The following is a 144,179-nucleotide window of genomic DNA, read 5'->3' as shown; positions in this document are numbered from 1 at the left end:
CAGGGATTTCAGCACAGGACTATTTTTTTCATGAGGGTGACCACATTTTTTTTTTTTTTGCGGGCCTGATTTCCCTAGGTAATAAAAATTATGCGCTCTATTGACTTAAGGTTGGTAATAGTGTTATGCCAATAATAGATACCAAGTTGAGTACCTAGATCTGTCTAAATGATAGACCATGATGAGGATGGTGGGGTTTTAGAATATATAAATATTCCCTAAGTGGAAGTTGTGGTGGGGTGCAATTAACTAGGTCTTGTTATACGCTGTAGGGACTGTAATTACACTGTTTTCAAATACATATACTTTAATATAGAGTTGGTCCCCCATTTGCAGCAATAACAGCTTCTACTCTTCTTGGAAGGTTTTCCACAAGATGTTGGAGTGTTTCTGTGGGAATTTGTGCTCATTCATTCTGTAGAGCATTTATGAGGTCAGACACTGATGTTGGACGAGAAGGGCTGGATCACAATCTCCGTTCCAGTTCATCCCAAAGGTGTTCAATGGGGTTGAGGTCAAGGCTCAGTGTGAGTCAGTCAAGTTGCCATGGAGCCTGAGTTTGGAATAGACCTCGAAGCCTCTAGATAGACTTACCCCCAGAGAGGTGCAGAGTCTAACGGTAGAGAGGTATTCACCAGGGATTCCCGCAAGGGAATATCTACTTAGCTGCTCTCTAGCTGCAGGTCGCAGTCCTCTTAAGGGGTATTAGAGCAGGGTGAGATGGAACCATAGAGTGGAGCAGGCCTGCTGGAAGATAAATGCAGAGGTTCAGGTGAGCAGCAGTGAACAGAAGCGTTGAGGTCTTTAGAAAGCGACTAGCTGAGAACAGGACTGATTGTGAGGCACAAGGTTCCTGCAACAATACCGCATGTCTTGATCGTGGAACAGGTATCACAGGATACCAACTGAGAGGTGGTGAACTGCAGAGAACTGATACACTGAGATCCCTGGAAAGCGAATAGCTTGAGGACGGGACCGATGATGAGGCACGAGGTTCTTGCAATAATACCACAGGTGTTGATTGTGAAACGGGTAACACAGGATATCGATGTGCAGACAGGAGCCAGAGAGAACAGGGAAGGGGACCTGAATATCTGGCAACTATTTAGAGAAGCAGGTGCTTTAAATAGACAAAGCTGACAGGCAATTAGCCAATAAAGAGAGTGCAGTAAGTTTTGAAAAGATCAGGTGTGCGGATGCTCAGTTCAGACCAGCAAGTGAATGAAGGGAGTGAGAACCAAGGGAAACAGGTAAGAACAGTGACCAAAATACAGGTTAGCTGGTGCAATCTGTGGCACAAGTTGTTCCACACTGAACTCCTCAAACCATGTCTATGTAGTCCTTGCTTTGTGCACTGGGGCACAGTCATGTTGAAATAGAAAAGGGCCTTTCCCAAACTGCTGCCACAAAGTTGGAAGCATAGCATTGTCCAAAATCACTTGGGATGCTGAAGCATTAAGATTGCCCTACACTGGCGATAAGGGGCCTAGTCCAAACCCTCAAAACAGCTCCATACCATTATCCCTCCTCCACCTAACTTCACAGTTGGCATAATGCAGTCAAGCAGATAACCTTCTCCCAGCATTCGCCAAACCCAGACTCGCCCATCTGACAGCCAGAGAAGCGTGATTCGTCACTCCACAGAACACTTTTTCAGTGCTCCCCAGTCTAGTCGGTGTGCTTTACATCACTCCATCCGACGCTTGGCTTGGTGATGTGAGGCTGCATGCAGCTGCTCAGCCATGAAAACCCATTCCATTAAGCTCCGGCCGCACAGTTTTTGTGCTTACATTATTGCCAGCGGAAGTTTGGAAGTCTTTAGATTTGGAATCTGTAGAGCGTTGGCGACTTTTACACACCATGCACCTTAGCAGTTGTTGACCCCGCTCTGTGATTTTCGTGGTCTTACACTTTGTGGCCGAGTTGCTGTTGTTCCTTAACGCTTCCACTTTATAATAACATCACTTACAGTTGACCGTGGAATATCCAACAGGGATGACATTTCACAAACCGTCTTATGGCAAAGGTGGCATCTATCACAGTACTATGCTTGAAGTCACCGAGCTCTTCAGAACGACCCATTTTGTATCACAAATGTTTACAAATGGAGACTGCATGGCTGGGTGCTGGATTTTATACACCTCTGGCAACGGGTCTGATTGAAACACCTCAATTCAATAATTAACAGGTGTGGCCAAATACTTTTGTCCGTATAGTGTATGTTAATGCAAACTTGTAATGGCACCTCAAGTTAAGCTCAATTTATTTGTTGAAAATAACATACTTGCACCACTAAATAACATCAGACAAAGTGCAGGACCAGATACCACCACAAATACCATTATTCAAATCCGTCCCCAGCAGTAACGCTTGTCCTTCTCCCATTCCCCAACACTGGGGACTGCAAAAACGCATTTACACTACAAAAGTAATTTTGGGATTCAAAGAACTCTCCTGCCATCACCAGTGTTATGCAAGCCTGTGTCACTCTACATGCAGGAGCCCACATGTCCAGGGCTCGGGCCCTTGATGATGATTGTCACATCTTTGAAACTCAAAATACAGATGTGGAAACACAAGATTGCAGACACATCTTTGCTCATCCAAAAATTAGCATCTTTATATTCAACTCTATATAAAGCCCATAATTATGTAATGACACACACACATTTCCTTTTCTGTGTTTAGATATTTACACAATGCTTGCACCCCTTTGTTTGCATGTATGCTTTGCATTCACTTATTTACTTTTACTCTTATCTGAATAATTTCCCTTCAAACTAGCTCAATAGTTTATTTTGTTAGCGTTAACAGAATGAGTATTGTGTAAGATATAAGTAGGTGAAATATATGCACTTCATTAGAATTGTGTTCTGGAGGATTGCTATTGTCTTAATGGAGAGTTGCATTCGTTTTTTTCTTCACTAACCAGTTTCTGTGTTTTAAACTGACAATAGTAGAAACCTAGATGAAATGCATAATAGAGGAGCCCTCTAAGTTAATATAATTTGTTTCACACTCATGAAAACAAGACAAAGGGTGTGAACATAGCTTCAGATTCACCTGTGATGGACAGAGAGCAAACAGAACTTCAAAAGGGATCATCCCATGGAGTGTAAGCTTTCGAGCAGGGCCTTCTTACCTCTCTGTCTTTACTACCCAGTATTGTTCTGTTGTAAGGCGCTACAGAATTTGCTGGCGCTATATAAATAAATGATGAAGATGATCGCTTCATATGCTAGGAAGAGAATATGTATGTACATTTATCACACATAGGGCATGGTGAAAAATAATGCAGTATGAACTATTAGGGACACTTGAAAACTGGTAACAAGGAAAACATGCTGTAACCCACATAAACCAGTCAATTGCTTTTGTGTTTTTAACTGCGCAATTAAAAGAAGTACAATCTGATTGGCTGCTATGGGCAACAATAACCTCTTTCTGTTTACCATTGTTCACGTGTGTGTTGTCTAACATCCAGAATAGAGATCCACTGAGCCACAATCAACAAGTTCTGAGGTTACTAGGGGCCAGTGGCGGATCCAGGAGGGGGGACGGGGACAGCTTGCTACTGATGGCTGCACTCTATGTGCAGGTCCGCTCGGCAGTGGCAGTGTGCTGCCCGGCTGCTCTGATTGTGTTTAAAACACAATCAGAACAGGCAGGCAGCACATTGTTACTGCCGAGCGGACCTGCACATAGAGTGCAGCCGCCGACAGCCTCAGAAGTCAGAAAGGGGGCAGGGCCTAAACCCCCCCCCCTTTCCCCTAAATCGCCCGGGGTACAACCATTTTCTAGATCCGCCCCTGCTGGCGGCTATATGCAAGATGAAAATGTCCCACCCCATATCCCAAATAAAGTCCCCCAGTAAATGCATTTAGCTACAGCTCAATCAGCCCACTCTGGTATATAGCGTTATAATGAAAACATTTATTATAACTGTATACTATACAGTTAGGCTACACTCAATAGCCTGCACTAAGATAGATAACATGTTTATATACAGTTCAATGTCAAATACCTTAACTCCTGTCAGGGAATGTAAGTTATACACATATAATTGTGAATATTATAATACGCCTCTTTATACGAAATCAACTTGTATTTTAAGTTTGGTCGTCATTTAACATCAAGCTACTAATGGGCTTCCATTTAGTAATGCCTTTATGGTGTGTAATTATGTCAGAAAAATTTTTTGGGGACTGAAAACTTCTTAGACTCTTCACAAAGACAGGTACTACCTTCTTCAGCATATACAGTGGCTATAAAACACCAATACCTTTGGTATTTTTGACATTTTTGTAAAATCAAAATAAATGTATTTTCAAATTCTTACGACTGATCAACAGAAAGTACTTTATAGTGTTATTTTGTTGTTTGACATTGCAAACTTTTTTCTTAATTACAAATTAAAAACCAGACAATAATTGATTACACAAACATTCATCCCTTTGTTTTAATATTTGTAAAAGCAACTTCAATTGCAATTACAGCTGTGCGTACACAATTATTATTATTATTATCGTTTATTTGTAAGGCGCCACAAGGTTTACGCAGCGCCGTACATGGTACGAACAGACTATACAGGGTGTCCTCCAGGTATCTCTCTGCACTGTGCAGAGGAGGTCACGCAACACAGAAGTCAGCTGTCTCCATTCTGCCTTATTCGGATCGAGCGCAACCGACTAAGGAGGGGTCAACAGGTGAACAGGGCCCCCTGTTGTCCACCACTGATCTCCCAGCTTTGCACATCTTGACACTGCTATATTCGCCCATTCTTCTTCAGATCCGTCCATTGGTAAACAGGATTTGTCAAATTTATTCTACAGATTCTCAGGGGCGGGCTGGACCGGGGGGGAGCGGTCCCCTGGGCCGCTCTGTCTAACGGCTGTTCGTGCCGGCTGCCCCCCCCCCCCCGTAGATGCAATACTGTCCGAATACTACCTTCGGTCGCATCACTTGTCACGAGATGCGGCTGCGTTAGGGTATAGGCGGCCGCATTACATCACATGCGATGCGGCCGCGTCATAATGAAGGGGCCGCATCGCGTGTCATGTGATGCGACCGCCTTTGTGCCCCCCCGGGCTGCAACCTGCCAGTCCGCGCCTGTTCTCAGTTGTACTAAGGTCTGGGCTTTGACAGAGCCAATGCAGGACAATGTTTTTCACTCAAATGGGGCATTTACTCTGCGCTTTGTGTCATTGTGTGGCTGCAAGTTAAATATTCCCCCAAATACTAGGTCTCTTGCAGAATGCATCAGGTTTTCATGTGTGTTTACAATGGTTTTCTTTTTGCCACCCTCACAGAAAGTGCAGACTTGTGAAATGCCCAGGCTTTTGTTGTTCCATGGACAGTTTCTCCCCTAGTTGCCTAGGAAGACTATAACTCTATTAATGTTGCCAAGATGAGACCCTGACCTCCTAAACTTTTATTACCTTCTTCCCTTCACCACTTTGTCTGCAGTGGAAGAGTACAGTAAGACATAAGTCTATACACCACCGCTTATGTTCTATGTGGCCACTTGCACCAGAAGTAGAGGACGTAATGGGGATGAGGAAAACATATGCATTCATAAATGAAGATAACAAAGTCCGTACTAAATTACGGAGAAATAACCAGTGCAGTCACTATGTAAAATTTATTATGGACTTTGTGACTGTTTACTGTAGTTTACTGACAGTGCAGTGACACAGATTTCCCGCAAGGTGAAATAAATACAGAGCTTGCTAAGAACACCAAAAAAAACTAAAAATGTAAGAAAAAGTTAATATATAAAACAAAAGCATACTTACTGTGAAAGCCCCATTCAATAGGTCCTCTGTTCTCATGTCGCACTCTTCTTCTGCCGTACTGATTAGTTTGTTTGAAGCAAGCAGAGCCATTGTTGATGCCCCTTCCCTGTGGACTTTCCATTGATGTGAATGGGAAATTCACAGGTGACGGGTATCAATTCCTGTTAGCATGTTTGAAACAGGAATTCTAAGAGGAGAGGTGAGTGTAGTATAGAACCATTAGAACCATCTGTTCAATGCACAGTGCATCCATGCATCATTTTCTATGTTGCAGCCTTCAAATCCACTCAAAATTTAATTTTTAGTTTTGCTTATTGCAGTGACAGAAAATCGAATTTCACCCTGATTGATCATTAAAATGTCACAGAGACAGCTTGCCAGGCCGGTCTGAGGTCAACCTTGGGCTTCCAGTTCCAGATTCAAATTATATATACATAAAGCATTTTTTTCGCTGTCGCGATCCTGAGATGGTGATAGGAGGACAGTGACGGCACTTGTACCACCGCTGTCTATGTTACATAGGCTACCCCATGATTTGCTTAGGGGAGCGACACTGGACAGACTTGGCGACAGCGAGGGTTTATTAAACAGGGAGAAGCTCTAAAGGCATCGGGAAAAAAAACACCTTTTTTCACCAGATTTATGGCTTTTCCCTACTTGATAAATAGACCTCATATTTTATGCAGAAAACATTTTTAACAGACCTTTGACCCACTGACCCTCATCTCAGCTCAATGATTATTGCACAGGAGAACAAGGCGGCAGCTATATATGTGGGGTGCTGAGGTTGTTCTCTCTGTACCCACGTCTGTCATGTGAAATAAACAAGATGGTAAGAGCCCTTCGAAAACAGGCTGTCTGAAGGTGTGTTGCCTAATTTGGAATTGTATTTGTACCATGAAGCACCTACTTGTGCAAACCTCCGGGCTAAAATTTGCAAGGCATTCCCAGGAGTAATTTTGTAATCAAGCCATGCCTACATTTAAATTGATTCTACACTTAAATTTCTGTATGATTTAATATTTAAAGTCTTTTATTGGGAATTAAAAAAAACATAAAGCTAGCAATTGAAAGACTCCTCCTCTGCATGCGTCCTTCCAACTATTTCAGTTTTCTATAACTATCGTAAAAGGTGATGTTCAAGGAAACGTAAGGCAGACTCTTTTTTTCGTTTGTTTGAAATGGCTGATAAAGAACTATAACGAACACTCACATGCAGAAATGTAAATACAGTGTCAATATTTTTTTAGAATTATACAAGCAGGGTTGCCCGGGTCCGATTTGTAATGTGTAACACTTTTATATATTAGCAAATTATTTGGTAAATAGAGCAAAAATGAATGATTTAAGAAAAGTTGTGTTTTAGGGCTAATGCTACTTTTCCACAGACAATACAAGGAAACCAGGAAGAGAACTAGGAGATATCCCCCATCATATATAAATTCTATGTACATTTACAATTCCCTTAGTTAGGTGTGACATTTCATTGCCTCTAGTTAGGTGTCAGCCCTGCACGTCTGTACTGTCACACGTCTATGAGGGAGCTGAGGTCAGTTCTACAGCTGGGTGTGAGATGGGGCAACTCAGGCATTTCGAAAATAAGTAGAAATAGGGTGAGGCAGTCAGATGTAACTGGTTTCAGCTGCTTGCTACTTATAAAGAGAGGCCGATAGGGATGGATAGAGAGCTAAAGGGAGACTGAAGGCCACACACAGTGACAATGTTGTCTTTGGGACACAGCACAAGTTTGGAAATAAATCCAACATCCTTCAAGCAAAGAAAACGACTAGGTAAGGGAATGGCTAACTACCAGGGGACGTGACGTACTACAGTTATACTCTGCCATTGTTTAATAATAACCTAATTATGTGTTTACCTTGTAACATGTGCTTTTTTGCACAGTAAATATGACATTTAGTTGTGCTTTATGCATAAATGTTGCAGTGCTGTCAAAAAGCATTTTATTACACTGACACTTATGCATTAAGCAAATGGATACAATTTATCTAGTTTAAGCAGTTACGCAATTTTTTTTTTTTTTTTTTTATAAAATATGTCCATGCAATGTTTAGAATCTTTAGAATGCCAGCATAAAGCACGGGCAGAAATTGTTATAGCAAGGGTGGCATTATAAAAAGTGGGTGACCTATTAAATTAGTAGATTTTATTACACTTTTGTACACCAAATATATTTGGTGTTAAGCAAGGTTGGTGTTATAAAGGCATGGTATAAATGTGGACACTGTATAACTAACAATATATAATTGCTGTAACAGTGGGGTGTGCTTAGTTTATGTGTACTACCAACTGAGTTACCATGACAGTATGTCAGTAAACTATGTGGTTCATTAGTACTTGAGCAGAACTCTATGTTGACTATAAAAAAAAAAAAACTATGGGTATCATTGATAATAAAGACAGCTGAAAGATGCATACACATGCAGGTTCATTAGATACCAGAAGCAGGCACATGACATGGAAAAATATAATTATTAAAAAAATAAAATAAAAAAAAAAAGTTAATGCAACGGTATGCTTGTTCAACTCCGTTTTTAAAGTTGTGTTATGTTTGCTGCTCAACTAGTAATTTCCTTAACAAAGAAGACAGAGTTCACCGTATATAGATTTGCACGACACAGACAATTTTTTATGTTTGTGAATTATCTTTTGGCTATGTCCAAACCAACGTTTTACTTTGGGTGCGCAGTGACCATCGTCGCATGAAAAATGCTGAAAACATAATTTTGCCGCTGCGCACCTAAAATCAGTGTGAACGCAGCCTTGGGGGATGTAATCTGTATTAACCCATATCAACCACTCAGACATTTGCTTTCGTTAGCCTAACTTGCAGTAGACCAATCAAACTGAATTGTTGATTGATTGCTATCACTTAAAGTAAATTTACCATTTTGCATTCTTCTTGGTAAAATGCTCCTATAGCGTAGGCATATATCCACTTGTGTATGTGAAAAAGATAGATACAAGGAAGATAGTACACAGAGGTTGCCTTTAGAATCCTAAATGCAATAAGCCTTGGTAAGGAAACATCTGTAGAAATATCAGCCAGATCTGCTCTAAACATCTTGGCAGGAGAAAAGGGAAGCACAGAAGCCATTAAAAAACAATTGAGTCATTCCAGGAGTGACTGATGGTATTTACCTATGTGAGCATTATTGGGATAATTAATAGAGTAATAAATGGAGAATTTGCCTATGTCATCTATGGGAAATATCTAAACCACATGGGGGTACTGCAGAAGGCAGGAGGTCTTCTCTAGAGACAGATAGAGGTATGTTGAATGGCACAGGGGCAGTGTGGCAGATGTGTTTTACAATGAGTGTTTACATAAAGTAAAATAAGGCTTGTTTAAGAGACCTCTATATTTCTTGTAGACAGCCGGATAAATGAGGTAACCAGAGTGAAGAGCAAGTTTCCCAGCAAGATACCCGTAAGAAATTGTGTTTGTTTATTGAACATAATGGGGGGGGATTCAATTAGCCGCGATGTTCTCGGGAACATTTTGTTACTAAGGTAAAAATATATGCTCAGTTTTCCTCGCACCTCTGGGGTTTGAGGAAAAATTAGTGGATATTTCAGTAAAAATACATGTACGAAGTGTCTTCGGAATGTCCACAAGATACTTTGTGCTGAACTGAATTCCCCCAATGAGCAGGGGAAAAAATGTTATGAACAATAAAATGTTTAATTTTTTTAATTTTATACCATTCAAAAGTAGTAAAATTATCTTCATATTTGTGGTAACAAATCTGCCATGTAAACCCAGAAACACATCTATGATTTATACGCTATGCATGCCAGCACTGTAATTATTTCACACACATACTGCAGGTACATAGCATGTATGGGAAGTAACTGTAATGAAGCAAGCACAGACATTCCACTACAAGAGGATCATGTTGCCAGGCACTGGCCTACAGAGTGGTTTGCTAAACATGTCTCTCTTTGTTTTCAGGTTATAGTAGAGAGAAGTAGGAGTGAAAAGCTCCTGCCTCAACTTCAGAAAATTAAATTCCTAGTGCCCCCAGAAACTACTATGGGACAAATTGTGAATATGATCAGGTGAGAAGGTACTATGGGGAATTAGTAAACAGAGGAAAGATGGAGAGTAAATGGATTGAGGAGAATTAAATCTGATTTGTTTCGTATCGAATTTAAAAAAATTGTCAAGTTTGTGAATGGTTATAGTCAATAAAATTAAATGCAGGTTGTAATTGATCAATAATCCTACTGCATTGTGTGAAACTTAAATCCAGAAATGTCTGCACTGAAGTGGTAATGTGTGTGAAGCAATAACTTTAATTGTTTTTACTAACCAAAAAGAAAAAAGCATCTGATCGTAACATGTGTGCTTAAATAGTGTATGGATGCTGCACATGGATCTATCTTCACGTTGGCTGTATGGAACAACCAAGCACAGGCAAAAAAAACACACAACCCCCTTTAAAAACAAAAAGCAATTAAGCATTCTCATAATTCTTAATGCAGTTTCTAGAAACAAGCCCCTAAGTCAATCAGTCATGAGTAGCAATAGTTGTATGAACAAGCTTACAAATTAACATATTGATAGGCATAATATGGTTGAACTTCTACATGGGCATGGTTTGAGAGCAAAGTTCTTTTTCTAAATCTATGTATGGGGCCTACAGTGAATGGTGCCCCCCACAGGCCTCCACCAAGACTTCTGCTTATCATTTGCACATCACATATGCAGAGTAAGTTTTCTTTGCATAATAACAACTAAGGCTGAAGAGTTGTGTCTGGGGAAGGTTACTCCTAGTAGTACCACATACGATGAAAGAAATAAGCAGCGTGTTTGTGCTAATGGATCTTTTTTTCTGATCAGGTGCAGACTCTCCTTGTCTCCATCTCGCTCTCTCTCGGTCCTGGTCAGTGGGCGGCAATTGACAAGTTTATCAATGACAATACAGGAAGTGTACACTGCACACCGGCACCAAGATGGCTTTCTGTATGTGACTTACATGTCTCATGAAGTGTTCGGCTGAGCCGCTGTTTCTGCACTGAATGGAGTGGACACTGTAAAGTGAAGCTTTACCAGTTGTTCTGCCTACTCAAATATAGAAATTTGGGGCCAAATAGAGAATCTGTCTGAGCAGAGCTACGTGATTTTCGGAGGCGATCTCACACCCTCTGCAGATATAGTAACAAGAAGCAGAGGCATTTAGAAGAGAAGATTTAAAATTCACACAGTGGTGTTAAATCAGGTGCTGTATACATATAATGTTAAAATATCTGTGTGTTTCACTAATAACTACAATCAATAGTATATATAAATATTTCTATCAACTTATTCATTTGCTGCAAACATACCTGGATATAGGATGGGGACATGTCTGTAAAAGGAGATCTTTAGATGTGCTGTAAGACGGAGTAACCAGACGTCCGACCCAACTGTTTGCCATTCTGGAGAGTGGTGAACAAGCAGTTTGCTTCAATTTCATTTATGGTCAACACAATTAAGACAACAAATTGGTAAACTTGCCCTAGTTTGAAAGTGATGCTTTATGTTTGTTTCTAAAATGTTCAATAAAACATAATGACATAACCTGATGCATTTATGATAATTGTTTCACCAGTAATTGGAATAAAAGGTGCTGTAATCTATAGCAACATATAAAAAGTAGTTTATACAAATACACTATAGTAAACATATCTGACAAGCTGGAAGGAGCTCTGGTCCACATTTGAAGGCTCGGAGGGCCGGCTGTTGCCAATCACCGATCGAGTACATTCTAGAAACTGATGGACTAGATTCTGACTAGTTGCTATGGGCAACACCTCCACTTTTCCTTTTTAAAAGGTATGGCAAATCTACCCCTTAGACCACTATATATTGTGGCCTAACGTGGAAGCAGAAGTATTAATAGTATAAAAGCGCACATACTTGCTGCCATTGGACTGTGTATGAGTAAACGTGTTGTGATACATATGTACTGCTGTATGAAGGGATTTGCACAGATCATACTTTCAGCAGATTATACAAAATTACAGAGAAGTACATTACTAGGAAATTGTTTGGGGGACACCTTAAATGTAAGGCATCTTTTTAATGTGCTAATATTATTGTGCAATAATTCAGTATTTTGCTTTTAGAGCTAATGGTGGATTTTTGATTGGGGCAGCACAGTGGCTCAGTGGTTAGCACTTCTGCCTCACAGCACTGGGGTCATGAGTTCAATTCCCGACCATGGCCTTATCTGTGTGGAGTTTGTATGTTCTCCCCGTGTTTGCGTGGGTTTCCTCCGGGTGCTCCGGTTTCCTCCCACACTCCAAAACATACTAGTAGGTTAATTGGCTACTATCAAAATTGACCCTAGTCTCTCTCTGTGTGTGAGTGTGTGTCTATATTAAGGAATTTAGACTGTGAACTCCAGTGGGGCAGGGACAGATGTGAGTGAGTTCTCTGTACAGCGCTGCGGAATCAGTGGCGCTATATAAATAAATGATGATGATGATGATGATGTATGTTCACTAGTGGAAGCTTTAGTAGTACAGTGATTATATTGGTAAGAAACATAAGCAGTAGTGCAGGAGGTCTAATTTTTAATTATTTGTAGTTACACTTAGATGGATGGAAAAATAAAAAAAATCACTGAACAGCAGCAATGATTTACTTTTTCCTTTTCTGCATGGGTCTCTAGATAAGATCCCATACCTGTAGATGTTCTGTAATTCCCATCACTTCAGTCCAGCTCAAATAAATGCATTTGAATGTGATTATGCAACATCAGTAGTTAGCTGCTGGCTTTGTCCTTACCCACTCTAGTTAATGTGCTTACAAGCACCAAACAGTGCCTTGACTTTTAATATCTTCCATACAAAAGGTCAGGGGCAGGTAAGTTGTGGCCTTCACTGCAGTAGCTGAATATGCAAAGAGCTCTATTAAATAAGAAAAGCTGCTCGACAACGCCCTAGATTTAGAATGATTCACAACAAACTGCTGATCCAAGAAACAAAAGAAAACAAAATAATGTCATCGCTATACTATGACTTCAAATGTTACAAACATGGCCTGAACATACAAAAACTTCTATGTTTTACTTTGTTAAATACATACTATTTACCAAGAAGAATAAAAGCACATAGTACCTGATTTATTAAGGAAAGTAAGCCAAAAAAAGGAGTACATTTTCTCCTGTACAAACCATGTTACACCAAGGGGTGCATATTAGTTTATTATTTTGCACATAAGTTAGATACTCTGTTTTTTCATGTAGCACAAAAATACTTGATAGCTTTATTTTTACACTGAAATTTAAAGTTGATTTAGGTAGGACATGCCCTACCCCAACTATAAACCTGTCCCCATATTTGAAATTGAGCTCCCACTCCAATGCAACATGGTTTTGCCAAGGTGCAAAGTTACTTATATCTTTTTGCTTTACTTTCCTTAATGAGTCAGGCCCAATGTGTTTATATTGAATTATACTAACTAGACCGGTGTCCACCTAAATAAATTATGCCACCACAACCTTCGTGTCAATACATAATATCATAAGGATACATTTTAAGCAAATTATTCCATGCAATATTGAAATACTGCATTCTTATAAACGGGTTGTAGTCTTACGTCTACATAGACAAAATAGCTATTTTTTTTTATCTGACAGGACAATGCATTCATAGAATGCAACATGCAGGTATATTATATCCAGTACCAGCATCTCACATTACCTAGGTTTTCTAGTGTGCCGGCCACCACAGTTTACCTCTTATGTGTTCCTGGGCTGGGTTTGAATTCTTCACTGTAATTAGAGCACCTGAAGCTCCAGACCTCACTGTTTCAAGATGCATATATCAAGTCCCATCCAGCTAGTTGTCAGTAACAATCTCAGGCTGGATGAAGAAGTCCCCAATGCAGAATGAATAGTATTGGTAAGCAGGATAATCACAGGAGACAAGTAAGGCTCTCCATAAAAAGCTTCTACTCCCAATGGCGGTTAACTTACAGTATCGGCAAGGCGTATCAAAATTTATTTGGATGGACAATGGTGTATTTAATATATCTCAAAATAAAGAATATAGTCTTTGTGCACAGCAGATACTATTTACAAAGGTATAATGCTATAAGCAACGATATCAAAATTGTATCACAGATTCAGGTTTATCAGGCCATTACTCATGTCCTAGGACTTTAATATTGAATTCTTTATTGCTTATTGGTAAATATGTGTATTTAACATTAAAACATAATATAGTGTATTAATTTAATATATTAAAACATACTGAGACATTCATTTGTGTTTTCAGATCACTTGTTTTGCAATGTTTGATCTCAGACCGTTTGAGTTTGAAAAGCATTGCTGGTTGTGAGGCTGGGACAACATTTCATTTTATTTTGGGTCCCGGATGAATATAAAAACTGGACAATAAATGGTAGAAATGTTAGGCAAGTTATAGGGCATGTCATGGTTATCTAATAGTTACACTAGATCAGGCTTTAGTGACCTGTGACTTTCCACATGATGTAAATCTAGTCACAGCAATGCCTTTACACATTGTGACTACTTGTGACAGTCTAGATGGGCCAAGTATTTATTTTCTTTTGTTATATCTATTTCATTTCACTGCGAGCTAACCAAACCTCAAAGTATCCAGCCACCCAAGACATGTAATTACTTCTGAAATATTTCACTCATACACAGACTTGCTCATAAGAGACACTTTTTAATGATACGTGGTTAGGGTACCCCATAAAGACTTCACTGATCCAATGATATCGGAGCAGAGATGCGTCATCCCCTTTGCATACTGTAAATTTTTTAAAAAGTTGTTAAATTGACTAGTTATAGCAGTAGGGTTTTTTAACACTCCTGTTATCATAGCAAGAGTTGGAGACTCTGAGCAATTGTTCAATTACAAAAAAATAAAACAAAAACAGTATTGTTGAATAAATTAAAACATTTGAAAAGAAATCCATGGGATAAAAGTACGAAGATAAAATCGGTCAGGTCCACCCACACAGAAAACGGCTCTTCTGGGACTTTTCATCTCCCAAAGTACATCACTGAAAGGTCAATTATCCTTATGTTGTCTAAGACATAAAAACTCCCACCAGAATTTTAAGGCAAGTTTGGGGGTGTGGGCTCCATGTCCACCTTCGATTTCTTGGCACCCGGCTCCTGTTGACTGTGTGCCTTGCGAATGTGCCTGTATAAGTCTCCACTTTGTGTGTAGCTGCGCAAGCAGTAGCGACATTCATAGGGACGTTCTCGTGTGTGCACTGTAGCATGCCGACGAAGGGTATAGGAGCAAGAGAATGTTTTTCCACATGTCTTACATGTGGGCACATCTTCAGGGAAAAGAGGAAAACCATGGTGTCCTTCAAAATCCTGTAAATACATGGCCTCTGGGTGCATGGAAGGAGGCAATAAGCCTCCATAGCTTGGGTGGTGCCCACCTGGCACAGCAATCATATGGTAAGGCAAATACCCAGATTCTTCCTCTCCTTCCTCCTCCTCCTCTTCATAGCCGTGCCTTTTAAAAGCCCCAACTGCCCTCTCACATTCCTCATCAGATATTACAATGGCTTCTATCTTTACTGCTACACCTGGGGCTGGCTGGCCCTCACTGACAGTGGAGCTACATGGACTAGGGGCAGCTGTTGACTCCATGCCTGGCTGAGTAGTGGTGGTGACTGTTAACTCTGATTTGGTACATTCCCTTTCTTCCCTCTTGGCAGCAGGGGATTCGGGGCTATGCATAGGGTACCTTGATGTACCTGGCAGTGCCAGTGCATTACTAGCAGACTCTGAACTCTGCAGAAAGTATCTAGATGGGCCAGGTGGTGCCGCCATGCTACCTGTTGGCTCCTGCATTTGCAAACTGTATCTAGAGCGTGCCTGCACTATTTGAATGCTGCCTGTAGGTTCTTGTAGGGAGTATCTGGAAGTGCCTGGCTGTGCTAGAGTGTTGCCTGCCAATTCTGGACTCTGTATAGAGTATCGTTGAGTGCCTTGCAAAATGCTGCCAGTGGGCTCCTGAGTTTGCAGAGAGAATCTGGAGTTTCCTGTCGCTGCCACTGTGGTACCAGCTTCATCTTGCGGTTGCAAAGAGTACCTAGAGGGAGGTAATGATTGACTACTGATGCCTGTGATGTCTTGAGCCTGATGGGAAAACCTGGAACCTCCATGAGTACCCTGTGTGCTACCTGCTGGTTCCTGTCTCTTTGGGGAGTTTCTGGAAAGTCCTGTTTGCACAACCGGACCAGTGTCTTGACTCTGTGAGGAGAATCTCTGAGCAGCTGGTGTGAGTGTACTTTCTACCGCTTCCTGTATGGGACATCTTACAGCCTCTGCAATCTGTTCAGTCCCCACCATCTCCTGTACCTCAAACATAGAGCTTCCTGCAACTTCCTGGCTACTCACTGCTATTTGTTGCCCTTGACACTTCACACTCCCTGTGACTGCTTCGCTACTGCTGGACCCTTCTTGTAATTCAAACCGGGAACTGCCTGCTAGACTCTGCCCACTCTCTGCCATGCTCTGCATCTGAAACCTAGATCCTCCCACTACTCTCTGCACACTCCCTGATGCTTCAGGTACCTGATACTTTATATTTCCTGGTAATTTCTGCCCCCTGCCTGCTCTATCCTGCCTCTGATACCTACTGCTCCCTGCGGTTTCTTGCAAATGGTACATGGCACTCCCAACTGCTCTCTGACCATTCCCTGCTGTTTCTTGCCCTTCATAATGAATACTTTTTGCAGTAGAATGTCCTCCCTCTAAACCCTCATGCTCCCGCTTTCCACCATCATTTTCTGTCCCTAAGCAGACAGTTACACCTTCTTCTTCTCGGCGAGTGCTGTCTGCCTCGGCGGGTGCTCGCCCTTGCAGCCTTTTTTTGCATACCCTCACGACTTCGTCCATGTGCAGGTAGCTGGCTGCTGCCAATACATCCTCAGTCGGTGCCTCCTGAAAACTGAGCCGACCACAGTACATAAAGCTGAGGAGTAAAGAGAAGGCTGGAGCTGTGACAATTTGGTTGTTTAGTGTGAGCTCTCGAGTATCCGGCCGCTCCCTGCACGACATGTGGAAAAAGGGGCTGCATGAGGCCAGGATGGAGCGGTGAGCCAGGAATCTGGCAGTGCCCACAGACACTTGGCAATCACAAAGGAAACCCTGGGACTGTTGGTCTCTAAGGCTGTGCAGTATACGGCGACTGTGGTCCGGGAAATCCATGACTACAAGAAAGAAGACACATGGAAACAATAAACACTATTGAACCATCCAGATTGGCAAATAGAAAAAAAACAAGTTAGAAAAGAAAGTTACAGAAACAATTATTAGGTTGGACATTTAAACTTTATTTCATATGAAGTTTGGTTTGATCCCACAATATTCTTACACCAGGACCCTCGCATTGCTGCTCTGTGCTGTTGGAGCACCATACACCTTAGCTCATTATGTGGCTTCCTGCTTGTCTTAAACCCCAAAAAAATCATGACATTGCCCTTGTCATATGCACCCCGTCCTTATTTGCAAAGACTCATCTGATTTTCTGCAAGTTGTTTATCCTTATTCACTTCAAAACACAGCGATAAGGAGATGAAATAAGATAATAAAATAGTACATACTACAGAATTTTCCAAACTCTTTTACTAACAACTGAAAAAACAAAACAAACCCTATGGAGATCCTGACTTTGAGTGAATATACACTGCAGGATTGAAAGGATGTCGTTCAATAGCTGAACAAGAATTATAGTTCTGCTGACCAATCAAAACAAACGACGATCGGTACTTTGGAATAACTGTCCTTCATTGTGTAAGTATACACACTAATACGATATCGGACTAAACAGTCGTTTATCGGGTTATTGGCCCGATCATTAGCTGAAAACACTAGTGTGTACCCAGCCTTAGTCAAAAGTACCTAAAAAACAGGCAGAGATATAGATTGCTATTAAGACACATCAATCGGACAATAAGTAATAAAATAAAACATATAAAGAAAAAAAGGGAAAAAAATAGAGACATAAATAATATATTGAGAAGCAGAACAGGTAAACCAAAAGTAAAAATATTCATCTGCTGTTAAGACACTCTGAAGACCAACCTCCATGTAAAGTGATGGGTGCAACAAGTCATGATAATTATCACCCTAACGCAGAAAGAGGCGCCTTCGAATACACCATGCTGGGGCTACAATCTCTAGCAATATGTTCAGTTATATTAATATTCCTGGTTTTGAGACACTAACGTTGTTTACTAAAAGTATCACTACTTTGAAAGTTTTAATTTTTGTTTTATCAAGATTTTTAAAAACAAAAGTCACAAAACAAAATTAACTTATAACATAATTTAGAATCAAAATGACATAACGGTATAGAAGGAAAACAGTTCCAGTAATAGAAAACGTTTCCAGCATCATATATGCCTTTGAAATGTACCCTTCCTCCACAGTGGCAGCCAATTTGTGGGCTTAATGACTCACTGACTCTTAGTGACTGGACAGGCTGCATTCTGCAATATTGGTTCAGTGCACAAACGGCTGTGTATTTAGGCAAAAATTAAAGTTAAGACAGGAAATTTATAAAATGTGCCTTAAAGGAAAGTTGGTAAACAGTTCAACACTCCTCTAAATTATAATATATATATATATAGTGATCACTTGCTCCTATTTTCTAAACCACTGATAGGAATATGTACAACCATTTAAGTTACTTTTTCTTCTTATCTTTTAGTCAACTATATAAAGTTTGAGGGAGTTTTCTCCATTCTAAGCCTCGCTTCAAATCTTCAAATGCAAACAACATTTCCGACAGGCTATGATTTAATTGGCGGAATGGGGTAGGGAAAGAGCATATGCATGTAGTCAATGCACAGTAAAGACGTGCCAAGGTAGAGTAACCACACATTCATCCAATTCAAGCTCTGTACTTGTCTAAGGTACGTAATTTTCAGTTGTATCACTTGCACCTACAGGACAGGTGTAAGTGCAAAGTGATAGTGATGACCATCAAGTATGCATGCTAGAACATTCGGTTCCTCCCACACTCCAAAAACATATTGGTATGTTAATTGGTTGCTATCAAATTGACGTGTGTATGTTAGGGAATTTAGACTGTAAGCTTCAATAGGGCAGGGACTGATGCGAGTGAGTTCTCTGTACAGCGCTGCGGAATCAGTTGCGCTATATAAATAAATGGTGGTGATGATGGCTGTAATAAAGCGCAACTATAAAAATGCATTTTATGTATGGTAAACTTTAATGACATTCTGATAAATGTATTTCATGTAAAAAAAAAAAAAGAGGTAAAGTTGAATTTATACCTATACCCTATGCCTGTCTCTAGGGGCTTTGAAAGCACAGTAGAAAAGCTGTATTATGAAATAAAGACGCCAACAACCTGTTAAGGGACATGAGGACTTGTGTAGCCAATGCCATGTCCCATACAGACACACAAGGCCTGATCCATTAAGGGAAGTAAAGCAAAAAAATTATTAACTTTGAACCTTGGCAAAACCATGTTACAATGCAAGGGGTGCAAATGAGCTTATTATTTTGCACATAAGGAAAATACTGGCTCTTTTTTCATGTAGGCCGCAAATACTTGATAGCTTTATTTTAACAGTGATATTAAAAGTTGATCTAGGACATGCTCTACCCCAATTATAAATCTATCCTCACATTTTAAATTTACCCCCCCCCCACCCCTTTCAAAGCCCCTAGAGACAGTTTAGCATATTCGGATTCTGCAGTTTGATGGATGAAGATGCCATTGTGTTAGCTGGTAAATCCGAGCAGTATGGATATATTCCAGCAGACATAGTACTGATAAGCGGCCGTTCAATCTCTTCCTTATCACAACTTACCTAGTGACCAGGTCTGGTATTCCTGCCCATATACTTTTAAAGCTTTATTTTTGGAGTTAGCAATATCTGAAGGTCTAATGGGGATGAGTAGTGATCTGAAGGGAGGTAGAATATTTATTTTAATAGTATTAATTATACCCAACCAAGGGTATTCCATAGTTGAATTGATGTGTTGCAAAAAGTGTGATGCAATTGGCATGAGACTGATGTAATATAAACCCCTAGGTACTGTATGGAATATTAATTTTAAGTTGATTTCAAGTAATATGGTAATGAGGTTTGGAATGTATATATTGAGTCTCCCTAGTATACTGAAGTTTATTTTTAAACCCGAGATTTCTGAGTATTTGGTAATGACTTAAATAGGTTGTAGGAGTAGAATATAGGTCTGACAATTAAGATCAGTGTGTCATCTGTGAATACAGATGCTATGTAACCGTGATCTTCAACTCAGTGGCTGCTACTGCTTTTGTAACAGTTCCGATAAAATAATTTATCTTCCTTCTGGGTGTTTGCTTATTTTCTTCATCTAGAAGTGTGTAGATTTGTGGATTAGAATAGCTACCACCTTGCTTTCTGTGTTGTTAGACGCTTGAAATTTTTGTGGGTAATAGCAGTGGCAGATCTTGAGTTGATGGCTTTTCACAAGATATGTCTCTTGAAGGAAGACAATAAGAGCATGAAGCTGGTGGCAGTCAGAGCAGGCCGTCTGTCTTTTGTGAGCTATTAAGGCATTTGATCTTGTGAGAGATTATGAAGTTCTTATTTTGCGTTCTCTCAAGTTGTTGTCTTTTCCAATTTGAACTTGAACCTGCCATTGGAAGTTGTGAGAGAGAGAAATGCAATGGATCTGTAGTGATGTGGAGAGAAGCAATGAAGGAGAACCTCTCCCAGGATGGAGAACCGTGTGGACTCAAGTGCTCACCAAGAAGAAAAGATGAGAAGAGTATCCCAGTGGGAGGAAATGAGAAGATAAAAAAAAAAGACAAAAGATATAGAAGAAAGTAAGACTAATCCATAAGACTCTTAGGGCTAGATTTACTAAGCTGTGGGTTTGAAAAAGTGGGGATGTTGCCTATAGCAACCAATCAGATTTTAGCTGTCATTTTGTAGAAAGCACTAAATTAATGAAAGCTAGAATCTGATTGGTTGCTATAGGCAACATCCCCACTTTTTCAAACCCGCAGCCTAGTAAATCTAGCCCTTAGAGAGACACCCCTATTGAAGAGAGAAAATATTAAAAGGGGTGTTCATTCAGACAAGTAAATTGTGCCTGCGGGCATCAATATTAAGGGAACTGTTACCCAAGCAAGAATAACCAAGCAGGCTCAACCCAAATAATTAACTTGTAACCGTTCTATAAAAACACAACTATATTGTATACTATTTTTGTCAACTTATTTTTCTGTATTCCCTCTTTCCAAAAAAAGTGACCTTCACTTTTTAGAATTGAATTCGTTATAAGCTTATAAGACAGTTATAAGTTATTGGTTATAAGACAGTGTTACATAGAGCTGGTCACCTACTGAAAGGTAAACAAATATTGGAGAGCTAGAGAAGAGTGAAGGTTGGAAGGTGAAATGAAGAAGTATTACGAGAAAGGTAAGTAGAGGAACAGGGGGCAGGAAGAAGGGAAGCGAAGCAACAGAGGAGCAAGAAAAAGGAACTGGGAAATGAGGATAGGGAGGGAGGTGAATAGATGGTGAGCGAAAGATGTGAAGAGAGAGAAGGGGGGGGGGGGGGAATGGAAAATGAAAGGAAAAACAAGGGAGAAACTCCTGGAAAGAGGTATAAGGGGATTTAGGGTAAGATTGGGTTTGTTAAATTGCAAGGACGGACACATGTATTATTATAAATCTTTAATTTCAACAATACAGATTCTAATATTTTTTTTGTCTTGAAAAGGGCGAGACATGACCATTGATCTTGTAGTGTCAAGATCTTTTTAGAATTATGAAAAGCTTGTAAAATATTAGGGATAAAGTCCCTGCTACATTAAATGTCTTTTGTGCTATATTGAGCATTAAATTGTTATGTGCATTCCACCTGTAATAGAGGGTCTGCATGAGATGCGGGGGAAATCCAATATAACTTGTCTGCTAAGAGTGTATTGATCAATAAATATCTTGTGTGGGCTATTTATCTCCATAGAATCCAGATGTTGAAGTGCTGACATTTTACTGGAGTCTGCATATGCCAACACTTTTATCCTTCCACCCCTTCCTGAATTACAGCATCTCTAGTGACTGGAGGAGGGCCTATAGCTCTGACAAACTCCTTCTGCACTTTGATATCCTTAATGGAGAGAATTCAGTCATTATGTTCTACATAGAGTCTGCAAGGGAACTCTGCATCAGTATCTCACGAGATGTGACCTCAGAATTTCAGTCACAGTTCTCAAAGCCCATCTCCTCAATTTAGTGGAGGTGCCAAATCTGGGTAAAAGTAAATCTTCGTCTCATTGAAGAGCGAAAAACGTTTATCTTACTGATCATATATTTGGCAGCTCCCCTGATACCATGGGGCACCATAGTTCCAAGTGAGCATGGTATAGCTACCAGTAGTCTAAAGAGAGATTGGGTAAAATGGTGCTAAATAAATCTGTTACATAAGTGTTTAGGTCCACTAATTCCTCTGGGACCCTCTTCAGCATTGCATTATTTCTTCAGTATTTGCTTTCTTATCTTCCTGGTGATCTCTCAAACTTTCTAATTGAGGCTTTGCTACTTTTGTCTAATCTGTTCCCAAGCCTGGTTGCAAAATGTGACATTTAGATCTTGCTCCCAAAAGGCTCCATGTGACTGACACAGGTGACTGAAGTTCATGGCTCAGTAGCGTATTGTAGAGTATGAACATTGTAACTTTAATGTGTCTCTACATGCTCCGCAAGTTGTAAACGGAATTCACTTTCATCTGTGTTTGGATAAAGTATTTCATCTGTAAACCAATAAGAAAAGGTAGGTGGAGCAATCTTACCTAGAATGTGGAGGGGTTTGAAACCTACTTTGAGTCAAGGGAGAGAGAAACTAGCCAAGTTCCCAGTAGGGAACATCGAGTGTCACCAGAGTGTTGATGTGTATATAGTTAATTTAAAATGCACATTGGTTTTGTCCCAGATTGAAAGTGTTCGTTTGTCAGAATTTGATAGGCCGAGGCAAGGGAAGAGCTCCTCTCCCAGGAGAGCCACTTTTTCAACCCTGGTCTTGAGCGTCAAGAGGTTAAGTAGCTTAGCTGAGCAGCCCGACAGAATTTCCCCAGTTGTTGAAGATTTTATAAGGATCACCCTATGGATTCTAGGCCTTTTATAAATTTGCTACAATGTGTTTAGAGATTGGAAAACTTGCTTGGAGATAAATATGGTACGGGTTTGGAGTAGGTAGAGCAATATGTGCATTATACTCATTTAGATTGCATGTATTCTACCCATACATGAGATGCACAAGGAGTTCTAAGCTGTTAAATCTTGATATAGGATTTAAATCAGTGGGGAAAACTTGGATTAAAATAGCTGGCTAATCTTTGGTGAAGAAACTGCCTATGGATTTGGGTTGCTTTAGATCTCCAGAGAAAAACAAAACTAACTTCTAATAGTTTTCTGTGCATGGTATGGTGGTGGTTGTGGTGGGGGACTTATTTGAAGATGTATATTTTGTACGATAATAGGGTGCCATAGGTATTAAGTTAATGAACAAATGTGGGAGGGAGATTTGTGGATTGGTTTAGTTAAAGTACATCATCCCCAAACAGTGACATATTATATTGGTGTGGGTCTAATTGGACACCTCTAATGATTGGAATGGATATTATCCTGGTTGTCAAGGTTCAATGCATTAGGCATAAATTATAAGTGAAAGCAGGTAAGCCTTGCCTCTTGCAATTTCCCAGCTTGTATCTCACTAAACTAAACAGTTTTTGTGACCGAGGAGGAAGGGTTGAAATATAATGTCTCTAATGTTTTAAAAATATTTCCCCATTTAGATCAAAGGGTTTTAAGTGCCTGCAACATGAAAGACCAGGATAATCTGTTTATCTCTGCATCTAACGAGAGGATGACCAAAGGAAATTTACGATTATTAATGTAGTTTATAAGATTGATTGTTCTGCACTTGTTGTTGCTGCATGTCTGTTTAGTTGGTATGAAGCCAATTGGGTCAGGATCAATCACGTTTGGCAGGAGAGGGTTCGTTCGGTTTGCAAGATTTTTAGTAGTTCTCATATCGTTAAAGATCGGTAAACAAGAGGGAAATTGGCCTGTAATCAACAAAGTTCAAGTTGATTTAGGAAGTACAATAATCTTATAATATTTCATTTTGGGTGCAAATGTGCTCCTTGCATCATTTTGTTAAAAAGCAGTTATTAAGTGAACTAGGAAGATTACTAGAGGTCAAAATAGGTTATGGGTCACTACTTCCTCATGGTTTGCTGTTATATAGGAACCTGTACAGTTCTATAAAGGTTTTGCCAATGGCATCAATATCATAGATCACAATTTTCCCTTTCTTCTCTTTTAAGGCCGGGATTGTTTGTGAGACTCTATGCGCTCTCAGTTCACTTGCCAATAGGGTGTGTTACTATTCCCATACAATTTCCGATTGAGCCACAGTAGCTTTTTTTTTTTTCCCCATAATTTGGATTAAGTATTTAATTTACCTCTGATTATGTACGTATATGGGCCGATTTCTGAAATGTGTATTTCAGCTGACAATGAGGCCATTGTCATTTGCTTTTTACATTGAGCTGTCAAGTTTATAATTGTTTCTCTAATGATGGCCTTATGTCCCCATCTTCCCCCAGATCATGAGTAATTGGGGATATTCTGGAAGGTTATCCTTAAAATATTCTTGTATTTTTTTATTGGAAGCTAGGTAATATTAAAAGTGTCTCATTTAACCTCCAGAAGGGGACACCCCCATGATATTGAGTGAGGTGGTGATTATTGAATGGTTTGACCACCTATTGGGGTAAATGTCTACCTAGGCTAGGGTATGTACTATTTGGATGGATCACAACACATCAGTCAGTTACACACACATTGCCGTCTTTCTTCTCTCCCCCTGATCCCCTTCAAAGTATCCCAGTACCCTTCCCCCACTCATTTGCTAGTCCTTCCATCCTTCCTCTTCCTACTCCCTTAGTTTTTCATGATGTCTCCCATCCAATACCCATCCTCACCCCCTGCCCTCATCTCCCAGATTCAACCCACCCCAGCAACCCCACCAATGTCATCCATATCTCCCCACTTCCCTCTATCCGATGCTCTCTGTAATTCCAGATCCATCCGTAACAAACTGCCTTCTATCCATGACCTCTCTATCTCCAACTCTCTTAACCTTCTTGCCATCACAGAAACTTGGCTTTCTTCCACGAATACTGCTTTCCCCATTGTTCTCTATTACGGGGTCCTCTATTTCACCTACTGCATCAGACCTGATGATCAACTAGGCAGTTGGGAGGGCATCCTCCTGTTCCCCAATTGTACCTTTCGTGTCATCTAATCTGAGCCCTCCCATTCTCCTCCTTTGGTCCCACTTGCCATTTTCTTGATAATTTTGCTGCCTGGCTTTCCCACAATCTCTCCTTAGACCTACCATCCATCATCCTAGATGACTTCAACATTCCCATCGACAACCCCACAGTCCAAACTTCTTGACCTTTCTTTCTCCTTTGGCCTCTTATGATGGACCTCTTTTCCCACCCACTGCCTTGATCACTCGCTTGACCTTGTCTTCTCCCATCAATGTGCTCCGACTTCTCCAACACTCCCCCTTCCCACTCTCTGACTGCCATCTCCTCTCCTTCACTTTCTTTATCTTCTCCACCCCTCCCCATGGCCAAATTTACCCTTTCTAGACACAACCTTGATGTTCTTGATCCTGCTACTGTCGCCTCTTCACTTGAAGCTCTTCTCTACCCTCTATCCACCATGGCCTGCCTCAAACAGGCGGCCTCACTCAACAACCACAGTCTCCTTACCACTCTTGACTCTGCTGCCCCTGTCTGTCTTGTCCACTTTCACTGCTCTAAACACCAACCAAGGCATTTGAAATTTACCTGGTTCCTTCAAAAATTGCACACGTACCGCTGGACCCCACTGGAGGAAAATCGCATTCCTTGGAAGACCCCCTTAATTTTGAGTTCATTCTCTCAGGGTTCTGTCCTTGTAATTCTGCTTTTCTTTCTCTATATACTCCCTCCCTGGCTAAACTAATCAGTTCCTTCGGCCTCCAGTATCACCTCTATGCCGTGAACACTCAGCTCTGTCTCTCATCTACTGATCTCTCCCCTTTGCACCTCTCTCATGTGTCCAGTTGTCTCTCCGCCATCCCCCCTGAATGTCTTTAGGACAAGATCCTCTTGCAACCTTCTCCTTACTGGCCAACCCTGCTCCTATCTTGCTTCTCTTTGATCTATACTTAATGCTGCAGCTAGACCTATCTTTCTCTCTCGCCGCTTCACATATGCCTAACCTGTCTGCCAAACCTGACACTGGCTCCCTTTATTTCCACAATATCCTCTTTAAACTCCTCACCATCACATACAAGGCCCTCTCCAACCTCACTGCTCCCTACATTTCCATACATACTCCCTCCCACCCTCTCCGGCCGGCCAATGACCGTCTCCTTTCCTCCATTCTGGTAAACATGTCACTTCTGACGATCCTTGAAAACCCACCTGCTTATAGAAGCCTACTAATCCTTCACTTAACCTTTTCACCATGTAGTATACCTCACTCTCCGTCTCTCCCACTCTTGCTTCTTGCCCTCAGATCCCCTTTCATTGGCTCACCCTCATGTGTTTGGCTTCCCCTTTCCCTTCAGATTGTAAGCTCTAGTGAACAGGGCTCTCTCTTCCCTCTTGTTCTCATTACCTATAACCTTTGCTTACCAGCTACACTGTGCACCTTCTCCCTGGGCTTTCTGCCCTTTCTAACTCCACTCCTCCATTGTCTTTGCACGTCTTTCAGTGGCTCTAAACCTGGTAGTTGCTCCCACACTAATTGGCATAGTTTTCAGCCTGCATTGAATATATCACTTGCACCCCTGTAGCTATGTTGAGAGTTGTTTGTTCATGGTATTACACTGTTATACTATGTACCGTCTTGTTGTTTGCCATTTGTATGGCGCTGCGGACCTCATGTGGCGCCCTATAAAAAAAGGTTAATAATAATCCCATTATCTCAGGAATCTTTGAATAGGATTGATGCGGGTGAAAAAAGCATATGCAATGTCTGTATGTCAGGTGTTTACATCTCCACTTGTCAAATATACAGGACTCAGCCTTATGTTTATTAAGTGCTTGTGTGACCTCTCTAAATGTTGTGGTATAAAAGTCATTAAAGTCACTTTCCAGTAAAATCAAGCCTTTATGCAGTGTATGCAAGTCTGCTAAGAAGTGAAAAAGCTTTTCTTTGGCTTGTGTTTGCTACATATATCTCAGCTATGAATACATCCTGATGTCCTACTTTACCAGTCAGGACAATGTATTTACTTCCCGTTCATATTTTTGATGATTTATTTTTACTTTGTATTTACATAATTTCGGAAACAATTGTACACGGACAGCATATAAAAGCAGCAAAGGTCACACCTGATTATTATCTTAAACTTATCACAAACTCTACATAAAATGTGTTATACAGAATACATGGTAATACAGAAATATTCTTTTTTTCACAGTTTTGAACTCAAGGCGCAGGTCAGAGGTAAGAGGGCGAGAGAGAATTTAGATTATGAGACTTGATATGTAGGAAGGGTAGTGTTGTTTTGGGCTTTGTAGTTAAGGGTGAGTAATTTGAACTGGATTCTGGGGGACACAGGGAGCCAGTGTAGGGATTTCCAAAGTGGTGCAGCAGATGTGGAGCTGTGAGAGAGGAAGTGGAGTCTTGCAGCAGCATTAAGGATGGATTGAAGTGTGGATATATGGGTGTCGGGAATGCCTGATAGCAGGAGGTTGAAGTACTCAAAACGGGAGATGATGAGAGAATGGGTAAGAGTTTTGGTAGAATGTCGAGTAAGGAAAGGGCGCATTCTGGCAATGTTTTTAAGGTGGAATAGGCAGGACTGGGAGATAGTCTGGGTGTGAGGAATAAAGCAGAGGGCAGAGTCAAGTGTGACACCAAGGTAGCGGGCTTGGGAGACTAAGGAAATTATTGTGGTGTTATTGACAGTGGGGGAATTTGAGGGGAGGTGGTGAATGAGCGAATTAGTGCTCCAAGAGAAGAAGTATACAATGAAAAAAGTAAAAGGGCCAAGAACAAAACCTCGTGGAAACCCAACAGATAGTGGGAGTGGAGGAGACGATGTGCCAGAGATAAACACTAAAGGAGCGGTTTGATAGGTAGGAAGTGAACCAGGAAACAACTGTGTCATGAAGGTCAATGGAGTGAAAGGTGTGTAGGAGAAGAGGGTGATCAACAGTGGCAAAAGCAGCAGAGTGGTTACGGAGAATGAGTATGAAGAAATGACCCTTGGGGCTAGATTTACTAAACTGTGGGTTTGAAAGAGTGGAGATGTTGTCTATAGCAACCAATCAGATTCTTGCTGTCATTTTGAAGAATGTACTAAATGATAACTAGAATCTGATTGGTTGCTATAGACAACATCTCCACTCTTTCAAACCCACAGTTTAGTAACTATACCCCTTAGACTTTCTAAGTAGATCACGGATCACTCTTGTGAAAGCAGTTTCAGTGGAATGTTGGGGATGGAAGCCTGATTACTAATTAGAAACTGCTTCCTGTGATTGTTTGTTTACAATGCCTTAAAATGCAGCATTTAAGTGCTATCTATGCACATATTTTTACAAAGTTTGGCTGATCTGTATACACATTCACTTCAAATAGGTGTGCTACATTACTGCTGTATGTTAAGAGCTTGTGTACAGTAGTGTAGACTTTCTTTAATACCATACAGCACTTCTAGTGGCTACTGCCCATGAAACTCTCTACAATTACTTCTAAAGGATGTACCTCTTTGCAAAGTCATATTTATAACCAAGAAAGTTCTAAATTTACAGTAACGCAATACAGGGGCTGCTTAATTAGCGCTTACCTGCAGGGTATGTTGTATATATGGATGCCAAGTATGAAATTGGCAAATGTGGTCACTTTATATTTGAAACACTCCACTTGTTCCTTGTGTAAAACATGCCATTGTGATTGGCTGAGGCTTGGGGACCAGCAGCATCTTCCTGGAGCCCAATAAACCACTCAGATCCTGCAAATAAACATGATGCCCATTACTAAAATCAATAAACAAAAGATACAATTATATTTGGTATGTATATAACTGTTATTTTACCTTTCTGAATCACAGGATTAGCATTATGACTGGGCCAGATAGTTACATGGGTAATTATTAGTGGAGCTAATATTTATGTAGAATACAGAGCACTGACCTTACAATCATCCAATTATATTGCCAGTTCTAGTTTCCTCATTTATATTAAACACATATATCAAGTACATTATATCAGTATGAGAGATACTCTCTATCTCTCAGCTCAATAGACTGTTAATTATTACTAATAATACAGTATTTAATTGTGGGTCACGTGATCTGTCCTCTCCCTCACCTGCACAAAGCGAGCCCTGTTGAGCCCGCCTCTTCTGCACGCTGATTGGTGAGAGAAATGACCTGTCTACCCTACGCTGTATGGTCTTTGGGGCACGTGACGGGCAACGACCTCAGCCAATCAGGAATGTCCACCTTAATATCGTTTCTGCAGACCGTCTTCGTTCTTTCCAGTCTTTCGATATCTTCCACTCCTACGTTTATACCTCCAGACAAGGCCTAGATTCCTCGAAACACAACAGCCGAACTGGCGCTGCCACACACCGCCGCCGCTACGTCACTTCCCCCATGGTGTGACGTCTGAGGCGTAGGCACCTCCCTTGACCATTTGATCAAGCTTTATTGTTCACATATAGTGGACATAAAGGCATTTCCTGTTTATTGCACTATAAGGAAAGAAGCGTTTTGCACGATGTTCTACCACGTAAGTATGAAGCCATGTGTGTCGGGATATAGTTTACCATGCACAGCCTGGGACAGGGTGTAGATATACTAGTGTACATCCGGGTATATTGTTGTGCAGTGAGGACTGCCTGTAAGCATTTTTGGTTGTTTATATTGACTTATTGAGTACAGAGGAAGTGACTGTGTCTAAAGTTTATTCCTGTATTTATGCTTTTATATTGTGTTGGGTAAAGTAAAAGGCTGCCTTGGAGTGATCAGGTTATATTGTCTATATACACGTAGTTATAATCCAGGGGAGCTATTTATCCTGCGTTGTGTAATGTTACCTGTGTTGTCTTATAGATCTCTCTGGAACATGAGATTCTTTTGCATCCCAGATATTTTGGTCCAAATCTCCTCAACACGGTCAAGCAGAAGCTGTTCACAGAGGTGGAGGGGACATGCACTGGCAAGTAAGTGTAACAAATAATCTAGTATATGACTAGGTTTCACCTTACATTTGGTTGTTGCACTCAAATAGAAATCTTCACATATGCAGTATACATGTAAATTTCAATTAGTGCAGACCTTCTACTGCACCTTTTAATAAACAGTAAAGCATTATTTCCACAGATCTCAAACAACTACCTTAAAGTTTACAAAGTGTGTCTGAGGTGAGGCAAAAAGTTGTGACATCACTGACAATGGTCCTGTGAATGAATCTACTCATTCATAGATTGTAATCTTGCAGACAGGGCCATCTTACATCTCTGTTTGTATTACCCAGTATTGTTTTATTACTGGGTTTGTTCCCAATTATAAAGTGCTACTGAATTTGCTGGTGCTATATAACTAAAGATGATAATCAGCTCACTTACTGAGGAAACTGGGAAATCTGTGGGCCAAGCTCAGGTTTCTGAACTGAAACAAAAAGGATAGGGCAGGAAATACGTTTTGCTCACAACATCCCTTGTGAGCAGTGGGCTTGCTGCTTGCGGCTGCACACTATGTGCAGGTCCGTTCAGCAGAGACAGGCAGGGAGAGTGTGCTGCCCGACTGCTCTGATAATAAGAGCAGCCGGGCAGCACACTCTCCCTGCCTGTCTGTCGAACGGACCTGCACATAGTGTGCAACTGCAGGCAGCCTGAACGGTCAAAAGGGGACGGGGACTAAATTGCCCCCCCCCCCCCTGTAAAATAAAATTCTAGATCCGCCCCCCGCTTGTGAGACATGTGAAATGTATGTGTAGACACATGGTCTTGTTTTTCCTCTTTCTCCCAGGTATGGTTTTGTGATTGCAGTCACCACAATTGATAACATTGGTGCAGGTGTGATCCAGCCTGGCAGAGGCTTCGTCTTATATCCTGTCAAATATAAGGCAATTGTCTTCCGACCTTTCAAAGGAGAAGTTGTGGATGCTGTTGTTACCCAAGTCAATAAGGTGAGGATGTTATGACTATAATATAGCTTTTATTTTAAATGGAAAAAAAAATATCTTTTTGGTGGTATCCTTCCTGCTAAGGGGGCTTGGGTTTTCTGTTGTGTGAACTTGTGATTTCTAGGAAGGCACAATGACATCTGGGGGAGTTGTCTAATAATAAGATTTGTTCCACAGTCTTTCTATACGAGTCAATGTGCCTTTCTGGGATTATTTTGAGTTATTAATAACCGGTTACACATTGTTGGGTACTAGTCCATTAAAAGACAATTTGCCATACCATTTTAGCCATGAGATATCTGCTTTATTCTCACTATAAACAGGGCCTGGCAATACTCACTTAGAATAGCCTGACATTTGCTGCCTCCTTTTAATGTTCTGGACTCTTTCTCTGTGGTTTTTGGCAAATGCACTGATATCAGTAGCTGGCTACAGTGAAGTTGAGTGTGCTTGTATTCAATGCACCTGGTCTATACATAAGTTTTGTAGATGGGTAACACTGTTGTGTAAATATGTACTACTGGACACTGAACAGGTTTATAAGCCCTTTAAATTATCTTCTTTCTTTTTTTTTTTTTTTTTTTTTTTTTTTGAAAGCATGGTTTTATTCAACCTAATTTGTAGCTGGGATCCTTACTCATATGTAAATGTGCTGTATTTATGTTTATGGTAGCTCCAGTGGTGCATGCAGCTTGTCATTGATTTCAGTATCAGTAGAAGCTTAGAAAAGCAGAGTTGTTGAGCAGCTTCCAGTATAATGCATATTAGAGTGGAATTTGAGTTGCTATGTAGAAAGGGGGGAGGGGGAGTTCTATTTTTGTGTTAATTGATAAATCTTTTTACACATGATAGCTATGTTAGGAACATCGTTCTTATTTGTAGGAAGTAAATTCAGGAAATCTTAGTGTTTTACCATTGTTTTTTGACCCCTCCAGGTTGGATTATTCACAGAAATTGGACCTATGTCGTGCTTTATTTCCAGACACGTGAGTTTTGCTAGTTTAGTCACTAATCAATCACTATATTTTTGCTATATGTGGAATATAAAGTGTTAGGTGTAAATAGTTTGATGAATGCAAAAGAGAAGCTCAGAGTGACTTACTTTTCACATCCTTCTGGTGCTCCATACTATTGTTACCTATTCCTTTCTGCCCCTGGATCCTCTTTGCGTTATAACACTGCTTACCTCTGGTCCAGTTGATTATCCTCAGTCCTGGATCTCTCCATCCTGGCTACAGGTGATTAGAACTTTGTGCAACTTGGGGTTGGGTGGCGGGAAACTTGCCGATTCATAATACAACAAGTCTAGTACCCTACTTGAAGACCACTTTGGTATTCTAGACACTGCATAAATGTACAATATATCACAAACTTAAAATATATCGCACTACAGAAAATAACTCCATGTTGCCAATACAAATTCCACTTGAGTCTTTCTACATGAGATTCAGTATTATCAACTGACTTAATTTCAACTTTTCCATGTAAGTGCATATATGTATATTTAAAATTCTTCTTTTGCTGATATACTGTATATGCAATATTTTATAAATAGACATCCGCTCCTAAAATAAAGCAATAGTTAGAGCTGAATGGTGTTCCTTTATGGTGGCACAGTGGTTCGCATTGTTGCCTCGCATCACTTGGGTAATGGGTCTGACCAGGGCCCTATCTGTATGGAGTTTGTAGGTTTTCACAGTGTTTGTATGAGTTTTTTTTCTAAATCTATATTTCCCCATCCCTCCAAGTCCTGTATGATGGTCTATCCTAATACAATTTTTATTTATTTCAGTCAATACCATCTGAAATGGAGTTTGATCCAAATTCTAACCCACCGTGTTATAAAACTGTAGATGAGGTAAGAAATGTGTCTATCTAGTATTGAATAAAGTTTACACATCTTTTATAAATTTACAATCTATTTATGTATATTGCACCATAGTAGGAATGGAACATTGATAATGTGACAATTAATTCAGAAACTTGTATAGAGGTGTATTTTGACACCACAATATTCCCACATCAATATAATAGGAGCCTTATTTCACAACTATCACATATAACTCTCAGGGGCATATTCAGTTGTTGGCGTTACTGCCTAAAGTAATGCGGCGCGTGCACTATTACCATCATTACGGTAATAGTGCGTGTAAATACCGTTATTACTGTGCTTTTATCGCTGGATTTCAGCTCAGAGAGCTGCGAGCTGAAATCCGGCTTAGTATTACCGTAATAATGGTAAAACTTTTTCCGCGGCGGAAACCGCCAACAATTGAGTATTCCCCTCTGTGTCTTTGTGCTCACCTCCTTTCTCCACCTCATATCATCAATCCGTCACATGCAGCCCTGTCTTCACAAACATAATTGCACGAGTGACCCGGCCACTATCGCTATCGGTGCTTTTGTCACCTTAAATACCATGTGTGGCTGTGGGCATTCTGATCTTATTGGCTAGCTTGTTCTATCCCCATTGATTACACACACAAAAGGAGGAAATGAAGGTTAATAGCAAAAATGTGCACTGATCTAGTAAAACATACCTTAAAAACAATAGGATGTTTCCTGTACGTTTATGTAATAAACAAATTATTAATGTCTGTTTGCTAGGATGTGGTTATTCAGCAGGACGACGAAATTCGCCTCAAAATTGTGGGGACCAGAGTGGATAAGAATGACATAGTAAGTGTGACCTGGTTTTCTTGTCCAACTTTAAAGATAACATTAACAAAAGTATCAAGTGTGTCAGTTGGCTGTTTATCAGAGCGGACACATCTGTGTTCAGTAGTCTTGTTGAGTTGGAAAGCTAGATCATCGCCACAGCAGAAGTGTACAATCTTCCTGTCCAGATACAATAAAATAGCAGCTATAGTGGCTGCATGTATTTCCATACATTGAAGTAACTTAAGGAGATGTGTTAATCCACTTCTATTTTTCATTTTGGTGGAATCTTAGTGGTGACTAGAGAGCCACACAGCCAGTATTTGCCTCACATTAAATATTTGTGTATGTGTGTGTGTATAGAGATAGATATATACACACACATACACAGGGTGCTGCCACTGAACCATTGTTGTAGATGCAGCAATATACAAACAAAAAGAGAAGGGCGTTTTAATTAAATTGTGGTGTATTTGGACCAGTACCAGTAATGGTAATGATGATTAAAATAGATAAACATTGTTACTGTTATTTAAAAACAAAACAAGAAAACATTTTGCTACTCAACTTGGTGTTAGACCATTTTTTAAAAAAGCTAAACACTTTATTTAAAAGTATAGAAAGTGTATAGTAATTAAAATGAATTTGATGGGTGTCACTTCATTATTTTTATGCACTCTGAAAATAATGTTTCTGTATTTGTTTTGGGGTTTTCCTTTTTATAGAGGTCTTGATCCTTTATGCATCCATTTTTCTTTTCAGTAATTTGTACACCAATTTCTCTGATAGCGTAACCGCACCAGACTGGTGGTTTTTGTTGTGGGCCACTTCAAATTATAGAAAATACTTAATGAAATTTATGAATGAATAGGACCAGATACATCCAAGAATAATACAGTTCTAGGAGAGAATCGGCTGTATATCAAACTCACTGGCTGACTGGTGCGCATACTATAATCACCCAATCAGAGGAAATAAGAGGGGAGTGAGCCAAGGGGAAATATGAAGGGCTTGAGAGGATGATGAAATAAATATTTGTTAAACATACAGCACATTACAAGCCACATACTAGTATAAAAGGCCAATTGAAAATGGACAGGTCGGAATCAATAGTAAGTAATGGAGAGGATGTACAGCAGTCAATTTGTATCTCTTAAAAGTGTCAGAGCTTAATATAATAAAAAGTACATACAATAGTGTGAGGGTAATCCAATCAACCTTAATTTATATTCCCTTCTATTTTGGGGTTGAAGTTAACAACATATAAGCTGTAATCAATAAGGAAACTGTTTCATGATATTTGAGAAAGCAAAACTTTACCTCTTAAGAGAACACTACTGTACTAGGTAATGTTGTTGCCTACAAAAGAGCTGTATGAGCTATCGAGAGCTCTCCAGATAAATGTAACAATTTTGTATCTGTTGTAATTGTACTAAAAAGCCAGAAAGAAAGTGACATTTTATGAAACTATTACGAGCTGGTGATTTTACTCTATATGAGAAATTGATATACAAATTACTGGAAAGAAAGCTGCATAACAAGTCAAGGGGTCACTATAAAAGGAAAACCCCCAAATATAACAAATATAAACAATATTTCTAGATATAATGAAGCAACACACATATCTAATTTTAATGCCTATCTGTATTGCTATATACTTTTCTATATTTTTAAATATAACTTAACTTTTTAAGAAATGGTCTAAAACAAAGTTGTGAATATATTGATGTTTTACAGAAACCATAAAGTTTAATTATATTAATAATGATAGTATTGTTCAAAGTACACCACAATTTCATTAGAATTTTTCTCCTAACTGCACCAAGCAAGTAACACAGTTAGCCCAAATGTTTCACCCTGTATCACCAGTTAAATATTCATAAGTCCTCTTGTGTAGAGAAAGTAGAGGGAAAGTAATGCATTTGAGCATGGGTAAACCCAAAGTTGTCTTTATTTAGTTGGTGCATTCCCACATACTGTATATGTCCCTATATTAATTCAACGACTCTTAATGGTATTGTGTACTTTATTACAGAATAAATATTTTATTTATAGGGTTGTATAGACACTCAGAGCAGGGTACTGTTCAGATTTAAATAATGAAGTGAGTGCATGCAGTGTTGTCCTAAGGCGCAGTGTTGTCCTAAGGCGCAGTGGTGCAGGTTGTGCATTTCACCCTTGTGTACAAAGGGGTTGACACGCTGAGCATTTGAAATGTAGGCACTTCAGCTACGATGTGGTAAGTGTTAACGGTCTGCACTGCTGCTGGGTTCCCAGAGATTTGACTTGTCCAGGATGGAGGACTAAAGATTATCTTGCTCTTTCTGGAGCAGAAATATGGTGCCAGTCGCATGCACTCATATGTAGTAGTGGTGTGTGTACACTAACTTACAGTATGGGAGGAAGAGGTCAAACAATGGCGCTTCCATTGCTGAAGAATTAAAATGAAAATGGGGAAATTTGAAGATATTCATGCATGCTGCCATTGCTTTGTTATATCTTCCCTATTTGTATATTTAGGGTTATAGTTCCAAAAGTTTGCAGTAATACATTCATTTACATAATTTCAATTTGGATTCTTACAATTTTTCTCTTCTACAGTTTGCAATCGGCTCTCTGATGGATGATTACCTGGGTGAGTGACTTAACTCATGACTTCTGATTGTGACAGTTGTATAATTGTATTCCAATCGTGTTACAGAATACAATACTTCAAGTATGAAAGTCAGTCAAGACATGTACTGTGTACTTGCCAACGTTACTCTTACTTAAATGCCACCTGCAAACCATATAAGCAGCTGTTTTGTGGGTTCAGTCAATACTCATGAGAATGCAACCTATCAATAACAACCATTGTCATCACTAAGGCATTATATATAGGCAGTGGGGGTACATTAAGCACTGAAAAAAATCAAACTAATTTTAGATGAATTGTAAAAAAAAAAAGAACTCCATATTGTTTGGCATTAAATTGGGTGGAAGGTTTTACATTAGGACTGCAAAGTAAGTATTTTGAGCCATCCTCATTCACTAAAACACAATACTGTTATCCTCCATTTTTGATGTTCCCTCCTACAACTTGCTCACATGTAGCAGATGAGCACACGGTGTTGGTGCTGTAGAAATGAGTGTTTGGTTGTAGGTGAATTGAGATATTCTGGAATCGGGATGAATAATCCCTAGGCCTGTTGTGCATTCGATCACAGCCAAACCCCCTTCCAACACGCTCCTGTATATAAACTGGCTCTGAAATGTTTACAAGTAAATTTTTAAGTGTAAAAGATATAAATTGTACTGCCTGTTGTAAAATATAAGGGTATTTGAAGCCACAAGGTGTATATATTGCATATATTCATGTAAGGATGGAGAGAAACTTGTTTCCATACTTTAGCAGTCATTAAACATCTTTGTTGCATTTGGTGTAACAAGAAAGTAAGATCAAATAGCATACAAGTATCCATGGCAGCTTTTCATGTGCATCAAAAACCTCTAACCCTGTTTCTTTTTTCTCCTACAGGTCTAGTCAGCTGATGTGGTTACAACGTCAAATCTTGCCTATTTTTTTATGTTCTGTATGTTGTTTAGTAAAGTATGTATTTAGTCTGCTTTCCACATGTTTAGTGGAAACTCAGCAGGGGGTGTGAATACTGTATCATTTATATGTTTGAAATTGTGAGTACTGCTCTTGCCAGAATCTTATTTTATTAAAGAAATTGGTAGAAAACAAATAACATCAAGGCATGTGTTAATTTTAAGGATCTCCTTCCCTGACTCTTTTTGGGTTTTTTTATCAATCAGTGAGCACATTTCACTGTGTGTGTAATGCGAGATCGATAGATATGAGAGTATTATTTCTGTGTGTCATTCAGATCTTTACATTGCCATTGATGGCTCTGCACAGCTATTAAGTCCTAGCTGTAGGTAGTTATACTTGTAGTAGTATTTAACAGAATTCCTTGTTTCTTTCCCCTTCTCTCCTACCACCTCCACCTGATTATGATGTATTATGCTATGATAGACCATTATAATATCCTGTATTAGAATGTTCTATCATTGTAGAGCACATTAAAATTAATAAATCTGGCAAGACCTTCCAGGGACTTCATTTAAATCTAAGTATTACATTATGCAGCCTGCATCCATCAGTTGTGCAGAGGATTTAAAAAGTATGTGTGTATATAAGGAGTACATGGAGGAGGAACAAAGTTACTCAGGCGGGATAGTACAATTGAATAAAAAAGAAAGAAAAGCAGTACTACTTCCAATGAAGGCACACTAAAGACGCAAATATTTAGCCCAATACTGGGAAATTATTCCATATCATTGAGGGGATTGTTGAAGATGGATAATACATAAACATAACTCATAAAACCAAAATTTTTTATTGAAAAGAAGTGCAAAAGAGAGACATCCAGTATAACATGTAACTGTATAACAATCTAACAAAAACGGCATGGGAGTATGCAGTCGCAGGAGGTACAAGGCTTTTCCACTGCCCTCTATCAGCCATCATGTCAGTGTTTTCTAAGATATCAGAGGGGGTCTGTGTATCAACATCTTGCTAGGTCCCAGAAGCAGGGAAGCCACCCCGCAGGTGTCCAAGGCATGTCGGCGTACGTCCGAATAGACCCTTGAGCGGATTCCCTTCTGCAGTAATTCCCATGTCATTCCCTTCAGGAATGACAGCTCCTAGAGATAGTCCCAGTGTAGTGTGGTGTATCAAATCGCAAACTGTAGGATATACTTATCTAGTCAGAAATATGACCAAAAGAAAGACCCTGACGAGGACATGAGAACTCAGTCTGTATAAACACTTGTCCATTCCGTGGATGGTGGAGACCTACGGGCAGTGGGAGCAGGATATGGGCAACTGCCATTCCACTAAGAGCTTAGAACTGGCCTTGAGGGACGAGTAATAGGTAAAGTCCTCATAGCGCACTAGCAACTTGACTGAAAAGCCCAACTAGTAGGAAATGTTATTTGCTCGTAGGGCTGTCATCAATTGTAGGGCCTGTGTTTTGTTGATACTGGCAAGGGAGAGGCCTTGGAAAAGTTGAAGGTCTCCAAGAACAGCTTCCATATACTGGTCCCGTGTCACTTGGAGGATAGCCTCCTTAAGATGGAAGAAGTGGACCCGAAGAAGTCTCCCTCAGGTTGTTGCCCGACATGGAGCATGGTCGTGGCAGACGATGCATACGGTCAATAAGGAGGTTCTTGTCATCAATGGAGGGTAACGGTTTCCAGAACAGAGACATGGCATAGTCCTGCAGATCAGTGTTCGTCACCTATTCCAGTATACCTCGGATTTTAATATTGTTCTGGCGGGAACGGTCTTCCAGGTCCACCAACTTATCTTACAGGAAGGGGACTTCACTCTGGAGGAGGCTATGGTAAGATAGAAGGTCCTTATAAGAGGCAATCAATTCCTCCATCTTAGTCTCCAAGTGGTCTGTACGATTTCTTGGCTCAGCAATATCTGTTTTCAAGTAGCCAATTGTCGCCTTCAGTTAGTTAGATATGTCGGTCCACAGGGCAGTTAACATCATTTTTTTTTATTTTATTTTTTCTGTACAAACAATTTTTATTGCAAAAGTGGTACAGCTTTAACAAGTAACAGAATGACCAAGGTACAGCAAGAGCATGAGATTTATGGGTAGTTAACATCTGATGTAAAGTATGAGCTGTCAATGAAGCGAACAATTCAGATCCGAGGTTAGGAAGTGGAGCGACTGGTGTGGTAACAGGACCCGCACCAATTGGAGGGCGGTCTTTCGCGGGCAGGGGGCCGTCCTTAGACTTGGTCATCAGCTGGAATCAGATTGGGCCAACCAGATTAATGGGCTTTTGATTTTTGGGGGCATGGTAGCCCATAGGAAGGGCTTTCATATGGTAATGGGCCTGGCAACTTAAGCAATAGAGAAAATCCATCTTGCAAGAAATTACTGGATGTGCAGCATGGTCGGGGGACCCAATGTGTTATCTCATAAGGCTCCCATGAGAGTGCAGGTGATAGTTGTTGCTATGTTCTGCTTAGTCCTTTGTTTGTGTCAGCGTTTGCGCTCTTTTTGTTTTGTGTCCCTTGTTTTATTTTATTGATGTATTTGTTTATTTTCTGTGATTTGTTTTGTGGGGCGTAGTACTTTGTCCCTGTTTTTTTCCATTTTTTTTGTTTTTATTGTGTGTTTGGGATTTCATAGTTTGGGACACTAGGCCAGGGATGAACAATGGACAACAAATAGAGGTTTAAAGAGGTGAATTGTAGTGCCAGTAAACAGCTACTAGATGACAGCAGAGCTGGTGGTACTAGATGTATGCGGCAATCTGCTTGGCACAACTGGATTGTGCAGTCTGGCTGACAGTTGCAGTAGTTTACAGGCCGGTGATCACCGTTACACAGCAGCCTCACTGGGAAGCCAGTGTAGGGATCTCGATGTCGGGCAGCAGGAAACAAGGATGGGAACCTGCTGGAGGAAGTATGAGTCTGTCCACGGGTGCGGTTAGTGCAGTGTGTCTGATGGGCAAGATGTCCATTTCACAAAGGGTGGGTAGAAAGGAGCGGGTCACTGATCGGGTCCTGGATATGCAGGGAGGGTGGAACCATGGGATACCGATCCTGGCAGCTCAACATCCAGTTGGCTGACTGTTTTGATGGCCAATGCAGGGGTGTGCGGATCTTTGGTGAGAGCACCTCAGTAGTAACCAGCGCCCCAGGTAGGGGCGACGCTGGTCGCCCCTCCCTGGCGCTATTTTAGAAACTGCACTATTTTAGCAGCTATACAGACCCCAGTGTCCAGTAATGGCATGAAATACAGGGGAGTGTCCAGCACAAAACAATGAAAAAACGTGTACACAAACGAAGAAAACAAGGTGCATCTGTGCTTGCCGGCGTCCTCCTCGTTTTTCCACCTCTTCAATGGGCAGCTTCATCAGAGGTGAGGTCTCATTAGTCCAGACGTCTCTTATAAATCCTGCGACAGAGAGACTGCAGCATGGCCTGGCAATGCTATTGGGGAAATGTCAAAATGAATAAGTTTGTGTGGTAAGTCGGTCAATGAGGATAAGGTCAATACGAGTGTGTAAGTTGTGGGGGGCTGAAACGAGTGTATTGTCTACCTGTAGTGTGGGAGAGTCACCATGAATCTCATGAAGTCCATGAGATTTAAGAAGTAAAGCTAGATGCCTGGATTCTCTGTGTGAGGAGGATGGGGAGGAAGACATGAAGGAGCGATCCACAGTAGGGTCCAGTGTGGTATTAAAGTCGCCTCTGACGATAACGTGGCCCTGGGTGCGAGAAGCTAATTGGTCAAAGAAAGCAGTGAGAAAGACCCTGTCCCACGTTAGGGGCATAAAGAGACGCTAAAGTGAATTTAGTGATTACTGTAAGAATGAGGTATCTCCCTAGTGGGTCAGCAAATAGAGTCGAGAGAAAGAAAGGTTGCGGTGAATAAGGATGGCAGTATTTCTTTGTTTGCTATCTGTGAAAGCAAAGTAAGTGTTTGGATACGTCTAACAGGTCAACTGCGGGTGGGGAATCTTAAAGTGAGTTTCTTGTATGAAGACTAGGTTTTCACAATGGCGTTTGAAATGTTGGAGGGCCATAGTGTATTTGTTGAGGGAGTTCAAGCCATTGACGTTCAAAGAGAGGATTCTAAGAGTCATGGGGGGTCCAAACAAAGAGAATGTGGGGGGAGAACAGTGACTTCACAGTGGCCAGGGAGAGGGAGTAAAAAGGGGGAGACCAGAGGGGAAACGAGTCCAAGCTCGAAATGAAAGATACAACATGGATACCAGAAATGAGGGGAAAAGGTTTGGACAGCCAATAGGAAATGAGGACAGGTCAAGAGACCAGGGGCGAACCGTGGGAGCGGGACAGCAGGATAGAAACAATAGATTTGAAGGTACTTGAGAAAGGATATCCGTAAGGGATATGAGTGAAAAGGCAAGGGAGGCATATGAGAATATAGAGGTCAAAAGCAATATGGTAATCAAACATTCAATCAGCAGTAAATTAGTGAATTTCACCAGTAGCTAACCCAATATCGGGGAAAGGAGGTCCCTGCAAGCATAGACACAGGGAAGGAAGCGGAAACAGAGATCCACAGGGGTGATAATCACACTAAGCGCAAATCCCAAGTGTCTTGCGTCGCAGGGAGACCCTAAAAGACATGCATGCTATAATATCTTGTGAAAAAAACAATGTAGAGTATAACATATATAAAACATGTGGAATGAGAAAAAAAATAAAATAGCCCCAAGCAACACTCTGGAGACAGTGAGCAATAAAGGCATCTAGGTAGTAACACTAACATTATATCCTATAGGTAGAATTATCTTTTAGAGGGTTTTGCTAAACACCGCCGTGACAGTGGTCAGAAAACAAGATGCTTCAAAGGGGTCCTAGCAAGCACATTTATGAGGAGGTCCGTTCTGCTGCAGAGAATGCTTCCTAGCAGTAGAGTGTGATGAAGGGTTCACAAAGAATCTGTTCGTTTCAGCGAATGCAAAAGTTCCTGAATGATTTGAGTGTTTAATTTGGAATATCGTGAGAGAAGGAAAGCTGAAATAGAAAAACCCAGCGATACCAGCAGATCGTAGGCACTGGGTGATTTCACTGAGATCACGTTTCTTCAGTGTAATAGATGAAAGGTCCTGAAATAAAAGTGGAGTAGTCCCGGAGTAGGATACAGTTTGTAGATCACGGGCTGCGTTCAGAATCTTTTCCTTCACTGAATAATAGTGTAGATGTACTAAAATGTTTTGTGGAGGAACTGATGGCTGGCGCGTGGGCAGGAGAGTCTGGTGTGCATGAGCCAATCGAAGATCAGAAGCTGGCAAATCGGACACCAAGGTTGTGACAAGACCTTGTAGGTAAAAGGGAATATCGTCTGGCGTGAGGGATTCTGGGATGTTTTTGAGTCTGATATTATTACAGCGGGAGAAATTATCTTGATCCTCAAATTGTTCCTTGAGAAGATCCAGTTCACTGCAAAGAGCTGTTATATCTTGGTCAGTTTGAGTTTGGAATGCGCAAAGTTCATCAGATGTACGTTCAAGGGAGTCCATGCATGATCCTAACGAAGCTATTTCTGAGCGCAATTCTGATACCATGACTCGGAGTTTGGTTTGAATCGTGGCCTTTACTTGTTTCATGAGTTCAGCCATAGTTGGTTTGGAGAATCAGGATCAAAGTCACGAGCTGGGAACTCCGGGGCCGAAGTAGGATGGGGACCCGCCTTGCTTCTTCAAGAAAAAAAGCTTGGTGTCCGTATGTGGGTGTTACCTACAGGATTGAGGATAATTGAGTAACCCGCTCCCGCGAGTCAGTGATTGTATAATATATGAATAGTATCAAATAGTAAGGTAAACTAAAATAGAATATGAGTAACAATGGAGGTGATTCTAGAACAGACCGGTGGTAGTCATTAGATCAATGGTGAAAACTCCGACATCGCTATCCCCGACATGATGAGGCCGAACATGTAATTCCCGACACATCTGTAATACTGACAGCTTGAAAAATTACTTCGATTGTTTGAAGTCTTTTTTTCAATGTGTTACTATTTAAGGCATCAGCCACATGAGGCTGAATAATAAATGAACTGCCCCCTTATAGGTTAATGACTGATTAACCTAATCATAATCTTGTGCATGCGACTGGCTGCCCCTGATGCCAGGACGCGGTGCTTCTACTTAGAGCGTCCCCGCCATTGCCTAGGAGGCGGCTGGGACGTGGAGGAAGTGTCGTCCCAGTCGCCATAGCGACGGCCAGGATATGTCGCAGGAGGATATAACGAGCTGCTGCAGCTTGGGGAACCACCGCGGCTCGTAACACAAACATGAGAAATGGAAAAAAAACAGTACAGCGCTGAGAGCTGCCTAAACTACTAATAATGGAACGCATATGTTTTTTCACCATCATCCTTCTGGGGACAAAACAAAATGTTATGCCCTACAGGAAGCCATTCAGTCCTTGATCTCTGTAGTCATTCCAGTCCTGGAAGACCAGAAGGGGGTTGGGTTTCTACTGAGTTCAGACTTTTAGGGGCGTATTCAATTGTCAGCGTTAACGCTGCAAAACAAGCGCTCGAAAAATATTACCGTTTATACGGTAATTACTCTGAACTACAGCAATACCACCAGCACAATCCTTACTAACCCTGAACTACAGCAATACCACCAGCACCACCCTCACTAACCCTGCACTACAGCAATACCACCAGCACAACCCTCACTAATCGCAATTCGCTGTGTTATTGTGGCCAGTGAATTGCGGGATGCGGGAGACTTGCCAGCTCTCCCGGGAGTCTGGGAGACCGACCCGGATTTCGGGAGTCTCACAGACATTCCTGGAGAGTTGGCAAGTATGTAAATAAGTGCTGCAAGTTTGATTAGTTTGAAGTTAATCAAAGTCACTTAGGCCTGGTACTCACTAGTGTTAATTACATGTGTTTCACTACCGTTTGTAATACTAGCATATAAATGTGTATGACACTAGCCCATGGTTCTAGCATCACCAAAACCACTACTGCTGCTATCAGGGTTTCTGTTCCAATTCCAAGTTACGCTCCAGAACAGACTTCCCCTGTGCATCACCTTTCACAATGTCAAGAACATCTCAAGTCTTTTAACAACTCAGTTCAAACCAAAATGCTGGTCCTAGAGGTCCAGACAAGATAACTATCTCTGGAAACAAGTGTAAATTGGTTCCTAGAGAATGATATTTTTAGCTGTAGCGAAGAATAGTTGTATTTCTGGTCTATAACCACAAAGCGGCAGTGTTATATTATTTATGATCAATGGTAACAAAATTATATATTTCAATGAGGCTAATCTAAAAAAATCTATTTACTTCTGAAATACAATGGTAGCTATTATAAATCCCTCAACTGCTACAGATATATAAAGTATTTAGACAAAGAATTAAATGGTATAATGAGTGAGGGCTGGATTTACTGTAGGTTGTGGAGGGTCTATTTATGACCCATCGCATATTGCTCATGTTATCATTTCTTATCACATCGATAAGTAATTCATTAATGTGGCAATTTATTAAAATCGGGAGAATGGCTCTGATAGAAGCCTGTCCTGGCAAATAATTTCTTATGGCCTTACACAATTTGTGATGGAGAGGGGCATGAAGCCCACCAGGGAGGGATGCAAAGATCACTCTCCTACAAGCTGATCCCATTAGGCTAGAACGGCGGCATTAAATAGGACATTTTCGCAGTACCCAAAGACACCTATGGGTACTGAATTTGCAATCGAAAAGGGTGGGACTGTATAAGACATCAGAGATGTCCTCTAATAATAAATACACTCTTTATTTTATAATGCAGCTTTCGGGGGATTTAAACCTCTTCGGAGGTTCATAATTAGGGTAGCTGGTGTGCCCTGCCATGGTTGTTGGAAAAGGCAGACCCACGGTGAAAGTTATGGAAGTGCCTCAGTACTCCAACACCCAGGATCCACAGATATAACTCTAGCTTATTTTAGAATTGCATGTCATATTCTTACGTTACAGCAGTTATATTTCACATCAAATTTTAGCAATTATCTCCCGCGCTGCAGCCCTTCACTGGAACGACCTCCCTCGCTCCATCCGTCTCTCACTCAATCTGTGCTCCTTCAAGCGGGCACTTAAAACTCACCTGTTCCTTAAAGCCTACCAACCATCCACTTAACCCCTCATCTCTTCTGTTTCTCCCCTGGCCCCTTTTTTCTCTCCCCTTTGCTTCACTGGCTCCCTTCTGTGCCTGATTTGTTTACCCTCCCTTAGGATGTAAGCTCGTATGAGCAGGGCCCCCTCTTCCCTCCTGTCTCCATACCTGCTCTTCCGCTCCGTCTCTACTGTATCTGCCTGCCCGGAGTTTCTGAAGTACTGGTACTTTGTGTTTATTGCTCTGTACTGTTTTACCCTGTATAGTCTACTGTTTGTACCATGTACGGCGCTGCGGATACCTTGTGGCGCCTTACAAATAAACGATAATAATAATAATAATAATAATTATGATTTGGCTGATGTAACCCATTTAAATGGACAATAAGACACATGCAGCTTTTTTTTTTTTTTTTCTTACTAATGAATTACTCTCCACAGCCCATACTTCTTCATCATACTCTATTTGTAATAATGCTTTTAATGCTAGTGAAACTAAAACCAAACAAACTGAATGTATATATGTTGGCCGTCACAATCTTTTTGAATGAGAAGAACCTCACATCACTACTCTGTGCTGTTTGGAGAGCCTACTTATCTCTAAATCTGTGGTTTACTGCTTTCTTCAATACCCAACACAGTGACTCTGTCACATGTTACTAGGAGCTGGCTGGCATCTGCCCCCATGATCAGTCCCAGAGTGGGCTACCTTGGGCTCTGTCACTGGCCTACCTGCATTTTTTTTCCTTTAAAATGATCCTAAAAGGCTGGTGAGCAAATTCTCACCACCCAGGCTAAAATCTGCTAGCCTGCCCCTGCATCCTGTCCTCACACAAGTCCATACCTGCCAACTTATGGCAAGTATGATCCGGGAGTCTGCGGGTGAAGGTGGGCGTGCAGGGGGCGGGGCTCTGAAAAGCGTGTCATTTTGGCCCCGCCCCTGATGTAATGACGCAAAACGCGTTATTTTACAGCAGGGGCCAATCCGGGAGATTGCCAACTCTCGCGGGAGTCCGTGAAACTCACATGAAATGTGGGAGTCTCATGTCCGGGAGAGTTAGCAAGTATGTACAAGTCTCTCTCAGGATCTCCCACAATTAATGAGCAATGGATGGCGTGCACCCTTCTGGACCTGATATCCCTCCCTTCACCTGCTCTCCACCTCTCATTTCCCTCTTTTATTTTCCCCCTGGACTTTCTTTATGAGAATCGGTCCTACTGTCTCTCACCCCACCCCCTCTGGACTGTACGCTGTCTACTATCCGACTACCTCCTACGTCCTGTTATGTCTTTTGCTGCACTTTGTATGAGTCCCCCATAGTATTACTCACACTCATGTTTGTTACTTGCGCCTGTATCCGGCCCTACGGAATCTGTGGTGCCATATAAATAATAATCAGAATACAGCTCTCTAATTTTTCAATAGAGTGTTATGCCCTCTGTTCTTTATTACTTTTGCTTGTATTTCTATGGCATACTTGCCAACATTTTTTTTTCTTTTTCCGGGAGATGCCGGCTGGGACGTGGGCGTGCAGGGGGCGGGACTGCAAAAATCGCGTCATTTTGGCCCCGCCCCCGTGACGGAATGACGCAAATCACGTCATTTTACAGTGGGGGCGGGGCTAAACGCCGCGATTCCGGGTGAATCGCGGCGTTTAAACTAAATTTTTCCCCCTTCCTATCAGAGAGATTGCCACACTCGTCCGGGAGACTCTCGCAAAATGCGGGAGTCTCCCGGACAATCCGGGAGAGTTGGCAAGTATGTCCTATGGACTTGTCTGCCTATTTAAAAATAAAAAAAATATCTACCCCTTTAAATAGCACTTTACACCAGAGCTACACAAGGTCTGATGTAAAGTGCTATTTAAAGGGGCAGATATTTGATTTTTCTACATTTGTATGTATGGATTCCCAGGGAGGTGTATATATGCGCAGCTTAAGCATTCCCAGGAATGGTTATATTAACTCAGCCCAGTCTGCTCTGGAATAAGCATGCTGGACACCTACTATAGGACACCTACTATAGGACACCTACTATAGGACACCTACTATAGGACACCTACTATAGGACACCTACTATAGGACACCTACTATAGGACACCTACTACACGTCATCCTGCTGTGTTTATACACAATGGTTTCCCAGCGACAGAAAGTCACACACAGCTGCCGATTATAAAGATAAATGTCTCTTTCCTTGTTGAAATCCCGCCATTACTTTAGCCAATCAAGTCTTGATCTGATACACACCACGCCCCTCTCCTGCCGCCTGATTGGCTGGATGTGTATATGAAATGTATGGCGGCAGCGGAGCAGATGTCAGTGGTCGCGGTGGTTTGAGATCTAGACGAGCACAATATGGATCTGGAGGGGCTGACAAAGGTGAGGTGGGGGCGCTGTGATGGTGGTGTCACTGGCTTTGTGTGCCCAGAAGTATAATCACCTCACAGGACAGCGTTATTAGTGGTATAACCTGATTCTATCCCCATTCATTAAGCTGTGTTCTGAGTGTATCTTATTTTATTTACTTTTACTACTTGGGGATATAAAGCCAGGATTGTTGTGTAACTGTTCAGGGTGCAGTGTGGGCTTTGTACAGTATTCTCGTTTAGTGTGACTACATCTATAATCTAATAATGTCCAGTTCATATTCTAGTTCTCTGCTGATCCTGACTATAATGTAAACTATTTGCCTAGTGCCAGCTTCTGTGCAAGAAGCTATTAATATCGGCCCTGTCTGATCTGAGACCTACTGATATTGGTAATAGGATGACCTAATAAAGCAGCTGCTTCAGCATATAGGGATCAATAACCTGTTAAAAGTACTGCTTTTGCATCAACTTGAAGCTTAACTGACTGAGAATTGGGGAATCCCTACAAACTACTGATCCTTATCTATTTTGAAAAGCCTGGCTCTTTACTGTTATCTGGATCAGTTATTCCCATTTTGAGATCAAATCACAGTGAACTAGTTAAAATGTAACTGCAGTGTTTCCACATTTCCCACTTCTCTCATGTCTTCTAGTAGTTAACCTTTTTGAAGGTGTTTTTCTATCTTAAAGTAACTTTAAACTTCTTGGCTGAATGAGATTTCACATTACTGTATTAGTACACCACTTATGTATGGTATTGATAACCAGATTGTCTAAGGATCACTGAAAGATGCATATCCAGAAATCCTCTACAGGACTGATGACAAATTTAAAAACAATTTGAAATCATTTGTGCTATATAAATAAATTGATTATCTCTAATGTGAATTGTCACATGACCATTCCAGGATGTCATTAGCTGGAACAGCTGTCTGGCATAATAGGTGTAATACTGGGCACAAATGGGCTGTTCCTGCATATAGGGTTTGATCTGTTCAGGAATTGGCCAACATTGCTTGTAGACCACATAGGGTGGTGCTGTTAATATGCTACCTTGTCTGAAGTGAACAATTATAAGGTCGTGATCTGGCATGCTTGTTTTTGGATTATATAGTATCAAGCCAATATTGCAGTGACTTGCTTAACTCTAAATATAGCACTGCAAGATAAGCATTTATTAATCCAGCCATGTACTCCATAATATAATACCACAGGCCTGATTCCTTGAATACCCCAAAATGTGCCTTAACCAGACAATCTGTTTTCTGATATGTTGATAGTAATTGAACCTCATTCAGGAGTGTCTTATCTTCTGACCACAGTAATAGGCCTGTATGAACTGTAAAAAACTTGTACACATGGCTTATTGAATGATTATATTGTGAGTACAAGTAGTGTTTGGGCACCTGTTGGTACACAGTGTACTTGGGCAAAACTTAAAATTTTATCCTCAAATGTCTTGATCTTAAGTGTTTAAAAGCAATATGCTACTAATATAAAAGTATACCTTCTCCCTAGGCTGCCTTTCATTATGCATACTGTGCCTGCATTATGGAAAGCACTACATTACACTTCTTGCAATGCAAACGGTACCAATGGCTATCTGCATTGGGAGAACTTGGATGTAACAATTGCATAGGGCATAGGGACAACTTGCAGGCTTTGAACTGGGTCACATGACTGCAATCACTACTGTTCATTTAGAGTCCATCAGACTTCCCTTTACTGCTTTCATTCCCTACAGAAGTTGTAAGGTTGAGTATCTGGTATCATTGTGGGCAATGCTGGGGATGGCATAGTAATTATGATGCTTGGTTGGCACAGTATTAGTTTAACCATTGGGGGGGGGACACCATGTACATGGTCTATCCAATATACATCATCTTTAGCCTATGCATGTCGTATATTGACACAAACTGTGGCTTATGAAGTTTTTCTTTTTCATGAACCTCAAAGTAATTTAACTAGGAACATTTTATGTGTTTTTTAATCTGTTTTACATTTTAGAATCTATACATATAATGGCAGGCAATATGTGGAGCACTTCTTGTAAAAGTTGACAGCACTGTTCTGAGTTTCTGGAGAAAGTGCTCAAACCAGTGGCTGCAACTGCCAATGTAAAGTAGGATTCTAAAATTGATATCTGAAGAAAGGTAATTGTAGCAAAATCAATGAATAAACATTTTACAGAACACTAGTACATATCTATTATAATTAAAGCTGCATCACATGCCTGTTATAGAATACAGCAATTGCTTGCCCAGGAAATCAAAACACTATAGTGTTCTCAAAGAACCACTATGGTCTGACAGTACAGGGTTCCCCATTCATTTAATGTTCTGGTTGAGCATATCATTAGAAAATTGTGGCTTTGTGGACAGATAATTGTGGTAATCCAAAGCCCACCTGAACTTTTTCCCCAATGTTGTGTTAACTATTCTTCAATTACTTGACAGATGATCACAAACAGACTGGATATTTTCTCTGCAATCAGTCCTCCTTTGGATGAAACCACACTTGTTTCCTCATGTGCTACATCCAAGGTTACAGGACTCTCCTCGTTGCGCTATAAGACTGAGCTGTGCAACAGATATGCAGAAAGTGGATTCTGCGCTTACAGGAATCACTGCCAATTTGCCCATGGCCTGAGTGACCTACGTCCACCATTCCAGCACCCAAAATATAAGACTGAGTTATGTCGTTCCTTCCATATGCTTGGATCGTGCAATTATGGCCCACGTTGCCTTTTTATACATGGCAACAGTGAGCGGAGAGAAGTACCTGACACAATACGCCTCAGACAACGTCGCCTGTCGCCTTTTTATAGCAAAAAGCAATGCCGCCTCTGGCGCTCACCTGCAGGCTGCCCTTATGGGTCAAATTGCCTCTTTCAACACCCACGGGCTGTTCGTGATGTCTGCCGTCACTTTGCTGCACTTGGTGTCTGTCCATATGGTGTCCACTGTCTCTTTAAACACACCCCACCTCCAGACCGCTGGGGAGCGGGAAGCAATGCTGGAAGTGGGTCCCTTTCACCTTCTGAACCAGACACTGATGCTGTGAATGATCTCTTTAGTGATTCATCTGCTAATAATGCTTTTAATTTTTCATGTCTGCTCTTACCACTTGCCCTTCGGCTACAGATCCTGGGAGAAGACGAGGACATATCCCTGAGTGATGCAAACTCTACAGAGGATGAGAGCTCCCAGGGACCGCACTCTTCCTGACAAGCTACTAGATACGTGTATCATGTATTTTAGCACTTCTGCAGACCTGAATCTATTTTAAATTGTGTTTTTTTTTGTTTTTTTTTTTTTTTTAACGACTGCCTATATGGCTCTTGTGTACATAAATGTTTAAATTATTCCTGTATCCCAAAATGTAACTTTAATATTTCTAATGGACCTTGATTAGGTGACTTGTGTTTTTATTGGACAAGATGTGTTTATGTCACTAATTAAAACGGATTTTTATTAAACATATGGATAGCTTCTAATTTAAAATTAACCTCGTTTCTTACAGTTCACTGCATAAAGTATATGAAATGTCACCTAGCACTCACATTAAGTGCTGGAGGTCTTGTAGGAAGACCAGTTATGTCAACAGCCTCCTCCCCAAGATAGGATTTCCCTTGAAGCCAACACTATTTGATCCAGTGTGGCCTACTTTGGATAGCAGCAGCATGTGTAAGCTACACCCCTTAAACTTTTTTTTTTTTTTTTTAAGACAGAAGACTCTTTGGAAAATAGCATATTATGCCTAAGCAAAGAAGCTCTCTGGCGCTAATGAGGAAAAGGGCACTAGGATAAAAAATAACCAATTGGTACATGCATATTTCAACTTAACTAATACAATTGGTCAATCCCACTACAGCAAGTAGTGGGTACTGTTGTGATTATCTGTTAGCTTTTTGCCCAGTAGTTTTTCTAATACTTTTAATCATGCTTGCTGCTGGACACAGAGCCAGGACACTTACAGTAGAGGCTGTACCATTATATACAAATCCATCAGAAAGCTATATACCATTATATTAGTGTCCATATGATTAGATACCAATCCACATACCATTCCAACATAATACCTCAATAATACTATTCATCCTCCCAGTCATCCACTGGAGAGTCTGGCTTTGGGACTCAAAGGTTACTTGCATTTCTGCAGAATACATTGAGCGACACTTCTAATCATGGGCATGCTTCCTTGTACCAGTCCAAGGTGGACAAAAGAGGAAGTAATGCTGCTTTTGGTCTACCACCATGTCCATCCCTTTTGCAAAGTAAAAAAAAACAACATTCCCATAATGAGTCTAAGCTAAATTACAATGTCCCAAAAGTATGATCTAGCATAAAATATAAATATTGTTTAGTCTTAAAAATATCAGAAAACTCAAATATCATTGACATTTACCAAACTTCCACACACTATAAAACAAATATGCAAAAAGAAAGTGTGTAGGGCTGACCATTAGACACCTTAAAACAGAGGTGCTCAAATCCAGCCCTTAAGATCTACCAACAGGTTATGTTTTCAGAACTTCTGTCTTTAGAAACGGGTGGGAAAATGACTGACCCATCCAAATAGATTAACTCAGCTGTGCGTGATTAAATAAATTCTGTGAGGACTGAGTTTGAGCATCTCTGCCTTAAACAGAAGCTTCTTGAGCACATAGGTACCACTAGAAATGCTTAGGGATCGGATGTTCTGAAACATGAAGTAACTAACATTTTCTACAAAAACATGGAGTGGATCCTATAGGACTCATTGCTTTTGCCATGGAAAAGATAACTATTAGGAAACTAGATTTAACACAAGAATGTTTGAGAACAGCTACCAGACTTACATTTCTCATTGGAGCAGTTTCACAGACAGGGCTCAATGAGAAGAATAACTACCCAGGTTACTATAAGTAATTTACCTTCAATCTCTGCAATATATCAATATGGAAAATTAGGGGGGGGGGAAATATTATTCAAAATATTACTATCCAACAATTTATTTTGCTACTGTCACAATTATGAAGAGCTATTTTAGGTAAGCACATACAACATCACAATTGTGAGATTGTAATCGTAGTCATTTCCAAAGCATGAATTATAATTTAAATTCCAATAATAGCAAAAAAAAAAAGATACATTTTCACTAGCTCATTAAATTTTAACTTAAGGAAATAAAACTGATAAAATTAATATTCTCACTAACTTATTTAATAATAAATTACATTTAATACACTTTCTTTCTCATCTCAATACTACTTGGATACCTATATATAGCTGCTTTCCCTTTATCATCATCATTTACTTATAAAGCGCCAGCAGATTCCATAGCGCTTTACAATTGAGAACAAACAGTAATAAAACAATACTGGGTGAAACATACAGAGCGGTAAGAGGGCCCTGCTCGCAAGCTTACAATCTATGGGATAATGGTTTGATACACAAGGGTACGTGCTGCATCATATCGAATATTTGTCAAGCTAGATTGTAAAGGTTAAAAATTATTGAGTGGGCTGCATGTTCAGTCACACAAGTATGTCAGAGGGTTGTTGTCATGTGTTAGCTGTGTACAGGGTGGTAATATGTAGCGATGTTCACTGACCCCTGTGTTTTGGATCCCGATTTTTTTTTTTTTTTTGCTAAAATTACATAATTTGGCTCTTTTTTTTTTTTTTTTTTTTTTTTTCATCCCTACATTATTGGGTCCAGAAGAGATGCAATGCCTGCTAGGCAATGATTACCCCAACCCCCCTCCCCATGAGGTGAGAAGTATACACCAGGAATCCCTGCAAGGAGATATGGACTTGACTGCACTCCAACCACAGGTCGCGGTCCTCTAGGGGGCGCTGAGCAGACTTTGGAGGAGCCCGGAGATAATGGAGACGTGTAGCTATGCCGGACTGCAAGAGGGTAAGTATACAGGTTTTTGAAGAGAGACAGGTGATTCAGGAGAATACGACAGGAACAATATGCTGAGAGGCACAGATGACCAATAGTCATCAAACCGTTCACGACTAAAGAGGTGTTTATGCTGAACAGCAATATACAGGAGAGCGGAGATCCTTAGAAGCCAGTTACCCACAGACAGGATCTATGATGATGATGCCCGATGCCATGTAGTAACCCTTCAGATAAACTGTGAAGCACGCTACAGCAGGTAAGAGCTCTGAGGTCCCAGATGGGTAGCAGAGGCTAGATACAGGATCAGTGATGAAGTGCGATATAATGCTGACCAAACGCGAACATATACTAAGGAAGTGATGACACAGGAACTGTAGAGAGAGTGATTAACTGAAGAGAGCTGTGCGCTGAGATCCCTGTGGGTGAAGACAGCCCGGAGCTCAGATCGTGGAACAGGTGACACTGGATGGAACCAGGAGGGCGATGTGCTGCACAGGACAGAGGTGTTCAGAGCCTCGTGAGGCTATAGCCTAGGACAGGACTGATCGTAAGACGCAATGAAGCAGCAATACAGCCGTGGATCATGATAATGAGACAGGTGTCACAGGGATCTGCAGGCACGTAAGTGTGAGAAGCGATCAAGAGTCAGAGTGCAACACGGAGAATTGCTTCGATACAGGTAGGAGAACTGAAGATCTGACAATGGAGGAGGCGGTTAAAATAGTGCATCAGCTGGTAATCTCCCAATGTGGATCCAGGAGAGGTTTCAAAAGTGCTGGGGCTTCACATACGCAGTAGGGTAGGCAATATGGCGATAGAGGAGGGACGCCGTTCAGTCCAAGATGAGGTGGTTGTCCAGGGCAACAGGTATCCCAAGTGTCTAACAGGAGTTAGAAAGGTGCAATGTATGATACCCTGAAAGAGATAACAAGACTGCCCTAAAAGCTTACCTGCCCAGTGTATCAATACTCTCCTTCCAAGCTCATATTACTGCCTAGTTCAGGCTGAACCGCGGGAGTGATAGCAGAGCCAGCATGTGACCATGGCGTGCCAATAGTTGTAATGAAATTCGGGTTGCGGTATTAGACAAATTGACAAAAATATCATACCCACAGCATGAAGGGGGCTAACAAAAACTATGCATCTTTACAGGCATACAGCCCACACCTGCAGGAGAGGAGTATGCATTGTGGCATTGCACAGCCATCAAGTATATATGAGAGTGGCAGTGCCCTGATGCATCCAAATAACAGCGCATTGTGGAAAGCCTAAGGGGTCTTGCAGATGATATCATTCGGCAAACCAAGAGAAGCAATAAGGCTACAGCTGCACAGGATTCCATGGAAGCCTTAGAGATTATATAGATTGCCTGAAGATGTGGATGATCTATTGCAGGAGATGTTTTATTATCTCTATAGCCACGTCAAAGCCCTGAAAAATGTATGTGACAAGGGTGCCATTCCACATGATTAAGTTGACTTGAGCAGAATGATTCTTCTACAAAAGTGACATTAACTCCTGACCCCATTGCTCAGAGGTTCTGGTCTACAAGCCTGATGAGGGTGCCACTCTACTTCATTCAATGGATAAAAGAGGTAAAGCAGGAAGTTATCTTAGAGGCAAGAGGGCATTTCACAGAAATTGTCTACAGTGAACCCTCTGCATAGGACCTGTGGTGAGAGCCATTACCAGAGGGGCTTACTCAAGAAGCAATGGAAGCAGATTTCCTTTCTGCTGGCAGCACAGGCTAACATCCAAAGAGACCATGCCACATTCGACTACCACTAGGACATATCAACAATCAATCAATCATGTGACCTACTGAAGTTCACTCCATCTGCCCCTTCTCCCCTCTCCACCTTCATGTTGCTCTCATCTGTTGTCCTCCTGGCCTTTACCCCCAGTTTCTTGATAACTTTGCCACCTGGCTTTCCCATTTCCTCTGTTCCGATTTTACTCGTCTTCTATAAAAGTGCTCCCTCTCCTCTGAACGCCAATGGAGGAAATTCCGCTCAATCACTGACTACATCCACTTTAAATTTATCCTTTCTTCATCTTTTGAGCTAAACAAAATTCTGCCCTCTCCCTTTCCAAACAAACCTATTTCACATCTGTGACCGGATGGGCTTGCTTTGCCACCCGGTCTATAGGGGAAAGACAACAGGGGGATGTTCTTAGTGCACAGTTTATCTGTGTTTCCTTCTCACTGTCAGTAACCGACTGTTACTGACCACTCCTATTGGTGTCACCTTGCCAGCAGACACTCGCCAATTGCGAATGACAACTGAGCAATAGTTGTAGGAGAATTCGAATGCCACCACTGGGCTCCTTTGCGGAGCCCAGAACCGCTTACTTTTGTGGTAGCTGGTATAGCTGCTGCAATGCCTCTTTGTTGTGGGCTGGCTGGTACCTCCTGACTGCTTATTATGGATCAGAGCATTGACATAGAGACACTGGGATCAACATAGGAGAGCTGGGAATGGATTAGAGTGTAAGCTTTTAGCTACAGGATACAGCAGATAATAGTCTCAGGCAGAATCTTCAAGCAGTGATGGTTTATTACTCAAGAGTTCTGACAAGAACTTTTACACACCAGTTAATGGTATTGGTAATCCAGAAGTTACAGAAGGAATGATACATTACATTGTAAACCAGAGCTCTTTTTATACAGATTCTGACACGCATGCTAGTAGGGGGTAGCACAGCTCCCTGATTGAATGTTTACCATCAGGATACAATACATTCTGTAATCTTGCATTTAATGCAATTTAACTTCCAAAATTCACACTACTAAAACCTGCTGTCTACATTGTTCAAAGGATTCCTGTCTCTATAACAAGACATGATAACGGCTAATGGCCCCCTGCTGTGCTTTCAGGCTGAACAAGTGTTGGTCACTCACAGCAGAAAAAGGTCTAAGTAGCCTAATTGGGATTTCATGTAGAAAAGTGTAAACATCAAATCATGACATACTGTCTCAGAAATCAATACATTTCCATACAAAATACATACCAATACAAAAATATGTAGATTTCCAATTATATAAATTGGAACACTGCGCTATTAATTTAAGTACATTTATACAATAAGTTATTTATAAGTGATCCAGCCACAACATACCTTATCTCCTCATTGTCCATAATCACTGATGCCTCTTTGCTATCATTAATTCTCTACTGTGTCCCCTCCTACCTCATTCATCACTACTCTCGGCTTTGCCACCTACTTCAAAGACGAAATTAACTCTATCCACAACTATATCTGCCCCCCCCCCCCCCCCATCTTCTCTCTCCAACTATTGCCCCATATCTCTGCTTTTAAAATTTAAACAACTTGTTTTCAATTGTCTGACCCACTTTCTCTCTTCTAGACCCTCTTCAGTCTGGCTTCCGCTCCCTTCACTTAACTGAAACTGCCCTCAATAAAGTATGGAACGACTTACTCCCATCTAAATTCAAAAGTCACTTCTCCTTCCTCGTGCTCCTCAACCTCTCTGCTATTTCATCATCATCATCAACATTTATATAGCGCCAGCAAATTCTGTAAAGCTTTATAATTGGGGACAAACACAGTAATAAATAATACTGAGTAATACAGACAGACAGAGGTAAGATGACCCTATAATCTATGGGAAAATGGGAGTTAGATACATGAGGTTAAGTCTACATATTGCATTTCAGCCCAACCTGATTGCAAAGGTAAAAAGTAATTAGTGTGCTATATGATCCAGTCACATAGCAATGTTGGTCAGGGGACAAAGAGTTGTTGTATTATGTGAATTACTTTAAAGGGTAGTAATAGGTTAAACTAGTTAGATTAAGAGGGTGCTTGAGGAATATTATAAGCTTGCTTGAAGAGATGGGTTTTCAGAGAACGCTTGAAGGTTTGTAGACCAGAAGAAACGCTTATTGTGCGACAAAGGGAATTCAATAGAATGGGTGAAGCTCGAAAAAAAGTCCTGTAAATGGGAATGGGATGATGTAATGAGAGTGGATGAGAGATGCAGATCTTGAGCTGAACGGAGTTGTCGAGTTTGGAGACATTTTGAGACAAGTGAGAAGATGTATGTTGGTGCAGTTTTGTTATTTTATATTGGATTCAGTAAAAAACAGACAACCAATGTAGAGTTTGACAGAGTGGTACAGCAGAGGAAGAACGATTTGTAAGGAAAATCAATGTAGCCATTGCATGTAAAATAGATTGTAGGGGTGAGAGTCTGTTTTGGAGAATACCAATAAGGACGGAATTGCAATACTCAATGCGGGAAATGATGACTGCGTGAATTAGAGTTTTTGCAGTGTCTTGTGTAAGATATGTGTGTATTCTGGAAGTGTTTTTTTTTAGATATATGCAACATGATTTAGATATAGAGTTGATGTGGGGAACAAAGGATAGTTCTGAGTCAAGGATCACACCTAGACAGCGGGCTTGCGTGGTGGGATTTAATGTCATATTGTCAACAGAAATAGGGATGTCAGGTAAGCAACTTCTGTTGGTGGGTGGGAATATTATTAACTCTGTTTTTGAAATATTGAGTTTGAGTTGGGGAGAGGACATCCAAGATGAAATGGCAGGAACATAGTCAGTAACACGGGACAACACATATGGCGAGAGATCAGAAGAGCATAAATTTGGGTATCCTCCTCTGAGATGATACTGAAATCAAAAGGAGCTTATTAGTTTTCTAAGAGAAGTGGTGTAGATAGAGAACAACAGAGGACCTAGGAATGAGTCTTGTGGTACTCCAACTGATAAAGGGAGCAGAGCAGAGGTGGATCCAGAGAAATTAACACTGAGTGATTAGAAAGCTAGGATGAGAACCAGGATAGGACAGTGTCTTGAAGACCTAGGGATTGTAGTGCTTGTATTAGAAGAGAGTGGTCAACAGTGTCAAATGCAGCAGAGATATCCAGAAGAATTAGAAGAGAATAATGGCCTTTAGTTTTAGCAGTGATAAAATAATTGATGATCTTAATCAATGCAGTCTCTGTGGAGTATTGAGAGCGAAAGCCTGACTGAAGAGAATCCAATAAGTTGTTAGCAGAAAGGAAGCGTGTGAGGCAAGTGTAGGCAAGTTTCTCTAGGAGCTTGGATGGGCATGGGAGCTGAGAGATGGGACGGTAATTTGAGAGAATTTAGGTCAGAATTTTGTATAATGATATCAGTAGAGATTACAGATTTTAATTAGCGGTAGAATGAGCACAGGAGACAGATCTACTGATTTGTGAGGGTATAGGATCAAGAGGACAGGAGGTAGAGGTGGAAGATAAGAGTATAGATACTTCATCTTCATTTTTGGTATCAAATGCAGAGATTGTGTCAGAGGGTGCTGGGAAAGAATTGAGCTGATTACATATTGAGGAGGACGATACCATTTCTAGTCTGTTACTTGTGACACCGTCGATCATTCTCTTGTCACCATTCACTCCCTAGGTCTTCACAAAACAGTTCTCTCTTGAGTTGCCTCTCTGGCTGCTCCTTTAGGGTCTTTGCTGCTGACTCACTTTCTCACGCCTGTATAACCTCTCTAATACCACCCCACAGACAGATACTGTTCACAGACTCCTCCTACTTAGAGGAAAATAACTTCCCCACTCTCTCAGATTCAGATAAAGATTTAATGAAACAATGCTTCACGCCTGAAGAATTGGCAGACACCATTAAATCCATGCCTTCAGGGAAAAGGTTCTCAATTTCTTACTAAAGCATTCAAAGATACCATAATCCCCCTGATGGTTCCGGCCTTTAACGTCATCTCTAATGAAACTTTCTTTTTGAACCAGGCCTTGGAAGAACACAATACGTCATATCGAAGAGAGGGAAAGACCCATCCCAGTGTCCTAGTTATAGGCAATATCGCTACTTAATGTGGATATAAAGCTATTTGTGAAACCCATTGCTAATAGATTAAAATTTGTATGCATGCTCCACTCAGACCACTTTGGGTTTATCCTGGGTTATGAGGCTAGGAGCAACATAACCAAGTTCATTGACTTAATCCCTCTAGCTTTACGGTCCACTATCACACTGTTTTACGGTTTATATGTTTTTTTTATGGTTTCTTGTTACTGTCCACAGATGCCAGAAAATCTTTCTTAAGAATGAACTGAACATTTAAGCAATGCCTGTTGGAACACTTGGTATTGGGTCCGATAGGGCTTTATAGGATACTTGCTCTCTATAAACACCCTACTGCTCGGATTAAAATGACGATCTATTGGATCTGATGTCGATTGCTAATGGTACCAGGCAGGGGTGTCCACTCACCCCACTTATCTTTGTGCTCTGTAAAAAACATATTGGTAGGTTAATATTCCGTTATCATGTTTTAAAAAAATCCCTATTAAAGAATCTAAACTCAGTGGCTAAAGTTGTGATTCTGGATACAATAAGTTCATCCATTGTTCTGTAAAATTCTAATATCTTGATAAAGTTCCAGATAGGAACGAAACGCGTTGAGGAGTTATTTGCGAGCATACTGACTATTACCCAAGTGTAAGTACTGATGTACTTTGTTATGGCACAATAAAGTTTTTTGATATTCCTCTCCTGGCCTCCTTTTGGGTCCTATCCTACGGATTGGAAGATTTCACCGGGGATTAAGATCCTGATCAGGGGAAATTATCGGGCGGTTCATCCTTTTACTGGGGACAAAATTTATATTATCCAGCGCCTTTCTGGACATATGCAAGTTCCAGCGCTTTTGGAGACCAGACCCAGTTACTCGAACTGACGCCGCAACACAATTTCAGGGTCATAACGGTACATTAAAGTGACTTATATCTGCCCGGCTATTAGATTCACCAATCCTCAGGAAGGAGCAGAAGTGGGCTTATGCGTGTATATTCATATTATTGTGCATGCCATTTACAAGGTTATCTTTCACATGTGTTGATGTATGACAAGCATATATATTTTTTTCATTCATGCTAGTTTTGTGCTCATGATCGCACACAGCATTATTATACATTTGTTTATTTCATATTCAATTTTATTTTTATATTTATATTTAATTTTATTTTCATTTTTTATCTTTATATTTTGTTGTCTATGCCCTGGTACTGAGCGCTGTAGGATTGAATTACTTAGATGCAACATTGAGGTTTTGGGAGAATCTCCCTGCATGCTGCTCACAACAGGCTATTTGTGATCATTGGATTAGAGTGCTCATCCCTTCACTTATATAAGAAAACTTGGAATAGACTCAATCTGGTTGCCATGTGAACTAGAAAACATACCCTGGCGCCTGAAGGAGAGCATTGCCAGTTTGCAGTGAAATTGGTAGACCTAGACACATGCCCGAGAATTCTATTTCAATACAACTGGAATACTGTAAACATTGACAGCCTTGCACTCACATAGCAGTACCCATGTAGAAGCTAGGGGGACAGTACGCTCTTGAGTGTGGTTTGTGTGACAACATTCTTGGCCGAAGCTACTGCATAGGAACATGAGGGGAGTGAAAGGAGCACAACTGCTAGTCAACAGGCACCTAGACTAGAATCACCATTGGTGGTCACATCTGCAGGATACACATAACCAGCACAGCATTACTTTGTGCCTTAGGGTCAAAGTAATGGAATTTGGGGATCTGTGGGCACAAGGTTAGGGATGGCATCTGAGCACCATGTAAATGATGTCATACGGAAGGCATATGGAGACACAATGTCACTGACAGCATATGGCGCTGTGATAGCACGTAGGGACACACAATCATGCTTGACATGTAGGAGCAGAGTGTATTATGGAATGGTGGTGGACAGTCTCAGTGATGTGGAGGCACAGTTGTGAGTCCATCCAAGACAGCTCTGGGTGAGGGCACTGAAGGCAGTAACCTTAAGTGGATCTATAGTCACCATATTACTCATCCGAGGGGCCTATCCACCCAAGGGTTAAGGTATATAGTACCTACAACTGTATCCCAGGGACCTATCTATTTCGAGATTAAAGGTATACAGTACTTACAACTGTATCCAGGAGTCCAGAATTGTTACGAGTATGAAGTTAGTTTCTTATGCACTTCTTATTCATGCTCCAGCTTTATTCAAGAAAGCTTATTTTCAAAGGATTAAATCAAGTTGGATCACTGATTTCACAACAGATTAACACTAAAGGGTGTCCCTTATACAAACTGCAATAGTATTTAGCCTGACCCAACAAGGTTTTAGGCATGAAATCAGGGGGCAAAGTCATCATATTTTATCATTTTGAATAAGCAGCTGCAGGTTTGTACGGGTTAAATGTCGTTGCAACACCAATTTGATAGTGGGAATCAACACAGAGTGGTCCGTTACGTATAAAACACCTGTCTTGACTAGCCCAACACTGTTTTGGGCATAAAATCAGGTGGCAAAGTGGGCACAGATAGCATTTTGAATAAGTAGCTACAGTTTTGCAAAGGTTAAATGCTGTTGGGCCACCAATTTGATAGCGGGAATCAACAAAGGGTGGTCAGTTACATGGGAGCCATTTGTCTTTTGCCTGGTCCAACTCTGTTTTGGACATGAAATCAGGTGAAAAAATGGGCACAGGTAGCATTTTGAATAAGTAGCTGTAGTTTTGCAAGGGTTGATTTTTTTTTTTTTTATTTAAAACTTGTAAAAAAATAAATCCCATATCACTATGTCCAAAATAAAATAGACTATAAACAACATCAAGGGGTATAATTGACCAATAGGAATTAAACTTCACATTATCATAAAACCCAATTCTCCTACAATCCCTACACAAAAACTACTGCATCACTTAACAAATGAGAATAAATATATACATAAAAGAAACATGACATCCTCTAACACAGTACTGTGCATTACAACAGCCCCGTCACCAATCTATAATACCATCCACACACCCTTTACAGTCAGATAATGAAAACAAACTTTAAATGTATGTAAACCGTACTAAAAAAAAAGGGATTTTCACAAAGTCTAATAGTGAAAGAACAGAATAGATAGCGAAAAATCAAGAGACTGGCAGATGTTAGCTTCCACCTAGAGATGTCTCAACTTCCGCCAGTCTACTAGCTCGCAGGAACCATCCGGCCCCTCTCCATTTCCCTTATTTTGGTATCTGCACTCCATCAACTTGATGTCCTGGTGAAACCACTCCTCTTGTTCTTCACTAGGTGGCTATGCAGGAAGTGCACCTTCTCTCTTGTACGGTAATATGTAATTTTCACATTGTCTTTCAGGCAGTTCTTCTCCTTCAGTCTGGAGGCTAAAAGTTCAGGGGGTAAATGTATTAAGTTCCGGGTTCTTCAACACCCGCGAGTTCGGCGTCTTCGGCGTTTAAATTTAAAGCGGCGCTGCCTTTTAAAGGGAAGTTTCTCTTTACAAGGAGCTTAATACATTTACCCCCAGATGTTTGCTTTGAAAGATTTAAATATCGTACCAGGCCATTCAGTTCCTCCTGAGAGAAAGTCTGAGGTGTCGTGGTACATCCTTCAAATTCATTTCCACTGTTGTCTCCTACAGCAGTACCAAAGTCATTCATTTATTCATCATCGGAACATGATGGCAGGGTGGTCAACACTGGCATAGGAACATCTTCCCAATGCGGTATAGGTCTTCTGGTTGAATCCAAGTCAGGGTAATCATACTTCTTGTACCGATTAAAACCTTGAATGTTGAAAGCACAGAAATTACAGTCATCATAGTGATTTTTTGGGTCTCTCCAAACCATGGACACACCAAAACTTAAGCTTTTGCGTTTACCATTTCTCCAGTGTCGTAGGTCCACTACACATGGTTTGCAAACCTTATGTGGTGCCCATGCCTTGTCCTGGTCTCTTTTAATTTGATCCCAAAATATGCCAAATAAACTTGGTGATGGGTTTTTCTTTGTTTTACAAGAATATAGCTACCACATATGTAGCAGAATACGTTTGGGTTATTCAAACAGCTTCTACGGCAAGATAAAAAAAAAATCAGTTATATTGACATTATTTATATGTTTGACCAAAGTGTAGTAAGCTGCACAACATGTTGTTAAAGGAAACATTAATTTAAAGTGACAACCCAAAAAATATCCATCTATGAATATCAGCAGCAACGCAAATGTTGCAGAAAAAAACACTTAGCTGCTAGAATAGTACCTCGCATAGCTCAAGAACCGTAGCGAATTGCGGAAAATGGATTACATTTCTGAAATCAGCACCACTGATATAACCCAAATCCATTTAAAGTTCCTGGGCAGCAGAAAAAAAGTTACATTTTGTTGAGCAGTGTAATGTGAAGTCCATTTTAGCCTTTGATGTTGTATGTAGTCTATTTTATTTTCGACAAAGTGATATGGGATTTAATTTTGTTGTAATTTTTAATTAAAAAAAATTCAACGCTTGCAAAACTGCAGCTACTTACTCAAAATGCTATCTGTGCCCACTTTGCCACCTGATTTCATGTCCAAAACAGTATTGAGCCAGGCAAAAGACAGGTGTTTTATATGTAACTGACCACCCTGTGTTTATTCCCACTGTGAAATTGGTGGCCCACGGCATTTAACCCTTGCAAACCTGCAGCTACTTATTCAAAAATGATAAAATATGGTGATTTTTGCCCCCTGATTTCATGCCCAAAACCTTGTTGGGTCAGGCTAATTATTTTGCATCCAGCTCAGGATAGTTAAGAATTCGTACAAATTACCCTGCAAAGAATGCGACCTCACTAATACTGATCATTCTGAAAGCACTTGGGAGAGTTTTGGAGCTTTTCATATACATAATGCCGTGATCACAGCCTTCAGTAGAGTATTTACTGTCCTGAACAATAAATTGCCACTTTCTAAAACACAACCAGAATTCCATTTCATTGATCACATGATCATGAGCCAAGCAAGAGTTGCGATGTGATTGACATACATGCTGACCAATGAAGAATCGCTCCGCCCAGCTGACCGGATTGCCTGGCTGTGTGGTAGCGGGGAATGCGAGCTCCGTAGTTCGGGACGAGTGGGATTTACTCGGTGAGTTTCTGTTTCTAAAACTGTATTGAGAGGTCTATATTATGGATGTCTGTGTAATATCACTTTCAGCCCGTAGCCGCGGTAATCCTGTACGGCGCGCCAAGGGAAATGTCGCAGACATTAAGACGTTTCCGGCGGTGCATGCTGGGAGATAATGTATGGCGTGACGTCAGGAAAAGGCTTCTAGAAGCTATAAATCGAACTCTCCTAGTAAGGTTGTCATAGTAACTGACCCTCCACTTGCTGCTGATAACAATGTGTTTCTTATAACATAACGAGTCAATATAATTGCCATAGGCTTAGTATGTGGGAAGTTGTACTGTGCATATAATTCATCCAGGTACTGCAGTGGTGAAAGACCACTGAGCGTCCTAAGAGCCCCTCCTCTGCTGTCACCTGCCTAATGCCCCACTTCCTACACAGTGTGGGGCAGGCAGAGAAGGGGTTGTTATCTCAGTGCTGCCCTGACACAGCTGCGACAGCACTAAGCAGGGATCACACTGAGCATGCTCACGATCATTTGAATAACTAAAAACAGCCACTCTTCCTCATCCAAAAATAAGGAGAGAAGTGTGTTTAGTTTAAATCACCAGTTTGGCTCATGAAAAATAAAAACTATATGAGTAACAGATGCACAGGAGATATGGCAAACGTACTGTTAGGGAAACCAGTTTGGGAAACACTGGTCTAGACAAACCTAAAATGTTGGCACTCTAAGGGGTATATTTACTAAACTGAGGGTTTGAAAATCTGGACATGTTACCTATAGCAAGCAATCAGATTTTACTTATTTGTTTAGTATATTCTGCAAAATGACATCTAGAATCTGATTGGTTACTAAAGGCAACCTCTCCACTTTTTCAAACCCGCAGTTAATTAAATATGCCCCTAGGTCTTTGTTTGCCCATACGAACATTCAACTGTTTAGAATCATGTCATGTTAGGGGTGTGGGTGTGTCATGCTAGGCTGTGGCCATGTCAAGTTCATCCAAAGTGCTGGCCAAGCCCAAACACCCACCTTGGAGACAGCTATCCAATGCTGTCAATACTCATTCACTGCTGCTGCTCTGCACAGCAAATTGACAGTGGAACATGTCAGTCAACATTACCAGCAGTCCAGTCATACATCCTGCTGATGGAATGGCAGGCAAGTCCTCAAAATCGGGATTGCCCTCCCTATATTAGGATAGTTGGGAGGTATGTTTTGCCTAAAGCTAGCGCTGCCACTGTTCTAAACCCGGAAAGTATGGCCTGGTCTATATATGGCTACAATACAGCTTTGGAGGCATCATCATCATCATCACTATTTATATAGCACCACCAATTCTGCAATGCTGTACAGAGAATATTTATCATGCACATCAGTCCTTGCCCCATTGGAGCTTACAGTCTAAATTCCCTAAAACACACACGTTAATTTTGTCAGCAGCCAATTAACCTACCAGTGTGTTTTTGGAGTGTGGGAGGAAACCCATCCAAACACAGGGAGAACATACAAACTCCACACAAATATGACCATGATCGGTAATCAAACTCATGACCACAGTGCTAACCACTAAGCCACCGTGTTTAGGCAATCCATAAATCCTAAATATCGTATTTGGAATGCTCATTTTAAACAGATCAAATTTATACAAAATACAAAATTAGAACAGGCACTGCAGCTGGATTTTTTTTTTTTTTTTAAAGCCCACAAAGCAGCTGGGCCCTTTTTATAAGGGAAAATCTCAAGGGCCAATTTTGAAACCTGGTACAGTCCCCCTTTTTTTTTTTTTTTTTAACATACATGAGACAAAAAGTTATTTCTGCTATAGTAGAGAGGTTTTATTGATGCCTAATAGTTAAATGAGTTTTGTGCAAATAAAATAAAAATATGGGTAAAAGTGAGACGTAAGTGTACATGAAGTATGCCTGGCGTAAACCAGGAGCACATGTTTGCTGAACAGTACGCATCTTAAGATAGTTGCTGCTTTGTATATGTTGCAATTTATGCTGATTTAATGAATACTAATTGCGTGCAACTGTAACTAACTCTGCACTAGCCCCACAATATTTAAAACGTGCTAGGTTGAGCTTACAATTTAATTTTGTTGTCTTGACCTCAGCGAGATCATGTGATTCACTAGCCAGAAACTTCTGAAAACTCCAATCTTAGCAATTGAGCCCACTAATTCTCTTAAAGTGACCATCAGTACTTTAAAGAGTGCTTGTCAGACTAGCATACTGTGTAACTACTATGATCCAGATTTGTCATTGGCATTGTATGTTTTCTCTTTGTAGTCTTGGGATGTCTCACACTGAGGACCGGCGCTATGTGGAACTTTGTCAGGATTCGATACGTCTGACTGCAGAAAGTGTGGGTCTAGATATCACTGATGAGGTGGCTGCACTGCTGGCTGAAGATGTATGTTACCGGCTCAGGGAAATCACCCAGGTATGTGTGACCATAGGGCTTCAATATTACAATGTTTTCATTCATCCTCAACAAAAATACCATTGTTTCACATTTCTCAAGCATGTCTTTTAAAGGAAAATAGACAGTGATATATATAATCAGTAAGTGGCTGAACCAATGAACAACATAATATAGTGTTACTGTTAGTCTTTTACTGCAGGGTACAGTCTCGGTCGGCATCATACTACCACCTCATAGTATAAGGTGTTCAGTGTACAGTATCATTAATGCTATAAATTATTGAGCCACCTTGTTCAGTTTATCGTGTTTTACACTGTTTTTCAGTTCAGTCTCAGCTCCCATTCCTCTGACACTACCATATCATCATCATCATCATCATCATTTATTTATATAGCGCAACTAATTCCGCAGCGCTGTACAGAGAACTCACTCACATCAGTCCCTGCCCCATTAGAGCTTACAGTCTAAATTCCCTAACATACATACACACACACACACACAGACTAGGGTCAATTTGTTAGCAGCCAATTAACCTACCAGTATGTTTTTTGGAGTGTGGGAGGAAACCGGAGCACCCGGAGGAAACCCACGCAAACACGGGGAGAACATACAAACTCCTCACAGATAAGGCCATGGTCGGGAATTGAACTCATGACCCCAGTGCTGTGAGGCAGAAGTGCTAACCACTACGCCACCGTGCTGCCCCATATCCAGCTGTAGTTGAATTGCAGTTTCCAGCATACGCTGGCAGCTAAGCAGATAAGAAGTATAGTTGAAGAGTAGAACCCCAAGCTTCTTAGGACTGGACCATTTCTGCAGTAGTCATTTTTTCTGAGTACTGGATAAAGTACAGTAGTCTGTAAATTCATATCTTGTGTGAGATAAACCTAGGCCCTGTTTTCACTGCAAATTTTACAACATGCTGCTCTGACAAGTATTGTATAACCTCTGCTTCATGTGGGTGAAATTTACAGTGTGTACATACTTGGTTGAATAGTTGTTATTGCTTGGAGCGGGCATCTGGATCATTGACTTTGTTTGTCATGTGCAGTATGTATATATATATATATATATATATATATATATATATATATATATATAAAATATATATGTTTCCCAGTAACCTCAAAGAAAAGGTTGTGCTTTGAAACTTAGAAGCAATGAAAAGAAAACAAAATTCAAAACAGTTTGCCTCTAAGTTCTGTGTATTTTCTCCTAAATGTATTTCTTTCACCGTAGATCAGTGCACAATCTCTCAGGCACTCACGACGACGAAGACTGACCGTGGAAGACTTTAACCGTGCTTTGCGTTGGAGCAATGTAGAGGTATATGTGATAATGCAACTTTGGAAAATACAGTTAACCACAAGTAATTTGCTGCACTATAGTGCCAACCTTCCTACTTAATGTAGATTTTTTTTTTCCTCCTATGCTAACCCAAATCTTTGCTACATGTTGCAATGTAGCCTGATCTCTGAATTATCAAATCTGTGGTCATGTTGGACAGATATGGCGATTCAGATCGCAACCACCTGTATTTTCCTCTGAATGCACAAACAGATATAGACCAAAGTTGTTTTCTTTTTTGGAGCTATAACGTACCAAATAAATGCCAGTTTTGTTACTGTGGCTATCTTGGCATGTTTCCCTCACACTTCTCTCTATTAGCCGGTATATGGTCATGGATCCCCAGATCCAGTTTCATTCCGCAGTGTTAGAGATGGTGACTGTCACTGCGCTGAGGACCGGGAAATAAATCTGGTGGATCTGGCATTGGCCACAAACATACTGAAGGGGACAGCGGAGACGACTGTGAGAGGTAAGGGAACTTTCTGCTTGCTATAGCAATTTTCATTTTTCAAGCAATATTGGTAATCTGCCTTTCTTGTCTTCAGTTCATGTCTCTTATCTGGATGGTAAAGGAAATCTGGAGCCACAAGGAACAGGCAAGTTTTCATCTGTATCATTATAGACATCCCTCCTCTGGTCAATATTTCCACAAGGTAATTCTTAATTCCCCCTTCCTCCAGTTCCTGCAGCAGTCTCTCTACTGACAGATGACCTACTGAAGTATTATCAACGTGTGACCAGAGCTGTGCTGGGGGATGATTTGCATCTTATGAAGGTAATCATATGGGATGTAGAACTACAGAAAAAGAGGAAAAAACCATTGATACTGGCGCCCTGACAAAATAAATATTATAACTTCTCTTGTATAGCCAAAGAGTCAAACAGCTTCAATATACAAGATAGCTGCAAACCACCTGAGAGAGAAACAACACAAAAACCCAAATTAGGGCTAAAAACCTATATGACTAACTGATAATGGAATAGTGACTATTCATTACATGCCAAATAATATAAAACTCACGAATCACCATGAAATATATTTATTGATCATATTAAAAAATACAGGTAGGTTAGTATAATAATAAATGCCTACATGTATAAAAAAAATAGGTGCTAGTAGACCTAATCTATTGCCAACCAAAACACAATAACAAGCATATATGTGTACACAATCTATTGGAAATGCACAATTCATGAGTAGCTATAATAGCACAGTGCACTGTGACTACAAAGCCATAAAATAGATACAATCCCCTCTTATTGCTACAATATAAAGTTCATACCAGACAGCTGTCAAAAATAGTAGCAAGAGAAATTGGCCAATTATTGATGGGTAGTTAGAACTCCACCCATGTAAACAGTGATGAATGCAATCATAAATGTCCAAAAAAAGATCTTGTGGTATAGATGTTATGAACTTCAAATTATTATGTTCATGGCTGCTTATTATAAAATCTCAGCGATCAATCCTGATTCTCCATGGGCAAAAAAACCACAATTCTGATAAAAGTAAATACGAAATCAAACACAGTGCAGTGGTCTCTGGTAAAATTTTACCTCCATGAAATATGCACAAGTACTCACTGATAATGCTCGACCATCATACCCAGCAATACCGTTCAACCCTGTATCCTAAGTGGCTTAGCACTCCTTAACTGCAGAATAAAATATATAGCGGGTGCACATGTAGCTCACATTAGCGAGGATGACCAGACGCTGCTGCAGTCAGATTACACAGGACGTCAGCAGTGAAATTATACGTTTGAGTTTATAGCACTGGAGCGATGAGGCCAGCTCTCTAAGTCAGTGAGCCGGCAATTTGGGCAGCTCTCTTGCAATCACCGGGGGGGTAGTTTTGAATTGAGGACTGCAATGATCAGCAGATATTAGTAATCCACACAGCCTGAAACAGCTTGAAATAGCGTGATTGGATAAAAGGTCCCAATACTAATCATCCATGAACCTCTTAACGCGTTTCATTACAATGTAACTTCATCAGAGGGAAAGTAAAATGAAATTACTCCATACTGGTCTGAGTCTTATATACACATAAATCCTTCATCAATCAATCAATCAATCAATCAATTGACGTGATACTACAGCTGGTGATTCGTGAGCAGGTAAAAAGTAAGAACACAAGTGAATCCTGCTCAAAAGGAGTGCAGTTACACATATAGCACAACAATAAAACACATTCAAATGTAATCAAGGTTGATACTGGTAGAATGTATAATTGATGCAATGGAAAATCGAAGTAAAAAACAAATAATAAAATAAAAAGGAGTCAATGGCAATCTTCTATGGAGTCCTAACTAGTAGTACGGCTCCCATTATTTAATTATTACTCCATAAGTAAATATGAAAAATGATAAATAAAATAAAAATATATACCATGAACGGAATACAGAAAACTAAAAATAAATGTTCAGGAAAAAGTCTCTAGATGCCTATTAAAGTAATATTCAACAGAACACCACATGTTATTCTATATTCTATCCCAAGGAATCAATTATAAAAAAGAAACTAGAAACTTGATAACTGCAAATGTGATATACACATAAAGATACTGCATGAAAGCCATCGATAAATGGTCTATAGAATAATATTCAATTCCATAGCTTCATTAAGAACATCAGGATTGATGGAATTCAATGTATGCATCCATACTATTTCCTGTTTACACAGTTTATTTTATCTATCTCTTCCTCTGTGATTTTCACATGTTCCATAAACAGACATGCAGGAGGGATCTCCATTATGGACAGATGAAAAGTGACAAGAAACACTGTGATTAGGATATTTATTCAAGATATTACGTCTATGTTCAACTATTCTTCTTTTGAGAGGTCTTGTGGTCCTCCCAATATATTGCAAATTACAGCTACACTGTAGCAAGTAAATTACAAATTATGTATTACAATTAATGTAACATATTACATTACATTTTCTCTGTGTACTGATAGACTACTTCTTTAGCTCCATGTTGAACATATTTACAGGTAATGCAATTAGTTTTGGCACATCTGTAAACACCGCTAAGCGGTTCCGGTAGCCAGTTAGAGCCAGAGTGAATCCGATCACGTCTTAGTTTTAAAAAAACTAGGGGCCAATAAATTCTTGAGATTAAAATTTTAAAAAAAAATGATTTTAGGTTTCTCTGGGATAAGGGTTTATAAGATAGTGTACTGTTGCAGAATTGGAGAATAACTTCCAATAATCTTCTTAATTTTATGAGATGCATTACTGAATTTATTAATAAAGGTCATATCCGTAAACTGTTTAAATTCTTATCAGATTTACCTGTCAACAAATTGTTTCTATATAGTTTTTTACTACACTTAGCGCTGCAAATAATATGGGATGTAGTTGAAATGTTGACAGTCAAAATGTGTACACCATAATGTCGACATTTATAATATCTGCATGTTCATAATGTTGACATGTAAAATGTGGACAGGGTTGTAAAGTCAACATTCAAAACGTTGACATAAGTAAATAGGAGTGCATGTGGCTGCCTGGACATGCTGGTACTTGGGTAACCACAAGTGCCTGGCAGCATGTCCTGTGCACCAAGGAAAAATGTAAATAAAACACAGACACGAGTGTAAAAGAGACTTTTATTTGAAACAAGAACACCCCTACACTACCCTCATTGACCCTCTTTATTGCTCACCTAGATCCAGGGTCTTCATCTGCAATAAATCCAAGGATGCTTGGCACAAGAAAAAGAACCCTCATACGCCACGCAATACTAGCTGCTAAGAGCCCCTGGTGTAAATGAGCTCTTACGGCGGATAATGTGTGTGTGTGATTTCCCACGACTTGAACTCAAGCTGGCACTTATTTCCCCAAGTGCCAGCATGCCCAGTTAATGGCAGCCTGGGCATGCTCAGACCTGTAGTGCACCAGGGACAAAATGGATTTCTACAATTAAATAATGAATATTACCCTACACCCAACACCCCAAGGGTGTGGGAAGTTCTCTACTGCTATCAGAATGGGACAGGTTAAACCGATTAGGCATATTTTTATGCAGACCCCATCTCCCTATTTCCAGGGGCTGGTTTAGCATTATGGCAGGCGGGACCCCACACTGCGGATTTCCCTGCTATAGTGCCACCAGACCAGATTAGCAAAGCATAGTGATGGTAATAGTAAAATTAGGAGGGACCCCACATTTTTTGTCCTCCCGGTTTTGCTACTACTGGATTGGGCTGACAGCGCTACAGGTTGGTTAAGCTGTTGGGGGGGGGGGGGGGATTCTCGATTTTGGGGTTTGTTTGTTTTTTCATGTATTGCTGTTTTAATTTGTTTACATCTAAAATGTCAGCATTTCAACAATGTACATATTTTACATGTCAACGTTATTAACTTGTAGACATGGGGTATATTTACTAAACTGCGGCTTTGAAAATGTGGAGATGTTGCCTATAGCAACCAAATTTTAGTTATCATTTATTTAATACATCATTCTACAAAATGATAGCTAGAGTCTGATTGGTTGCTATAGGCAACATCTCCACTATTTCAAACCCGCCATTTAGTAAATACACCCCTATGACTGTCAACTTGATTGTCGAGTTTTTATACCCAACCCAGTGTTATCACTACTTCTGCTAACACACAGTGGAAGCAGCTTTGTTGTGGGATGAAGTAATATTGATAAGATTGCAGCTCATCAGTGGCTTCATTGCCAGTGCTGGGTACACGTTAATCTCTTCTGATCCCTGCACTATCTTGTTTCAATTGGTTAGTTATCATGGTTTCTTTTCTCACACAATCACATTCAGGTGGCTCTTCAAGATTTACAGACCAATTCAAAGGTCGCTGCTCTGCTACCATATTTTGTGTATGTGGTCAGTGGGGTGAGTATATAATTATCATCATGTACTAATAATCTTGTGTTTATATACATAGCAGACATCTAGATCAAGATGGGTTTCATAGCGTGCTATGGCTAATATACTATCCTACATCCTATTATTATTATTACTATTCGTAGTTGGGGCAGCATGGTGGTGTAGTGGTTAGCACTTCTGCCTTACAGCATGAGTTCAATTCCCGACCATGGCCTTATATGTGAGGAGTTTGTATGTCCCCCCCATGTTTGCGTGGGTTACTTCTGGGTGGTCCGGTTTCCTCCCAAACTCCAAAAACATACAAGTAGGTTAATTGGCTGCTAACAAAATTGACCCTAGTCTGTGTGTGGGTGTTTGGGAATTTAGACTGTAAGCCCCAATGGGGCAGGGACAAATGTGAGTGAGTTTTCTGTACAGTGCTGCGGAATTAGTGGCGCTATATAAATAAATGGTGATGACGATAGGGCTAGTATTTTCTGTTATTTTATATGGTGACATTAAGAGATGTCCCTGCTCATGAGAGTTTACAGTTTGAAGGAATACAGGGATTAAGCAGGGATTATGAGATCACCCTTGTCAGTATTGGAGCAGTCATAAGGCTGGACTCTGTCAACTAAGGACAGAGAAGAAGCAGCCTTTTGAACTATGAGGATCAGCTATCGATTTTGTTTGTCCCACTTTGTGCTTGATAGAGCATGGAAAAGAGTTCCAGGATTGGGAACATTTGAAGGTCTTTTATTTATGTATCAGAACCAATATTCGGAAATATTTGATCAACACGCAGTAGATCTTTTTTATACGTGTCCCCTATGGCAATTTCTGTGGGGCGTAATGACACACTAGCAGTGCTTCTCGCTGAAGGCTTGCTCAACTGGGAAGACAGGCAAAATTGGTGGGGGGGGTGTATTTGTCCTTTTGATCAGTCTGTTATACCCCACTCCAGTAAAGAAAAAAATAAAGGCTTCCTAGGTGTTAGTAAAGACATGTTGCTTTTGTACAGTATACACGTTTCTCATGTATCCTAGCCAAACGTATTAAGATTAGTTACAGGACCTTTGGTTTTGATAAATATCCTGTGTTGGAAAACATGAAGGGTTATACCACTCTCGTAAACCGTTCAGTTGTTTTCTTAAGGAATACATTACAGTAAGCACAATCAAGCATAAAGTGTTTGTATATGTTACCCTCCCTTTCTATGTGTTAAAGTCCCCTCTTTTGTTTTATTGTTGCTCACAATTGTTTTCCCTTCTATATCTCAGGTTAAGTCAGTCAGTCACGATCTGGAGCAGCTGAGCCGCTTGTTGCAGTTGGTGCGCTCTTTGTTGTGGAATCCCTTTCTGTATTTGGGTAGTTACGGATGCAGTCTCATGCAGAGTGTATTGTACTGTGTAACAGAGCCACTTGCCGCCTCCATAAATCCTCTCAATGACCACTGGACTTTGCGAGACTACGGAGCAGGATTACTGAGTTGTATATGGTGAGAGCACTAAATACCCAGCCAGCCATCTGATGGTGTATAAAGACAGTTTATAAAGTCATTCTTCTGGCTCAAACTCCTTTTTCATCGTTATTTAATATTTCAAAAGTCAGTTAAAGCTATGCATGTGACTCAGAAAATGATTTGGCTTTAATTCCTTTTGGCAGCTGTGTTTAAAGTAAAAAAAAAAAAAAATCTATAGAATACCAAACCAAAAAACATTACAAAAAACAAACAAACCTTGAAAACACAAAATGTAATTTATTGTTTCCATCATTAACCATGCTGTCTCAACATTGAAAGGGCCCTGAAAGTGGATAGAATGTCTTTGTCATTTATTTACCTCCATTACCTAACCCCCTCCACCCCTACAATCTATCCCATTATCATGCTTTTTGGAGCTCGCCTGTACAATATGTCAGACAGTGGTGTATGCTACACGCTAAAATATAAAGCTGCTGAAAGGTGGAAACCGGACTGCTGTCAATGGATTGTAGTGTTGTAAATGGGCCTGGCAATATGGATAGATAAATATGGTATCCAGTATTTCCATGTGGTGTCCATTTGTTGGAGATAAGCGTATCAATTTCTATACACTTGACTCAGCAAAATGATTACTATAAGGGGGACTTAAGTTTCAAGCCACGAGTGCGGTAATTGCACTCGTGGCAGGACTTGTATCTCACATTGATAGGATAAAGTAGTATGTTTGGTGGTAATAAGCTCATTGCGGTAGTTTTTAAATAAAAATACAAGGAGGGTGTCTTTCTGTACACGTTTTACGTATCACAACATAAATCGAGTATTTATGTATGCAAAGGAAATAAATTATATCATTCTATTTCTCTTCTCCAGGACCCACCGGGATTTGGCTGGGTCACTGTATCCACAGGTTTTGCAATCCCTGCAGAAAGTTTTGGGAGATCCTGTACGCCCACTTTGCTCCCATTATGGAGCTGTAGTTGGTCTCCATGCCCTAGGTTGGAAGGTGAGTATTTAAGACAAGGGGTTATGTTTTCACACTATAAGGGAGTCATGAAGAATGGTAAATAAGCTAATAAGTCTGAGACCAAGCTTAGCTCACACAGACCCCTTATTTCTCTCTCTCATTCAGGCAGTGGAGCAGGTGTTGTATCCTTTGCTCCCAACATATTGGGCTGGGCTGCAGACAGTGCTTGACGATCATTCCATGTCTAATGCGCAGGTTAAGGCTGATGGCCACAAGGTGTATGGTGCCATCCTGGTAAGTAGAGGAAACATGGTGACAAGATGAATAATTTACATATTTTGAAATCACAATAGTCTGAGAGAAGAGTGAGAGAATGTGATTTTAATGAGTGAAGATTGTTTAAAACAATATTTGCACAATGAAGTATATATTATTGGTATGAAAAGCTTAAGCTGTTTTTCTACCCCCCCTCCTTTAGGTGGCTGTGGAACGTCTTCTCAAAATGAAAGCCCGTTGTTGTGAGCCAGATGCAAACACTTTGCCCCATCAATTATGTTCCTCCTTATCTTCTACCCCTACGGTGTCTTTACTGGAGATGTACAGTGAGCTATATTGTTTCTTTGGAGACAGTTTAGCTGTCCGTTTTGGGACTGGAGGAACACCATCACAACCCGGAATTGTTCCTAGAGGCCCACAGGAACCAAAGAAGGAAGGTCCTGTGGATGGGGCACGGAAAATGCCCCAGCTGACAGCCCATGGTGAGGAAGAGGTGACGAGTGCAGGCAGACTACCCCAACGCCCTCCACAGATTACTCTTGCATCTTCATCGCGCCCTCGTGGGGCTGCACGGCAGGGACATAGGGTGCAGGGAGTAAGGGAAGCATTCCAAAGAAGTAGACTTACTCCACGTGGTACCCCTCGCTTTACCTTCCTCATTGGAGGGAGACAAGCTGGTCGGGGGGGAGGAGGACGGAAGTTTCAGAGTGTCTTCCAACAACACACTGGACCTGGAGCCACAGCCAGCCGCTATGCCCAAAAGCTGCCTATGATAGGGAGGGTGGCAAAGGCTGGACGCAGAGGTGCCCAGGCAGAGTTGTCACTTTATTTGCCTTTGTGACACCTTTATCTTATTTTTATTTTTTTAAATAAGAAAAAGACATTTGTTGTGTAAATTAAAAGGGACTTTTTTTTGTAAAACACTATCTCAGAATAATAATTGTGAGAATGCTATCACAGTTAGTGTATGTAGGTGTACACTGAGGAGTAGTGTGTATAAGTAAACCAATAGTGACATACACTATTACCACTTCTGTAACTGACTACTGCTGCCACTATATCGCTCTCTAAAATTTATATATATATTTATTTTAATCTATCCTAAAGTGATAAACAGTTTGTTGATTATCACATTTCTTAACTGAGTATTTCATACAGACAAGCGAATAAAGATTGGAGGAGGGAGCTAATAGTTGTGTTACCATTGTATTCAAATATTCATTCAATAAATCATACACACTACAATAATGTGATACTTACACAGCACATGGAAGTATAACAATATTTAATGATGCATTGTACATATATACATGAGACTTGCGTAAAAAGGATGTCACAGTTTACGATATGCTCCTACAGTGACATCAAACAACTTGCCATTGAAAACATGTCCTTGCTTGTCCATCAGGAAGTACAGAGGTTGACCTTTAACCTTAAGTGGTATCATGGCAGGAACCTGAGAGCGGTGAGCCATGCAAGAAATGTGCCTCAAAGGGATGGTGAAAGATGAGCCAATGCCAAATATGCCTGCTGTTGCAATAGTTACCCTCTCTCCTCCTGCTTTCAGTGTCACAGCACTGACAGAACGGCGGGAGAACAGCAATCCAGCGACCATGATGAGGGAACCTAGTGAGACAGAACAGACACATTAATTGCATTGTACAAAAGGCATCATTTTTTTTTTTTTTTTATAGTATGAATCACTCGGGGTAAGTAAACCATATTCAAAATTCTGAATATGTTAAGCCTAAATTGAAATACATCCCAAAAATAAGCTCTTAAACTGGTGACATTTATGAAAAATGCTGCAGGTTTTGCTGAACAGATTTTGATTTTTGATCTTTACTAGACAAATTACAGAATGTATTTTTATTTATTTTTTTCAAACTGCACTAGTTTTTATAGAGGTCTCCATAATGTGAGGAGACTTGTCGTCCATCACTAAATATAAAATTGTGCCAGTGCTGTGTTGCAAACGCCAAACGGGGGAATTCAATTCCCCTCCGAAGTACCGCTGCTCTAAAACTATTACTGTTATTACGGTAGTTTTAGCCCGGCTTTCAGGGAGCTGCGAGCAAAAAGCCGGCATTAGAACTACCGTAATACCCCTCTAACTAGGAAGAGAGCATTGTGGTAGCGGGATCGTTGTATAGTCACCATCTTTCATTCCTCATCATTGTGATAAGAAATGAAAATGATCATGTACCAAAACACAGTGGGCATATTCAATTAGCTTTCCGGTCCGCGGGATCGCGCCGGAACAGCCGCAAAACGTAATCCACATTACCGCAATAACGTGGATTTTAATTCGCAGCCCAAAGGGTTGCGAACGAAAATCTGCGTTGTTGCGGTACCGTATTACCGGCAATAACGCACACTTTTGTTACCGCGGACCGGAACCCTAATTGAATATGCCCCAGTGATTGTTAAAAATGCCCCTATGTGCTTAACACTGACAGCTCACTGGAAACTTTACTGAGACGGGGTCCAACATTATGGTGTGACCCCATTAAATTAGTTTTCTACATTTTGGTTATCTCTAAAACTTGCTGCATAAAACCCTCAATGAACCTCTTAAGAGGTACTTGTGCCGAGAGTCATATACCGAACGTACCTACAGATAAACAACTTATTGTGAATATTGTCCTCCACACAGGAGAGCCCATGTTCCTTCCTTTTACTTCCTTATCTTGACCCGAGTTACTCTGGCTGATGTCCCGCAAGGAGGTAAAGCCGAAGTGGGCCATGTAGGCCCAGAACCCGGTCTGGGCCACGCAGAACAGCCCCAGCAGCCGGAAAAACCGCGGTCTCTGGTGCTGAAACAGGAGCACATCTCGGGGCACCGGCTCTGGCCGGAAATAGCGGATCAGAAGAGTATTTCCCGGTCTTCTCTGGGTCCAGGCCCGCACGTCTCCTAGCAACCGGAGCAGACGCATGCTGCTGACCGTGACCCCTAGGCAGTGACCCCGGGGCGCGGGGTAGTGACGTCACCAGTGGGAGGAGCTCAGTGTGCGCCTGGTCAGAGGATGGTGGCTGTAGCTGTGCACGTTGTGCTCATGTAGAGAGGTCGTCTTTATACGCAGCAGTACTGACACTGCCGGAACCGTCTCTACAATGGCTGATAACAGACACTAAATGATGCACAGCAAGTTTATGGCATAGGATCTTTTACGTAGACATATTTGAATGTTATTAGTAACTATTATATTTTAAATACAATGGCCCTTTAACGTTAAAATAAATGATTATTCTTTATACAGCACAAGATATGTACAGATAATTTATTTATTAAAATGGATCTCTGCATTAGCAATGAGCTAGTATGGGGGGGCATGGGGCCTGTAATTGGGCAGTCTCTGAAGAAGTTAAATAAAATTAATTTTACTGTTTATAGTACCTGTTTAGAAGCAGCTTTGTCATGGGCTATGCTACATATCTGGTGGCAGTGCCCATTAGTTATGGGCGAAAATGAGGAAGGCACTTTGAATACTAGTGCATTAATAGCTAGAAAAAAACCTCACTCTCACATGGTGACCATTTGAAATTAAGGAGAAATGCACCACCCCTGTAACCCAAGAGCAAACAAGCTCTGAGGACCCTTTATGCAACAGTCTATGTATGAGATTGCTTGTTTCTTTATGGGGAGAAGAGTATTTGCTTGTTTCCTTACAGGAAGAAGAGTGTTTCCCCATTAGGGGATAATGACTTAGTGCAGACCATCTGTTTGAGCACTAAACTACAGTAGGGGTGGGCAAACCTGTCCTCAAGGGCCATATCCAGTTCATGTTTTTAGGATTTCTTTAATCATGTACAGCTGAGTTAATCTATTTGGCTGGGTCAGTAATTATCCCACCTGTTCCTACAGACAGAAATCCTAAAAACATGAACTGGATATGGCCCTTGAGGACAGGTTTGCCCACATATGTCATATTGTAACTGATTTTAGATTATTTTTCCTGTACCTTGGCATGGCAGCAGACTCCAAAGGTTTAACTCTGCACCAGCAATTAAATAATTCTTCTGTACTCCGCTGTGCGCACAGGATTGTTCAACTTCTCTCCAACTGAAACTACCATTTAAAGAAATGTAGGAAAACCAGACCTGTTAAGAGTGCTGATTGAAACGTGGGCTGAATCTGTATGGTTTTGTTTTCAGCCCAGTCGAGACTATCCAATCTATATCCATCAGAGCAGAATTCCAGGATGTGTGAAAGCTATTGTGGGCAGCACAGTGGCTTAGTGCTTAGGGCACTTCTGCCTCACAGTGCTGGGGTCATGAGTTCAATTCCCGGCCATGGCCTTATCTGTGTGGAGTTTGTATGTTCTCCCTGTTTTTGCATGGGTTTCCTCCCACACTCCATAAACGTACTGTTAGGTTAATTGGCTGCTATCAAAACAGTCAGTCAGTCAGTCAGTCAGTCAGTCAGTCAGTCACGGGATTTAGACTGTAAGCTCCAATGGAGCAGGGACTGATGTGAATGAGTTCTCTGTACAGCGCTGCGGAATCAGTGGCGCTATATAAATGGTGATTGATTATTATAATATCAAGATGTAGAATTTGCACCCTATACTAATGCTGGCCAGAAATGCCAGTCACTGATGACTACTTTATTGTCAACTAATGATGCTACAGTTTCTTTTTACACCAGCAGCTACAATTGGTATTCTGCTACCTTATGTACCAAGTGTTCCTCACACCTCTGAGATTGTAAGCTCATTTCCGCAAAGCCATCTTTACCTTCCATTTCATGTCATTATAGATCATTTGTTTGTGCTGTGTAATATGTCAGCACTTTAAATAAAAAATAACAAGCAGAGTGTGGTGATTGGCAATGTGAATAAAATTGTGAAGATTAAATAAAAAAAAGTCAAACAAATCATCGGGAGGGACAAAATGGTGAAATGAATGGGTATTTGTCAATTATAGAAGCGTAATTGGAAAAAAAAAAAAAAAAAAAAGATGGACTTCACTCCCCAAACTTATAGTAGGGGATTCTGTTATCAGGGATCTGTTTCAGAACCGAATCCCCCGTTCTCGCCCTCTCCAACTTTACACGATTGCCCAAGTACCTTTATAGGCTCAGGGTATTAATTAAAATATTTTGTGTAGCATCTGCTTTTAATGACATTAGGAGAAAAGTAGATGAAAATATTTTGAGGATAGTGAAGTGTGCTGGATGTGTGAAGGGAGGGATAAAGGGTTGGGGTGTACTCTAGTTAACAGGTAAGCAAACACCTTTACTTCTCTCAAATCTCTTTAATGCTGTTTTATGTAACTTTACATCCGTCCACCCACTTGCTCGCCACTATTCCCAATTTCTATACGTAATGATCACACAGATCAGTCACTGATTCTGCAAATTATCTGCTGTGCTTGCTGCGAGTATAAATTTGACCACCTCATGGCCTTCACCTGTGGATGAGGTCACAATGCCAATTACCAGCGGCACAATAGGTTCACTTCCTCCCTCAAATCCTTACACATTCATGAAGTGGTATAGGGAGGGGGGATTTAATGGATCATCATCACCATTTATTTATATAGCGCCACTAATTCCGCAGCGCGGTACAGAGAACTCATTCAACATCAGTCCCTGCCCCATTGGGGCTTACAGTCTAAATTCCCTAACACACACAGAGACAAACTAGGGTTAATTTGTTAGCAGCCAATTAACCTACCAGTATGTTTTTGGAGTGTAGGAGGAAACCACAGCACCCGGAGGAAACCCACGCAAACACAGGGAGAACATACAAACTCCTCACAGATAAGGCCATGGTCGGGAATTGAACTCCTGACCCCAGTGCTGCAAGGCAGAAGTGCTAACTTGTCTGTGAGCCAGAAAGAGTGTTAACCATCTGATGTCTACAGGTAAGTATGATAAATGTTACTCTATCCAATCCCCTCACCTCATTAGTAGAGAAAACAAAAGGGAAAGTAGACCCGAAAAAATAAGAAATTTGTCAACAACCTCCAGCAAATTGTCAAGTGAATCATTTGATTCTGCCAAAAGAGCAGCACATTATCTGCATATAGGGCAGTAGTATAAATAGTGTCACCTGCTGGAATACCACAAATGCTTGGATGTGATCTAATAAGACAAGCCAGTTCAGTAGCCAGAGTGAATAATGGTGTTGACAACGGACACGCTTCCCTAGTACTCCTCCGCCCCCAGTTTTAAGGGTTTAGTAACATATCTGTTAACACATCGTATTGCAGCCAGTGAGCCAAGTATAACAAGCTAACCCACTGAATAATTTAGACCCCGTTCCAGAACCCTTCATAACTTCCTGCAGATTTCACCATCCCACTAAAGCTGGGTACACTACAGAAATTTCGACCAACTTTTTATGCCGAGCGATTTTACATGCGATCGATGTTCCGATCGCTCGGTCCATGGACTGCATACACACGAGCCTTGTTTAGGACGATAAAGGGAAGAGCGGACGTCCCTTTAGCGACTTTTTACACCCATGTTGTCGTGAGCAATGACTGTAATTTCGTACTCACTGTTGTGGATCGGTCGGAAGTTTATACACACTACACAGTGGAAACGAGATTGGAACGAAAATATTAAATGGTACGACCAACCAAATGAGGCGATAATCGTCCATTTGGGCAGACTTTCGACCATCGTGTCACTGCACACACTGACCCGACTTTTGAAAAAACGGTCGTATGTCGGCTGTTTGAGCCGATTATTGGATGAAAACAGTGTAGTGTGCACCCAGCTTAAGTCAAAGGCCTTGGCTGCAGAGAGAGACAGCACCCCTCATCCTTGTTGTGCAACATCTATAAATCTGTATATAGGCAAGGGTGGATTGGGATCGTAAAGTGGTCCAGGAAAAAAAGTATGAAAGTGGCCTTATGTAGGCAGGCCACAGTATATGTGTGTGCGTGTCTGTTTCTGCAAGTGTGCCAAGTGTATGTATGCCCATTGTCTGTACTCTATGTGTGTGTCCTGTTTTTGTCGCTTCCCTACTTGTGGATGCTGGTTTCTTTACATCAGTTGCTGCTTGTCTGGATCCTGAAATGCTGAAGACCCTATTTTGAAAAAATAAAATAAAAAATGGGTACATGAAATTTAGAAAACGCCAAATCAGTAGCACCAAGGTTTAATAATTAGGTCTCCCTCTAGCCCCAACATTAAAATAATATTCATATTTGATAAATAGATCTATTTACTCCAAACAGCCCTAACATTACATTAATAGCATATAATTAATAAATAGCCCTCCTCCCCAAACTCAACACCACATTCAATAGCATCCAAACTACTGCAGCATTACAGTTATGGTCCCGCCGCCACATCTTAAAATAATAGGCCCCACCAATAAAAGTGTCCCACCATCATTCCACAAATAAAATAACACCCATTAATTAGCTCCCACCTAAACACCACCATTAATTTCATAGCCTACCTCCCACCCACATTATATTAAGACATCCCCTTCCATTCCCCCTCTCCCCATCACACCTTGTTACATCCAGTGTGTGAGAGATGCAGACAGCCTCTCTCGTCGCTCGGGTCGGGGCGTTAGAAGAGAAAGGATGCCACACAAGAAACAGAGGGGGGTTTGAGAACAGAAAGGATGCCACACAGAAAACAGAGGGGGGTGAGAACAGAAAGGATGCCACACAGAAAACAGGGGACTTACTATGACATAAAATAAGCCACAAACCATGAGGTTATAGAGCTCCAAGCTGACTTTTAATATACTTGTATATTGCAGTTAATATGCTCTTATATATAATCCATAATTATTCCTAATAAATATTTATATAAACTCAGTTTATACAAATATAATTTAGTGGCATTAATATGTTCACTCTGTGGCATAATATGATTTGTGGGCTCTATGGTGGCTTAATATCAATTGGGGGCATGTACTCAGGAATGAGGGAAGGGGGAGAGTGTTAATATAATGTGGGAGTTAGGCTATTGATTTAATGGTGGCGTTTGGGTGGGGGCTAATTATTTAATTGGTGCTATTTTATTTGTGGGGTGAAGTGGGGTCATTTAATTTAATATTGGGGTCTAACAATTTAAAAAGGGTTGATTGGACCTTTAATTTAATGCTGGGGGTGGTTTGGGGTTATTAATTGAAAGTGGGGCTGTTTGGGGAAAAAAATAACATCTATTTATTAAATGTGAATTTAAATTATTTATTGGCAGTGATGGTTGCAGGAAATAGGTATATTTATTAAACATAAATTCTATTTAAATTTATTGCTGGGATTGTTTGGAGGAAGGGAAATAGGTTTATTTATCAGCAGCAGCTATTTATATAGCAACTATTAAACGTGAATACTAGTGTTTTAATGTTGGGGCTGGAGGGAGGCCTAGTTATAAAACATGTGTTGCATTGATTAAACACTAAGGACTAGATTTACTAAACTGCAGGTTTGAAAAAGTGGGGATGTTGCCTATAGCAACCAATCAGATTCTAGCTTTTATTTAGTACTTTCCACAAAATGAGAGCTAGAATCTGATTCGTTGCTATAGGCAACATCCCCACGTTTTCAAACCCGCAGCTTAGTAAATCTAATCCTAAGGCTGGTTGGAGTTTTCCAAATAGGGCCTCCAACATTCCAGGATCCAGACAAGCAGCAACTAAAGACACTAACAGCCACAGGTGGTGAAAGTAACAAGAACAGGTAGGAGAGACCAGGACAGTCTGCCAACTGTCCTGAATCTGGTAGTGAAGTCCTGAATTAGGGCGATTGTCTTGTTAGTGACATTTGGTCCGATTACAAGGACAGCTGGGAGGTATGTCCAGCTTCAAGCTGAACTGCTTGTGAAGGCAGAGCTTCGTGCAACTAAAAGTAGTGCACACAGTATTGCCTGTGTGTTTGTCTAACATTTGTCTAAAATAATAACATTGTTACATAATGGGGACCCCTGCTGTCTTGAATAATGGTGTAAGAGACCACTTGTGTGGATTAGCGATTAAATTAACTTGTACCATTTAGCTTAAATCAGGAGGTGGAACCATTTTCTTTTAAGTAATTGATTTTCCCTCCCTCAGCATTAATGTTAATATCGGACTGCATCTGATTAGTACGGATTTGAATAGTTTACTGAGGTTTAACAGAAAGGAATAACACTGCATGCTTCTAATAACAGAAACGTTGCTATGGCAACAAAATCTGACAAAGGGGTGGGTCAGTCCCGAATTGCGTTGGTTACAGTCGGCAAGGAAATATTCTGACATCACAGCCTCAGCAACCCTTATACTACAGGGAGGATACGGACAGCTCGATTTCCATCAGCTATAATATTCAGTTAATTTAATCAACCTCTGTGGAATTGCTGCTGGTAGTTTGCATGTATATTTGTATACATTTAACAGAATTTTTCCAAAGGGATTTTCTTTTGGGTTTGTAAGCACTAAACTACACAAGTGAATTTCTTCAGGATTCCTGGGTATTAGATGAAAAACCTTCAGTCTACTATTTATCTTTTTAAATGTTGTATATTCTCATTAACAACTTAATCTAACTTCTTATAGAATGTACAAGTTTATTGAAGTACACACACCATACCTAATCTTCTTATACTAAACAAGATTTTTTGAATGTTAAGGAGTGTCTTTTATACAAGTCAAATATAAATAGGGCAATGTTGTATATAACTTGAAACTTCAGCCTGCTTAATGAGTGGAGAATCTTTATGAAACATCTTCTACGCAAAACAATTTTAAGTGTTCCTGGATGGCCCACCACGTCCAGGTCAAAAAAAGTGAAAAACACAAGTCTTAGCAGTTTTAATTTTATTGTAAATGGACATACCCGTTCAAAAGCAGTCTAATGGGTAGAATTTTGAAGAACACTTTGACAAGTGATGTCTTGTCAGCTTCTTCAGTTATATTTAAGCCTATGTAGTTAACACATTTGCTAATTTTAGCTTTTCTATGGAAACCAGTTCTTAGAAAGATTTTTGGTGGAGGAATAGAGAGCATCAGGTAGTACAGAAAAGGGTGTTTAGTACAGCGGCATTTATATACTTGACATTTTGTGCTCTGGGTGAAAAAGTACAGACAAGTCCATAAATATTGGGACATCAACACAATTCTCATATTTTGGGCTCTATAAACCACCACAATGGATTTGAAATGAAACTAACAAGATGTGCTTTAACTGCAGACTTTCAGCTTTAATTTGAGGGGATTTACATCCAAATCAGGTGAACGGTGTAGGAATAACAACGGTTTCTATATGTGCCTCCCACTTTTTAAGGGACCAAAAGTAATGGGACAATCGGCACAAATCCTATTTCATGGACATGTGTGGTCTATTCCCTCGTTATTTCATCATTAATTAAGCAGGTAAAAGGTCTGGAGTTGATTCTAGGTGCGACATCTGCATTTGGAATCTGTTGCTGTCGACTCAATATGAGATCCAAAGAGCTGTCACTATCAGTGAAGCAAGCCATCATTAGGCTGAAAAATCAAAACAAACCCATCAGAGAGATAGCTAAAAAAAATAAGGTGTGGCGAAATCAACTGTTTGGAACATTCTTAAAAAAAAAAAGAACGCACCGGAGAGCTCAACAACACCAAAAGACCTGGAAGACCACGGAAAACAACTGTGGTGGATGACAGAAGAATTGTTTTCCCTGGTGAAGAAAAACCCCTTCACAACAGTTGGCCAAATCAATGACACATATACACCTACCTCCTGGAGAGTGTTCAAGTCAACAATCAAGAGAAGACTTCACAAGAGTGAATAGAGGGTTCACCAAAAGATGTAAACCATTTGTGAGCCACAAAAACAGGAAGACCAGATTAGTTTGTCAAACATCTTAAAAAAAGCCATTACAGTTCTGGAACAACATTCTATGGACAGATGAGACAAAGATCAACTTGTACCAGAGTGATGGGAAGAGAAGAGTATGGAGAAGGAAAGGAACTGCTCATGATCCAAAACATACCACCTCATCAGTGAAGCATGGTGGTGGTAGTGTCATGGCGTGGACATGTATGGCTGCCAATGGAACTGGTTCCCTTGTATTTATTGATGATGTGACTGCTGACAAAACCAGCAGGATGAATTCTGAAATGTTTCGGGCAATATTATCTGCTCATATTCAGTCAAATGCTTCAGAACTCATTGGACGGCACTTCACAGTGCAGATGGACAATGATCCGAAGCATACTGCAAAAGCAACCAAGGAGTTTTTGAAGGCTAACAAGTGGAATGTTATGCAATGGCCAAGTCAATCACCTGACCTGAATCCGACTGAGCTGCATTTCACTTGAAGACAAAACTGAAGGGAAAATGCCCCAAGAACAAGCAGGAACTGAAGACATTTGCAGTAGAGGCCTGGCAGAGCTTCACCAGGGATGAAACCCAGCGTATGGTGATGGCTATGCCTTCCAGTGTTCAGGCTGTAATTGACTGCAAAGGATTTGCAACATAGTAGTAAAAAGTGAAAGTTTGATGTAGGATTGTTTAGTTTGTCCCATTACTTTTGGTCCCTTAAAAAGTGGGAGAGGCACATATAGAAACCGTTGTAATTCCTACACTATGCACCTGATTTGGATGTAAATCCCCTCAAATTTAAGCTAAAAGTCTGCTGTTAAAGCACATCTTGTTAGTTTCATTTCAAATCCATTGTGGTGGTGTATAGAGCCCAAAATATGAGAATTGTGTCGATGTCCCAATATTTATGGACTTGACTGTATATATTTAGTGTACAATGCATGAGGATATACAGAGTAAGTGTAAATATTTAGTGCACACAGCATGGTGTAAAAATAAACAAAGACAAAATCAGTAAATAGCATATCCCCGTGTCTGGTACTGCCAACATACAGCCCTATGTTCATCATATACAACCCCATGACTGGCATAAAACCATCATGCCATCAATAGTCTCATAACCACCATACACAGACCTGTTGCCCACCACAGTACTGTTCTGTGCCCATAATATACAGAATTGCTACCATTAAGGCCTATAAACCTTCAAGCATTCTCTGAAACCTCACCTCTTCAAACAAGCTTATAATATTCATCAACCACCTTCTTAACCTCACTAGATTACCACCTATTACACAATTCACACAAGACAACAACCCACTGACAAACATTGTGGTGTGACTGGATCATATAGCATAATAATCCCTTTTGCTTATTACCTTTGCAATCTGGCTGGACTGAAATGCAATATGTAGCCCTAATCTCATGTATCCAAATCCCATAGATTGTAAACTTGCAAGTAGGGCCCTACCACCATTGTCTGTTTGACCCAGTTTGTTTATTACTACTTGTTTCTCCAATTGTAAAGCGCTACAGAATTTGCTGGTTCTATATAAATGTTGAGGATGATTAAAGGCATTATGTTCAAAGCACTGTTCAGTGCAGACTATACGAAGCACTGTGCCTACCAGTCTCATGACTACCTCAATATTATTGTGATTTATGTATACAGCCCAGTGCCCCCCACTAAAGCTCCATACCAGTCACAGTAACTTCTTGCAGACTATATAAAGATGTGACCACCCCACCAAAAGTACATGTTGAGTAGTCTTGTTCTGTGCCACCCATAAACAAGCTTTGTGCCAACCATAACAGCCTTCCTATATCACACGCTTGATGGTGGTGGCTTATATTCTCCTCATATTAGCAGGGGTGAAAAAGCTCCGCTAGTGTGAAGAGATAGTATGGAAAGAAACCCTGTTATTTCATCCTAGTTTGCAGTGATTCTGTTCAATGGAATAACAAGTTTGCTTCTTATGTTATGAACTTGCACCGTACTGAAACTAAGCAGCTTTTTACTCGTTGTATAGCAACAGCAGTTTGAACAAATGAAAACCCTTGTAGCCGTGTCAGTGCCAACCTGGGGGCCTCCAATTGGGCAGCACTGAACTGCAGAACAGCTCATTTGACAGGAACCTTTACACATTTTGTTCATCCTTCAATCACATACTTTGTTTTCATATATTGAAGCTTAATGTAGATTATAAATTTTTCTTTTCAGGGCTATGGGCAGCATGGTGGCATAGTGGATTAGCACTTCTGCCTCACAGCACTGGGGTCATGAGTTCAATTCCCAACCATGGCCTTATCTGTGAGGAGTTTGTATGTTCTCCCCGTGTTTGTGTGGGTTTTGTCCCACACTCCAAAAACATACCGCTGTCAAAATTGACCCTAGTCTCTCTCTGTCTGTGTGTGTGTTAGGGAATTTAGACTAAGCAATGGGCAGGGACTGATGTGAAGGAGTTCTCTGTACAGCGCTGCAGAATCAGTGGCGCTATACAAATAAATTGTTTTGATAACTATGTTTGCTTTATTTTTAACTAAACCAATCTACCACCCACACAGAGTTTTTTCAGTAAGCCATTTTTTGTTACTAAAAGCCACACTAATGTTTTTATTAATTTATTTTTTTTAAAAAACTTCTAATTCCTACTCAATCCACCTGCAAGCCAGCTTTGCCAACTAATAAATTAACAGAACAACTTTTAACAAAAAACACATTTATTAAACATTTCACAGTGAGCTATTTGTATGCACTTTATACAGGTTGACTTTTGAAACAATCAAAATTGTTACAACTCATGACAGGTTATCAGAAGGAGCAGTAATTGTGAACTGGGGGGTGAGTGTCCTATAGTCCGCAGTAATTTAAAAAACACTTTCATCACTGTGCTAAATACCCGTCTTGTATTAGGGTATGGACTGAAAGCACCATCTGCAGGCGTTTCCATGAAAAAACCCAAAAAACAAACATTTCTTACCGAAGAAAAACAAAACTTTTTGCTGCAAGCTTCCAGGTTGATGAGTATTCTAACAGCATATTTAATTTATACATCCTCTAAATACAAACACGGTGTAGCATTAAAATATACAAGGGTAATAAAGAATCAGGAATTATACCACTACACACATTTGGTAAAAACAGTGGTACACTCCCTCAGAGGAATGACTTTGCAAACCTTTCTGCAGCCCCCATCTGATTAAATGGCGCACACAACCTACCTCACGCAAACTCTAAATGATGAAACATGCCCTGTAAGGTTTAATTCCTCCACTGATCAGGAATGCAGGATGAGCAGGGAGGATATGAAAACCACCCCGACCCTTATACAAATTCACCACGTTTCACCTCAAACTATCAAACCTCCTCCCAATGCAAAATGAGACCAATTCCCTTCAGCCTGCAATTATTTCTTTTTTAAACACACATCTCCCATCCAATTCCTCCTATAGAACAGGTGCCCCAGTTCCTTTACCAATACAACATTCATTCTCCCATATACAACAAATCATCCCCCACAAATCCCAATTCTAGCCCCCAAATCCTTACCCTGCAACTTGTACACACACACACACACACACACACACACACACCAACCACAGTGTTCCTCTCCCTATAGGAGACAATGTCATAATGTTGCCCTTTTCTTCCCTACTATTAACAAACCCATCATTTCATTAATATAGTGCAAGGTTAGAAAATGGATAGCAGGCCAGAAATTCAGTTTAATATACATGAATTAACGGTCTAGTAGTACTGGTCTCAAATCAACATTCTTGTTAAAAATTTCACAAAGCTACCCATACACTTGTCTTGTAACCTCTCTAAACTCCTGAACATAAAAAAACAAACAAAAAAACCCAAAAACAACTCATTAGAGAAATAGAAACCCACACATGCAAGAAGTATGACACCACCCTTCCCCATTCACACCCCACAGGAGTCCACCCTTCCCCATTCACACCCCACAGGAGTCCACCCTTCCCCATTCACACCCCACAGGAGTCCACCCTTCCCCATTCACACCCCACAGGAGTCCACCCTTCCCCATTCACACCCCACAGGAGTCCACCCTTCCCCCATTCACACCCGACAGGAGTCCACCCTTCCCCCATTCACACCCGACAGGAGTCCACCCTTCCCCATTCACACCCGACAGGAGTCCACCCTTCCCCATTCACACCCGACAGGAGTCCACCCTTCCCCATTCACACCCGACAGGAGTCCACCCTTCCCCATTCACACCCCACAGGAGTCCACCCTTCCCCATTCACACCCCACAGGAGTCCACCCTTCCCCATTCACACCCCACAGGAGTCCACCCTTCCCCATTCACACCCCACAGGAGTCCACCCTTCCCCATTCACACCCGACAGGAGTCCACCCTTCCCCATTCACACCCGACAGGAGTCCACCCTTCCCCATTCACACCCGACAGGAGTCCACCCTTCCTCATTCACACCAGACAGGAGTCCACCCTTCCCCATTCACACCCGACAGGAGTCCACCCTTCCCCATTCACACCCCACAGGAGTCCACCCTTCCCCATTCACACCCGACAGGAGTCCACCCTTCCCCATTCACACCCGACAGGAGTCCACCCTTCCCCATTCACACCCGACAGGAGTCCCACCCTTCCCCATTCACACCCGACAGGAGTCCACCCTTCCTCATTCACACCCGACAGGAGTCCACCCTTCCCCATTCACACCCGACAGGAGTCCACCCTTCCCCATTCACACCCGACAGGAGTCCCACCCTTCCCCATTCACACACACACAGAGGCTACAAAACGTTAACCAAAATGTTTTTTCGGAAGACCTCAAAATCACTCATACTTCTCTTAAAAGGGAAAAAAATAAAATAAAAAACTATATATAAAAAACACAACTACTTGGGTCAATTAAAATTGCTATGGTATAATAATAAAAAAAATATATATCAGGTCCTAGACATTAACATTCCTGGATGACATCAGTAAGACTAGGAGCAGTGCAATACAATATTAACAAATTCCATAGGTGCATTGTTCAAAACTACTTTCATGAAAATTTAAAGTATCAAAATATTTGATTGTAACATATCTCAGAGTGTTCAAAATGCAAATATGAAATTAATCACACCGACAAATGAATCTGAAAGCAAAAAAAATACAACACATTAAAATAAACGCCATGCAAACACTAGTATATTGTTAAAGCACTGCTCCTGGTATCACAGCAGAATTTGCTGTTTGTTTTTTTCTGTTTGTTTTAACGGATGATTATTCTGGATTTTGTTTTTTTTTGTTTTTTGCTATAGAAAACTGGGCAGTAGGAAATCACTTTGGTGTGACCTAGGTATTACCACCTAGGTATTAAGCCATAGGTCAATATGACAAGTGGATGTGATCAGTAAACGATGTTGCATTCCAAATAGAAAAGGTAAATTTACTGTATCAGAAATCACCAGATATTACTGCAAAACAATTATGGTTAACAGTTTTATAAAAATAATAGTCGGCTCAATCTTTAATTTTGGGGGCAAATATACAACAGATTTATGTTACTACTGGGATAATGAACTAAATAATATAGGCAGCGGTTCCTTTAAACTCACAAGGCCATTACCTCTGTTTGCCAATGTTTATCCGTCCAAATCCCTCTTGAACATTTCCCAGGATATGAATGCTACTTTGCTGAATTTATCAATTTAGTAGGGTAGAAAGAGGGAAATTGTGTGGCTAAATTTTAAGGCATTCACATGGTAGTAAGTGTGAATGATCCATTTGTTGCAGATTGGTGCAAATAAAAACCCAATGCTCTCCTTAAATCACCTTGTGAAGAAGTTACAAATAAATAAAAGGCAAGAAGATGACGGCACACCAATTCGTAGAGGAAGGAGACCATTCAGTGTTGAATATATATACAATTACGTCATCCTGCATTGGATTGTGGTTTAATGATGAAACTGAACCTGAAATGCCCATTGCAATGGAATTAAACAAGCAAGTCATTGAATCCATAGATATCAGTCTTTAGTGTGAACTCGATTGTTATTGACAATATTAAAAAAACAAATATGATGGAAAGTCACTTGGCGAAGGCAATATTTGGAATTTTCCCTTCCGCCTGCAAAAAAAATAAAAACAAATGATTGCATTAACTAGATGGCGAACTGTCAGAAAGCAAGGACAGATGCAAGCACAGTTGAATCCTGAAAGCCTTACTTTTAGCTTCATAAAAATCTGTGCTGACTGTTCGAAGTCCCAACCATTGTCCTGAAGACACCTGCAGAGACAGATATATGGGTAAGAATGGGCATAGGGCAGTGACCAATAGGCCAGATTATAGACTCCTTTTTATATTTAAATTATTCCATCCCTAGGACTTGAAGATACAGAAACCCAAAACGTCTCAAGAAACCTGAAAATAGTCTTACTTCTGAGACCACTCTGCGTTCATGCCAGAAAAGAGAGTGAATGCCTGCACCATTTCCTGGGGTGCTGAAGCCAAGACGGGTACAGGGCTGCTGGAAGGAGTAGGAGCTGGCGTGGCGAAGGCTTTGCGAATCTCCTCTGTACTGGCGTTCCTTATGAACTGTTCATCATTTACCAAAAGGAGCCTAATGGTGGAGAAATTTTTGTTACTATGAGGAGAAGACACCAAACCTGGCTGCTACTTGCATTAGTTACTCTTGTTGAAACAGAAAAAAAACAAAGCCATATAGTATCATATTATTAAATACTGAACAAAACCAGACAGAAACAAATACATCATACATATAAAGACAAAAGAAAAAACAAATTCATACATGTTTTCTTAATTTATAAAAGTTTACCAGATACTTATTCATGGCTATGGACAATGACTTTATGCAACGACTTAACTTTACCATAGCTGGCTGAGGATAATGGGATTTATACTCAGATAATACGCACACTAACCCACCCCCTTCCTCACGGCGGATATTCTAGACCGATGCCAAGTTACAATGCAGACAACTCTAACTTGTAATATGTAAATATAGCATATAAGCAAATCGGTCTACATTTATGACTTTATCAAATAGGATAGTCAGACTTACCCCCCATCAGTGCCAGGTACAGCTATGAATACCCGCGTGAAAGCGCGTACTGGGTCATTTGACTGTCCCTCAACTGAAGAAAGAAGAGAACACGTTAGTATAACAACCCTCAGAGTATCTTGGTATACAGATCTCTTTAGCACACTTCTAATGCAGTGATGGCTAACCTGTGACACTCCAGGTGTTGTAAAACTACAATCCCCAGCATGCTTTGCCAGTAGATAAATAGCTGATAGCTGGCAGAGCATGCTGGGACTTGTAGTTTCACAACACCTGGAGTGTCACAGGTTAGCCATCACTGTTCTAATGACTCATGTGCTGTTCACTTTTATTTAAAAATTTATAAATGAAAAAAAATAAAATAAAAGGGGTTATTCACTTCTGACTAATCCCAACACTTTCTTTCCTGCCTTCAAAACGGCTCCCAACTTCAGCCATTTTTGAAGTGTGAACTCACAGGAAAGAGCAAATTTGAACTGTTCTATTCTGCTCCATGGGAGAGGACGGAATGGATTGAGACCTACGGCTCTAAGAACAGCAAAAGACACACATAATAACGGGAACAAATAAGGATGTATAAAAGGGACATCATAAACAATGGCCGTAAAAATGAACACTTAAAAGCGAGGTTATTGCCCTATGAAAAAACAGAAAACTACAGTAAAAAAAAAAAAAAAATAGTGAACAAAACAGTAGTAGACGCTTACCTTTAAATACTCCATTGACCACAAAACACAGTAAGGTGTTCTGTAAAAGAAAAATTATATCTTTCACTGCATCAATAAAAGGGCACAAAACCAACAATAACAAGCCAAAATGTGGTGCAAGTATGAAAAGGTCAGGAGGGAAAGATGATGAGAATAGTCAAAATGAAAGAGGAGGCTAGATGGAGCAGAGAATGGATGAAGGGCATAAATAAACTGGATGACTGAGAATTAAATCTGATTAAACAAAATGTACTATTAGGTAGACAGAAAGGCTAGTCAGGGCAAGAGCCTGGATACTCACAGACTGAGCATTGATATCCACGACAAATGAATTCAGGTCATGCTGGGTCCGTGGAAGCTCATTTAAGAAGCTAACAACATTTAGACGCTTGTGTTTGATAAGTTTAAAGCGCATTGCTAAGAAAAAAAAAAAGGAGTAAAGTAAATCAGAAATAGCATCAAATTATGTGGTAGAGTCAATTTTTCACACAAAAATGTTTAAGAATATGCAAAACCTACTTTGATCTCGTATTCTTTTTAAATTTCTGCTGTTGTTGAAATACTCTGCAAAAGTGCTCCTATGTAAAGAGACATGTTACATTAGAGACAGAAGTACGTACTGTAACAAAGAGGGTGTATAGAATGCTACAGACCTGGCAGCATTCGGCCCAGTAAGACTAGGAATGCTCAGGGAACAGCAAGCTTCATCATGGTAAACGTTAAGCAGGCCTTGGCGATCTTCACTATCGTAGCAGGCAAAGTATCTGAAGAAATGGAGAATACAAGGTGTGCAGAAAACAAGAGCAGAGTCTACAATGTTTTTATTGTAAAAACAAATCTGAATTCAATGCACTTTTATAGTTTTATATATATATATACACCAAAACAAAGAATTTAATAAGGAGCAAAATCACATACAGGAGAAACTGTTTGTGGTGAAAAAGTTAAATTGTAAAATAGATATATGTGCAAAAACAAGAGGAAAGTAGAAGTGACTTAATGTGCGATGAAGCAAAGTACATACAATAAAGTGCTATGAGAAAGAAGGTGAAGGGGTGTAGGGGTGAAGGTCCACTCACTGTTGAAGAAAACGCAGAACCAGCGCTTTAATATCATCTGTAGCCAAGTAACTGCCCTAAAAGAAGAAAAGGAAGATAATTTGTTAGGGAAGTGGAAACAACAGCTATACGCTCTGTTAGAAGCAGACATGACCTCACCTTGCACGGAGGAAGTGTTGTGGGAGTTTCTACACCAAATGTGATCGGTGGAGGAAGCTCATGTCCATCCTGTGAAGGTATGGTAAAGGAGAAACAAAATACAAAGCAAGAGGAGGAAGATGAGAGGACATGAAGCAGAAAGAGAAGCAAAAGAGTCAAGTGTGAGAGAAAAGAAAGTTAATTTATATTGAAACAAGGAACTTTCACATCACACAGAATATTTACAAAACAAACGCCCATACAAATAAAATATGGAAGCCTCACCAGTTGCAATAATTTTGGAAATCGTTCTCGAATGGCACTGTCATCAGGGGCGGGTGAAATCCGTAGTTCGACAGAAACAAAGACACAGAAAACGTCAGTGCAAGTAAATAGCAACACCCAGCCCACAGTCTGTGCACCATTGTCAAATCTCCACCATGCCATATTCTAGTACAGTGGGCTGGTGTAAGATCTCTGCAGTGCCAATGTGGCAGTGCAGCCTCGCGGTCTGCCCCGATTTTGCAGAGTAATGGGCTTGAAAGCACTGGAGAATGAAGACTGTCTGCTTTACTATTAAATCTGCATCTCTGCATTGTAACTATTATGTCCAGCTATTGCTAGCGTTTTCCTGACTATATAGTGCTATAAAAAAGGTTGTAGCAACAGACAGTTTAAATGCACTGATGCCATTTTCATATCACCAAATTCACCCCCCTTCCCATCTTAACCCCCAAATATGTCCATGTTGCAGATGAGACTTTTCTGCACCCAAATACATCTAACAAGTTGATTTACATTTATCCTTAAGTATGCTGACCTATGACTTCCTTTCTATGCCTTCATCTTTGCTGGGTCATACCCCAAGTACCATGCAGAGGAGAAGCACATGTAGCCAGGGTTAGTGTGGTTGTATAAAATGTAGTAGTGCTAGTAGGGGTGAGGCCAGTGTGATCCATTACACCACTGGAAAAATAAAGCCTCCAACCGCCTCAAAATTGTCCATGTACTCTATTTAGAGAGCTTTTATATAAAGACAGACGTGTCATTTGAAGTGTGGAATAGAAATACCTGTGGAAAGTGTGGAAAAGAAGTACATGTGGAAAGTGTGGAAAAGAAATACCACTAAGGAACGTTAAGGGCAGCTGAAACTAAAACAAAAAATAAATGAGATAGTTGATGAGCAAAGGAAAATCAGTAGAAAACAATAGAAAGTTGATGCATGTGAGGTATGGCATGGCAATGGGTAGTGGGAGATGGTAAGGAAAATGGAAATCGGAAAATATTTGTGGAAGAACGGTTTTGGGAGAATGGTGGGCAGTGATCGCCACAGGTACAGCTTCCGTCAGCACCACAAAAGCTCAAGTTGCAACCAGCACCCTCCAAACAATCCAACTTCCTCCATGTTAAATTCTCTTTGCTCCAGCTTTGCAAACTGAGGTTCCATGCAGGGCAACCCATTATACACTTCTCCATGGGTGCCCTGCTGTCTGGTCTAAGGGGTGCATTTGTAGACACTTGGTTTTGTTTCCACGTCCCTTAGGGCTTGCAGCCCACCCTCCTGGCAGGTAGAGTATAGGACACGAGTGTTTGAAATAGGGGACAGACTTTAGGCTTTATATTTCAACCTGCAGTCTTCATCTTCTCATGGCTGTTATCAGGTCTGCCTTAGGTTGCTCCCGCTTGGGGAATCTTACCCGTCTTAGACCAAACATCCACACTGTGCAAAAGGGGGCGGTGAGTGCATGCGTTGTATGAAAGGACATTCAATGGGGCAACAGTAAGTATACATTTTTCTTCTGCTCAGCTGGGACACGGTATAGAGAGTGAAGAACATTAGCTCAACCCATCATCCAAAGCATAAGAAGCAGAAGGACGATAAAGAGAGCACTAGTAGGCAACAATTACCTTGTGGACTGAGGCAAGCTGTACCATATGAGTGGGTGAGGAATGAAATGTATAAAGACAAATATGGAAAATAAAATGTCTGAAATGAACGGAAATCATGAAAAAAAGAAAGTATTGGGTGAAAAATGGTAATGAAGTGAAAGGATAAAGTCAGAGAGATTAGGTTAATAGGTGTCCTTAGAAGAGAAAAAAAAGAAGGCAGCTATGTCTTAGATATACAGAGGAGTTATATTACGGGAAGCTCTCCATTTATTACAAGCACTACAGACCCCTCTGAAAAACAACTGATCTACCCACATAATATAAACTTAACCGGATAGAAGTGGCTGGGCGACTTTAATAGTTCTTGGCATTGCCTCGAGAGGGACCAAACAAAGGGCATGCCACAGATGTGTATTAAAACCACATGTCACAGGAAATGTGCCCAACTCTGCATGGATCTTATCGGGTGACAGACTCAGCATGTGAAGTAGTAATAGGTAGCATGTATATAAACTGGCCGACACATTAATGCTCTAAATTACAGCCAGCTAGTTCAGTTAACGTGTATAAACACAATGATGTACTAAACGGATGTAAAATAACTTAAAATATTCTTCCCTATACTTATGCCAACTCAAGGCTTTAACTGTGCTGAAGACAAGTTTTCTCTATGAATGGTGAGGATTTTTTTTTAAGTTTAAATAGGCTCACCAAATCCTTTGCTATCCCTGTTATTTAAGAGCTAGAGAGGAAAATAAAAAAAAAAAATCACTATCTACACATGAGGATCCAAAAGGCCATACCCATCTTGCCCGTAGGGAGTGTGTCACTGTTTTAACACAGCATAGAACACAGTGTGGCGCTATGAATTCCTGTTTTCATGGTAGTGTTCTCCCCCAAATAATTTTGCCAGCCGGGTGGGGGGCAGTGCAATATTATTGAAAAGTGTTGGACGTTATTTATTGTCCACACCTGCCAGGACTGGTCTAACACAAACTGCTGGCTAGAGTGCTCATATAGTCCCTGTTGAAACAGGAGAAACAATGGTTTATTATATTATAACAGGACTCTGTTGGGCTCCAAGAGCTGTGTGGCAAGTAAAGACACCAGGGTGGAGCACCTGGGAAGTAGGCGATGGGGAGAACGCGGCATGGAATACACATTTGTAAGTATGTATTGAAGCCTGCCTCAATGTGTTAAGCAGAGGCAAAGCTGCCCTGGGTCATGAGACACTAGGTAACAAGGGCATGGTTGGGACTGCAGCAAAGTGCTGCTACAGCTGTCACATCTGGTCTTTCAAAAGGTGAGAAACTGCCTGACTGACCTGATGTATACGGTCTGGTCTTTTAAACCGCTACAAAGTGGGTTGCCTTCCAGCCACAGCATTTCCAGTTTCAGATCTTTTATCTTATCCAACTCCTTTTCAGACTTTAACTGTATGAAGGGGAGACAATGAAGAACTTCAATGACATGGAATAGAATTTAATCTTTGCCATATACATTTGTAATTTGCTGGACAATTGTATGTGTGTATGTTTCCACTGCAAAACTAGGAGTGACATGGCAGAAAAAAATAAATAAATAAGTGTACGATTAATCACACCGATTGTCTAATTCTCAGAAGGATAAGGTTGTATATTTCGGTTTAATAAAACAGTATCTTATTACTGCCCCATACATTTTTATTGAACAGATTCATGGTGGACAAGACAACTGCCTCACCTGATCAAGCATAAAGTGACACTATCTACATCAATTTCTCTCATTTTTCCTTAGATTAAAAAAAAATATAATATATCATTAAGTCATGATCTTGTTTATTATAACCATTTCATTAGCTCTTTTTTATTCAAATGCATCCCTGTGAGGGTTTCTTTTGCATATTTTCATTTAAGTAAACACATACATTACATATTAACGTTTTCTGGCTCTCTTGAAAACCTGCTCAGAAGTGGAAAAATTGGTGGGAATGTGCTTACTGTTTTTAAAGGATAATAGATGAATGGACTAGTCATGGTATCAGGACAGGTTAGAGGGAGAATAGAGAAGACTCACCAAGTTATCAGATAGATTCAGACTCTTCAGATTAGGGGCTTTGAGGTGAATCTCTGACATGGTGTCCAGTTTATAGAGTTTGTTGCTTCCGAGATCCAAAGAGAGAAGCTGAATGGTGGAACATCAACAATGCAGTCAGATAAAAGCAACAATGCAGTCAGATAAAAGCATATGGGGCTACAGTTCTCAAAGAGGGACAAGTGGTTACATTGGATGAGGTGCATTTTGCTTACTACAACTTCAAACATTTATTGGTATACATGCAGACCAGAGCTTTTTTTTTTTTGTCATAGAACTCACTGATACAGAATTCCGGCACCTTTTTTCGACGGATTTACCAAGTTTTAAAATGAACTTTTGAATATTTGATGTTTGTGATTTCTCTCAAATCAAACTAGCAGAGAAGCGAAAAAAGAAGCATAGAAGGCGAGTACAGACTACAGAAAGCAGGGTGGAGGCGCAGAAAGAGGGCTACAAAAAAAACGAGGGGGCAGAAAGCGGCGAGTTTCGGCACTTTTTTCTTACAAAAAAAAGCACTGATTAAAGACCATTTATTACACTAGGTATGATAAATTAAAAACAACAGTGAAATAAAATGAAGCCTAGTGAGCGTTAGAATTAGAAATGGTGTAGTAAAAACCGTTTATGCAGAAGAGTCAAATTTGACTCTTATAAGATAAATTTATCTTCTATTAAATCAGAAAAAGATAACATTGTTGCATTAAACGTTCATGCATCCAAGAGAATAATTTGATGCCTGAAAGATAATATTTGATAATTTAACTCGGTAGTATTAACAAAAGCACAGCATATGCCTTAATAATGAACTAGATCAACTCTTTATAGTAGCAGTAAGTTGTGATACAATTAACAAAGTCACTACTGGTACCAAATTGTATAATAACACCATCAACACCATGTTAAAAACAGGCTGTATCCTGTGAGGGTTAATGAATATTCACACATCCAAAAGAACAATTAAATATCAATTATTAGAAGAGGGAACCAAGACAAAAATTAAATGAATACTAATGAACAGATTTGAAGACCACATAGAGGTAGGTCCGATTGCTTTCTGTTATTCCAATTATCAAAAAAACAATAAAAACAACAAAAAGTGATTGTGGCAAACTATTAAAAAAAATGATTAATAGGATTAGGAAATATTTAGCAAAAAAACCTTACAACATTAAAGAAAAAGATTCATAGAATCAAAAGACAAAATTTAAGTGGACAGTCATTGGAGAAATGCAGACTGTTCTGCATAAAAGGTTATTACTTCAGCATCTCTAACTCTACCACTAAACTCTAGCTTATTTAGTTGTTTTTAATTAATTATATCATATATATTTAATGAATGGTCTAAATGCAGACCAATAAAGTTTTCAGTTTTAATAAGCAAAAGAGTACATTAGACACAGTAACCGAGTGTCCCACTTTGGGAACTATACAGGACATATGATGTTGGTTAACTAGATGTAACAACTCCCTTCTAAAGAAATAGCGAAAACATTGTAAATGGAGATAGACCAGAGTAGGGGAAATAATGAATACTGGTAGGAAACCTGCCTGGTGTGTTGCACAAGCCACACGTTGTTCATAGCACATGGGGCTACACCAGCAATTGTATCATCATATCATGGGAATTGTACCATAGTTGTTAAAGAACACACTAACTTATCCTGATAATATTAAAGATTACAAGAATGACCCTTGTGATGTTTACACTGGAACCCCCAAATCTGTAGTACAGCAGTTTGGGACAACACTCGTAGTGCAGAAATAGACAGTGTTCTTATAACTAGATATACAATTATTTTCATATTTAACATGTAGAAATAAAAAATGTAAAGAAAAAGAAAAAAAAGACACCCACCTCTGGGACATGTTCTTCAATGATTTGTAGCATAGCCATCATGCAAGACCTCCTGTTCAGAACAAGGTCTATTTTGTTTGCAATCATGTCTAGAACAGAAGCAAAGGGGTTAAGTACCAGAGGCGATTGGAGTGTCCATTAATGGGAAACAAGTTTGTATTTGTACCTGGATCCGAACGCAATGACCTCATGTCCAGAGCTTGCTGAGCTCCATCATATCTCTTCTGCATGCAGGTCTGGAGGGGTGAAAGGGACAGTGACACAGTGTCCAGGACACAAAGAAAGCCAAATAAAGTTGTTGGAGACATTAGCTTAGAGTCACTGGGTTAATAGCTGAAAACCTCTTTGTAAACTTTACCACAAATACCTTAAAATGCTCAATTTCTTCGGGGGCCATATCCTTTGATATGAAAGGTGGGGCAGACGGACGAGTCAAAATGGTAACCTGAAGAGCAGAGAGCATGGGAAGTAATGGGCAATATACAATTCAGTTATGTACACTTCAGAAATTATACAGACATATAATCAGAGAAGAAGCTGGGACAAAAGAAACATGTACGAGGAGAACCCATAATTTGGAGCAGGTCCCCACCCTGAAGGAGAGCTGAACTGACTTTTGCCGTAAACAATGCTTAACCTACATACCTTAAAGTTTTCTCGGTCAGTGAACGTCCGGGAAATCTGTTTTAAAGATTTTGCTATTGCAGCGTCTTCCACATAGAAGTGGGCCCGGGAATTATCACAATGATACTATGTAGGGGAACAGATAAAAGTCACATCAGATCTTTCACACACACACAAAAAAAATAAAAAAATAAATGTATAACAGGTGGATAAGAGCCGAGTTCTGTATTTCTTTTCAACTCACCGCTACAGGAGTAAATGGCAAGGTTACGCTGCTTTGCAAGATATCAAACAACCAATCTTTATCGTATTTTTTCCCATGTGGAATCTGATTATAGTAAAAGAAACAGGAAAAAAACAAAAAACAAAACATTAAAGCAACCACTAAAAGTCACTGCGAATAATGAACCTTAAACAATAATAGGAAGAAAAGGAAGAGAGAGGTGTGTATAGGTTGCTCCCTCTTGTGAAATTCCAATGAGATTAAAAGAAAACAAAAAACAACAACTTTATGCTAAAGTAGTGGATGAACCTCCTTTTCTGCAACAAAAACATGCAAACGTTGTGTACTTCTAAGGCAGTACATTTGTGGAAAAACAGTACAAACAATGGAAAAATTAGAACATTGTCTTTTCAAAAGGACATAATATATCTAATTAGGTCAATAACAACACACTAGATGTATCACTTGGCATTAACAAGGGTTGACCAATCGTTTTTAACACATACGGCGAATGTCAAAATGTCAAACACATGTAGATATTTTAAGTTTCTAAACTATAGCTGCCGTCAGAGAGAATCTTATCTTTTGTAACATAGATGGTATGCAGATAAAGAACAGTTTGTTTCCAGAACCAGTGCACAGTTGCTCATATATATCAGTTATGGCATTCTAAGTCCCTTCTAAGAAAAGAACATTTTTTTTGAGCCATGAAGGACTTTCAGAAAAGCCACTAACACAACCTCATACAGTTCACTTACCGTGACTTTGAACCATCTAGGTTTGCACTCGCTAATCTCAGTCCTTTCATGCTGAGAACTATCCCTGGGAGCATTTCCTTGTGAGCCCCCACTCTCTCTTCCGTGTCTATCGTCTCTTCTCCTCCCTCCACGCATATAAGGATTGCTGTAAGTGGGTGATGTGGGAGAACATAATTAGAAATACTAGGTTACAAAACAGTGTATAGGCTTCTATTTTGAAACAACAATGTAATCGATTTTGCTATAGTGACAACCGCTAATTTTACACAATGCTATACATTGAACATTTCAGTCATCGTTTCACTTTCCATAGTTTTTGGTGTGAGACACAGAAAGACTAAGTGAGAAGGTCACTGGGATTCTAACTCAGGTCCCTAGCAAGTCTCGGTGTCATTGTTACACATGCAATGTCATTAGTCAGTCCACTACTACTCGTCTTCTGGCTGTCAGTATGCGGCACTCACAATCTTGACCGAAGAGATTCATGTGCATCACTCATAGAGACATCTCCATCTTCATCATCCAATCGGAAGCGAGGATTGTTAGGAGGGTAACTTCCACGGTTCCGATACTTATGAGGACCTTCACTATACATTTTAGCCCGGAAGGGGCCACGTCCCTTCCGTTTCTTCACAAAATATCCTCCGCCAAGTCTGTCATCGTGGTCTGAAAAGAAGTGTTGGTCAAGGTGAGAAAAATCTCTAAAATCCATGGCACCTAACTCATATGTCAAAAAGCACAGAACAGACTTGATAGCAACTCACACTTCTGGGGGTAAATGTATTAACATGCGGGTTCTTCAACACCCGCGAGTTCAGCGTCTTCGGCGATTAAATTTAAAGCGGCGCTGCATTGTAAAGGGAAACTTCCCTTTACAAGGCATCGCCGCTTTAAATTTAATCGCCGAAGACGCTGAACTCGCGGGTGTTGAAGAACCCGCATGTTAATACATTTACCCCCTGGTCTTGTGATTCTTTTCCAGCATAGGCCCTGTACTATAATCTAGGTTGCAGACTGCTCTTTTTATAATCCTCCATAGCAGCCATTAAAACGGGTAGGTTCCCTTTCCAGTTCAGGTAGTGACCGGTTAAAACACCCCACCACCCCCTAGGTGGTATACAAGGTAGCTCCTCCAACCCAAATCTTTTCCTGTCTCTAGTAATAGGTAGGGTAGGTAGTTTTTCATTGTTTTCTGTACCTTCTTTTGGATCTGGGCAACGCACCATCTGATGCTGTAAGCAAAGGACTGGGTTGACTACTCAGGGAACAAAAGTCTGCTACCTCCAGGGGCAGGAAATTAAAATCTGGAGCAATTTTTTGCTCCGCTGCTCTTACTGCATCACAGGTTGCCAAGATGGAGACAGGTTAAGGAGGGTTTTATAGCGTTCCCTGCAGTCAGAACGTTTTGTCACAATCATTGAGTTCTCCAACAGCAGCTGGTAATGGAATGGAACCTGAGCAGAATCCCAAACAACTGAAAGGCACCCCCACAATATGTGAGCCCCTAAGTTGGGGGTGCTTGTTTCTGTATGTATACATGGTTCAGTTAATTAGTAGTGTGTTTTCTTCAAGTACCCTTGAAGGCCAGTGATAAGTATTTAACAATTGAGCCTGAAGGGGTCTTTTTAGTACAGCATGCAGTTTTCATCTCATGGGAAAAACTAAGATACCCTGAGTAGATAAGGGAAACTGTGTGACTAAGGAAGATCTGTGTTCTATATAAGGATTAGAGACCAAAGCCTCAGAGGAGCATGGATTTGGATGAAAGATACTCTCAATTGGCATGTGATTCTCCAGCGAAATTAGAAGATTCCTCCAATTAGTCTGGAGAGATTAAAGACACCTAGGATGTTTAATTTTACAGCTCTATGGGTATCAATCTGACTACAACAGAAACGCATATATCCGTGCTGCAAGATCACAATAGAAAAGGTAGAATCTCAGTTTGGGGAACATGCTCTCTGCTCAGCTCGAAAGTAAATTCATGATTTTGCAGCATAGAGGGCTGTTTTTCTTGTGAGACCTCCTACTGTATTGCTTTGATACATCTTATTGTAATGGCTGCCACGGAGGACTCAAGAGAGAAAATGCAAATTATGCTGTTAATTCCTTTTGCTCAAAATACTCCATGGCATCCCAGTTTCACACCTATGCTTGTTAGGTTAATATTTTGCAGAGGATGCTTGGGAAGTCATCCAGACACAGGGGAAAGGAGGAGCAACTTTATATACTATCCAGTGTTGTATTATTTTTTAAACATGTCTCAACCTAAACTGGAAATGAAACCAACCCATTGTAAGGGTTGTCATGGAGTGTTTTTAGAAAGAAATTAAAAGTGAGCATAATTCACATTTATACTAAAAATTTGTTTTACTTGCACAGGCTGCTACTATCATCATATGAAGCTTTCTAATAAATCCTCAGCTGTCTCTGATCAGGACCCACTGGATCACCTTCCAGTCTTTCCCAGTACAACAACTGTCTCTAAGTTTATAAGGTGATGATCTGCAGTTCAAAATAAGATAGCATTTTTGTACTTACAGTAAAATGTCTCTCTCAACACAGTTGGGGGACACTGCTCACCATGGGGGTATAGAGAGCACTGTGTGTAGTTTGGCACTAAAAAGACCTGTTTGGCCTGCTCCCATCCACTCTATGCCCCCTCTCACCAGAGACATCATTTATCTTACAAAGCCACAAGAGAGGTGCAACACATTAGAAACAACAAATAAGGGTGGGATCGTAGTGTCCACCAACTGTGTGGAGACATTTTACAGTAAGTACAAAAATGTTCTCTCTTGCACATACAGTTGGGGGACACTGCTCACCATGGGGACGTTCCAAAGCTGCCCCCTCATGGGTGGGAGTAACTGGTGTCTTTGGAGGCAAAGACATGAAAACGATAAAACTTAGTGAACGTGTGGACAGACGACCATGTGGCTGCCCGACAACTGCTCAACTGAGCCCTGTGCCCTTCTGCCCAGGAAGTACCAACCGACCTAGTGGAGTGAGTCATGAGGCGCTCAGGAACCAAAGATCCCTGAAAAACATAGGCCTGCCTAATAGTAGCCTTTATCCATCTGGCTATAGTTTGCATGTTTTCGCGCATCATACAGAACCAAGAGACTGTCTGCCTTGCGAACTGAAGACTAGCGATCCATATAGAGCCCTAAGGCTCTGATCAAATCCAATTTCGTCAGAGTCCTGACTGTTGGATGAAGGATCACTAGACAACTTTAGGATCACTATATTCTGGTTTGGATACAACTTTTGGTTGAAAGGCAGGCAAAGATCATATAGAGTCCTCAAGACAGCCCTGTTGTCATAAAAAACCAAGAAGGGAGCTCTGCAGAAGAGTGCTGCCAACTCTGACACACATCTTGCCGAAGAAATTGCCAACAAAAAGGCAGCTTTTCAAGTGAGAAGCTTGAAGAGAAAAGATTCCAACGATTCAAACGGCAGTTTCTGTAATGCAGTTAGGACCAAGTTTAGGTCCCAAGGAGCCACCGGAGGAACAAAGGATGGCTGAACATGTAAGACCCCCTGGAGAAAAGTCTGTACATCTGGCAGCAGAGCCAGACGCTTCTGAAAACAAATTGACAAGGCTGACACCTGTACCTCAAGGGATGCCAGCTGCAAGCCCTTATCCAAACCATCCTGAACTAATGCTAATACTGTGACTAAACGAAAAGAGGTTGACACTTTTCAACTCACACCAATCTATATGTGTCTTCCAGACACGATAATTTCTGGAAGATGTTGGTTTTCTAGTCTTTATCATTGTTTGAATGACCCGATCCAAGAGACCCTTACGTCGGAGGATTAAGGTTTCAACCACCAGGCTATCAAAGTCAACCGTGCTAGGTCCTGATGAAAAAACGAACTCTGACTGAGCAGATCTTTTTTAAGAGGAAGCTTCCAAGGTGCGTCCTTTGTCATGGCAAGAAGATCCGCGTACTATGGTCTTCTTGGGTAATCGGGTGCCAGAAGAAAGACCTTGACTCCTTCATGTCTGATCTTCAATACCTGGGAAAACGTCGGTATTGGGGGGTGGGGAGGAGAATGTAAACCAACCCAAAACTCCAAGGAACCGTCATGACATCCACTAGGTACACTTGGGGATCCCGTGACCTGGCACAATACTTGGTGACCTTGCAATTCAACCGAGAGGCCATCATGTCCACCTCCGGCTGACCCCACCTTTGAACAGTGAGAAAACCTCTGGGTGGAGGGGCCACTCTCCCAAGTGAATGGCATGGCGACTCAGGTAATCTGCTTCCCAGTTGTCCACTCCTGGTATGAATACCGCTGAGATGGCAGAAACTCACTGTTCTGCCCATAACATGATCTTGGTCACCTCCTTCATGGCCAGAGGACTTCTGGCTCCTCCTTGGAGGCTGATATATGCCACCGCCGTGGCATTGTCGGATTGAATCTGAATGGATCTGTTTTTCAATCAGAACTGTACTTGGACAAACGCCTTGAAGACTGCCCTTAACACTAGTATATTGATGGGTGGGGGGGTACCCATGCGTTGAGTAGGCACTATACTGGATTTTTTTGAAGCTTATAAACCAGCCGTGAGACTGTAAGGTCTGTGCAGTCAGATGCAGATGGGACCTCAGCCAAGACACCAAATCTGCCTTAATCAGGAGATCATCCAAGTATGGAAGGACTGTTACTCCTTGCTGATCTAAGACTGCAGCCATCACTGCCATGGCTTTCGTAAATACCCTTGGTGCCATTGCCAGACCAAAGGGCAGAGCATGGGATTGAAAGTGAGATTGGTCCACCGCAAACCTAAAGGAGGTTCTGATGTCCCTGCCATATTGGTATATGAATGTAACCATCCTTGATGTTCAAGGATGCTAAAAACTTGTTAGGTTCCATAAAATTTATTACTGAACGAATTGATTCCATGCGGAAACTGGGAACCCTAAAGTGAGCTTTGAGGGACTTTAAGATTAGAATGGGATGGTATGACAGGTCTGGTTTATGTACCAAGAAGACATGCGAGTAAAACACCAACCCCTGTTCTTTTGGGACCAGTGCAATAACCCCTGACCCCAACAGGGAGAGAATAGCGTTTTGAAAGTCCACCCTGCTGGCTTCTTGTCGCGGAGTGGGAGTAACAATGAAACGCAGCGGGGGCGGTCCCAAAAGGTCTATGATAACCCCTGGAAACTATTCCTTTTACCCAGGCGTCTGTGGAAGAACTGTACCATTGGTCCCGGAACATCAGGAGACGGGCCCCCACCACTGTTAACAGCACTGAGTAGTGGAATAATGGTGGATTTTGCTAAATGAGCAATCACAGCATCCTCGCTGGGGGGGTTTATCCCTCTTGTCTCCATACCTGTTCTTCTGCTCCGTCTTTACTGCATTAGCCTGCCTGGAGTTTCTGAAGTTTTGGTATTTTTTTTGTTTACTGTTCGTAATGTTTTACCCTGTTTTGTCTACTGTTTGTGATATGTACAGCGCTGTGGAACTCTTGTGGCTCCTAACAAATAAAGGATAATGATAATAATAATGACTTCAACCACTTCAAAATCTGGAAATGGATAATTGAGACAAAACCTTCTGGGAATATCTACTATCAGATTTCATTCTGGCCTCATGCAAATTCTCTGTTTTAAACGGAAAAAGAAACAATCCATTTCTTTTCCATCCTCCCCACAATTGTCAGATACCTGAGAGGTCACCTGTTCTTCCTCAGAAATGTCTAGCACTTGGCGTTTGCGCTGCCTACCTGAGGAAGAAGACTAATATTATTTCCAGGGATTTGCATCCAGGTAGGTCCAATGGCCATCACGGACATCTCTTGGAGTTGCTGCAATGCCTGTTTCGAGGTAAGTGTGTCCGCAGACTGAGTCCCTAAGTCAAGAGAGTTAGGATTGTTAACACCTACCATCTCAGACCGTATGGTGTCCCACTTGAGCTCCATAATACAGATTGCCAGTTCCCTGGCCCAGGCTGGCTCTGGTACGCCAGAGGCCTCCCCAGATGAGCGCTGGCCCAGGTCCTCAGGCCTGCAAGTCGCACCTAGAGCATCCAGGCCTGACCGTCCACGAGGTAATTTTGTTTGGCACTTTGAACAAGAAAAATATGATGCCAAAGTGGTACCGGCAGCCATGGACTTGGAACTAGTCCCTCTTTCTGACATGATGACACCGCAGAAAAAAAAAAAAGAGAGAAATACAAGACACACTTTATATAATACAGTCTGACAGTATTTCTCTCACACACACACTGACTTTTGTGCCACAAAAACCAGTAACACAGATTACTGTGCATTAGTACACAGGAATATTAGTACATATCTCTCTCTCTCCACACACACGATATGCAATTGTGTGCGAGTTTGAGGTAGTGCCTGCTATATAAGGGGGGAACAATACCCATATTGGAAAATATAACATACAATCAATCATAGGCAAAATGTATGATACACAAATTCACTCAGCCAGAGAATTGAAAAGTTTTTCTCTTAGGACAACTGCGACAGAGGCTGAGAGCAGTGTGAAATGGCTGCTGCTGTGAGGAAAGCCCGGGAAGGACTGTCTAGTCCCACTAGAAGCACCTCCTCCCGTTCGCAAAACAACGTCTGTATCAGTCACAGAAAAACTGGTAGGAGCTGTGTGCCCAGAGCGTCATGCCAGTGAACTGCCCCATGACTTGGTACTTGGCATCCCCCGCTGTCTGTCCTCAACAGTGATGTGGTGCGCAGGTGAGGGCAGAGATCACCAGTAGCTGCGTCCCAATCCAGCTGGAAAAGGGAGACTGGAGCTGCTGCGGCTCAAAGCTCGGTCCGCCATGTGCACTAGAAAATTTGCTTTTTGCTTGTTTTTTTAGAATTCCAATTCTCTATTATATTTAGGTTTTATCTGTTGCATCTTTTATACTCCTCATGCTGCTTCAAAACCTCTTCCCTCCCCCATCCTATCCCATAATCTTACATGGTATGAGGCAGGGCTGCACCCTCTCCCTACAAATATATGTCATAACCATCAAGCCCCATCCCATCAAATTTCACTCAAACCCCAATATCCCAGGAATCCCTCAATGTTAACCAAGATTAAAGCAGATCTCACCTCCTGGAATAATCACTTGGTAGGCCTACTTAATTTAAGATCAATGTCCGCTCAAGAAAACCAGAACAGAATATGCATTGAGCCCTATCTGGTGGGTAACATAAGAGTGCTGATATGCACACAAACTTTCCCGTTCTTCTCAGCGTTACAGGGGCACTTTGCCATCTCCTCTAAAAACTTCTACAAATTCTTACAACTTCTGCTCAGATGAGCAATGGATATGCCCAAAATGTCAAACAGGTCCATCACTACTTTTGAAACCCTTGGCCTCAGACATACCTTCTCTAGATCTCATACTTTCTATATTGCAGGCCAATGTCCCCCGCTCCTGAGTACATTTTGCTTCCAGGAATCCATTCAGTCTCCTGCTGCCAAAATAAACTTATACGGCACAATCTCTTCTATGCGAATGGAATATTTGACTCCAATCATTAATCATAATTTCAATTCGAGGCTACCCTTCTCAACATAACTCAGTCTGACCTGAACTTTAGCATCTCTATTTTCAAAAAGATATCAAGCCTATTCTTACAGCAAACCTGTGTTTACAATACGGACTATGCAGTTAGTTGATGTCCAATTTTACCAAACATGACACCAAAAAACTAGTGAGAACTCTGAAGGCCAGATATAGTGTGTATAGGACTCCATAGCAAATTCTGAACACTATTCTTACTCCCCAACTTCAGATATTTAATAATGACCAAATTGGAAAGTGTAATATTTTGTCGTAATAAAGTTATTAGTTGTCCAATTTTATGACTCATTACAATTTCTCTTCAACAAAGCAATACCAAAAAACATTCAGTTTACAACACTCCTGATTGAGAAACACTGACAGTGCAGACATTACATGGAAATATTCATAAAGTTTGAAAACTGCTTTGTTTTTTTCGCACATGCAAAGTTAAGAAATTTGGAGGTCAACATCACTAGACTGTCAAAGCTAAATATGCTCTGTTTTGATTAAACAAAGTATTATTTACCATGGACTACAAAGACATTAACCAGAAAACTCCAGTAAAGACTGTAGATCTCAGCTTGCTAAATAAAAACATTAATTACCAACCCTGTGCCCATAAGTATTACATAAAATAAGTCACACATAACATACCAGCTATGTGCCCACATATTCTGTACTAAAACTGAACTCTCATAACAGTAACTACTATATACCAGCTATGTGCCGCAGTTTACCCGTCTGTGCAAAACAAAACCAGTATACCAGCCCGTAGCCATATATTATACTAGTCAAGTGACCCCACGTGCTAGGCACTAGATTAATGCACAAACTTAAGTCCCACATAACATTATTAATTCAACATGTGCCATTTGGACTTGCCCTATGTTCATATTATACCTACTGCATGTGCAAGAGACAGTCCTGGGTATGGGACATTTTATGCCCCATAGAATGTATAGTACATTACACATAAAACAAAGTCTTCCACATCAGTGCAGCAGTCAGACACCCGGAACTCAGGTCCTGGAGCAGTCACTTTTTTAAGGCGCAGCCTAGAGGGCTGTGATCGAGTAGACCAATAGAAAGATAGAGTTCTGTGCAGAAATTTCTTTCCTCCAAAATCACTGCTGCGGAACCCCCGAAACGCACTTTTTACTGCCCCATCCCATCAGAACACTCCTACCTGTACTAAACAGTAGAAACGAACCGACATCAATCATTGAAAGATAGATAAGTAGCTCTGAAGGGAGCCATCTTTTAATGATTGGAGTGTGCCTCCTGTTCACTGTTACCTATTCTAACCCATGAGAGAAGCATATAATGTGTCCCGGTGCTACACACAAATGTAACATCCACTACAGAGAAGTACTCATGCTTGCTCCAAGGCAGCCCCTTCTAGTTCTTTGTAGGTCATTGTGTCCTGTGCACAATGTTAAAGTTACTTTATCACAGAAATAGCAGGTACTATTTAAACTGCATTAAAAAAAAGAAAAGTGCTGCTGGGGCAGGTCCTGTAGTAAGCTGTAGAGAGCCGTTACCACATTCACATAATGTGTCTGTGGAAGCAGAGAAAGTTTGGACAGATCCTATTTCTGTGTTGGACGCAATGGTGTGTGAAACAGAACATGTTCAAAATGTAATTTATTGCGCTGCTACAAGTTTCGATTTGATCTTACTCAGTGTGGACCTGCCTTAGGTTTCATTCATATTTTCAGCAACCAGTGTAAGAACTCCAACACCAAATATATATGTGTAACTGTTATTAATATCTACAACTGATTAGCGCTGCACTGCGTTTTCCTGTATTTCTCTGTGATAGCTGTTGAGTGGGGTCCAGGTGTAGAGGGGGCGATTATACTTGTTTAGGATGAACCTTGGTGTGTTGTAGGCCTTTGTGAATGGAGCAGCATGCATTATTTAACTACACTGGGGATATTTATAAAAACTGGTGCAATGGACAAGGATGGTATTTTCAACAGCCATTAGATTGTCATTTTGTAATGCAGCTTAATAGATGGAAATATCTGACTGGTTGCGAAGGACAATATTCATATATATCGCTACTACATCTGTGAAATATATTATCCTTGATATTATGAAGCACCAAAAAATTAAATATTTCACAGATGTTTATAAAAGTATTCCGACTGCTCGCGTATATGCATATTATATTGCAGCGCGCTTAATAATTATGGTACTAATTAACACATGCATGAAATTATCTTTGTTGCATTATTCAAAATGATCTGAAGTTGTTGCCCTATCCCTCGAGTATTAATTACCACTCAAGGCACAACAAATAGTAAGATCCTACAGGAGAATAGAAAATGCACATAAAACAGTGTAAAAAAAAACTTTAAGCAATGTAATCTAATCAAAGTAATACAATAAAAACTAATAAATGCATTACAGAGAAATTAAACCTAAAAATATAATTTGGCCAAGTATATAAAAAAAAAATAACTTAACATTCAAAAATACATGTACTACCATGACAAAATTTAACCCTTAATTTGATATGGCGATTTAGGACAACCGTCAACTCTGCATGTTGTAAACTTTACGAAGATGGCAACATCCGCAAGGGAGAAAAAAAATACAAGGAATTACAATGCGATATTCTGCGATCGTAGTTCGTTAATTTACAGACATGCCAAAACATGTTAGCATTTTCAAAGATCTCAATTCTCTGCTCCACATGTTGAGCGGATGAAAGCTCAGTCTACATTTTTCAATGTTTACCTTTCACATATTAATAAGAGTGTGCACACAGCACAGCGATTTATGTTCCAAAGGTCAGCAAAATTAAATAATGAAACAGTAATGCTGTATGTACATGCACTGACTGATCCAGTGTAAACTCAAACTAATACTAGCTTGGTGTGCCCACCAAAATCGCCTCTGAATCATCAAGATCTAACCTGCATAAGAAATGCAAAAAGTTTGAGAAGAATAAATCTATACCTCTGGAAAACTAACTAAATACACATATTTGGTAACTCTAAATAGCAGTGATATAGGCAATTGCATTATAGAATGAATAAATGGGATAATATTGTATCTTTAGATTAGTTTAAAGCTTTCTATTTTGCTTACACATAAAATACTTAAAGTATTTTATATTAAAAAAACAAAAAAACAAAACAGCATGATAGTAAGCTTGGCCAGGGTGTACTTTTAGATTGTCCCCCAATATTGACAATTATTTATAACGATATGCTACAAGAAGCGAAAGGTTATTACCATTGGCACCCCCAAATTCTAGCTACCAGTTTGGCAAAATATTTTATGGCAAGTACAGTTGGGGAACACTGCTGACCATGTGGTATAGAGGGCACTGTGGGTGCAAAGGCACTAAAAACTTGTCTAGCCTGCTCCTTTTCCCCTGTATGTCTCCTCTGGCTGGATATCTTAGTTTATTTAACTAACCAGGCCACAAGAGAGGGTGACACATCCAACAGAACAACTATCAAGAGAAATATTTTAAGGCAAGTACAAAAATCTTCTTTTCTCTTGCACAGACAGTTGGGGGTAACTGTTGACCAAAACTGCCCCTATGGGTGAGAAAACCCAGACTGAGCAGCACATAAAACTGTACAGCCAAAGTTGGTGTTTTTGGAAGCAAAAACATGAAATTGTTAGAATCTGGTGAACATGTAGACAGAAGACCAGGTAACTGCCCGACACAACTGCTCGACCGAGGCCTTGTGTTGCACCGCCCAAGAGGCACTGACCGACCTGGTGGAGTGAACAGCAAGGAACAGGACACCCCTCGGAGACATAAGCCTGAGGAATGGTAGCCGTAATCCATCTGACTATCGCTTGTTTCATGGCTGGCCAGCCACGCTTCCAAACATCACACAGCACCAGAAGACAGTCAGTCTCCCGAAACTTACGCCGAAAGATCCACAAGGCACGGATCACATCCAACAGCATGAGAGGATCCTGACTGCTGAATTGTAGATCCCTAGGTAATGACAGAATGACAATATCTTGGTTAATATGGAATCTGGAAACCACTTTGGGCTGAAAAGATCCCACGGTACCTAGGACCGCTCTATGGTCATGAAAAATGAGTAAAGGGGAGTGACAAGATAGAGCTGCTAATTCCAAAACCCTCCTGGCTGAAGAAATAACCAGCAAAAAAGACAACCTTCCATTCTAGGAATTTGAGGAATACAGACTCCATAGGTTCAAAGGGTGGTTTCTGAAAAGCCTTGAGAAACAGGTTGAGGTCCCATGGCTGGACTGGGGGAATAAAAAGGTGGTTGCACATGGAGAACCCCCTGAAGAAAGGTCTGTACGTCTGGTAGAGCCAAATTTTGGAAGTGGTGCCATCACTCCCGATGCAGACCACTAACCTCTGTTGCCCTGAAACAGCTGCTGGATCCCTGGGGGCAAGATTGTGCCAAGTGACCCTTTTACCAGGAGCCCACTGTGAAATCACAGTGGGCTCCCCCCAAAAAACCTAAAGGTGCCCTACTCAGTATTTCACTCTTGTGAAATAATGCCTTGCCCACCTATTACAAAGTTTGAGTACCATCTAAATAGCTGTGAAGCAGAAAACACTCAACACTCGCTGTGTTATTGTCAGTGGAGGACGTGGATTGAGCAGTCATGCACTTTTCTTCTGTTTAGCAGGAAATCATTCTCATTTTCCTACTGTATATTTATACCGGTTATTTGCACCATTTAATTCTATCGCAGTCAAGGAAAAGTATTTTGGTGTACAGCATGTCACATTAACGTAAAGAATGAGAGAGATACAGTAAATATTTCTTGAGAATATCGATACATTTCAGCATTGTCCTGTAGAAATTATACTTTACACTCATTGTGCTGGTTCGTTCTGACTATTCATGTAGTGATTTACTAATTACAAGATAATATTAATAATTATAAATCAGCTGCTGTATCTGGGAGAGGTAATGCTCGTGATGAGTTTAGACATTTTTATAACTACAGATCAACCTTTAAATAACTTACTGCCCAAGTAGTGCTCCCCCCTTCATAACCACATACAGGACAGCTGATTGTTATGACAGAGGAAGAGCACAGATCTGAAGGTAATCGTGTACAGATGAATCAGCATGCGGATGGGGCCTTTTGGTAAATCGTTGCAATGTTCTTGTAGTGTGTACCTAGCCCAATCCATCCAGCTCTCAATGGAAGATACTTGTAAACAGTTTCCATTCTACAAGATTACTTCTTCTCACAGAGGGTGTCATTACAAGTATGACAAAGATTGGGAACTTGGACACAAAGCCGTACCATAAACTGCAAATTTTAACTTATTCAAGTTTTGCATCATTATGATTAGCCATGTACTAAGGTCATTAGCTCTATAATCGTTTATTTTGTTATCGATTTTGCTATTGTATTTTTTTAAGTCAATGAACTTTATTTTAAATTGTGCGAGATATATTACATATATAGCATAGGCTGATATATTAGTGCATCATGTGTAAGGGGCCACAGGCTGAGGGGGAGAGAAAGCACCAGACACACTGGACGGTGATCACAGCAGAGGTTCCTGTACACAGCAGAACAAGTGGTTTCCACAAGTGATTTGGACCAGTTATTGCCCCACGGAGAAGGTGGCACTACGTAGAGTATTATATGCCCCAGTGACTGTGTAAACCCCCTCTCTGATGGGACTGTTCTGACCAGATAAGCAATATATTTTTATATTAATGTATGGGGATTTTAGCTTTGGTTATTGATCGACATTAAAAAGGCTTTACTTCACATGAGTGGCCACTGGCCCTGTGCTTTGGCGAGTGGGTATTCTTATGAATCATTGGAAGAAGTGATGAAAAGTTTTTGAGTGTGACACTGAGGATGAAAAGTTTAACACTAGGTCCAGATGAGCCTACATTTATATGACTAAGTACGCATATTACTTGACATACTAAATGTAGGTTTGATAATATACTGCACTACATGCCCTCTTAGGCCGGTGTAATGTCTATCAAGTGCATGTGTACGGAGCACCAGACCAAATAACATATTGCCCTAAATTTTAATTCTGTCATTGTTAAGTATAATTTGCTATGTTAATATACAGTGCAATGGATGTATTGTGTTTAGCCCCAACACCATACTTTTTGTATTGGCTTATTTATTTAATGTTAGAAAATTGATGTTTTCCCACCATCTGGAATTTGTCTAGGACTGCTGTAAAGGGTTAATCTTTCATGCTGGAAATATAGAGTATCCCTAATAGAACAGTCTCTTTCCAACAATCAACTAATTTCATAGTAAGTAACTTTATTTACCAACAGACGTGTTTCTGCTCAGAGTTGAGAAGGCATTGCCAGGTAGAAGTCTGAACAAACTGTACTTAACTGTTAACAAAACTATAAATAAACCATGCTATTTTAGAAAGTTGCTGTACAGAGAACGTTCTTCCTTTATGTTTGATTCAGTGGTTATGTGTGAAACGCTGTTTGCCTTCACTGTATAGATACTTTCCTACTCTATGGTGTCATACAACAGGAATAGTTATTGTGACCAACAAGATTGCACACATTAAAGAAGTTGACACCGTCATGTGACTACATCCCTTGTGGTTTACGGTATTCCCAAGCTGGAGTATACTGAGCTCGTCGCTATAGCAACTGAATAAAATGGAGCATGTGCTCGAGTTGACTATTGTGCTCCTTCCTACCTGCAGTAGAAGTGTGAGAGTGAACCAAATGATACAAAATAAAAAGAAACATACAGGAAATGGCTTAAATGTAACCTACAGAAAAATACTTTGTAGGATGAATGCTTATAAGAAAGCAGACTAGCTCAGTTTAAATCAGGCCTGTCCAACCTGCGGCGCTCCAGATGTTGTGAAACTACAAGTCCCAGCATGCCCTTCCAGCTATCAACTGGTTGTCTACCGGCAAAGCATGCTGGGGCTTGTAGTTTCACAACACCTGGAGGGCCGCAGGTTGGACAGGCCTGGTTTAAATGGACAATTCTGTGAAAATCAGAGCTTTCATTATGATACATAAGCCCATCTACATTCTTATTCCAAATTCTAAATTACAGAAAATAAAATTGGGCTATGTTTCAACAAATACCTTATTTAAAACTCGTTCTCTATAAGCCAATATGAATGAACATGCCCCAAACTAGTGATTGTTGCCATGTTGTGCGCCATGACACTTCCTATAGTTCTCACTAGATATATGGCAGCTGGTTCACATCAGCTGGTGAAATAAAATGGTAACCCAGAAACAAAACCGCAGTGTAATGGGTGCATTATGGATGAGTATAAAATAGATAATAAATATATATATATATATATATATATATATATATATATATATATATATATATATATATATATATATATATAGCATAGTATTGACAGATGCCGCAAGGATACCAGTCGTAAAGCAACAGCAGCCAATTACTGCACGTGGTTTGTCACACTCAGATAGACTTGGTCACATGTCAGCTACTCAACTAAATTTTAATGGAACAGGAAGGTGAAGAGTATGAGATAGAATTTTGGGTGGTTATAGTCATTTTTACACAGAGCAGATGGTTTTGCTTTGCATAACCCTTTCACACCCACACTTCCACAGGTGAGGATTGTCGTGACAACTAACAAATTTACATGTAGCCTTTATGCATGTTTTCATGGTCCATCTTTAAACCAAATTTATTTATTTTTTTTTAAACATGGAAATCACCCATTTATGACTACGAAAATCAAGACCGGACAGGTTTACATGTGTTTCCTGCCATATAGGACACCATTAACTAGTTGTATCCAAAGAGAAAATGGGAAAACCGATTTAAATGATGCAGTAAAATCATCCATATGTCCACTACGAAGGGACCACAAAAATTGACATACAAGTTTACTATATAAAACAACTAATATTTACATAAGGAATGTTAAACCTTCTATTTCCATTACAGCCAAGTGGAAGCTACTGTTCTCTACTATCAGACACCATATGCAAAAGTTAGCTTAAAGCTGCACTATACCACCTAGTAAGGTAATAGTGCATGCTGCTGCTTAAAGCACTAGCTAGAGTGGGGACACTCTGACCAGAGCTTTAAGCAGCAACATGAAGCCATTTTCCCAGCTCTCCTCCAGTTATTTATACATGTCATGGGATGTTAACAATGTGCTTGATAGGAGAAATAACCTATTAATTAAATGTGAATGCTACCAATTTATTATTGGAGCTGGTTAGTGTGTATATTAGTTGCACGGCTTTCCAGATAGTGAACAGCAATTATGCATTTTCCAAACAGGTCCCAACATTATAGGATCTGGAAGCTACAGCCGAGCTTAAAAAAATCAATAGGTAGTTAAAGCTGTAATAAAAGGTAGAAAAGAGACTGTCTGCACTCAGAACTTTGTCCTGACTATAGAGGAAGTATGTACGTCTTCATGCTGTTCTTCTTGAAGGGAGAGCAACACAAGATGCACAAGACAATTGTGCTCTACACCTTGCTAGTGGGAAATGAGGTGTATATAAGCGTTGGAAACCCCTCCCACCTCCTTTTAAAAACCTGCATTGCCCCTGTCATGGAAGGCATAAGGGAGAGGTAAAGAAACAAAGGGAGGGAAACCTTACAGAAGGTTGAGGGACACACAGATATGAGGGAAAATGTAAGCATACAAAGGAGACATAAGAGAAGTAGAAACATGGCAGACATAAAGAAAAGGTAAAGTAGCACAAGAGACGTGAAGAAAATGTGGAGTCACACAAGGGAAAGGTAGCTGGACACAGGGCAATTAGCCTGCACCATGTAATACGTTTTTAGGTTATACTACATGTTCTTAAAAAGCATCTAATTTCATACCACAATACCCCAAGTCCCTGATTATTTATATATCTCTATATATCACTGACTTTACAATTAATAAAGTTGGGCATAGCTGATTGATGAATCACTATTCTCAACTAATGGTATTATTTATGAATGGTGTCACAAAGTTTTGAACCAAACAGAACCAGTTGGACACCAACAAAGTGTTATGTACACTGGCTCAGTGCTTAGGGTTTATCTGTGTAAGTAGGTTGTGTTACATAAAAGGTTTAATGAAACTTGAAATGTGCACAGCAGCTTATACACACACGAGGAAAGGCATGCTAGCATAATCACCAATCCACCTGGCAACAAATCGATAATTATCGCAGTTTACTCAAACAATAAAGGCACTATCGTCAAAAACAGAAGAGCTACAGCCATAGCTCACCACCACAAGTCTCAACCTCAATAAACGAAATCACAACTATAGTAAAAATCTCATCTTCCCATGTGTATATATACAAAGTCAGAGCACATGCCATTACATACACATAAAGGTGTTAATCACTAATTTGTAGGTCAAACATTCCTCTAAAAAGTGGATACAAGTCCTTACATATCTCTTGAAAAGCACTTGGTAAATAAAAGTGTAGCCACACCTTAAACTTTGCTCTTATTTAACACAGCTTTGAAATAATGTTTATTAACATGTCTCAAAGATTCCCCTACAGCAGAGGTCGGCAACCCCCGACACGCGGACCACTTCTGTCTGACACGCCGGTGCTGCAGCTGCTTCAATAAAGCAGCAGGTGACGGCCAAAATGGCTCCTTTTCCAGGTTTCAGGAAGAGAAGATGTGTCGCCAAAGGTAAGTAAGAGCAGCAGGGGGGTGGCACGTGCGCCACGATATGGCACACTATGAACTAGGGCAGGGGGGTGCGTCACTATGTGGCACACTATGCACATGTATGTTTATTGGCTGGTGACATTACTATTAATATATTAGAATCACAAAATGAGATAATTAAAAAGGTGTGCGAGATATACATCGCACACAAACATACACACATGCCCAACTGGCACACCTGGGTGGGCTTGACTAGATTTTAGCCAGCACACTGATAGAAAAAGGATACCAACCTCTGCAAAGTATTTAACTAGGATTTGTAAAGCTCCATTGCATTTTATCAAGCAATAAAGCTTCTAAACTAGGTTGGCAACATAAAAAAATGACAAAGAAAAATAAAATAAAAAGTGTTATAACTGCTTGTCAGTCTGTGTGTGTAAAGATCTACTCACATTATTTTCTTGTACTCTGTGTAAAACTTCATAGGCTTTAAGAACACACATTAAAACTAACCCTGTGTGTACCTTTTAAAGTCTTAAAATGCATTTTTATTCAGTCACATGTCAAAATATAATTGATATATTAGTTTTGTTTAAACTAAAAATACTTTTGTTGGATCTCTGGTCTAATAATTTAAGTAGATCATTTGGAAGAACTTACATACACAACAAATGCTGGCCTTATGTGCTAATCATGCCAGTCGGTTCAGACATTAATATTGCACTCAATACCTTACTATTTAACGCCTTCTGTCTCCCAGTATTAGGTACATTGCAGGCTTTTGGGGTAAGCCATCATTTACAAATACGTTTTTGGCCTGTTCGACTTATTTTAATTTTTTTATGTAGGTCTGCAGTGTACATTCTGTCTCTCTAAGGATGAAAAAACAAGTACACAAACTTATGAATTTAACCTAAACTAACTATATTTGTGTTTATGAATTTTCAGCAAGATACATATTGTCTAACACGTTCTTTTACCACCATATGACTAATCACATAAAATTCAAGTTTAATCAGTTTCCATACTGATTTTTATTTGTATACACATCGCAACTACCACGACAGATCGGCACACAGCAATGCATCACGTATGGCCACGGCTGCTTACAGAACTACACGTCCCAGCACGTCCCTCCCAATGTAATAAGACACATCTCTCGGCAATGACCAGCTACACGCTCCTCTAACGACACCCTGGGCTCCCCTATCATGATTATCTTACCAATATAAGCTCGTCCACCCTCCGCCATTTCTATCTTGCTCGAGCTGCTAGCACCTTAACGCCACTTCCCCTAGAGAGGGGCCGCCCCTGCCTCTCGACTAATCACCATGCCGATCTGAGCGCTAACTGGACGTGACGCAGGAACCCCGCACAGGCGCATACGTCACACGCTTCCAGGCTCTAGATCACAAAGCATAGAGGCCCACGTCACACAGTTCCAGACGCTAGAGAACAAAGCACAGAGCCCACGTGCAGAAGGAGTACGCCTCTAGTGCTCCGAATATACGTCACATTGTAACGGCCATTTCACAAAGCGCCAAGTTTTATTCGCGCTCTGCGTGTGGCTTCACAAAAATGTCTCCCTTAGCAGAGCTGTGTGCTTGAAAGCGAATATATCTGTGAATTTTGTTTTTTTCCCCACAATATCTAGATTTTTTTAAGCAGACGTTGTGGTAAAGTAAGCCGGAGACACGGGACATTTTTCTTTTGTTAGGTTTGCTAGGTCACAATCCAGGTATAATGCATGGCACTGGGATAAATTAACCATTAAATATACCTGCCAACCTGATTTAGTTTTTTTGGTATGCTTGTACTTTCACCTTTCCCCGCATGAAAACCTACCTGTTTGTAAAAGAATACTTGTCAACTCACCCGTAATCTCTGGGAGACGTTCGAATTCCGGGTAGGTCTCCCGGAAGAGCAGGCAATTTGCCCGCAACGGAGCCTCAATAACGCAATTTGTGGTGAATCATGTTATTTTGGTCCGCCCCTGCAACAAAATGTCAATTTATATGTGGGGACGGGGTCAAAGTATCCAATTCGCCGCTCATCGCCTTTCCTTTCCCTTTAGATTGTAAGCTCTAGTGAGCAGGGCCTTCTGTTCTCATTACCTATAACTTTTGCCCTCAAGCTACACTGCACACATCCTCTTTGTGATCTCATCCCATTGACTCCACTTCTCCATTGTCTTTGCACCTCTTTCAGTGGCTCTAAACCTGTTAATTGCACCCACGCAAATTAACACAGGTTTCAGCCTGCACATAATATGCCAACTGCACCCCAGTATCTGTGTAGAGAGTTGTAGTCTTATTTGTTTACTGTATTGTACTGTTATATCATGTCCTGTCTTGTTTGTCCTCTGTACGGCATACTTACCAACTTTATAATCTTCGATTCCGGGAGCCTGCGGGGGAGGTGGGCGTAATGGGGGCCACGCCCCCCATGACATACGCATCATTTGACAGCGGGGACAGGGCCAAACGCCGCGATTCACCGGGCACTTCCTAGTGAAGTGGGCAGATCCGGGAGATTGCCACACTCCCCCGGGAGTCCGTGAGACTCTCGCAAAATGCGGGAGTCTCCCGGACATTCCGGGAGAGTTGGCAAGTTTGCTGTACGGCCCTGTGGATCTCATGTGGCGCCCTATAAATAAAGATTAATAATACTCTGGGATTAATTAGGAATGAGGAAATTCTTTAAACTACAGTTAATCCATTTTTATTGCAACTGGAAAAATGAGAGATAGTATTACAAAATTGTGAAAAGGAAACGGTTTAACAAGAACTTAAATCCTTGCTATAAAAAGCATAGAATAACCATGGTAAGAAAACAAACATATTATGGTTGGTAATGTTATCCATTTCTTCACAAGTTAAGGGGACAGGGCTAATGATCAGAGGTAGGTTTGTCCAACTGGATTATCCCCAAAATGTCACCAAGTGGACAGAGGGGGGATAGATTAGGAGTGCACATCCATATTCTTTAGTACAAATGTAAAATGCGTATTTGTGGAGGACTTGCTTCTATTCTTTTTCTACTTATGTTCCTTTTGCAGCAATCTGAGCTGAATTAAATTATATAGAAAACATGTTTATACAGATATCAAATCATTTTATCCTGGAGATATTTGGCTGTTTTCCTATTCACAACTGACTTCCTGACTGAATGCACATTAGTGCGATTATCTGATGTAAAACATTAAAATTACTGAATGCAGGTTCATTTGTCATCATCATTATCCTCATCAGCTATTTATATAGTGTCACTAAATCAGCAGCGCTGTACAGAGAACTCACATCAGTCCCTGACTCATTGGAGCTTAACTCATGAACACTTGTCAGAAAATCAGTGATGAATAAAGGAAAAGGGGGGTTGCAGGTGCAGTAATGGCGCTGAAGAAGAATAAGGGTGATGTTCGCTAGGCGACCATCATGATAGGGGAATGAACACGTAAGTTCATCCTACCTTTTACACCTAGGGAACGAGGCAAGAGGAAGGTCTGGTGCGAGGGGATTTAAGGGAGATGGGAGAGGCATTTTCTTTTTTATCTTTGTAATGGTTTACAAGAATATTAGTGTATGGTGTGTGAATATCATAAGTTGTTCAAGTTGCTTTGTCGAGGTTGGAAGGGTGGGGACATTTTGCGAGCAAGGCATAGAAAGGGGGGGGGGGGGGGCAGCAGGGTTGGGTACTATCACCCTGGGTAGACGTCTGCACGTCTGACTCCTGTTTCAATGGTTGAAGTAATACAGGCGTCGTTGTGGGTTCAGCAATTAGCAGGTGATTTGCTTCTAAAGGCTGGTCTAAATGCTAGACAGAATTCAGTATACTTTTTTTTGATAATTTGGTCAAATTTATATTGGCCTTGCATATAATCATACATGTCGCCAAACCGAACAGTATTACAGAAGAAAACCAAAAACAATTCAATGAATAAAAGTGGTGGTCCTAAAGTAATATCAAAAGTGAATCTACTCTGCTCTTGCACTTTTGTAATTAATCCTTTTTACAGGAGAGCTTGATATGTGCAAGTGAGACACCTAGTGGTTCAGAGACAGTTTTGTCAACCAGTGATAGTTTGAACTGAATTCTAAGTATGTATTTAAGGTCCGAAATATAATTCCAGTTGAACTGATCATTGTTTATAAGGCGCCACAGATTCCGTAGCATCATACAGTCATCTTACAGATATGCCAGACGTGTACAATAAATATAATTACAGATACAGATAATAACAGTGACAGGAATACAATTAAGCATAAGAACACCTACATGTATGGGCATGAGCTAGCAATAATCGCAACGGTGGTGGAGGATTCAGTTTAAGACATGACAACAAGTTCGTACAATGGAGGCAGACATGAGACACAAGGAGGGGAGGACCCTGCATGTAAGAACTTACATTTTAGATATGATCGGTGGTAGTCATTATCCCGGTGACGAAAACGCAGACAATGGATCCACCTACAGGATGACACCAAAGGTGTCATGGACGACAGAGTGGTAATACTGACAGCTCGAAAAACAGACTTCCCAGATTTCTGACGATTAAAGAACCCGGCAGCCTCCAATGATGTCACTTTCCACGGCCACAGACTGATTTGTTCTGTTAAGCTGCTAATTTAAGGAGGTTCCGGCTGTACAATGTACTTTAGAAGCCTAGAACATGTCCTCCGTCAGCTGGCAGGAATCATTACCTCCTACACTAGTCTGATCTTTACTCCCTCACCCCTCGGACACTCCACTGCTCTTTTTTTATACCCACAGAATAGCCTCAGGTTGTAGGGGTGTGTTGACTGTCTGCAGGGTTGCCAAGTCTGAAATGAAAAATAAGCCCAAACCAATCCTAAAAAGCCCAAACTTACAAGGGACAGGGGTGTATTTGTAGTGAAAATCGCAGTTTATTGTTCATTATTAAATAAATACTTCAACTGTGTCTTTGCCATTTAAATGAACCAAGAAGCCAGGTTCAAATAGGACCCTGATTGTGGGATACAATGAAGCAGTATCCACTAATCAATGTATTACTACTGTACCACTCAAATGAGTGTATATATATATATATATATATTTGCAAAGTCCAAAAACCTGCAACTAGCACAAAAAAACGCAACTTGGGGAAAAAAACAAGCCCAATTTCGCTTGTTATAAGCGAATTGGCAACTATGACTGCCTGCTGTGTCTTAGGATATTCAGGCATAGGAATACAATACACGTTTCCTATTTAAGGTGCTTAAATCAGACACAGAAAGCCACCATGTCTGGCCTGTGAATACACTACTAAACATCTTGTTTGCCTACAGATGTAGCTAAAAGCACAATATTACAGTTTCTCATTTTTAGCCTGTAACGTGTGGTTAACTAGCAATGTAAGTTGCAGGGCCAAATATACACAATCTATATAAATGGTTATAGCATAATGTAAAGGTGACTACTCACTCCATTGTGTTTTAAACATAACACTTGACTGACTAGATTTTAACAGAGGAGGGGACACTACCCTGAGCTAGATCTCCTGTTGTTTAGGTAAACAAAGATAGCTTCTGTTAAACAATAGTCTGGTCTACCTGATAATATTATTATTATTTTTATTATTGCCATTTATATAGCGCCACTAATTCCGCAGCGCTGTACAGAGAACTCATTCACATCAGTCCCTGCCCCATTGGGGCTTACAATAAATAAGACTATATATAACTATATATATTAACTAGGGTCAATTTGTTAGCGCCCAATTAACCTACCCGTATGTTCTTGGAGTGTGGGAGGAAACCGGAGCACCCGGAGGAAACCCACGCAAACACAGAACATACAAACTCCTCACAGATAAGGCCATGGTCGGGAACTCATGATCCCAGTGCTGTAAGGCAGAAGTGCTAACCACTTAGCCACTGTGCTGCCCAATAATATAATTATTGATGTATTGTTTTGGCAGACCTAGAATTCACATAGAATTACTCTGTTGGCATAAGTAAACAATAGGAAGGCCTCAGACTAACACGAATACATCACCTACAGTGCAATAGATAATATGACACAATCTCATATATTACCAATCTTATCGATAATATTCAAACACAGTATGGGGGGGGAGCACAGACATGCTATGGTAATGAAAACACATACTGAATACACAGTCATAATGTGTGCTACAGCAGACCCTCTAGGGGTATATGGGGAAAAAAGTACATGCTCAACGGTAATGTGACAGTGACTATGTAGCGGATAGGTGGACCTCTTTGATTCTCAGATGATAGAACACGGACCAGAGGTACTAAATTCCGTCTGACAAACACTGCCAATATGAAAAAAAAATTGGGACTTTGCACTTGGGATGTAACAACTTGTTACATCACTACATTAACGATATGGATCTAACTGAAATACAGATGGGATGCAATGCTAAACTAAATTGAATTCTGATTGGAATTACTATGCAGTGACAGTCTAGAGGACAACAATTTAAAGAGCATTCTCAGGTGGACTATTTGCACTGAAATACCGTGTTGGTGCAACAAATGTAAAGTGCAAGAACTTAACCAACTGTAAACCAGGAAACAATGAAATGGGGTATGGGGGGGTTAACTTCCAATAATAGCAGCCGAAGGGGTTGCTTTGCTATTGAGCGTTTGGTCTTAAGTCAAAATTTATTATTAATTCATCCATGTTCATATAGAATTGCAGACTGGTAAACCATTATTTTCTTGTGACAGGAGAGAAGGATCTCCAGTGAATCAGAATCACTGACTTTGTGGCACTATTTTGGTGTGTTTCAGTACAGATTTTTGATATTGGGCTCTAGTGAGGTTCAAAAATCCAGAAACTAGGGTCATGTGTAGGTGTTGGGGTTGTCCCAGGGTACATATTAACTAGGTGACTAGGGCATCAGTGCCATCTGCATAGGACCATATATTATGTCTCAAAAACAGATACACTTACTGAGCTAGCCTGGGTTGTCCAGAAAATATTGTACCAGTTGTGTTCTCTGAGAAGGTTATTACACTTTATTATTATTTATTTGTTTATTTAAGGGTCAGCAGCGCCGTACAGAGAGCATACAATGAAACAGTACATAGCATTACTGGCCAATGCAGTAAACAGAACATTTCACAAGTGCTATGAACAGCCATAGAGGGCAATGAGGTGCAACGGGGTATAGCAATGCACTATTACTAGAAGGAGGAGAGGTGGGGTAATGAATCAGTGGAAGCTGAATCTTTGCCCTGGAGCATGGGCAGAAATAACAGGATCAGAGCCACCGAGTGAGGTGCGAAGACAACGTAGATGTGGAGACCAAGGGCAGGGAGCCCAGGAAGCAGGTGCAAATCATAACTGGCGTGAAGAAGGCAAAGGTAATGAAAGAAGCAGGACAGGAGGGTAGAGGGCCCTCTTCAGGAGAATTTACAATCTAGATGGGAAGGGGCAGACACATGGGGTAACACACAAAGGTGAGTCAGTGTAAGGAGAACTAGAAATCAGATGGGTGGGGTTGAAACGAGTGGGTGACACTTAGAGGGGAGGATGAATGAGGGTGGTATACTTTGGGGAGTACATAAATGGTTGAATAGTAGGCTTTAATGAACAGGTTGGGTTTTAGGGAGCGTTTGAAGCTTTGCAGGCTAGGAGATAGTCTGAGGGAGACCATTCCAGAGGTGGGGAGCAGCACAGGAAAAATCTTGGATGCGTGAGTAAGATGTGGTTACCACAGGGGAGGTGGGGCGGAGGCTATTGGCCGACTGGAGAATGAGACGAGGAAAAAGGTTTCCCCAGTCCCTTTCCTAGAACGGGAGAGATTTGCTATTAACAACTTATATAAGCATGATAGTATGTATATGGGGGCTGTTAGGAATCACACACGTTTTGTTTTGGACAAAAATAGCATCTTTGCCCAAGAAATGCTTTAACTGTAAATAGCTCCAAATCCCTGAGTTGGGATAATTCCATTTTGTCTGAATGTCCTCAAAGGAGTGGATACCCTAGGCGCCCAATAGCTGGCTGGCAGGTACAACCCCTGCTTGTGACCAGTGTCTGAAAAATCTGGCTTGAACCCCTGGGGGTTATTAAATATTCTTAACACTTACAAGCTATGTGGTGCTCTTGCAGTAAAATGTTATTTCATAGAAAGATACCAGTGCTCTGTGACACTGAACTGTTTTATAAGTAAACTAACTTTTAAAGAGACAAATTCATCTTTATTGCAGCAGTGGGAGAGATTGCAAAGATCTAAATGATCATTACAAAGGACAGCAAGACCATGTTATTCTGGAGTGGTGATACTGCTTACATGAGAGACAGGACTGTTCAGATTACTCCTTACTTGCCAACTTCTTCTAGTTGGCATCTGAGAGCTGCTGGGGTAGGTGGGCGTAGACCCGGAGAATCACTGCATTTTGGACCTAATTCTGCCCACTTCACTAGGAAGTGGGCAGATGCGGGAGACTGCCAAACACTCCCAGGAGTCCGGGAGACCCACCCCGAATCCGGGAGTCTTCTGGACATTCTGGGAGAGTTGGCAAGTTTGGATTACTTTCTGTATTCCTAATTTAAGAGCTATGTGCATTTGCCCTCAAATAACTGCCAAAATCATCTATTATTGTAATTTATTATGTTATTTTCACTAATTGTCTCATAATTTATGTATATACAGTGCAATTTAAATGTTATATCTTTAAGTATTTTTAATAAATTGTTTATATATATATATATATATATATATATATATATATATATATATATTATATGTGATATGATATATCTTTCTGCAGTTGTTCTTAGCATATCTCAGTTATAGAGAGTTAAGTGTACCCACAATCTTGTTCATTTTTGTTATACTGTGTGGTGCTCGATCAGGTTCTTGTTAATGGTGACCACACACTCCTTTTCTCATCGGAAAGAGTGTACCCAAATGTAGAAGTAGGAGGGAGTATTCAGGAAGGGTGAACAGTGGGGAATAAAGTACTATCACAGATAATATCTATTAAAAATAATCTATAAAATAAAACGTACAACACTTTAAGAGTAATAAAGTGCTTTGTGAACTGATGATTTTAAAAAATGTTCAGGTTTAGTGTTATCAGTCTGTTGACCCTAATAGAGGAGTAACTTCAGTTTTAAGTTTAAGGCACAAATGGGAAATGTTCAGGTTCTAAATTTAATTGTACTTGTTGTAATTCCTAACTTCTCCCTCTCAGCTTTTATCTGAATGTTTGTCGATATAAATATTTTACCTGACCAGTACTTACATATCTTTACCACAAATGTTGAGTCTGCACTATTGTGTCCATTGGTGGTGCCACTTATCTGCATTTGGTGGAGCCAAAAATTAGTGGGGTTATTGGTCGTTGTTTTCAGGTCCAGGTAGACTTGTTCCTGAAGGGATCTATTTGGAAGACTTTGTTCTTCATTTTGACGATTTGTTGCTGAAGTCTCTCCTGGGTTGTAGTTTCATTTCTCAATCTCTTTACTCTTCTCTCTTGTCTGTACTTTCACTCTCTGTTTCTTACTTTCACTTTCCAAGTCACTGCCTCTCGCTCTCTGGTGTCTTACCTCCTTGTCTGTGAACTGTCTCTATTCACTCCCTTGCCATACCTGAATGTCTGTTTTTCACTTTTACTGTCTCTATTCACTTACTTTAATCCTCCTCTTGTGATGTCTCCGCAGCCAGCAGAAGTGTCCTTGGCAGAGGCATAGCGTGAGCCATGGCGTCCAGAGCAAGAGCATGCTACGTACAGCCCCCTCCTCCCTCCAGTACTGGAGTGCGCTGGCAGCAGCCCGTCTCTTAAGGTGATTTTAGGTACCATGAATATAATGGTAGTTTAGCTTTAAGTGTTTTATGTGTCCGGGTGTATGCCAGTGAGTCCCATCACTCTCCAGGTATTCAAGAACTACTAGTTCCAGCTCGCCCTCTGGCAGGACATTATTTGGTGTATTGTTTCACAACACTGAAGAACCAGAGGCACTGATAAAAATAAATGTCATTGACTGAAGGCCCACCTACCTTGAAACTTGTATTCTGGCCTTTCTGTTTTGACGTTAGTCTATACGGAGCAGTTCAGGAGAGAAGAGTCCATCCAAGATAGCATTGCTCTACAAAGTAAATACTATGTGATCGCAATTCTGAAGTCTGAACCACAAGTCTTACTATATTTAAAAAACGTCATGAGAACTACATTTAACAAAATGATTTATTGATTATTTGTGTCTTTATAGCAGCACACCAATTGTCTGAACAAGAGTTATCAAGATGGCCAGGAAGCTTGATTAGTTTTATTTCTGCTAAGCAAAAGCAATTCAAAGGTACAGGGACTTATTTATCCTTGCATGGCAATATGTAGCATTATGCACTGTGGCTCAGTGGTTAGCACTTCTACCTCACAGCGCTAGGGTACTGAGTTCGATTTCCGGCCAGGGCCTTTGCTATGTGGAGTTTGTTTGTTCTCCCTGTGTTTGCGTGGGTTTCTTCCGGGTGCTCCGATTTCCTCCCACACTCCAAAAACATACTGGTAGGTTAATTTGCTGCTTTCAAATTGACATTAGTCTGTGTGTGTGTGTGTGTGGGTGTGTGTTAGAGAATTTAAACTGTAAGCTCCAATGGGACAGGAACTGATGTGAGTGACCAATGTTCTCTGTACAGTGCTGCACAGTTGGTGATGCTATATAAATAAATGATGATGATGATTTATCACCCTTTTCACAGCTATTAAAAATCAATTATCGACACAATTTCTCAAAAGAAACTAGCACCGGGGCAGTTCAGTAGTAGTTAGCTGCCCAGTGATACTGGGTAACCTTACCACTTTGCCAAGCCAGTCATTGAGCCAGCTTTCCAGATTTAGGCTTTCTTTTTCACTATAGTGATTTTTTTTTAAGTATAGTTAAAAAGATAAAGTTTATTTATAAACTTATATTATATTCAAGTAATAAATGTTTTTTTTACATGATTGAATAATTTCAATCTGTTATCTGTTAATAGAATTGGTATTGTGGCTGTACATGTACCGACATAATACTTGTGAAATTCACATGGGGAATTGCCATCAGGTTTATCTCTGAAGATAGCAGGGTTATAGGGTCAAAATGATGACATTCAGAAAATTGTGCTTAACTGCCATCCCCAGGTTCATCCACGGCGCTTCTGATCAGTAGCTATGGCTGTGGTGCAGGCGACATTTTACCTCATAGCAAATGTACTTATCTTTTTATATTGGTATGTGCTGTGTATGGAAATGTATTGATTTCGGAGACAATATGTCATGTTTGGGTTTTGTAACTTTTCTATAGGAAGTCCCGAGTAAGCATGTGAGGGAGGGAATGTGTTTTTTAAACTGTCTGAAGATAGGTAATCTCATGTTAATTAGACCTTTTCATCCTTGCATCTGAGTCTTACACATATAGGAATTCTACTATTCAGTCTAATTACCCCCTTCCCCCACACACACCTGTGCTATCAGGCTCAACAGACGTGTTGGTCATTCACATTGGTACACAAAAAAATGTGTACCAATTTCTTGTCATCTGTCTCTCTCTTCCCATGTGTTTCTCTCCACCAGGTCCTCCTCATTGTTGCCTGTCTCCAAATTATGGGTGCCTGTCCCTGTATTTCTATGTATGTCTCCCTTTGGCCCCCCATCCCATTTGTAGTCCCCTCTCTTTTTCTCCCATCTGCCCCTACATTACACTTTCCTTTCTTTCCTCCTTTTCTACAGGAGTCTGGCAGGCAGAAGCAGTGCCGGTGGCTGCCGATCAGAAGTGACGTGGACGCATAGAAGCAGTGCCGGTGGCTGCCGATCAGAAGTGACGTGGACGCATAGAAGCAGTGCCGGTGGCTGCCGATCAGAAGTGACGTGGACGTATAGAAGCAGTGCCGGTGGCTGCCGATCAGAAGTGACGTGGACGCATAGAAGCACAACCGTTTCCTGCACCACATAATTGAACCTAAAGATGGCAGTTAAGAACAATTTTATGATTTTAATCATTTTTGCTGAGTGTCTCAATACTAAACTTTTGTTATGCTATAGGCCTTATTCATCATGCTCAAACCCCTATTAGTGCATGTACTAATGGGGTTTTGAGACGCTGCTGGTCAGCAATTCCTTATTTGAGATTTTACATACTCTAAGGGGGGGTGATTTATTAAAGTGCAAAAAGCTATTTAATAAATCAATAGGGGTTACTGCCGGCAGTAAAGTTTGCCAGCGGAAAGATTATCTTTGCATGTCAAAGTCTAATTAACAAGTAACTCGGTGGTACCACCACATTACCTGTTCTGTAATCGCCATCTCATACGTTGTCCCGGCTTACCACCGTTGCGGCTATGGATAAAGTTGTACTAACACCGCCTACTTTCTGTTGGCCCGCCTTCAATTGTTTTGCTCCCACCTACACAAGGCCACTTTCAAAACAATTTCAAGGTCCACTTTAAGTTCCCAATCCACCCCTGTATGTGTCTCTCTTTTCTGCCTGTCAGTCTCTCTGAAGATTGTCTGCATCCTGATACTATGACTGTAGGTCTTGCTCTTCACTCACTGACTACTATAGGATATAGATATCAAAAGAACGCTCTCCAATGTGAAAAAACTATATATGCTGCTCCTATTTCAGTTTATGTATAAATATAGTAAGGAGCGCAAAATATAGTCAATATAATAAAACTAATGCATATAAATAATAAATAAAGGCAAATACCATAGTAATGGGATTAAGTGATGTTTATGTTTTTGGAGAGTATTCCAAAGGAACTGGAACTGACAGCTTTTAATTTTGGTCCAGGATGGACACCGTCAATACTCAGAGCAGCCTTGCAGTGAGTCTCTAAAGCATACTTGCCAACTCTCTCGGAATGTCCGGGAGACTCCCGCATTTCGCGCGAGTCTGCCGGACTCCCGGGAGAGTGTGGCAATCTCCCTGATCTGCCCACTTCCTAGTGAAGTAGGCAGAATTAGGTCCAAAACGCTGCGATTCACCGGGAATCGCGGCGCTTGGCCCCGATGATGCGATTTTCGGAGCCCCCGCTGCACATACTCTGCAAAAGACATAAACATTACTTAATCCCATTACTATGGTATTGCCTTTATTTGTATTGACTATATTTTGTTATTAGTTTTTGTTATATTGACTATATTTTGCACTCCTTACTATATTTATACACTGACTACTAATGTCTTCTCACAGTCTTTTACAGGTTTTTGTGGGAAGTCCCAGCCTCAGTTACAGCCTTGTGATTGTCCAGTTTAAGAGGTTGTTACTGGGGCTCATGCCTCTGAATATGTGCACTCCTTGTACCCGTTGTTCAAATGCTATAAATAAATGCACCATTGAATACTTCTGTCCAACATCTGGTATATAATTCTATATACCTATATTCTATATGATCTCTATCTACATCTTCATTATTAGGTCAGATAATGGGGTTACTGAGATTGTTATAATATTAAACATATCTATTTAGTAGGGATATTTTGTAGGGCACAGCACCTCTATGTGAATAATACCTGCCTTTACTTGCTGTTTTCCCTGTGACATTTTTAGGGCTTATTTTAGAATCACTATACTCAGAGTATGAATGTGTATCTCTGATACTCTTCTCCTACCAGCAGCAGTTGTCCAATTAATGAATTAAATTAGAAAAACCTGCCCTCCCTTTGACTCTGACTGGCTTACTAGAAGGGATTATAGACCTTAATCACAGCGATAATAGCAAAGCCATGTCTTAATATCACTTCATTAGCAATTTAATACGGTTCATGCTAGAGCTCTAAGGTCATGTTCAGAATACAAGCCAGGCTATATCATTCACATCAGCTGCACCTTTACCTTTTCTGCTGTAAATGCACAAATGTTCTTTTTTATATAACTGCCAGGAACTTGTTGGTTAACTGAATGTTAATGTCCTATTCTCTCCTTACTTAATACCAATCTCAATGTTGCATGACTCACCAACAATCTAGTAGTTGCAATGCAACTTGTTTTGTTCTGAGATGTATTAAGTGCCTGCTTTAGGAACCTAAAATCTAGCGTTTAGATTCCTCTGGAACAAAGAGATCATCACTAACTTCTTCCATGGGCCAAACCTCCTCGGTGTGTTTAGTAAAATAGGACAAAATTAGTTGGGGACTGGTGAGTAAAGATAATCAGTAGGTGGATAACAGCTATACAGAGACAAGGGGCTAGATTTACTAAGCTGCGGGTTTGAAGAAGTGGAGATGTTGCCTACAGCAACCAATCAGATTCTAGCTGTCATTTTGTAGAAAGTACTAAATAAATAAAAGTTAGAATCTGATTGGTTGCTATAGGCAACAGCCCCACTTTTTCAAACCCGCAGCTTAGTAAATATACCCCAATGTGGTAAAGGTAAATGAAAAATAAAGTTAATCTACATGTGAATCTACATGTGAATGCATTGAACACATGTTTAGACTGTATGTAGGTAGATCAATCCAATAATCATGGGTAAGATGGTTGGCACAATTTCTATATAGACTCTAGTAATTTCTCCCACGTATAACAGTAGTTTCAGTCTGACAAGGTAAGGTATCTTATTCATTTATCCAGTGGCTCTTAGTGGCGGGACTTATGAATGTGAAATAGGTACTGATGTAGCTCAGTCTCTTATGCACATCTCCAAATCATATGTTAGGTAACTTATCTGTCAGCGTGCCTCAGCTGTACCCAATCTATGGGGGCGGAGATTATAGCTCATGGGTGGGACCTCTGCTTATATTGGCCACCTCTTCTCAATATATTGATCATTTCAATAAATTGCTGACCTTTCATTTTAGCCAAAACAAGTCTCCGTGTCTTTATTTCATAGTGGTTTGTTAATTCTGCCGGTAACATTGTAAAGGTAAAATGTCACCCGATAAGCGAATTATAGTTTCTCTAACCAGACTTCCTCATGCCCTCTCATGCTTGAAGTCCTCTCTGCTCACTCAACATTCACCAAGATCAGGAGTCTAGCTTGAAATAGCCAACTGTAGCAGGAACTCACAGGGCTCCTGCTTCCTCTATCCAGTAGCAGGATCTTGGCTTGACACTTGCCTTCCTCTCACTAGTTTCTCTCCCTCCTCGGTCTCTTCTCTTTGTACATTATTGTTCCCCTTACTGCACTCTCCTTGGGGTTCGGATCACTGCCAGTCTCACCTCCTCTCCTATTACCTCCTCTATCTCCTATCACTTCCTCTTCTCTTTCTATACTCGTCTCCTCAACTCCTGCCTATTGCAGCTCCCTCTCTTCTTCTTCCCACACTCTCCTCTCTCTGCCTAATACTCAGCACGCAGCACTGTGTCACATCTCCCAGGATTCGTGATATCACGGCCCTTGTGTGCCAGGACCCGTCATTGGGCTCTGGTACCGGACTACATTTATATTAATATCCCATGGATTATCAAGAAAGAAGAATTCCAATTTAATAATTTGAGAAAGAAGATTTTACTTATTAATAAAGTAGTGGAAGAGTTGTTTCAGAGAGTCTTTCAAATGATAAACGTTTATTTTTAAAATATGTGAAGCTGTATTTGAATAATGGGCAGATGATTTAGGTACCCCAGCCTATGATACTGGGAGCACTGTTGCCAATCCAGGTTTCCCAATTTTTTTCCATTACCCTAGTACCCACAGCCCAGGGTTGGCGTGAAGAGCACTAGCGGTTTTCAGTGCAGGGCCGGTAGTCCCTACGGCTCACCATAGAGGCTTCAGCCCTACGCTGACCATGCTGGGTTTGGTTCCCATTATGAGAAGGAGCCACCATGGTGTAGGGCAGGGGTAGGCAACCTGCGGCTCTTTAGGTGTTGTGAAACTAAAAGTCCCAGCATGCTTTGCCAGTAGATAACCAGCAGATAGGTGGCAAGGCATGCTGGGATTTGTAGTTTCACAACACCTGGAGAGCCGCAGGTTGCCTACCCCTGGTGTAGGTTAATTATGTGATCCAGCTCAACCTAATTTCGGTAGGTGTAGGAACGTTTTAGGGACAACTCATGTCAGTCTCCAGTAACACACTGGAGCTTGATTAGTACTCTAGCATCAAGTTGTTATCTCATCCTCAAGTAGGGTTCTATGATATTTATATGTGTAAACATTTGTTTTTATAGGGAAACCCCATTTGCAATTAGGCTTCATATAATACAGCAGATATACCCTTGCTTCTCGCATACACATGAATGAAAGTTACAAAAAAGGTTTTTTTTAAATATACACATAAAATCCTATAATATGTGCATGAGCTATGAAGAAAACACCCAGAGGTGAATTCACAATCAGAAGTGTTTAGCTAGTGCTTTCGATTGTCATGATCAACATGTATGTTTACCAGTCCCCCAGGCTGGTGCAACTAATACAGCTGTAAAAGGCGTATCTGTGTCTGCGTTAAGGTCTGCATCAGTTCGCAATTCTGCAAAGACATCCTTACTGTACTTAGCCTAGAACAACCCTGCTCTCTTCCATCTCCTGCAGGCAGACACAAGTGTGGATATGTGCAACTCTGCATAGGTGTAGGTACTTGCAGGTATTTTTGGGAGCATGTTCAGAGTAAATTCACATAATTTACTCTGCTTAAACGAGCGTATGGTCGACTCTCCATGTGTCCCAATGTGCTGGGCACTGTTTATATATACTGGGTACTATACGCATAATATGTTGGGTATTGTTAGTATATACTGACCACTATAGGTTGAGCATTGTTGGTATATTGGGCACTACTACCAAATACTAGGCACTGTAGGCATAATGTATTTAGCACTGTTAATATATACCGGATAGTACAGGCATTTCATGTTCAGCACCGTTGACATATATTGCACATTTGCACCAAAAATAGGTACATGTACATCCATATCCATATTTTACACTTACAGCTGGAGAGGCGAAACGGAGGTGGGAAAGAGCAGGTAAGTGTAGGATGAGTACAGTATGGGCGCGTTCATATAACTGAGAATAAATTAGACCTGGATGCACATGCAGATATGCCTGTCAGGAGGCGTGTCTCTTGTGGGTGCTGGAACGCTGGTGCAACGCAATGATGATGATAGCTATCAGCGTATTGACTCCTCCAGTGGATATCGCTTAATTCATTAGTGTTGCCTCTATATTATATGAAGTTGCGCCGTTTTTTCGTAATTTCCAATTGGACTACTGCCAGGAAGGAGATTCCCATTGGATTTTGTTAAAGAAATAACGTATGTTTGTATTTAATTTTGTTTGTATTTGTGTTTTATATGTGTGTTTGTATGTAATTACATTCTATGTGGAATATGCAATGTTTTTCTTTTTTTTTTACATCCAATATTTTTATTAAAGTTGTGCAAACAATACAAAAGAAAGAATAAACACACATGACACAGTTGCTAAATGGTGTTGCTAAATACAACTTAGAAATACAGTAGTAACAAAACATGTACAGCACTGAATAACAGAAGGCATATTAACTTATCAATGATAAGAAAATTTGGGTGTGTCCAGCTCATTTGCGCACAGATTAATGTAGGAGGGAGTAAAAGACTAGAATAGAAACGCTTAAGTGAACAGGTACCATTGGTCAACTAGCAGTGCCATAGGTACTTAAGGGAAGGTGAAGGGGAAACAAGGAGGGGAACAGTCCTAAACCTCTTCATATGAGGGAGAAAGAACACTTAAATAGGGTCAAAATCAGCAGCCATAAACCTCACCGCATATCTTGACTTTGCTTAAACACTGTCCAGACAATGGAGGCGGGTCTGGAAGCGGTAATAATTATGGTAGTGAGGCGAAAGTCAATGGCAGAGCGGAGGGAGCGGAAACGAGTGTGAGTAGAGATGAGGTTGGAGATGTAGGGGTGGTATTGCTTTGTAGGTTAGGTGTTTGAATTTAATTCTGTAGGACACGGAGACCCAGTGTAGCGACTGTCAGAGTAGGACAGCTGAGATAAAGTGGCGGGAGAAAAAAATAAGACAAGCAAAAGCATTTAGGATAGACTGAAGAGAGTAAGGTGGAATCTGGCTAAGCCAGAGAGGAGGAGGTTACAGTACCCAAGACAAGAGAGTAAAATGGAGTAAATAAGATATTTGATAGCATCCATAGCGTCAAAGGGCCGTATTTTGAATATTTTCCGGAGGTAGAAGCAGCAGGATTTGGGAATGAATATACTGGGTACTATACACAAAACATGCTGGGCACTGTTGTTATATACTGGGTACTATATGCTTAACATTTTGGGTGCTGTTGGCATATCTTGGGAACTGCAGGCATAACGCGTTATTTATTGGATACTATTAGCTTATGTTCAGCTGTGCTCAGTATGTTTTGGGAACCTTTTTATATTGGATACTACTGTGTAAAAGGTGTTGGACACTGTTGAAATATGCCGAATATATTGAGTTTTGTACAGATGGTGTATATTTGAACTGCTTTAAAATCATTTAAATCAAAAAGTCCATTAGGGTATGTGATTAAATAAAAATAATATTCTGCAGCTTTATTGGGCTGACCCAGCAGTCCTCAATTAAGAACAAAGAAATATTAAAAACAGCAGTCAACAGGAACAATGGGATCTAACAGTATATGGAAACAGAATTCTCATGAAGTATCTGGACATAGCATTCTGATCCATGTGGATCTGCGCTTCTCAGATGATTAGAAGCAAACAGGAACAGCATTAAAGAAATATAGATGTCATCTAGTTCTTGCTATAGATATATTTTCACACTCCAGTCTTCAGACCTCTAGCCACAAATTTTAGCTAAAAAGAAATATAAAGATAAAATTGGACATACAACGATTTAGAATCAGTGCAATCACACAGTAACTAACAGTGTGTTACACAATAGCCATGGCTCTCTACATCATCACTGGTAAGCTAGTCAGTGATGTGCGTAATACATTGTCATTGCCAGCTTAAGGAAGGTAACTGAGCCAATTGCTTTGGTAAAGCACTTCTCAGTCTTTGAACTCCCCCAATTGGGACATGGTGTGCATGTCCCATTTTGGGGAGTTCCTCCCCTAAAGACTCACATACATTGCAGTACGCAACAGAGGCAGGTTTTGGAATAAATGTTTGGAGGGATAGATAGTGGTATGTTCTTGTCCCTCAAGTCCCTGTGTAATCACCCCTTTTGCTAATTTTAATAGGCTGTCATTGCTGTATATATGAAATGTTAACTTCTTACCTTGTTAATTGTTATAGAGCATTGTTGTAAACATTTAAGTTGCTAAAACATCACAAAAACCTTGTAATATTTTTGTGTCTTTTTGTACTGAAAATTATGTCATTTAAATGCATTTTTCATTGAAAACCCATTTTACTGCACTTCACCTAGTTACTAGTCAGGATTTCCATGCCAAGAGGCATTAGCAATAAACCTAAAGACCTCATGGAAGAGGCAAATTCTTGCAGTGGGTTGATTGTGACTGAACCTGTAGCCAATTTGGTTGCATAAATGGTAGTTCCAATTGGACAAATACAGAATTGTTGTGGAACATGACAAACCTTAAAGAACAGATCATGAGGGGCCTCATGTTTACTGTCCAAAATAGCTTGGACTGATCAATTTTAATCCAGTTAAATTTTGATTGGTCGAGACAATTTGTTAACGTTATACTGTACATATATATTTACCATTACATGTGTATGGCTTACTTAAATCTTACAATGCAAGCCTGCCACTTACATTGGTAGAAGGTAGAAAACGTTTTCTTATATTCTCTTGTAAGTATAACACACATACATTACTGCAATTAACTACAATACTATATATACAGCTCCAGATTTGCCGAAAACCTAAGAATGAGCATTGAATTTGAGTTTTCTTTTCTGCAGTCTTTGCCTAGGGAAGGATTTCCCAAACCCAGTCCTCAGGGCTCCCTAACAGTGCAGGTTTTCCATATCTCCTTGCTGGAGCACAGGTGTATTCATTACTGACTGACACATTGTAACAGATCCACAGGTGGTCCTAATTATGTCACATGTGATCCAGAAAACCTGCACTGTTGGGGAGCCCTGAGGACTAGGTTTGGGAAACCCTGGCCTAGGGTATACATGTTTAGACACCTTACTCGATTTGAGAGTATGTGTTATTATAACCCTAATAGAAATCTCTATTCTTTATGGTCTGCACATCTAACTCTGTCATTGAAACATGACCTTGATTGGGAAAGGGAACAAGGATCCCCATTTTCCCCACAGATGTAGAAATGTGGAATAGAATTTGGAGTAGAGTAAAGTAGACAAGGCTTCAGTCTGAACTTTAATGCATGAACATTTATACTAGGTGGATACATTGCAATAACATTGGTATCTATGTTCTCTACATAGCATATTCCCTGATACATCAGATAGATGCTGTAGTGGTAGTATAACACCTGGAACTTTCCTCCACATTTGGTGCTCATGCATTGATGACCACCAAATGTGAAGGAAGGTCCCTTACTTGCTTGTAAGTTGCTTTTTAAGAAAAGAGTACTGAAGTTGTGCATAGCTCCGACCGTATTCAAATCCAACCGTATCTCAAGATGAGTTCAACTTGAATCTAAGTGTAAGTACACTCTGCCTAAACAGTACTTGCCATACGTAGACACACAAAACACGCATATGTTTAAGTATACACAATGTGACACGTGCACCCTTCTGATGATGCACACACGGACAACGTCTTGCTGAAAACAGTGCTGTATTGTTCCATCACAATAACTCAGCATGCAGTTTCCTGTCAGGATGACACCAGGAAACCTATCACTGGCTATCCATAATCCTCCTATCTAGACACCGGCCACTGTTTGGCATCGGTCCCCATGCACAAGTGCACAATACAGGTTTATATAGTTGAGACTCCTCCCTAAGCCTTAGCTTGATGGACAGGTGACTTTACAAGAGTTCCCTCAGGGCCTCTGTAATAATCCTTCACTGCAGGCACACCCTTTCAGCCTACTGTAGCTGTGGAAAAGACACTTTCAAAGTATGTCAGTTATATCACATTTTATACTTTTACCTTGTCACACATGTCTCACACTTGTATATTGCTGAACCTAGGTGCACTGCTATACCTGTGTGTAACCTTGTCTGTAGCCTGTACCTACTGACTTGCAGCTGAATAGCTGATTCCACTCTTAGAGGTCTGTGACAAACCAATCCCTTTGTCACAACACGTATATGTACATGTTTAAGTAAAAAAAAAGATCACTTCAGAACACAAAAACATGTTTACAACAGGTAGTGGAAGCCTCAAGAACAGGTAGGGAAGAGTAACACATGCTGACAACTGTCCTGATTCTGGTGGGACAGTCCTAATTTTGTATGACTTTTTCTTGACTGCAGCGAAAGTTGGGCTATCCGGCTTCACACTGTACTGGTCGTGAAGGGCAAGCAACAGCAGTTTGCCCTTAATAACAGTACAATTTGATACAGAACATACATCCAACGCTCTTTGCAGTCAGAACAAAGTCGCTACTGAGTGGGACAGTAACCCAGAATCAAGACAGTAGGCTACAATTGCCTGTGTATTTGAAGGTGTGACTGGATCTCTTATAAATAGCTTATTTGTGGCTGGATCATGTAAAAATAATTTATTATAGAAATGTATTTCAATCAGAGGTGCAGGCACCAATGTATAATTTGAAATGCACTTATCGTGTTACATTGGGATGTGTTTTGTATGCAAGTGTCATTGTTTGTGTTTGTAACATTGCTAGAGGTAGTCTGTTTGCTGATAGCAGGAAATGTTAAGTAAGTCTTTATGTGAAGTGACAACCACCTGTTTAGCCTGTATACCCAGTAGGGGGCTGCTGCCTCGCTGTTTGGCATAACTGCATCTCAGATAAGGCAAGCATCGAGTTTTAGCACATAACAGAGAAGTGTAAATATTGTTAGTTTTGCAATGCATGTAAATCCATATTTGGGGAATAAATTGCATTCTGATTCTAAAAATAGCCTGTGAGGCTGTGTCCAAATCTGTATAAAAAGCACTGTCTTCTATTGAAAATTGTTCTTCTGATTCCATTTGACCAGAGCACTAGTACCTTCAATCAGTGTGACTGCAAATAAACATCACTTGCTTCAAAGACCTGCTTGAAAATATCTTCCATGCTGAAAATCCTGTGACCTACAGATTAGACTCAAAATCTAATCCGTTCCCGGCTGTTTCTGAGGTTTGGACCCAACATCCAGTACCACCGCTCTGTTGCTACCCAGCAGCTCTGGTCAGTGTGATAGGCCAGGGGGATCCATCCACAGCAACCCTGATCCATAGGAAGAGGTCAGCACCAGCCCAGGTACACCAGTAACAGGGTACACTCGCAGCGTCAGTTACCCAGAAGAAACCCGGATGCCGGTAAAGGAGTCCAGTGGTGGGCTACTATGGTGAGCGGGTGCGTTTGGGATAACGAAAGAAAACGGTGGCAAAGTAAGCCCAGCCGGTTTCCAGCAACAACAGACAGGGTGGCATAGAATGTCCATCTGGTCACAGAAGTGTATGGGAACAGTTGAAGAGCAGCCTAGCACTGGTTCACATTATAGCTACGCCCTTTGTTACACCCTGGAAGCATGCCGTGGACACCTCCCTCAGGAAATCATGCATTTGCCTCTGATGTGATGAAATGTACCTATGTATTTATTGTTTAGCTAATAGTGATATATGTAGATTACAGGGTCAATTTAATCGCGTGAATGGAGTAATGCTGTCCACGTAGCATAATATCTCAACCGATATCGGTCAGTTGTCTTGATATCACAGCAGGAGTGGCCCTGAAAAATGATACAAGACCAAAAATAATCTAATGGAAATAGTTCAAATCATTATCAGGTGTGCTGGTAAAGTATGTTGGAAGATGACAATTATAGGCCTGTGTGTAGTCATCTTTTTAACAGGCTTCACTGGTGCCAGAAATGATCAGGTTGCTCAGTTTGGCAGGTCGAACAAGCAGATCTTACCCACCTATGTGTGTGGTGAAATTAGATATTGATCCTGTCCCTCAACATTCATGCCAAGCACAGGGCCATAACTAGGGCTGTGCAGTAGAGGTGACTGCCCAGGGTGCAAAGATAAAGGGGGGCACAGTTTATCAATATTTTAGATTAATTTGGTTAATATTGAGGGCTAGGGGGGAAACATTTTTATTTCTCTCCCAGGGCGCTAAAATTTGAAGTTACAGCTCTGGCCAAGTATCTGGGTTGACCTGTGTGTGATCCCCTTGAGAAATGTCACCAAGGATACCTAACTGCTAAGCAATGCTCTTTTAGGGACACATATATAGTGATTACAAATCAATAAAACAGAGAGAAAGACCCTAACATTATGGCATTAAATCGCTATGTCTAACAGCACAGATTTACAAGGAAATGATAGTATCCCTTTAATACAGCAGTTTTTTCTTAATGAAAAAAAGATAACTGATATCATGACAGTTGATGTTTGTAAAGGAATAATAGTGACCTGCAAGACAAAATTTACCCAGTTGCGTACTGTTTATAACATGTGCCTGTTTATCACACGTACAACGTGTATGAGCTGCTGGTTATATAAACAGTTCAGTGTCTCTCAATGAGAATAATGCTGACTGAGCGGAATCCCCAGATTACAAAGCATTAAACGGAGCTTTAAAAGGTAGAGCTGGAGAAATGACAAGATAGCTTGGGAGACACTAGAGGAAGAGGAACAGAGAATAAAGATTACGGACAAAAGGCAGCTGAAAGGAGACAGCAAGAGGGAAATTAAGAAACCAAAGAAATAAGGAAAATCGGAGGAAGAAAAGAAGGCTTAGAAGATAAACAATAATACATCGTGGATAAGGAACTGTGATCCCTGCAGAAGTCACCAGTACAGAGGATACCGTTAGGAGGAGTACATTTCAGGTAATGAAATGTCCATGTCTTAGCATTATCCAGGTCTTTTATTTATAGGTCATCCTCAGGACATTCTCAGGGTAACTTAGCAGCATGCCACATGAGGATATCACATTGATCACCTTGAACAAGCACATATA

At 40.6% G+C, this 144,179-nt stretch overlaps 8 protein-coding genes across 15 annotated transcripts in view; 5 read left to right on the top strand and 3 right to left on the bottom strand.

The window, feature by feature from the left end:
* The first annotated feature begins 7,412 nt into the window (after nucleotides 1-7,412).
* On the top strand, nucleotides 7,413-11,326 carry LOC142103347 (microtubule-associated protein 1 light chain 3 beta-like). Its single transcript, XM_075187410.1, has 4 exons — nucleotides 7,413-7,585; nucleotides 9,188-9,243; nucleotides 9,769-9,875; nucleotides 10,660-11,326. Exons 1-4 carry the CDS (start codon nucleotides 7,516-7,518, stop codon nucleotides 10,817-10,819), a joined length of 393 nt encoding a protein of 130 aa, XP_075043511.1. The 5' UTR covers nucleotides 7,413-7,515; the 3' UTR covers nucleotides 10,820-11,326.
* A 2,641-nt stretch (nucleotides 11,327-13,967) lies between these two features.
* Nucleotides 13,968-29,535, bottom strand: ZBTB3 (zinc finger and BTB domain containing 3). 3 transcript variants are annotated; one of them, XM_075187632.1, is made up of 3 exons: nucleotides 29,224-29,535; nucleotides 28,701-28,865; nucleotides 13,968-17,016 (listed from the first exon to the last, which is right to left on the bottom strand). In XM_075187632.1, the coding sequence occupies exon 3, from the start codon at nucleotides 17,012-17,014 to the stop codon at nucleotides 14,897-14,899; it is 2,118 nt and encodes a 705-aa protein (XP_075043733.1). In that variant the 5' UTR covers nucleotides 17,015-17,016; nucleotides 28,701-28,865; nucleotides 29,224-29,535; the 3' UTR covers nucleotides 13,968-14,896. The 3 variants fall into 3 exon arrangements, with proteins under 3 accessions (XP_075043733.1, XP_075043735.1, XP_075043736.1); XM_075187634.1 differs by having other exon boundaries at nucleotides 29,358-29,535; XM_075187635.1 differs by lacking the exons at nucleotides 28,701-28,865; nucleotides 29,224-29,535 and adding an exon at nucleotides 26,536-26,747.
* Nucleotides 29,509-37,433, top strand: POLR2G (RNA polymerase II subunit G). Its single transcript, XM_075187636.1, has 8 exons — nucleotides 29,509-29,646; nucleotides 29,970-30,079; nucleotides 30,888-31,047; nucleotides 31,980-32,030; nucleotides 32,837-32,902; nucleotides 33,652-33,723; nucleotides 36,304-36,337; nucleotides 37,220-37,433. The coding sequence occupies exons 1-8, from the start codon at nucleotides 29,635-29,637 to the stop codon at nucleotides 37,231-37,233; spliced, it is 519 nt and encodes a 172-aa protein (XP_075043737.1). The 5' UTR covers nucleotides 29,509-29,634; the 3' UTR covers nucleotides 37,234-37,433.
* A 10,206-nt stretch (nucleotides 37,434-47,639) lies between these two features.
* LOC142103345 (uncharacterized) lies at nucleotides 47,640-51,466 on the top strand. Its single transcript, XM_075187409.1, has 2 exons — nucleotides 47,640-47,740; nucleotides 50,187-51,466. Exons 1-2 carry the CDS (start codon nucleotides 47,717-47,719, stop codon nucleotides 50,955-50,957), a joined length of 795 nt encoding a protein of 264 aa, XP_075043510.1. The 5' UTR covers nucleotides 47,640-47,716; the 3' UTR covers nucleotides 50,958-51,466.
* A 13,020-nt stretch (nucleotides 51,467-64,486) lies between these two features.
* Nucleotides 64,487-77,100, top strand: TAF6L (TATA-box binding protein associated factor 6 like). 3 transcript variants are annotated; one of them, XM_075187628.1, is made up of 11 exons: nucleotides 64,487-64,583; nucleotides 66,864-67,017; nucleotides 68,239-68,325; nucleotides 68,668-68,818; nucleotides 68,895-68,945; nucleotides 69,030-69,124; nucleotides 73,140-73,214; nucleotides 74,468-74,685; nucleotides 75,541-75,673; nucleotides 75,800-75,928; nucleotides 76,113-77,100. In XM_075187628.1, the coding sequence occupies exons 2-11, from the start codon at nucleotides 66,871-66,873 to the stop codon at nucleotides 76,749-76,751; spliced, it is 1,725 nt and encodes a 574-aa protein (XP_075043729.1). In that variant the 5' UTR covers nucleotides 64,487-64,583; nucleotides 66,864-66,870; the 3' UTR covers nucleotides 76,752-77,100. The 3 variants fall into 3 exon arrangements, with proteins under 3 accessions (XP_075043729.1, XP_075043728.1, XP_075043730.1); XM_075187627.1 differs by lacking the exon at nucleotides 64,487-64,583 and adding an exon at nucleotides 64,736-64,798; XM_075187629.1 differs by lacking the exon at nucleotides 64,487-64,583 and adding an exon at nucleotides 64,773-64,793.
* On the bottom strand, nucleotides 75,809-78,983 carry TMEM223 (transmembrane protein 223). 2 transcript variants are annotated; one of them, XM_075187631.1, is made up of 3 exons: nucleotides 78,525-78,983; nucleotides 77,288-77,536; nucleotides 75,809-75,925 (listed from the first exon to the last, which is right to left on the bottom strand). In XM_075187631.1, the coding sequence occupies exons 1-3, from the start codon at nucleotides 78,844-78,846 to the stop codon at nucleotides 75,891-75,893; spliced, it is 606 nt and encodes a 201-aa protein (XP_075043732.1). In that variant the 5' UTR covers nucleotides 78,847-78,983; the 3' UTR covers nucleotides 75,809-75,890. The 2 variants fall into 2 exon arrangements, with proteins under 2 accessions (XP_075043732.1, XP_075043731.1); XM_075187630.1 differs by lacking the exon at nucleotides 75,809-75,925 and having other exon boundaries at nucleotides 77,181-77,536; nucleotides 78,525-78,978.
* A 12,962-nt stretch (nucleotides 78,984-91,945) lies between these two features.
* NXF1 (nuclear RNA export factor 1) lies at nucleotides 91,946-129,710 on the bottom strand. Of its 2 annotated transcripts, none has more exons than XM_075187644.1 (21): nucleotides 129,481-129,710; nucleotides 103,531-103,732; nucleotides 103,067-103,211; nucleotides 102,330-102,413; nucleotides 102,107-102,211; nucleotides 101,829-101,906; nucleotides 101,628-101,697; nucleotides 101,462-101,550; nucleotides 99,586-99,693; nucleotides 98,855-98,964; nucleotides 95,926-95,962; nucleotides 95,662-95,730; nucleotides 95,524-95,579; nucleotides 95,098-95,208; nucleotides 94,964-95,022; nucleotides 94,746-94,861; nucleotides 94,445-94,484; nucleotides 93,738-93,810; nucleotides 93,093-93,275; nucleotides 92,881-92,941; nucleotides 91,946-92,782 (listed from the first exon to the last, which is right to left on the bottom strand). In XM_075187644.1, exons 1-21 carry the CDS (start codon nucleotides 129,542-129,544, stop codon nucleotides 92,744-92,746), a joined length of 1,899 nt encoding a protein of 632 aa, XP_075043745.1. In that variant the 5' UTR covers nucleotides 129,545-129,710; the 3' UTR covers nucleotides 91,946-92,743. The 2 variants fall into 2 exon arrangements, with proteins under 2 accessions (XP_075043745.1, XP_075043746.1); XM_075187645.1 differs by lacking the exon at nucleotides 129,481-129,710 and adding an exon at nucleotides 121,460-121,601.
* A 14,019-nt stretch (nucleotides 129,711-143,729) lies between these two features.
* LOC142103561 (protein RD3-like) overlaps nucleotides 143,730-144,179 on the top strand; it is a 4,817-nt gene continuing 4,367 nt past the window's right edge. For both annotated transcript variants that reach the window (XR_012679394.1, XM_075187626.1), the window contains exon 1: nucleotides 143,730-144,048. The gene's annotated coding sequence lies outside the window, so the exon portion shown is untranslated. The remainder of the gene's footprint in view (nucleotides 144,049-144,179) is intronic.

The sequence above is a fragment of the Mixophyes fleayi genome, chromosome 10 (assembly GCF_038048845.1).
Source record: "Mixophyes fleayi isolate aMixFle1 chromosome 10, aMixFle1.hap1, whole genome shotgun sequence".
Lineage (NCBI taxonomy): Eukaryota > Metazoa > Chordata > Amphibia > Anura > Limnodynastidae > Mixophyes > Mixophyes fleayi.
Note: the sequence above shows the minus strand (reverse complement) of the source record. Positions and strands in the feature narration are given on the sequence as shown.

Coding starts and splice junctions, on each gene's coding strand:
- POLR2G (XM_075187636.1), top strand. Junction 31,048..31,979: donor TTGTTACCCAAGTCAATAAG/GTGAGGATGTTA, acceptor TGACCCCTCCAG/GTTGGATTATTCACAGAAAT. Junction 32,903..33,651: donor GTTATAAAACTGTAGATGAG/GTAAGAAATGTG, acceptor TCTGTTTGCTAG/GATGTGGTTATTCAGCAGGA.
- LOC142103345 (XM_075187409.1), top strand. CDS start 47,717: ATGGATCTGGAGGGGCTGACAAAG. Junction 47,741..50,186: donor ATCTGGAGGGGCTGACAAAG/GTGAGGTGGGGG, acceptor ATTACTTGACAG/ATGATCACAAACAGACTGGA.
- NXF1 (XM_075187644.1), bottom strand. CDS start 129,544: ATGCAGATAAGTGGCACCACCAATGGACACAATAGTGCAGACTCAACA. Junction 103,212..103,530: donor GAATCTCTTCGGTCAAGATT/GTGAGTGCCGCA, acceptor ACCCACTTACAG/CAATCCTTATATGCGTGGAG. Junction 101,698..101,828: donor AAGAAATTGAGCATTTTAAG/GTATTTGTGGTA, acceptor TCACCCCTCCAG/ACCTGCATGCAGAAGAGATA.
- LOC142103347 (XM_075187410.1), top strand. CDS start 7,516: ATGTTGTCTTTGGGACACAGCACAAGTTTGGAAATAAATCCAACATCC. Junction 7,586..9,187: donor CAAGCAAAGAAAACGACTAG/GTAAGGGAATGG, acceptor TATTTCTTGTAG/ACAGCCGGATAAATGAGGTA. Junction 9,244..9,768: donor AGTTTCCCAGCAAGATACCC/GTAAGAAATTGT, acceptor CTTTGTTTTCAG/GTTATAGTAGAGAGAAGTAG.
- TAF6L (XM_075187628.1), top strand. CDS start 66,871: ATGTCTCACACTGAGGACCGGCGCTATGTGGAACTTTGTCAGGATTCG. Junction 67,018..68,238: donor GGCTCAGGGAAATCACCCAG/GTATGTGTGACC, acceptor CTTTCACCGTAG/ATCAGTGCACAATCTCTCAG. Junction 68,326..68,667: donor TGCGTTGGAGCAATGTAGAG/GTATATGTGATA, acceptor TCTCTCTATTAG/CCGGTATATGGTCATGGATC.
- ZBTB3 (XM_075187632.1), bottom strand. CDS start 17,014: ATGGATTTCCCGGACCACAGTCGCCGTATACTGCACAGCCTTAGAGAC.
- TMEM223 (XM_075187630.1), bottom strand. CDS start 78,846: ATGCGTCTGCTCCGGTTGCTAGGAGACGTGCGGGCCTGGACCCAGAGA. Junction 77,537..78,524: donor AATAAGTTGTTTATCTGTAG/GTACGTTCGGTA, acceptor CTGTCTCACTAG/GTTCCCTCATCATGGTCGCT.